This window comes from Ranitomeya variabilis, chromosome 6 (genome assembly GCF_051348905.1).
Source record: "Ranitomeya variabilis isolate aRanVar5 chromosome 6, aRanVar5.hap1, whole genome shotgun sequence".
Lineage (NCBI taxonomy): Eukaryota > Metazoa > Chordata > Amphibia > Anura > Dendrobatidae > Ranitomeya > Ranitomeya variabilis.
In genome coordinates this window covers 23944011-24073305 of record NC_135237.1, presented here as the reverse complement: position 1 = coordinate 24073305, position 129295 = coordinate 23944011, and the positions used below count along the sequence as shown (strand labels likewise).

The 129295-nt window shown below is 41.4% G+C and overlaps 1 protein-coding gene across 1 annotated transcript; it reads right to left on the bottom strand.

Annotated features, from left to right (window-relative positions):
- Positions 1-11437: 11437 nt before the first annotated feature.
- On the bottom strand, positions 11438-93907 carry MEOX2 (mesenchyme homeobox 2). The gene is made up of 3 exons (XM_077268070.1): positions 93142-93907; positions 29051-29223; positions 11438-16238 (listed from the first exon to the last, which is right to left on the bottom strand). The coding sequence occupies exons 1-3, from the start codon at positions 93635-93637 to the stop codon at positions 16014-16016; spliced, it is 894 nt and encodes a 297-aa protein (XP_077124185.1). The 5' UTR covers positions 93638-93907; the 3' UTR covers positions 11438-16013.
- Between the last annotated feature and the right edge of the window lie 35388 nt (positions 93908-129295).

The window sequence follows — 129295 nt, the reverse complement described above, 5'->3', positions numbered from 1 at the left end:
GCGGGCGTTTGGTCCTGACCTGCTACAAAAAGATTTGTAATGCGACTGAGACTTATTTTTATTAAAACCTACTGTAACCCCCTCCTCCGCTCCCCCAGACCTGCGGCGGAGCTGGGAACAGTAAGCAGCTCAGGATCTGCCTCATTTACACACACAATACATAATTCAGTTGTGTCTCTGACAGATTTCCTTTATTACTTGTATTTACTGTAGATATATTCAGCTCATTTCACCTGCTCGCTCTTTCCTAGACCACACGTGAAATGCCTTAAAGGGACCCTATACCTAATGTTGCCTGCAGCATAGAATTCTGTGCTGTTTTCTGTTATCAGCCAGAAAACTTAATGGCCAATTTACGAGAGCCCATCAGCCATGACAAGGCGGCCTTTTTTTGATGGGATATCTTTGATATCTATCTATGTAGGATGTATATGGATAGCATATGTACTCCTTACCTTTAGGTCCCCCACCACTCAGGAAAGTAATGGCCGCTTGGTGACTCAAATCTATTGTAGTCACTCACACTCCATTCTCCATACTCACCATAGAGTTCAGTGGAGATTTCCTTCTGAATGCAAAAACGCCTTTTCAATATGTGTAGAGAAAGTAAAAAATGAAAACTCTGTTTCCGGGCGCGGCCGGGTCCAGAGGAAACAGGGCGACAAGGAGATTAGAAAGAGGGGAATTTTTTTGACCACGCGTTTCGCAGTTTTTCTAACTCCTTCATCAGATACACCTTTACAATATGGGGCTTCTATAACCGTTACGAGGGTCCATTTCCCAGAAGTGAGATAGGATTTCCCACCAAAATTTTACCAACAAGCCTCCGACAATCCTAATCTGGCCTTGGTTGCAAAGAAGCAATAGTCTGACAGCAATAGTCATTACCAGATGGAGCATCCGGGCATCATGCAAAAGAAACCCTGGGGTCCTCTGGAATACTCCTAGAGCATTGGGGAGTATGACTTTTGCACAATAGTATTTAGAGCTGCAGCAGTTGGGGAGACACATGCTGAGAGCAAGAGTCACTGCGTCTGGATGTGAAGAGTGTGCGGAGCCAGAACAGCGCCGTTCATTCTGTAGTGGTCATTCTCGGTACTGCAGCTCAGATCACATTCACTTCAATAGGAGCTGCAGTACCGCGAACATCCACTACTCGGTGTAAGGAGCTTTAATATCAGACCATTGGATGCTGTTTACTTATGAGGCCTCCTAACAGCTGAACGTCGGGGTGCTGATGGTTGGATCAACACCAATCTGACCTACCCTAAGGAAAAGCAGGGGTGTAAGTATAGTAGGTTCAGGGGTCACAATCTCACCCGGATCCTGGAGCCTAAGGGGTCGCAAAAGGTCCCTTTCTTCCATATGAAAAGACCAGTAGTATTAATAGTTTGGGGCCCTGTTGGAAATTTTGCATTGGGGCCCATGAGCTTCAAGTTATGCCAGTAAGGATAAGACATCAATATCACAGTACTGGGCAACCATTTTAATGTATAGCTTGAGCCAGTAGCCGTAACCACGTGGCGCTTCACTTGGACCTTTCTATGAGGCAGAGAGGACTTTGGACTGAGTAACTATGGCCAAATATGAAGGCCATCTCCTCACCCCAATAACTACACCGCCGGTGTAAGGAGTGATCGGACAGTTTCATCCTAACATGGTAAAAAGATGGGCGACCGGACCTGGTGGCCCCCCGATCCCAGGCGCCGTACCTGTACTATGCTTCCAGAAGGGACAACTTTTGCCGTGTTTCCTCGCTCAGCTTATTACGGTAACTTTCCCAGGATCTTGCTATTTTGTTATTTTTTCCAGCACTCCCTGCAGTCAAGCACTCGCGTGTAATGAAACACATCACCGACGCCCATACGGACCCGCTTCCCGAGAATCGGCCGCTCTATTTACAGTGCAAGCAATAACCGCAGAATTCCCCTACATTAAACTACCGGGGATGTGTACAAACTTTCATCCCAGGCAATTACTCCTGAACGTGAACTGTAAATTTCCTATCTGTAAAAAAAAAAAAAGGTTTCCGCTATTTCTAAGGTGTGAACAGGATGGAAAGACACAGACGAGAGACTTTACCAGACCGGCGTCCTGTCAGCGCGCTGCCCAGGGATGGATGTTGGGGGAGGGGGGGAACGTAAAATTGGACTCCACGTTTTATCTGTCTGGTCCTTATGAAATGTTATTAGAAGCGGCGTTCAGAATACATTTCCTCAGGAATTCGCCCGCTTGTACGGCGTGAGAGGTGTGCAGCTGCGGGGAGACTTTCAGAATTTTACGTTCTAAGTTGCTATTTTAAATATCACAGCATTAAAATTAAAAAAACGATTTTTCAGAACGAGAGGAATGTTATTACTGGACCTGTGCATGAATGAGAAACACCAAGGGAAATAATCTGTCTGCAGATATTAGGAATGACCCAATCTTAATGGTATTTGCTCGTGCACTCTCTCGAATGGGGCTCCGCCATCGGAATTGTTTCGTTAAAATGTCTTTTGCCGCAATAATAATGCGCTACATATTTAACATTGGCAAGTAGGAAGCAGGTACAAGTGTGGGGAGACTCAAAGGCAAAACTTTATGGACAGATTCGGTATCATAGCTATCGGGGGGAAGGCAGAGCAGGCGGTCAACCCAGCCACACTCAAGCGGTGAAGCTCAACTAGTTCTACAGCCACTCATGCACAGAGCCAATACAGTTAAACTCTGGTAGAGCATGTGCGGCGCCCCCGCACCGCCGCAGGGCCGAGGGGTACCCGGAGCCGGGCCTCTAGTTCTCAGTCTCGGGGTTGTCACGGTGGCTAGACCCGGTCCGTGGCCCTGTCCGTCAGTGGGGGACGTCCGGTGTAATAGGTGGTAGTAATGGTAGCGATGGAGCGGTGCAGTTGTGGGGTGTAAGTCGCGGTAAATAACGAGGACACCAGGGTGCAGTCTCTTTACCTCTTTACTGGAGATCTCTGAGTCCTCAGTCCAGAACACGGTTCACCAGGCTACGCAAGTCCGGCCGGTCCAATGGCACCTCCAGAGTTCTCCTCTCAGGTGGAAATCTGTGCCTTCCTTCTAGCGCTATGTGTTGTAGTCCTTCCCTGCTGTGCTCACGGAAAGTAACCCCACAACGGTTGTGTCTGTTTCTTAAGTTCCCTCACAACTCGATTTGATGTTCCTCTGTAATCCACCCCTTCCCTGTATTCAGGTTGGAATGGCACCCGTTTGTCAGGTAGGCCTGGAGTTCTTCCGGGACCCTAGAGTCGCCCCTCTCCCGCAATTGCCCCCCAAGACTTCATAGGTGATATGTGGTAGACAGCCCGCCTGAGACCGACTGTCCTGCCGCTGTTTGGAGTATGGCTTGAAGCTGTATTCTAATCCACTCCCTCGGCGTTCCGGCCACCGGTATTGCGCCTCAGCAGGGTGCTGCCTCTTTCAACAAAACCCCTGCTGGTATTCTCCTTCTGCTTGATCTCGTTTCTCACTCAGCACAATCTATCTCGCTTCTAGTCCTTTCTTGAGTCCCGCCGCTTCCAGGAGCCTGCGCGGACCCGTTACGTTCTTTCAATGCCAAGCCTCTGCCAGGATCCCACCCCTGGCAGAGACCCTACAGTCTCTCCCTTCACAACACCCCCTGCCACAGGGTGTTGCTCCGTTCAATCCCGTCAGCGTTTTCTCTAACTTTCTGCCTGACCCCCAGTTTACCCACTATGGTGGGGAGTGGCCTAATGAATAGCACCCTTAGCTCCCCCCGGAGGCCCTGCTGTGAAACATATTGGTGTCTGTGATACCTGATTGGAGGAACTCCTTCAGTGCCATCGAACGTACCATGGCTCCCCTTAGTGGCGGAGCCACAGTACTGCAACGACCAGAACTCTGGGGCACTGCACATGGAGACGGTCACCGGTGTGTCAGGTGTAGATCATCATTGCGATTAACACTATAATCACCTTCTTGATTTTTACATCTCTGGTATGGAGTGATATCCTTCTCCTTCTAGGACCCAATAGTTACCTCCACCTTCTGCTGCTAATTAACACGCCCTTGCTAAAGGTTTAAATACCTTCAGCCTCTTCAGCAAGGTGCTGGTGTTGGCTCAATTTCCCTCTGTCTGGTTGGAAGTACTAGCAGTTGGCTAGCATCTTCTTGGAGGATTGCTGGGGTGATATCTCAGTGGTCTTCTCAAGCTAAGTGTATCTCTCGTTTGTCCACCCTCTCTGTCTTTAGTTGTAGTGGGGGCTGACTAGTGCTCACCAAGCCCCCTCCCTATCCTGGGTCCATCGCTAGCGTCAGGCAGGGACAGCGATAGGTGGGGAACATATTTAGGGACATTAAGGGCAGACAGGGTGTTGTTAGATCTGCCTAGGGGTCTCCACTTCCCCCTTCCCTAGTGTTTGGGCTTCCCCTCCCTCTCCCCATTGTTGTGCACCTTGCTTCTTTCCTCACCCAGCGTGACAGAGCCACAGTCTCACTGCCTTACTGCTCACAGTTCATTAGGAGCCTGGTCGATTTAGGGTTGAAAATAACATCAGGAGCACACACAGTACGTCAGAGTCCCAGCACAGGTGGTGCAATGACAACACTGTGTCCTTCTACCCATGCTGAAACACTAAATGTGCATGCAAAATTGCCTGGATCCAGAGTTAAGATATATACAGTATGGTGAAAAAATATGTATATTGTAAAAAAGTAGGAGGTAAGGTCCTGGTTTGCAGACATGTTTTACCGAGGTGATTGGCCTCAGTAATATAAAGTCTGTACCATTAACACTAGGTTACTGAGAGAGTTTTAATTTAACTGGATTTTAGGTTGAGGATTTAAGAGTAACCAAAAGATTATGAGTGGAAAAGATGGTTCCTATAATCCAACCCAGGGCATACAAGCCTGATAACAGCAGCTGGGTTCACTCAGCAGAGTGGAGTTTGGGCAGGAGCTGAACACAAGTAGGTTTGTTTGATGAACAAGTTAAAACTGCTGGAGCTGCTATGGCCTGAAATACTAAGATTGGTCAGGCTGCTACTTTTATCCTGTTTCATTGAGCCTGCAGAAAGGACTGTTTATGTTATTCATTTGTACTGGAGAAAAGCTGCTTTTGTTTTTGAGCTGTGAAGTTTGTGATGGACAAGAAACTTTATACTGTTTTAATGTGAAAATTCCGAGCATATCCAAGCGGCCACCTGAGAGCAGAAACGCTATTATATATAGACAGTACATGGAGGACTCAGAGAACGTTACTACTTTTGTCGAAGCACCTTAAACATTATTTATTGCTAAGGGGACACTATTTGGTTTTGGTGGCATTCAAGGCATTGGAACTGAGAAAGGGGCACACAGGGGGCTTTATTACTTTCTGAAGGGCAAAAGGTGGGCACAATTACTTTTTAGGGCACTCATAGAGGGCATTAATATTTCATAGGGGTAATTTTACCATCTAGAAGACACAAAGGAGGCACAATACTTTGTAAGGGGCACCGTGGTGGGCGTTATTATGTGGGGCAGTAAGAGGTACTGTTGTTATTATACTACATAGCAAGTGCAGTAATAAGGACACATACGGCAGCAGCCGCTCAGCATTAGGATATCAGCAGGATGAGGAGTTTGTGCAGGTTGGGAATAGATGGGGACGGTGCTAGAAATGTGAGAAGTCAGATGAGTCCTTGTTGTATTCTCCCGATTCGCGACCGGAGAAGTTGTTATGGTTGTCTGGGCCATATAAAAGATATGAAAAATGATAGATAGATAAATAGATAGATGATAGATAGATAGATAGATAGATAGATAGATAGATAGATAGATAATAGATAGATAGATAGATAGATGAATACAGCAGATGGTTAATACATAGAAAATAGACAGATAATAGATAGATAATAGATAGATATTAGAAAGCTAGATAGATAATAGATAGATAATAGATAATAGATAAATAGATAGATAACAGATAGATAATAGATGATAGATAGATAGATAGATAGATAGATAGATAGATAGAGAGATAGATAGATGGATAATAGATGGATAATAGATAGATGATAGATGGATAATAGAGAGATGATAGATGGATAATAGATAGATGATAGATAGATAGATAATAGATAGATAGATAGATAGATAGATAGATAGATAGATAGATAATAGATAGATAGATAGATAGATAGATAATAGATAGAAGATATAGATAATAGAGACTTTGGACTGAAAATGGAGACTGTAACCCTCCTATTGAGTTGCAGAACGCTCTTTTATGCTCGTGTCTGCTTTTTATGCTGTGCTGTAATGAGGAAAGCTGCGTTCTGTGGCCACATGTAACTATGCCTACTAGATAATTTTGGCGACGTCTATGGAATTTTAGAATAATGAATTTTTAAAACTGCTTTCATTAAGGATCTAAAGTAGCAGCTCTTCCAAAGACCACAGGTTTTTATATTCCACGTGCCAAGAGAAGCTTATAATTTTCTAGGTGGATATTCTAGATAAAAAATATCGTCATGTTACATTTTGTTGATTTTTTTTTTCCAATGAATAAATTAAAAACATAATTGAAGAAAAAGCAAATGGAAGGTGCTCCTTCAGCAGATCACAAGTGATTCTGAGCAGAGGTAAGTGGCTTCTACTCCCCTGGATCCGTGGTGCAGCGACAGTCACAACCCAGGTAACTGCAGATTAATCCTCCGCGGTTGCAGCTTTGCCCTCTGAACTTCCATGAGAAATCCAGAATGGAATTGAGATAAGGGGAACAAATATTGGGCTTCCAGGAGCTGCCGAGGATCCAAGGAAATGATTCTGTTTAAAACTTTAAAATGTATTGAGCTACATGTTACAGAGCCGTCCAGCTCCATCATCAGGCTCATACACACTCAATGATACATGATGTCATTTACACCGTCTCTATTGACCTCAGAATCTGTTAGGCAATCCCTGCACGTGTCGCGCCTGTTTGACATGCAGCCGCAGGGGCTCGAACATATTATTCGAGGACATCGAAGACATTCAGTCATGGTGTATTATACCTTAACCCAGCACTTTCCCTCATCACTATTGTCTACACTTTCATTTAGAACTTCGGGTGTCAAAGTGGATAATCGAAAAATCTAATAGGACTCCATGTTGATAAGTTTCTGGAATCTGTTGGGTGGATTTTCAGTAATCTGTTCTAAAAGGGTAAGTTGCAGACAATTGGGATTTTTTTGCGATCAGTGAGGAAATGTTTGGATAAACTATATGTAATGATGCCATTCTGAACATTATACCTATGACTATTCATTCTGTTGTGGACGGCTTGTGTCGTGCGGTCAACATAGTGTAGATTGCAGCCACACTGCAACATATAAATGACTTGATTGGTGTTACAATTTAAAAATTGGCCAATAGGGAATATTTCGCCAGTAACCATAGACAAAAATGTTGTACACCCCTGTTTTATCATGTTACAACTCAATCATTTCCTTCCCCTATATCGACAGGAACCTCTAATGGATGTCTGAACTGAGGGACCTTGTGTGGGGTAAGTCAAAAGTGGATCTGATGTTGCTGGGCGCAATATGATTCTTCAGATTCTTGCTGGGTATTTTTTATCTCTAAATCTCCTTTTAAGCATCTGTGCTTCCTTAAAAAAAAGTCTTTAATTTTTTTCTAATTCTTCTGCATAGGCCATATGGGATGTTTGTGATCCACTTCGAATAGCGTCCACTTGAAAATTCCAGGTAGCTGTTTACAACGACTTCTTAAAGAAAGTCGAAGTGTGAACAGTGCCCTGCTCATCCTTATAGATTGTCAAATCCAAAAACTGAATTTCAGTTGTGGAAAAGGAAAATGAAAATTCTAATACACAGGAATTGTTATTCAATTGATGAACAAAAGATTGTGTTCCTTCTGGGGTCCCAGTCCATATAAAAAAAAAGTCGTCTACAAACCGTCAACAATACAAGATGTGACCCACCGGCAGTGAGGAGTGAGCAGACTCAAAGAGACCCAAGAATAGGTTGGCATAACCAACAAAACCCATTGCACAGCCCCTCAACTGCCCGTAGTACTCACTCTCAAACAAAAAATGTTGTGCTCCAACACAAATCTGATACCATCCAACAAAAAAATGGCTTAGTTGTTGGACAATGTTTCAGAAAATGTTCGATAACCCTAAGGCCCAATTCATGTTTCATGTTGGAGTAAGGTGAACTAACATCTAACGTGAAAAATGAACTTTAATCCTTTCAATTCAGAGATAGGATGGGAGGAATCTCGTATATGAGAGGGTAGTTTGATAACATGAGGTTGTAAAAATAAATCAATATAATTATATAAGTCAGCTGTAAGGTTGTCGATTATCTACTTTGACACCCAAAGGTCTAAATGAATGTTTAGACTATAACGTCCAGTGAGGATATTTTTGGATACTACAGCATCATAATTTGTCAAGTTTTTTATCATGTTTGGGTTTTTATTTTTTATTTTTTATTTATAGTGGATCTTCTATAGAGAATATTTCAATGTCTGTTCAATACAGGTGAATTAATCAATTAGGACTGTGAGAATTCTCAATCAATAAGATTGTGAGGTCAATACGGACAGTATAAATGATGGCATGTATCATTCAGTCTGTATGAGGCTGATGAAGGAGCTCGGTAATGCAAAGCTCAATACATTTAAAGTTTTAAACATTAGAATCATTTCCTTGAATCCTCGTCAACGCTCCTGGAAGCCCAATTTTTGTTTTCCTTATCTGAAAAAAATATTTGAACAATAATTTTTTGAGGCTATTGTTTTCATCCATGGTTCATTTTTTTAAACTTTCTTTTTTCCTATTTTTTTACAAACAAATTTATCACAAAACTACAAGTTAAAGTCAATGGGAAATAGACCATAAGACGTAATACATTTTTTTAATGTAATACTGGTCGTAACCATCTCCTGTTTGGAAGATTTACACAACAGTGAATGAGGATGAACTGGGCCAAAAAAATAAATTAAATCTTTTAATCACCTTCACTTGGCATGATGGAAACAAAATTAAAAAATAGGGAAAAAAAATTGGATTAAATTGTTATTTTTGACAGATCAGTAAATAGATAATTTTTGGAAATCCCGCTCTGTTATTATTAGAGAAGAGTTTAACGACTTTTTCAATGAGTTGGCTGGAATGATCTGTAGACCATATCAGTCCTGGGAATTTTGGACCCTCCTGAGAACTTTGTTGTAGTGTTTACTCTTCAACCATAGAGAACATATTCAGGTCCATTTTTAATTACCTTAATGGAGAATATCCTCAAAAAACGTAACAGATCGTGGTGAACAAATGAAAGAATTGGACAAAAAACTCTGGTGGGAATAGGTTAGAGGTCCTTCCTCCAAACCTGAGAATGAGATCCAATGTTTCCCCTTGTGGAGACTGACGAGCCTGACATTCCGAGGTAAGTAGACTTATAGGCCATGCAATGACCCTCTGGAAATTAAATATGCAAATTGCCTCTTTAGCGAGGGAGGGGACTTGAACTCTAGCGCCCCCTATTGGAAGAAACAATCCTAAAACTCATTATCAGCCCTTTAATGAACCTTGACACGTGACTTGGGATAAAAGCCACACCAGAATCTCAATTTGCAGACATGTGTTTCAGGGTGTTGCCCCTCCTCAGTGCAAAGCAAGAGATCTGATTTGGTTGTAAGAGAGGTGTCTGAATGGGGCATAACGTTTCTACCTGTGGACAATGACATGCCTTACATGTTGATGTATGGAGACTTTTAGGCCAAAGATTCTGGCTTTTGCAAATCATATTATCATGCCCACAGGGACATGATAACATGCAAAGAGGGACGACTAATCTGGGGAAACTAACGCCCCATCCACTGGTCAAAGGCCTAATTACCAAAAGAAAAATGTAAGTTGCAAAAAATACTTTTTTAAAACATGTATTTAAGTGAATAACATTATACAGGGCTGGTTGGGCTGGGAATTTAGTAATACATATGTGAATGCTGCTGGATTGGCGGTCATGGGGGATCTGACAGAATCCCTTTAAGTTCCTTATATCAATGTTTTTTATGTAGTTTTGAGTTGCATTGTTATTTTTCTTCCTATCATTCTAAACCATCAGCAAGGTCTAATATTTTCTGTAGGAATTATCCTATAAGAAAAAGACCCTATTAACAAGCAGCTGGCTCCCAGGTCCTCCAAACGGGGGTGACATTGTATTTTCACATGTTTTCGACTGATTCATCAATTGCAACTACATTTTTTAGGAAATGTACTTTTGTTTCCCTGTGTACTGAATGTATGCCTGAAATCTTTGTAAAGTTTTGTGAAATTCTAGCAAATCTTGTGACTTTTTGTGCTAAAATGTCACAAAAAAGATAAAACATTTTTGTTTTTGCTCAAAATTGATAAACCATATGCCTCGTTTTGAAGAATATAGTGATAAAACAGCAGAGAAACTTAGAATAACCCTGCAGATGGTGAATCGGGCCCTGTTTGTATTGTTTCTTTAGTGTTTTATGGCTCTCTATCTCTGAAGCTGAGCTGTCAGATGTGACGTCCTCTCACTACCTAGATGCGCCATAAAGTGGCTGCTGCATTCCCTGCCTCGGCTTTTGTTCAGATTCTAAGACTCTCCTGATTGACTTTGCTAGACCATGTGATGTGCAAAACACTATGGAGAAGCCCACCCAGCTGTCATAAAGGTCGAATTGAACTGCAAATAGTTTGAGTTTGCCAGATCCAGTGAATTTCTAAAAAAAAATTACACAAATTAAATTTCCATTGAATCAATTCATTTCTAAAATATAGTCAAACAAATTTGAGATAATGGACAGATAAAAATGTATTATCACTTTTATTTTTCAATCTGTTTTCAATATGATTAGATTGAGAATGATTGCTGAACCACTGGTCCTATTTGATAATCCTTAAAGTGAAACTGTCATTTTAATTTTTATTTAATAAATGAATAGTTTACAAAACAACTTTGTAATATAGACTATCAGGGAAATCTGCTTTTTTCTCCTCCTGGATTGAGCTTTCTTACTCAATTCATGGGTAAAATCTGCAAAATTTGTATTCAGTGAAGTCAGATTTCCCCATTGCTGAGATAGAAGATGACTGTTGGTGCTTTAAAAGTTCTATGGAGAGTAAAGGGGAGGAGCTAGAGGCAGATACAGACATTCTGCAGCTAGTTCTGCTGAAACAATAGTTACAGATCTCCATAGAACTTTATGAGCAATATCTGTCAATTATCTTAGTAATGGGAAAGTCTGTATTCACCGAAGACATATTTTACTCAACAACTGAGAATTTTGAGAATTAGTGATCAGTTCGGGAGGCGATGAAGTAGATTTCTTTATTAAGTTATATTACAAAGTTTCTTATTTTCACATGTGCTATTGATTCCTGAAAAAATAGAACAATAGTTACTAAGTTCATCTTTGTAGAAAAAAAGACAAAGAATGTTCCACTCTAATTAAAAATTATGTTTTTATTGAACATTTTTACAAAGTACAAACAATATTTAGCTATGTCTTGTCTTGTCTTGTCCATGTTCTTGGTAAATGAGAGTCAGTTTCTAAAGCATACGTATATATACACACAGCCAGAGTGCAACCTTGGCCAATTCTAGGCCATGAAAGGCTGCCGTATTCTTTTCCTTATGTAAACCAAATATTTCACTGCCTTGCAATCAGGATTCCCAACCAAAGTCTGTGACTTCTAAACCAGAGGGTGATGGTGGAGATTTATGGAATTAATGCAGGAAAGTGTGTGATGGTAATGATGATCTAACCATCACATTTACCATTTCATAACCTTCTTGAAAACCAGAATATTTTTTTTATTATCAATCCTATTGCCGTCTGCAAGTCTTCTAAAAGAGAGAGTAGGACATTTATTATCTACATTCACAGAAAAGAGTGTTCCCAAAGTATTCAAGAAATCTCCATTGAGGGATCTTTAAGAGATTTAAAGCCCTGTAGACGTTTGAAAAGATGAAATCCAATAAAATGCTTTAAAGTGGTTTCCAAGAATTAGATATTATTGATAGCTCATCAATATCAGATCAATGGTGGTCCTAGAGATGTTATCACCACTGATAAACTTGAACCAGATGCGGAGGCTATTAGAAGTACAATTTGTATGGATCCCGAACAACACAGCTCCATACAATTTGTAGTTGTGTTTTCTAGGTACTGCACCTTAACTCCCATTCACTTTAATATGAGTTGAACTGCAGTACTCGAGAATGGCCACTACACAGTCCATTAACTTTTACTTGCTGAAATTTTATTTTTTAGAAATACATTGTAAAAAAATAGAAAAAAGTTTAATAAACCATGGCTAAAAAATCTTATAAACATTTAATGTTCATTAAATTATTATTTTTTATTTATTCTTGATTGGCCCTGTAATCTGTGCACTTCTGGTGTTTATACGATTGGGTAATAACTGCTTGGTGTTGGTACCGCAATGGGTGTCGGAACAGCCCCAATCTGATGGTAATGACCTATTCTATGGATAGCTCATCAATATATTAGTCCTGGACTAACTTTTTAAAACTATATGATAGTCTTAATTATATAGAACCTCAAAAATCACTGAAGAACCATTGTGATCAAAAATACTCATCAAAGATAGTCTCCAGATGGGGGATTTTGGGAAGTTCTAGACATCAATGTTGAATTTCTAGAACCATTTTCAACATATTGTAATTATCATTCAGTGCAAAGTAAAAGTTGAATCCCACTAACCCTAAGTTCCCACTGATTCAGACAACCATGGTAGGTACTAAAAGAGGATTGTGGTAACATGGGATCAGTGTGTTCATGGCTGTGATTGTAATGATGACCATGTCTGCCAGTATATTAATATTAATATAGTTGCTTTATTTGTTAGGGAAGGGAGTATAGTGCATAAAAATTGAGATGTTGCTCAAAAGTTGACAACCCCTTTAAGTTTTACATTTCTTCTCATAGGTATTATAGCCATTTTCCTAACTCTGATTGGTTATTATTGGTCAATTATCATTCTCTTTGGTTGAGTCCAGAAGGAAAATTAAAGAAAACCCTTAGAAGATATTACCCAAATCCATGTAAAACGAGCAGATTGACTGAAGAGCATTGTAAGACATGTATGTACAGAGCTGAGGATTCTTCTTTTTTTGTGTGTTTTTTGTTTTTATTAGTGTTTTTTACTGTTTAAAAGAAAGTTGGAAAAATTTCCAAGGGTGAGGTTCAGTTAAAAAATATTACCAAAATGATGACTGTTTTTGAGGCAGCGTAAATGTTTTTCTTTTTCTATGAAAACGGCAAATAACAAAACTTGCATAACTAAAGCATATAACAATGTAAACTTTAGAGACCGTCTTGAGTAAAATGTAAAACATCTCTTTTTTGCCTGGTATGTTTCCTTATCAACGTAAAAAAAAAAATTCTTCTTGCTGCTTCTCATAAGTTATTTAGTCGTTGACTAAAAAATATTAAATATCAATAAAAGTGCCGTTAATACTACTGTCTTGACATATATATATATATATATATATATATATATATATATATATATATCACAGTAAACTTATTCTAATTAAAGAGACAGCACACTTGCCTCTGCTTCCTTCTTGTGACCATCAGCAGTCAAGTCTGTCTTTAGATGTTTATCGATAGATCTGCAACGACTTGATCAGCAGGGGTTCAATCACTGGGATGTGTAGTCCCTATGATCGGGTAGACTGCTTTAAATATTTACTTTCACAGGGTATATAGCCATGACTCTGCATCCCCATATTTTTTATGAATGTAGAGGCTGCTGAATGTACACAACCCTTGAAAGCAACTTTGTACATTTTCTTTACGCTTTTTCCCAAAAATGAAGAATCTTCCTTAAGAAATGTATTATAATTTCAAGACTTTTTGTTAATCAAATGTTGTACACATTCACACCATGACAAAATTTGTGGAACACTATGGGAAATTTGCATTAAATTCGGTGTAATATAAAGCTAGATTTCCAGCCCATAGTCATCATCATGAAAATATTTTACAGTATTGGAATGTTCCAAACCAAATGTATCATCCTTGATAGCCGGGACACGGTGATTTGGCAAAGACGTGTTCATCTATCTACAGATGCGATAGTTTTCATTTCTCTATTTTTTTTTCTTTTTGTAAAGTTGTTGTTTTTTTTTAATTCTAAAATTTTAGATTTAAAAGGAACCTGTCCCAATGTTAAAAAAAAAAACTTTTATAAATAAGAAAAGTTATTATAATAGCCTAGTGGAATCTTGCCAGGGAATACAGTTCTTCTCTCGAAATGTTTCCCAAAGTGCCAAATGTGAGGTCTTAAAAAAGAGCACTTCCTATTTGGTAGAATCAAATGGTGCATAATCTGATCCCTCTCAGCCAGTCAACAGGTCACCAAAGGATCATGTGATGCAATCTGTTTCTTGTTTCTTATTTTGGCCATTTATCAAGAATTTCAGAAAGGGATAAATGGGACCAAACAACTGGTCAATACGTTTGATTCTCTGTGGTTTCCATTCACAGGATTTAAATCTGTAGATTGGTATAAATGACTCTTCCACTACCACGACCCAATAATAACAAAAGAATAAAGCACAAAAGATACATTTTTCATTTGTTGGCAACCAGCACACTCATCGGTAATGGAAAAAAGGTCCCCATGATTGAGAAAAAAATATCTAAACTGTCCAAAATCTTTAGTATATGGCCATCTTAAACAGGTTGTTGATCCCTTAAAAATTGTTGTAAAAGCCATCCATCTTGCTTGAAATAAACTGAGTTTTTCCACTCGTCTCCCAGCACTGTCGGATCCCCTACTGGTTGTACTTCTTCTGGTTGGATGGGAATAAGAGCACTGTAGCCAATCACTGGTCAAGGTGCAGACCAATACGCCAATGGTGAAGCCAGTGGTCACTTGTGTGTCCGTCTGAGAAAGAATGTCTGAAGATTGGTGGGGAACCGAGGCAATGTTGACAGGTACTCAATTAGGCAAGTGTTTTCTAGATTTTTTTAATTTCTTCAAAAATGTTTTAAACCCTTAACAGCCTCTTGAAAGTGGCCATGCATTAAAGATTTTGAATAGTGTTGCTCTTTCAGGGAACCATTTTTTGGGGGGCATATGCCAGTATGTGTCCCTGCCGGGACAAGGGCTAAATATAGGACATAAATAAAGTCATACAGTGTCACATGATTTTTTTAAGAGCTGCTGATTGGCTGAGAGTGATCATGTGATATATGGCTTCCTTCCCTGCTCTAAAATTGACTATTTAGTGATGAAATTACACCTTGAGCATCGCCTCTAAGGGCTTCACACTAATAGGGGACAATTTATAAAGGGAAAATGTCGAGGCATTGCCCAAAGCAAAATTTTAAAATTAAGCATTGCCCGAAGAAAAAATTTAATTTCTGTTATTTTTTTTCAACCTTATCGGTATGGACCCCACGCTCAACTTGACTTTTACACCCTTTCTGTTACTGATTTCCCCATGGAGTAAGTTGTAGTTGAGGGTGATAAGGCAGGTGTTGGGTATCGGAGGGGCCGCACCAAAAAAAATGACTCTAATATGCACAGAAAATTTTGATTAGTGTAAGAAAGTGAATTTTTGAGTAAAGCTTAGGATGCTGAGCACCAATGATTTCCTATACTGTGTCAACTGCCTACATTGCCTATCTTGTCCCTGATCCATCCATCATTGTAAAACTGAACCACATGTACTTAACATTTCACAAAAATTAGAAAAACATGGCTACTTTCTTCCAAAAATGGCAACTCCCCGGCCCTCCTTTGTCTGGCATTGCAGCTCAGCTCTTCTAATTTGTACTGAGCTGCAATACCACTCTCAACCTGCAGGCAGATGAGGCGCTGTTTTTCTAATTCTGGATAATCCGTAAAGACTAAAAATCTTTTTTTTTTTTTTTTTTAATGTATTTCCCAAGAATCTCTGAGCTTGACGCATCGACAGAGCCAGTTTATTCCACGTTCTTTTCTTTCCTGAGAACGAAACTGTAGCAGAGTCTCTTTCATGTGAAGATCACAAGTGAGCGTGTTCCGAGCTCTGATCGCTGTCACGGCTGTCGTCATTGGCTAGTGAGTCAACCGTGTGTTGAAGGTTCGCAGCTCCGATCCCAGACAGCTCGGAAGGTAGTAAAGTTCCTTTTTTGACATTGACCAGTTCTTTTTCTCGCGCGGCGGCTCCCTGCTGACCTCCCTTCACTCGCTTCCACTTCATTCTACGATTTTGAAACCAAACTTTCACCTTTATAAAAAGAAAAGGAGGAAAACAATCAGTTTATTAAATAGGTGGAAATAAAACGACAACACTTTGACTCTCATTAAACTTTTTGTTAATGAAAAACTGCAGGATTCGCTTGGCTGAAGAACTTGGAAAATTTCAAATTTCTAGATAATTTTCGATCTTTGTAATATTATTTTTGAAGTGGTAACATTAAAGTAGACACAGCTAGGATTTTAGGTTTTTAGTTAAATAGATGGAAATATAGATAAATAATAGATAATAGATGCAATAGATAGATAGATAGATAGATAGATAGATAGATAATTGATACAGTAGATGATAGATAGATAATAGATTATAATAGATGATAGATAGATAATGGATAGATAATAGATCATAGATAATAGATGATAGATAGATAGATAGATAGATAGATAGATAATAGACAGATAATAGAAATATAGATAGATAATAATAGATACAGTAGATGATAGATAGATAGAAATATAGATAGATAATAGATACAGTAGATGATAGATAGATAATAGATTATATATAATAGATGATAGATAGATAATAGATGATAGATAATAGTTAGTAATAGATAATAGATTATAGATAATAGATAGATAATAGATGATAGATGATAGATAGATAATAGATGATAGATAGATAGAAATAGAAGTATAGATAGATAATAATAGATACAGTAGATGATAGATAGATAGATAATAGATTATATACAATAGATAGATAATAGATAGATAATAGATAGATAGATAATAGATAATAGATAATAAATAAATAATAGATACAGTAGATAATAAATAGATAATAGATGATAGATAGATGGAAAATAGATAGATACATAATAGATGATAGATAGATAATAGATAGATAGATAGATAGATAGATAGATAGATAGATAGATAGATAGATAATGGATAGATAATAGATGATAGATAGATAGATAGATAGATAGATAATAGATAGATAATAGATAGACAGATAATAGATGATAGATAGATGATAGATAATAGATGACAGATAGATAATAGATAATAGATAGTTAATAGATGGATAGATCATTTCATTTTCATCTTGGGTAACTCTCTTGGGTGCACAATCTTCTACTTGCCACTGTAGATAGATAGTAGCTATGTATTATATATACCCCTGCACACTGATGGATATATAGAACAGATATCACGTCTTTTAGGGTCTGACTCATGTCACATTGCTCAGCTTTCTTACTTTGCACTATGTTAATAACATTGTGCACTGGGCACCAGTCTTCCGAGTCACGCTCATTACTGGAAACGTTAGGCGATACAGCGTTATTGATGTGGAGTATTTATTACAGAGAGCCGTCACTGGAGCTGTCAGAATTCCTCCCGGACGTCAGGACCAAGCAGCTTCTGTTTCTCTACAACTCATCAGGCTTCTCCCGGGGCCTCTAACACAACAAGTACTTGGAAGTTATTCCCTGGGCACCGGGCACATTTCATGTCTCACCGTGCCCTTCGTAGTGGGCAATGCCCAGAAGTTCTTTTTCAAATGTAGAGTTTCCATTATTACAGAAGTGCACTAAACCCCATCAGACTGTAATAATAAATATGACCCATTTCTTATATTTCTAAAAACAAAACTCAATTAAGCAAGGCCTGTCATTTGCTCTAAAAGTGTAATGTTCTAACTGGTATTAATTCTGCTGTTCTCCTGAATCCGGAGATGTTTTTCTTTTGTTCCTGCTCCTCTCCATTCTTGAAATAAGGTTCCATCTTCCCGGTGTAATAATGCAGTATTTTAGGCAACTGGGCATGAACCTCTAGAAGACGCTCACAGAGAAGATAAGTATAAGTACTCAAATTCCCCAAAGAATAGGGACATGCCATATTGCCAGAGAATTAGAGGCCATGTGTTAATGAAGGCGAGGAGGAACAGAGCTGTAACCCACTGCTGTCTTTTGTGCAAGGCGGCCAACATCAATCAACTATCAAGGGAAAGTGTAGACACTTGGGCACCAAGACCTAGAGATGAATTATGAGAGTACCATGCATCTCAGAGTTAAATCCAATATGCCACCAGAATCCTGGGAGCCCTCCACACACACACCTGGGTCACATCTTTCTCTAGCTGTCCCAGATACTGAGCTATTGAGACTGGCTCTCCAGAATCACTTTGCCGACCCAAGTTTCTCCATGTCGGTCCAGCCCCAACAAACCCATTGAGACGTCAGTTGTCCCGTTTGGACCTCCCACTAGGAAGTTATGATCCATCCTAGATATTGAGAATAATTTCAGCTAGGAGGTCGGAGGAGGAGATTTCAGTCAGGCCCAGAGGGGCAGTGGCAAATATGGAAAAGGGGAAAGCTAGGGGTTCAAAGCTAGTTACACACCTTTAGCCAGTGTCATTGTTCTGCCGTGGAAGCCATGTCACGTCACGCGTGAAGACGGACCAGAAACTATGAAAGTACCTGTAGACTCGAGCGCTTCCCTGGTGCCCACATGTTTTAAGAAACGGTAACTTGACACATACAGCTTACTGCAATCCCATACCTGCACCCTACCTTTACCTGTACTTCTGGCTACAATGTATATTACTCTGTATATAACTGTATTTTCTAGTGTGCCTTTCGGCAATTAAAATGTCAATTAGTTTTGGGCTGCTCTTTTATCTCGAAACCCGATTTCCCACATCCGTGAGTCCAGCTAGTACTTATATGCTTCCTGGGGTTGGTTTCTGTCCCGATATATGCTTGATAACGGACCAGGATTATATCTAATGAGGAACTGGTGGCAGTATACTGTTCTGGTGTTATTGGGGGATCCTAACAGTGACAGACCAGAGATTTATATATATATTCCTAGCCTGGGACTGGTGATATACAGCTCTGGCAAAAACAAAGACGTGTTGTCAGAAGTTTATAGAATAAAAGAACAATTTACATTTTACCTAAAAATATACTTATAAAGAGAAAAATCATACAAACTGAAGTGGTTTCTTAATTTTTGCCAGAGCTGTATATACCACCCTCACTGCAGGGTGCCTCGATAACCAGTATGTAACAGGGCATCCTCTCCGGCAACTACTTGTCCTAGGTGCAGCTCCCTGACTGACCTGTGGGTACGGGGGGCGCCAGAGAGCTGTAACTGTGTAAGCTCTGTCACAGATTGGTGACGGCAGTGGGATTCCGTATCCCCCTCTCTCATTTTTTCTCACAATCAGCTGTAATTATTGAGGAACCTGATAATAAGTGTTCAATTTCCCTACAGCTCCTCTAAAGGAGAAATGGAGCATTACATGTCCATAGGAATCAAAAAGCAATCTTATAGAGGGTAAATACAATGAAATACAAAAAGACTCTTTTAGTTGCCTTCCACTCTGCCTTACACAATATAGTTACCGTAGGTCTAGATGGCCCCATTAACCATCGATCCATCAACCAGCGATCACACGATCTCCCGGTCCTTTAGCCGAAGAATTAGACGCCACCTGCACACTGATCTGATCTGGATTGCTAATTTTTGCTTTTGCCTTTTCGTTTTTTACTCCTTCTTTTGCAAGAGCCATAACGTTTTTTATTTTACCGTCAACAAAGTGAAAAGAGGACTTTTTTATTTTGGGACAAGTAATAGTTTTGATTGATTCTGCGGTTGATTTTTTGTGGTTGTTCTTATGTTCTTCACTGTGAATTAAAATGTAACTATCAACATGATTCCACAGATAAGTACAATTACAGCAAACCCAAATTTGTGAAGTTTTAGTTTTATTTATGTGATTTAAAAAAAGAATAGAAATTTGTAAAATAAAAAATTTAGTTTGTGTTAACATTTTCTTAGATCCATAATATTTCCATTTTTCCATCGATAGATCGGTAGGAGGACTTGTCATTTGCATTTTTATTGCTGACATTATGGGATACATATTACGGTCAGATAGCATTTTTTTGAAGGAGGCACGGGACTAAAAAATGGTAATTCTGGCATTTTAACTTTTACATTTTTTTGCCTTAATGCGTTTAATGGGTAAAGCCATTTATTTTTAGAGTAAGCATCAAGGAGGAAACAATCAAATTCAGTAGTAAAAAGGAAGACTGGTATAGAAAAAATATGGGAAAAAACTTTTGATACAACTATTAAAAACTAAATTAATTTATCAAAAAGTAAAAATAATAAATAAATAATGATATATATTATATTATTATATTATTATATATATATTATTAATTATATATATATATATATATATATATATATATATATATATATATATATATATATATATATATATACCTTTAAAATAGATAAGTTCTAATGTTTTTATACTAATATTTATTAGGACATTCAATCATTTTCTTTGTGGCTGGAATGTAACTGTAGCTTCTAATGTTGCAGTATAAAGGACTACGAGTAAATCATAAATAGTACATCGATCTATCAGTTACATCTGTTCCCCAGAATCTTCTCTTTTCACTTAGTCAGCTCCTTGAGTCACCCTCGTGTCTACGAAGTGCTGATTACACTGCAGTTACTGGAGCAGGATGCAGAATGTGAATCTACGGGCGGGCACGCAGGAGAGGTTTATATATAGACCGCTATAATTATCCTTCATCACCAATGCCCAGATACCCGCAACTAACTCACAATATTAATAGATAGGAAGGGATACGGAGATTCTCAGTTCATAAAACTTTCTAAGGCTCATTAAGATCTAGATAAATTAAGGTTATTCCTAAAATCACAATATAATTGGTAATTAATTGTTGGATATTAACAGTACCTGAAATTATATATCACTATTCTATCATCTACACTTTATGTTGGTCATAGTATAGTATTAAAAATATATATTCTTGTACATAGGGGCAGTATTATAGTAGTTATATTCTTGTACATAGGAGCAGTATTATAGTAGTTATATTCTTGTACACAGGAGCAGTATTATAGTAGTTATATTACTGTACATAGGAGCAGTATTATAGTAGTTATATTCTTGTACATAGGGGCAGTATTATAGTAGTTATATTCTTGTACATAGGGGCAGTATTATAGTAGTTATATTCTTGTACATAGGGGCAGTATTATAGTAGTTATATTCTTGTACATAGGAGCAGTATTATAGTAGTTATATTCTTGTACACAGGAGCAGTATTATAGTAGTTATATTCTTGTACATAGGGGCAGTATTATAGTAGTTATATTCTTGTACATAGGAGCAGTATTATAGTAGTTATATTCTTGTACATAGGGGCAGTATTATAGTAGTTATATTCTTGTACATAGGGGCAGTATTATAGTAGTTATATTCTTGTACATAGGAGCAGTATTATAGTAGTTATATTCTTGTACACAGGAGCAGTATTATAGTAGTTATATTCTTGTACATAGGGGCAGTATTATAGTAGTTATATTCTTGTACATAGGAGCAGTATTATAGTAGTTATATTCTTGTACATAGGGGCAGTATTATAGTAGTTATATTCTTGTACATAGGAGCAGTATTATAGTAGTTATATTCTTGTACATAGGGGCAGTATTATAGTAGTTATATTCTTGTACATAGGGGCAGTATTATAGTAGTTACATTCTTGTACATGGGGCAGTATTATAGTAGTTATATTCTTGTACATAGGGGCAGTATTATAGTAGTTATATTCCTGTACATAGGACCAGTATTATAGTAGTTATATTCTTGTACATAGGGGCAGTATTATAGTAGTTATATTCTTGTACATAGGAGCAGTATTATAGTAGTTATATTCTTGTACACAGGAGCAGTAATATAGTAGTTATATTCTTGTACATAGGGGCAGTATTATAGTAGTTATATTCTTGTACATAGGAGCAGTATTATAGTAGTTATATTCTTGTACATAGGGGCAGTATTATAGTAGTTATATTCTTGTACATAGGAGCAGTATTATAGTAGTTATATTCTTGTACATAGGGGCAGTATTATAGTAGTTATATTCTTGTACATAGGAGCAGTATTATAGTAGTTATATTCTTGTACATAGGGGCAGTATTATAGTAGTTATATTCTTGTACACAGGAGCAGTATTATAGTAGTTATATTCTTGTACATAGGAGCAGTATTATAGTAGTTATATTCTTGTACATAGGAGCAGTATTATAGTAGTTATATTCTTGTACATAGGGGCAGTATTATAGTAGTTATATTCTTATACATTGGAGCAGTATTATAGTAGTTATATTCTTGTACATAGGAGCAGTATTATAGTAGTTATATTCTTGTACATAGGAGGAGTATTATAGTAGTTATATTCTTGTACATAGGAGCAGTATTATATTAGTTATATTCTTGTACATAGGAGCAGTATTATAGTAGTTATATTCTTGTACATAGGAGCAGTATTATAGTAGTTATATTCTTGTACTTAGGAGCAGTATTATAGTAGTTATATTCTTGTACAGAGGAGCAGTATTATAGTAGTTATATTATGTAGTTATATTATTGTACATAGGGGCAATATTGTAGGAGTTATATTCTTGTACTTAGGGGCAGTATTATAGTAGTTATATTCCTGTACATAGGAGCAGTATTATAGTAGTTATATTCTTGTACATAGGAGGAGTATTATAGTAGTTATATTCTTGTACATAGGAGCAGTATTATATTAGTTATATTCTTGTACATAGGAGCAGTATTATAGTAGTTATATTCTTGTACATAGGAGCAGTATTATAGTAGTTATATTCTTGTACTTAGGAGCAGTATTATAGTAGTTATATTCTTGTACAGAGGAGCAGTATTATAGTAGTTATATTATGTAGTTATATTATTGTACATAGGGGCAATATTGTAGGAGTTATATTCTTGTACTTAGGGGCAGTATTATAGTAGTTATATTCTTGTACATAGGAGCAGTATTATAGTAGTTATATTCTTGTACATAGGAGCAGTATTATAGTAGTTATATTCTTGTACTTAGGGGCAGTATTATAGTAGTTATATTCCTGTACATAGGAGCAGTATTATAGTAGTTATATTCTTGTACATAGGGGCAGTATTATAGTAGTTATATTCTTGTACAGAGGAGCAGTATTATAGTAGTTATATTATGTAGTTATATTATTGTACATAGGGGCATGTTATGGTTCTCAATGGCAAGAGAACATAGCCCAGCAAACATACGAACTAGCTCTTGGAAGGATGGAAACTAAACTGACCATGAACTAAACCTGCCGCACAACTAACAGTAGCCGGGTAGCGTAGCCTGCGTTTTATCCCTAGACGCCCAGCGCCGGCCGGAGGACTAACTAATCCTGGCAGAGGAAAATATAGTCCTGGCTCACCTCTAGAGAAATTTCCCCGAAAGGCAGACAGAGGCCCCCACAAATATTGGCGGTGATTTAAGATGAAATGACAAACGTAGTATGAAAATAGGTTTAGCAAAATTGAGGTCCGCTTACTAGATAGCAGGAAGACAGAAAGGGCACTTTCATGGTCAGCTGAAAACCCTATCAAAATACCATCCTGAAATTACTTTAAGACTCTAGTATTAACTCATAACATCAGAGTGGCAATTTCAGATCACAAGAGCTTTCCAGACACAGAAACGAAACTACAGCTGTGAACTGGAACAAAATGCAAAAACAAACAAGGACTAAGTCCAACTTAGCTGGGAGTTGTCTAGCAGCAGGAACATGCACAGAAAGGCTTCTGATTACAATGTTGACCGGCATGGAAGTGACAGAGGAGCAAGGCTAAATAGCGACTCCCACATCCTGATGGAAACAGGTGAACAGAGAGGATGATGCACACCAGTTCAATTCCACCAGTGGCCACCGGGGGAGCCCAAAATCCAATTTCACAACAGGGGCAATATTATAGGAGTTATATTCTTGCAAATAGGGGGCAGTAGTATAGTTATTTTCTTGTATATAGGAGTAGTATTATAGTCCAATGAACAAAAGCAATCCAGTTTCATGATACCAACAATTTATTTATTCCAAGGGGAAAGAGTACAACTTCAAGTGGATTTGTTAAAATATAATGATACAAATATAAAACATCAATGCATTTCAGGTAAGCACACCCTTAGTCACTACTTTAGGTATCTTTCAGGTGAGGGGATCCAGCACCATATGCACGCATTAATTTCCCATCCAGGGTCAATGGAACTGAACTTCCAAAGAACAGGGATCCCGGATACCATGCAAAAAGATCAGGCCAATTGTGGAGAATTGTTTAGAAAGAAAAAGGTGGCACTCACCGCCTCTTAGATGACTTTTTTGTTAAGAAAAAAGAATACATAGTTGCAGGAGTGAATGGAAGTCAGTATGTCCGCAGTGAGTTCCATTCACTTCTGGAACTATGTTTTAACTCTTTTTTTTTTTTTAAATATAAATGTATTTTTGGGGATGGTGAGTGCCACCTTTTTCTTTCTAAAAAATTCCTAACACAGTAGTTGTACTTATTTCTTTTAAAATCCCAACTCTCTGTAATACAGGAAAGTCTGCATTAATAAAGTCTTCAAAATGAGAGTGTTTTTATAAATTCCAACCGGAAAGGTTTTTAACATCTGTGTGTGTCTGTGTATCTGTACGCAGGGAGATATATGGTAAGGCGCACATATATATCATATAAAGCTACATACTATAGGTATAAATTATGTGGAGGATTGAAAACATTTGCTTTCTACACTTTTGATGAGTTGCGGAAACTCCCTATTTCCTTGGCACCTGACATGCGCTCATAGAAATATATTGATTTAGAAATGTTTTCCTGGTCATCTGCTCCACATTTGTGGCTAATACTTTGCACATTGAATGTCGGGCATTTGTGGTCAAGTACGTTTGCAATAGAATCAACTTGAATCGTATTTTTGTATCTTATTTAGGAATTGCCCTATAAGCTATTTACTGATATATTATTATTATTATTATTATTATTATTACTAGAATTTCCTTCTTTATACAGAACAGAAGCCCAATGTCAGGGCAATAAAATAAGACATTTTACCGTACACATCAAACATAATACCCAACATGACAAAAACACCATAGTAACAATATCGCAGCACTCATCCCCTGGCCACTGTTTTCAATATGGCCCTTGAACAAGTCCCTTAAAGGGATTGTCTACATTGGACACACCCTTTTTGCTAGACACACCCCCTGAAAATACCCTCCCTATAGTGGGTCCTGTTGCTGTAACACCAAGCAGCTGTCATCTTTGAAAAAAATTGTCAGCATTTGTTTTATTTCACTGCAGCGCCTCCACAGAGAAAATGATGCATTACACTGGTCTAATTAAAAATTTATGACAGAGGGCAAGAGAGAGCAAGGGAGAGAGATAAGGAGGGAGAGAGAACGAGAAACAGAGTGAGAGAGGGAGAGCGACAAAGAGCAAGAGAGAAAGGGAGAGCAAGAGAGAGAAAAAGAGAAAGAGAAGGAGAGATAGAGATAGAGAGCAGGAGAGTGAGAGAGGAAGAGTGAGAGAGCAAGAGAGAGCAAAAGAAAAGGATAGAGAGAAGCAGAGGGATAGTGAATGTGGAAGAGAGAGAGCTAGAGCGAGGGAGGGAGGGGGAGAGAGAGTGTGAGAGAGGGAAAATGAGAAAAAGCAAGAGAGAGATAGGGAGAGCAAGAGAAAGCGCAAGACAGAGAGAGTGAGAGAGAGAGGGAGAGCCGGAGAGAGAGCAAGAGAAAGCGGGATAGAGGGAGCGAGAAAGAGAGCGAGAGGGGGAGAGAAAGAGCAAGAGACCATGAAAGAGAGGGAGAGTGAGAGAGTCAGAGTGAGACAGGGAGAACCAGAGTTAGAGAGGGAGAGCAAGAGAGAAAGCAAGATAGAGAGAGAAAGAGATAAAGAAAAAGCAATTAAACTGTCGAGAGAGATTAAAGAGAATAAACTGTAGAGAGGGAACTTTCAAGAGTGAGAATGAACTAGTGAGGGTGAGAGAAAAAATTGTTGTAGTAGAAAGAGAACAACCTGTTGATAGAATGAACTATCGAGAGTGAGCAAAGGAACTGGAGAGAGTGTGAAAGAGAATGAACTATGGAGAGTGAAATGTCAAGAGAGCATGAACTATCGAAAGAGCAACTGAAATGTGGAAAGATAGAATGAACTGTCAAAAGAGAGAGCATGAACTATCAAGATAGAGTGGACTGTTGAGAGAGTGAGAGAATGAACTTCATAGAGAGTTATCTGTAGAAATGTCAATGGCTGCTCCCGCACGCTCGGTGCCTCGGGGTGATCCTAGACTCTGCCCTCTCTTTCAAGCCTCTTATCCAAGCCCTTGCCTCCTCTTGCCGATTCCAACTCAAAAACATTTCCCGGATCCATGCATTCCTTGACCATGAAACCACAAAAACACTAGTGCATGCCCTTAACATCTCCCGCCTCGACTACTGCAACCTCCGACTCTCTGGCCTCCCCTCTAACACTCTGGCACCCCTCCAATCCATCCTACACTCTGCTGCCCGACTAATCTACTTGTTTCCCCACTATTCCCCAGCCTCTCCCCTATGCCAAGCCCTTCACTGGCTTCCTATCACCCAGAGACTCCAGTTCAAAACACTAACAATGACATGCAAAGCCATCCACAACCTGTCTCCTCCATACATCTGTGACATGGACTCCCGTTGCCTACCTACACGCAACCTTTGATCGTCTCATGATCTCCTTCTCTACTCCCCTCTTATCTCCTCTTCCCACAACCGCATCCAAGACTTCTCCCGTGCTTCCCCCATACTCTGGAACTCTCTACCCCAACACATCAGGCTCTCGCCTACCACGGAAACCTTCAAAAGGAACCTGAAGACTCACCTCTTCCGACAAGCCTACAACCTGCAGTGATCCCCAGTCTACTGAACCGCAACATGACCAGCTCTACCCTCTCCTAGTGTATCCTCACCCATCTCCCGTAGACTGTGAGCCCTCGCGGGCAGGGTCCTCCCTCCTTATCTACCTGTGTGCCTTGTTTTACTCATGTTTATTGTACTTGACTATATTTGCCCCGTTCACATTTAAAGCGCCATGGAATAAATGGCGCTATAAAAATGTATAATAATAATAATAGAAAAAGTAAACTGTTGTGAGTGAGAGAATGAACTGTTGAGTGACTGACAATGAATTGAGGTGAGACAGAGAGTTGGAGGTTTTATACATAATGCTCTTTTATGAGAAAATGATATTTCTAAATTGGCGACCATTGAACACCTGTCTGAAGGGATCTATTGGATCACTACAGACGTTCAGCTTCATTTGCTTACAGTAATTGTGAGTGTGCTGCAGAGAAAAACATAGTTCTCAATAACTTAAGGCTGCATTAGTCTCACCCCACTCCTCTGGAACCCCCTCTATTCCTTCCTGAAAACACTACTTGTTAGTGAGGCTGGCATTGAGCAAATATGGAACTGTGATATTTTCGACTGTTGGCAAGTGTGGAGCTGCAATACCAAGCACAGTGTCATGCCATTGTATTCGATCCCTTGAGCCTCTGTTCTGTGGTTGGCTTCCGTTTCTGCCGAGCCACAGGAGACAACCCCTTTTCTCTGGGTGTTTGGGTTCGCTTTTATGGCTGCAGTCTGTCTAGTTTAACACAGGTGTTTTCATTTCTCATCCTATCACCTTTTGGGTGCAGCTTTATATTCTGTCCCTCTGCTGGTGTTTCCTGCTGGTGATAGATTCATTTGGATGTTCTGACATTCTGTTGATGTTTGGAGCTGGTCTATGAACTGTCAGCTAAGGATTTTCACTTTGCTGTTTCTTTGCGATTATTAGGAATTAATAGGAAGTACCATATATTTGCTAACAGCACTTGCTTTTTTCTTTGGTATTTTGTTACTTACTTTACTCATTTTGGGATCTTTCCTTTGTTCAGCACACTTCTCCTCTTGTAGGTAATTCACACTCTGCTCTGCCCTCCGGTTCTATAGGAGGAACATGAAGCAACTTGTGGGCCTTTTATGCAGTTTAAGCCAGAGTTGCCATCTCCTAGTCTGTGGTTAGGGCTATCTCTGCACCCGCAGGCTCCAATAGGAAATGCAGAGCCAGGATATCTAGTCTGTACAGGATTCGGAAGGGTCTGTTGCAGTGTATAACCTATTTTCCCTAGTGAGTTGCTACACATGCATAACTATTTTAGGAACTGTTAGGGCCATTCAGGGTGAGTTGCAGTCGAGTGGGGTGCCATTACGCTATCTTAAATAATAAGGTATGGACAGACAAGGGACACATTAAGGCTTTTACCAGTCTAAACAGGGATTTGTCTGGTTCAGATTTTTGTCCCCCTGATTTGTTTGCTGCTTTTGTGCTTGTGCAGTCATAACATACAGACACTACAGGATTATTGTATATGGTTTTCAAATATTCTTTTCCATTATAACTAAGGCTGTGGACTATGGGCAATGTGAGACCAGCTCTGTATTATGCTGGATTCAGTAGCAGCTTCTTGGTACCGGAAATTATGTGAGCAGACGAACAGAGACAACCACAGCCCTGCTGCCCCTATTCCATACATATCACCCATTTTGTACAGTGCAAATGTGAAAAGAGAAGGTGGAAACTGTAAAACCATTTCTATATTCTCTCCATGTTTCCCTGCAGTCACTAACTGCCAGGAAGCCAATATTCAGCAGAATACAGGCTGTTCTGTACTAGCCGGTATTCTGCCTTAATTTCAGGTGCGGAGAGGCGCAGGAACAAAAGAAAAACGTTGACGGATTCAGGAGAACAGCGGCATTTACACCAGGTAAAAAAAATACATATTTATGACAAATGATGGATCACCTTATAGTAACGCCACAGTGCTGTCATTTCTTATACCATCCAACCCAAGCCATATAGAGCCCTCTTACGTGGAGTACCTGTCTTTCCGTAAGATCCAGGTTTACAGCTATTTCATATCGTCTCAACCGGGTCAGGTAGTTATGATGAGCGAATTCCGCCTCCAACTCTCGGATTTGCTCTTTCGTAAAGGCCGTTCTCTCTTTACGAGGTTTACTATTTACATCGGACTTATAACTTCCTTCCTGGGAATCTGTAAATATATTAAAAAAATAAATAAAAACTCAACTTCTTACATTTTTTTTATTTAAATTAAGTGAAAACCAGGCATTGTATTATGTGAATGTTTTTATGTTGTTTTTAGGTTAGTGTGTCATAGCATTATGCTTCTTTTTATTGCGAACATATGTGTAATATCCAAGCAAAACTATAAAACTTAGAGAAATACACATTATATCACTGTGAAAATAAAATGTAATGCCCATCTCCCACCGAGTAATTCAGCTCCATCTGCTGCTGAACATCCATGCCAACTTTCCATATTGTTTTCAGGGAGATTTGTAATGCACACATGCAGCCATAACGAGGCAAGAGAAATTTTTGAGCACAACCCATTCCCTCTTTTTACAGCCCACATTCCTTTCCTACAGACATCACACCCCTGTAAATCTCATGCACCTGAAGGAAGGGCACAAAAATGGGAAATACCTGGAGCTGGAGCACCAGACCTAAAGGACAGGCACTATGGGGGGCACCTGACCTAATGCAGGAGCACTGTGGTTGACATGAAACCAGGGCATTGTGGGGGACAGTTGACCTAAAGCAAGGGCACTGTAGAGAGCAGTTGACCTGAAGCAAGGGCACTGTAGGGAGCAGTTGACCGGAAGCAAGGGCACTGTAGAGAGCAGTTGACCTGAAGCAAGGGCACTGTAGGGAGCAGTTGACCTGAAGCCAGGGCATTATGGGGAGCAGTTGACCTGAAGCAAGGGCACTGTAGCGAGCAGTTGACCTGAAGCAAGGGCACTGTAGGGAGCAGTTGATCTAAAGCAAGGGCACTGTAGAGAGCAGTTGACCTGAAGCAAGGAAACTATAGGGAGCAGTTGATCTAAAGCAAAGGCACTGTAGGGAGCAGTTGACCTGAAGCAAGGGCACTGTAGGGAGCAGTTGATCTAAAGCAAGGGCACTGTAGGGAGCAGTTGACCTGAAGCCAGGGCATTATGGGGAGCAGTTGACCTGAAGCAAGGGCACTGTAGAGAGCAGTTGATCTAAAGCAAGGGCACTGTAGAGAGCAGTTGACCTGAAGCAAGGAAACTATAGGGAGCAGTTGATCTAAAGCAAAGGCACTGTAGGGAGCAGTTGACCTGAAGCAAGGGCACTGTAGGGAGCAGTTGATCTAAAGCAAGGGCACTGTAGGGAGCAGTTGACCTGAAGCAAGGGCACTGTAGGGAGCAGTTGACCTGAAGCCAAGGCACTGTAAGGACACATGACCTAAAGCAGGGACCTGTTGGGGTACTTGACGTAAAGCAGGGTCAGTTGACTTAAAGCAGGAGCAGTGTGAGGGCACTTGACCTGAAGCAGGGGCACTGTGGGGGAAACTCATCTAAAGCAGGGGGACTAGAGGGACACAGAACTAAGGCACTAAAAAGGAGGGAAATTACCTAAATTAGGGCCACTTAGGGGTGGATTCTTGAATCAGAGGGTGTCGGGTGCAGAAACAATAAAGTATACAGGACACTCAGAACACTAGAGAAAGGAGAACTGGAGAAGAAGCACTAGATAAGAGGAATATTCCCTTGGGGTTTTGGGGGTAAAATTAAGGTATATATCATTATGCTGAAAATTCAGCCAAGGAAGAAAACAAGGAGAAGTACATGATTAATATTTTGGGTTGCAGAAAGGCCAACTCTGTCCCCCCAGATGAGTCTGATGATCAAACATCTTGGTGCCATACTCAAGAGATGTTTGCCCAGGAGTGCTGATTTTTCCACCTGGGAGACTTTCCCACTTTTTCTGGAATGTATGAGGATTAGACTCCTCTTTTTTCTGTGAGTCTTACAAACAATTGGTAAAATTAAGTCACATAGCTTCACTTATTCACAGTTTTTCCTCCAGAGCTACACTAACTTTTATCATTGAGAGAAGTTGAGCCACTGTGTCTGGATAACAGCATATAAGGCTTATCTTTCCCTCTTTTCATCTGTAAATCTTGAGTATTTTCTGGCTTCTTGTAAACAAATGTTATAGTGATTGAGCCTTCACACTACAGCAGTCGTATCCAACGGGACATTTTGTACATTAGCATGCTGCGTGATTGCAGATAGTTTTGTATGTACTCCATGTGCCACCTTTAAAACCCAATAATCCCGCTATGCACCATTGCATGTGGTGTCGGTCCTTATTTCATCATATTGGAAAATTGGGTCCATATAAAATAAAAACACAAGAACAGAGCTTTAAAGGGTTAATTCCATCTTCATAAATTGATATTGTCGGATAGTTCTTAGAAATGCAAGCAATTTTGCGATTTACTATTTATTACTGTTTTCAGCCATTTTTGAGATATTAACAGTTTTCTTATGTTTACAGGTCATTACCTTGTTGACCAACCACCGATTCTAGACAGTAACCAAAAGAAAAGTGTTTATATCTCAAGAACTGCTAATTTTAATAAGCGATAAATTGAAAAAGTGCTTGTATTTACAAGCTCTATCTAACAGCTATCTACAAAGATGGTAAAAAAAACTCTTTAAACCCTTTGCCCCAAAGCCTGTTTTCACCCCATATGTGGAGGAACTCTACTGTTTGGGCGCACAGCAGGGCTCGGAAGGAAAGAAGTGCCATTTGACTTTTTGAATGAAAAATTTGCTGGAATAATTAGCGGACACTCTGATGTGGCTAAACAGTGCAAACATCCCACAAGTGAAACCACTTGGGAAACTAGACCCCTTAGTGAACTTATCTAGATGAGTATGGAGCATCTTGAACCCACAGGTGCTTCACAGAAGTTTATGACGTAGAGCCATGAAAATAAAAAAAAACACATTTTTCCCAGATAAATCTTTTTTAGCTGCAAATTTGGCATTTTCATAAAGGTACAAGGTAAAATTGCTTCATACAATTTGTTGTGCCATTTCTTCTGAGTGCGCAGAGGCCAAATATGTGGAGGAAAACAACTGTTTGGGCGCACGGCAGGGCTTGGAAGGGAAGGATCGCCATTTGACTTTTTGAATATAAAATTTGCTGGAATAATTAAAGGACACCATGTCGTGTTTTGAGAGCCCCTGATGTGCCTAAACAAAGGAAACCTCTCACAAGTGGAACTGTTTTGGAAACTAGACCCCTTAGTGAACTTATCTAGATGTGTATTGAGCACCTTGAACCCACAGGTGCTTCACATATAAGTTCACTAACGCAGAGCCTTGAAAATAAAAGAACACATTTTTCCAAGATAAATCTTTTTTAGCTCCTAATTTTGCATTTTCATAAGGGTAACAGGAGAAATTGCTCCTACAAATGTTGTGCAAATTCTTCTGAGTGTGCAGATACCCAATATGTGGAGGAAAACAACTTTTTGGGTGCATGGCACGGCTTGAAAGGGAAGGAGCGCCATTTGAATTTTTGAATGTAAAATTTGCTGGAATAATTAGCAGACACCATGTCGTGTTTGGAGAGAACTTGATGTGCCTAAACAGTGGAAACCCCCACAAGTGACACCATTTTGGAAACTAGACCCCCTAAGGAACTTATCTAGATGTGTATTGAGTACCTTGGACCCACAGGTGATTCACAGAAGTTTATAAAGTATATCCAAGAAATAAAAAAATCACATTTTTCCCACAAAAAATCTTTTTTAGCTCCAAAATTTGTATTTTCACAAGGATAACAGGAGAAAATTTGTTTTGCAATTTCTCCTGAGTTCACTGATACCCCATATGTGGTCGAAAACTAATTTTCAGGCACAGCACAAAGCTCAGAAGGGAAGTAGCGCCATATTACAGTGCAGATTTTGCTGCACTTGTTTGAGGGTGCCATGTTACACTGGCAGAGCCCCTGAGGTGCCAGAACAGCAGAAGCCCCCATAACTGACCCCATTTTACCAATTAAACCTCTCAATGAATTCATCTAGGGGTACAGTGATTATTTTGATGCCCCAGGTGTGTCACAGAATTTTATACCATTGGGCAGTGAAGAAAACATAATGTACATTTTTGCCGCCAAGATTGTGTGTTAGCCCCAAGTTTTGCATTTTTGTACTGGAAAAATGGTAAAAATGGCACCAAATTTTGTCCCACAATTTCTGTTGAATGTAGAAAAATCCCCATATGTACAGTACCACTTTGCCATACGGAGAGACTCGGGAGGGACGGAGCCCTATTTGCCTCCTGGAGCGCAGATTTTCCTAGAATAGTTTGCAAACTATATATAAAGTGCCCCTAAGTGATAGAAAAGCAGAATCCCCCATCAAGCGACCACACTTTGGAAATTATACCCCTTTGGGAATTTATCTACAGATGTAGGGACGATTTTGACTCCATGGGTGTTTTTCGGAAATAGGCAGCAGTGGATGTTGCTGACTGAAAATTGCAAACTGCCGTTGTAGTGACCAGTACGTTGTAGTGACCAGTACGTTGCAGTCACCAGTACATTATGCCTAGCTCATGCTTCTGGAGACATGCACCTGTAAATTAGGCGGGCTCTCATCACTACAGAAATGCCAAACATATGGGCACTAAATGTGTTCAGGCACACTGGGATAAATGTGCACCGAGCCTCAATGCGATCTTTGGGAGGCAGAATGAAAACATCAGCAGCATGTGAAGAATTGGTTTTATTTTTTACACCCTTCCTTGTGCAGTATAAGTGATTAGGTCACTTTAGTCTTCAGGTCGGTGCGATTATAGCGATACCAGATTTATATCTGGTTTTTATGTTTGACAGCTGTCACACATTAAAAGATACTTTTTACTGCAAAAACTAGTTTTTCGCATCCCCATATTTTGAGAGTTATAGTTTTTCCATGTTTCGGCCGATAGAGTCATGTTATGGCTTGTTTTTTGCGGGACAAACTGATGTTTTTATTGGCCCATGACATTTTTGATCGCTTTCTATTCTTATTTTTGGGAGGCAGAATTAACAAAAATCAGCAATTCAGGAATTGTTTGTGTGTTTTTTATGCCGTTCCGCGTATGGTAAAATTGATAAGGCAGCTTTATTCTTTGGGTCAGTACAATTATAGCGATACCCCATTTATATTTATTTTAATTTTTTGGCGCTTTTACACAATAAAAACTATTTGATATTAAAAAATATATTTTTGCATCGCTTTCTTCTAAGAGCTATAACTTTTTTAATTTTTCTGCTGATGAAGCTGTATTGCAGCTTGTTTTTGGCGGGACAAGATGACGTTTTTAGAAGTGCCATTTTTGTTTACATTTGTCTTTTTGATCGCGTTTTATTGCACTTTTTGTTCGGCAGTATGATGATAAAGCATTGTTTTTTGCCTTGTTTTTTATTTATTTTTTATGGTGTTCACTGAAGGTGTTAACTAGTGGCACAGTTTAATAGAGCAGGTCGTTATGGATGCAGCGATAGCAAATATGTGTACTTTTTTTTTTTTTACATAAATGTGTTTATTGAAAAAATATTTGTTTCCTTTTTGGTTGTTTATTTAGGAATTTTTTACAAATATTTTTACACTTTTTAATATTTTTTTTTACTTTTCCACATTGTCCCAGGATGGGACATCACTGTATAGTGTCAGATCGCTGATCTAAGCAGCTTCTGACAGGCAGGGAAGGAGGCGTCTCAGGTCCTGCTCTCCGCATGTGCTAACAAACCACCTTCCCTGCAGGACCCTAAAGGACCCCGCAGCCATCTTGGGACTGGGGGTCAGCATGGAGACCATCAGAACAACACGATTACACAATTGTCCTGATGATTGGAGACAGAAAAGTTGCATCTCCCTGACAAACTGGTGACAGCAGTGGGATCTGTGTGACCCCCATGGCTGTTCTCCTTGACAATTTTTTATTAAAACAAATATTTAATCTGGCAACAATTGGATTGGACAGATGTTGGATTGTGATAAATTCTGGATTATCAGATATTAATTATGATTTCTGGATTATTAGATATTTGGTATGATTTCGAAGATAGTATCAAAACAATTCATAAATATGTAGCTCTTAACGAAAACTTTTGGCTCAAGGGTGTAGAAAGGAAGAGGAGGGCTGGTGTATTGGAGACACACCAAGAAACGCTCTGCCTAGGACAGATGATAGAAATAGAGGGTTAGGTCAGTGAAGTGAATCGTTGATACAGATAATGACCGAGTCACCCACTATCTCTGACTTTAGCCACTATTTTGACCCAACCGGCATCAAAGGACTTTCAACAAAAAAGCACCATTCCATAAAGTTTTAAAGGGGTTGTGTACAATTAGAAACTGTGTCAGAGGGTGTTAGGGGTCAAGTTCCCGCCTCTGCACAGGGGGAATCTCGGGCCATCTCCGCTGCGGTCTCCCATTCTTCTCCTGCCGCAGTGGGAGCCTGCTCAGCGGAGACGTCGGTCCCAGCGTCTCGCTCAGTCTGACTCTGTACAAAGAGTTACTGCTGCCTTTCCTGCTACTGCCATTGAAGTCAGTGCTGGGCAGCGGCGAGCAGACACTTCTGGGACTAAGTCCTGCTTTTCTCGTTCTTTGCTTGCCCAGAGTAAGATCTCTCAGTGGAGATCGAGGGTCACATGATCAGATACTGCAGCTAAGGCCATTGGTCCTTCAGGAAGGTCCTGTAGGTGCTCACGCTCTGTGGCAGCCTCTCATTGGTCCTTCTAGGAAGGTCCTGTACGTGCTGCAACTATTTAAGGCTCGCATAGCCGCACGACCATGCACTAGTATTGTTCTTTGTTATGTGCTTTGCGCCAGTGTGGTCACGTGAGAGTGTGTTCAGGGACCCGGCTGAAATAAGCCCCTAGAATGCTGGCACCTCCGGCGAGGAGTTTGTGTTTGTATGTATTCAGGGACCTGACTGAAATAAGCCCCTAGAATGCTGGCACCTCCAGCGAGGAGTTTTGTGTGCATGCGTGACCACTGACTGCTCTCTGTTTGGGCAGTTAGCCTGTGCCTCTGTGAAGTCTAAAGGCCCCGTCTCACATAGCGAGATCGCTAGCGAGATCGCTGCTGAGTCACAAGTTTTGTGACGCAACAGCGACCTCCATAGCGATCTCGCTATGTGTGACACGTACCAGCGATCAGGCCCCTGCTGCGAGATCGCTGGTCGTGTCGGAATGGCCTGGACCTTTTTTTGGTCGTTGAGGCCCCGCTGACATTGCTGAATCGGTGTGTGTGACACCGATCCAGCGATGTCTTCACTGGTAACCAGGGTAAACATCGGGTTACTAAGCGCAGGGCCGCGCTTAGTAACCCGATGTTTACCCTGGTTACCAGCGTAAATGTAAAAAAAAACAAACAGTACATACTCGCCTTCTGATGTCCGTCAGGTCCCTTGCCGTCTGCTTCCTGCTCTCACTGACTGCCGGCCGTACAGTGAGAAGTGAGAGCACAGCAGTGACGTCACCGCTGCGCTCTCAGTGTACGGCGGCTCAGTCAGAGCAGGAAGCAGACGGCAAGGGACCTGGACACCGAAAGGCGAGTATGTACTGTTTGTTTTTTTTGGTAACCAGGGTAAACATCGGGTTACTAAGCGCGGCCCTGCGCTTAGTAACCCGATGTTTACCCTGGTTACCGGGTGCTGCAGGGGGACTTCGGCATCGTTGATGACAGTTTCAATGATGCCGAAGTCGTTCCCCTGATCATTGGTCGCTGGAGAGAGCTGTGTGTGTGACAGCTCCCCAGCGACCAGACAGCGACTTACCAACGATCACGGCCAGGTCGTATCGCTGGTCGTGATCGTTGGTAAATCGCTTAGTGAGACGGGGCCTTAACAGATCACAGTGCTTTGCTTTCACGGCTACTCGGTGAATTAACTGAGTTAGTCCATACCGCCATATAGTGCCGCTGTTTGCTAGCAGCAGGTACTCCTGCACAGTGCACCCCGGGCTGCGAATGCACCAATATCAATAAAAACATCTCTATTTACTTGGTGCATTCCGCTAGCCCTAACAGAATACTAGCGCCAGGGTCTGGCTAGTAAATGGCGGACATTCAGCAATCCTTGCGGTATATCCAGCAGCTGGAGGGTAGGTTGGCGGCTCTCGAGAGCTCAACCTCAGCTGTGGATGTCACCGCAGTTGCTGTACAGGCTGCTAGCATGGCTGCAGCAACCTTGTCCACTGCCACCCCTGTTCTGACATAATCTCGCCTCCCGCTGCCAGAAAAATTTTCTGGAAATAGCAAATCTTGTAGGGGATTCATGAGTCAGTGCTCTATTCACCTCGAGCTCCTGGCTGCACGTTTTCCCACTGAGCGGGCTGAGGTGGGATTTATTCTGTCTCTTTTGTCGGACAGGGCGTTGGAATGGGCTACTCCGCTGTGGGAGCGTGGTGATCATGTGGTGCAGAGTGCTCCGCTGTTCCTGAGCACTCTGAAACAGGTCTTTTTAGGACCTCAAGTCACCCATGACACGGCGCTCCAACTGCTGGCATTAACTCAGGGTGAGTCCTTGGTCAGCCATTTTGCCGTCCGCTTTCGTACTTTAGCTTCTGAGCTGGAGTGGTCAGATAAAGCCCTTATCCCCATATTTTGGAGGGGCCTGGCTGATCACGTTAAGGACGCCATGGCCACTAGGGAGATTACTGCCACACTGGAGGAGTTAATAACTGTCTCTACTCGAATTGACCTCTGTTTTAACTAGCGGAGGTTAGAGCGAGCCCAGTGTAGGCAGAGGTTTCGGCTGGCTCCCACCTTCGCCAAACCTCTGGAATCTCCGGTCCTGGTTCCTGAGTCACATGAGGCCATGGAAGTGTCACGAGCAGGATCTAAGTCCCGGACCGCTTGTGCACTCAAGGTCTGTCATGTTTGCCAGCAGTCAGGACATCTTGCCACCAGATGTCCCCAGTGGTCGAGGAAACGTCAGCGTCTAGTGGTAGTAGGTGGAGGTACACTAGACATGGCGACGTTTGCCTCCAAATTGTCCTTTAAGGGGACAATTATTATAGGCTCATCCTCCCACTCGGTAGAGCTCTGCGTGGATTCTGGGGCGGAGGGCAATTTTATGTCTTCTGCCTTCGACAAACTTCATGCAATACCCCTGGTTATGCTAGCTCAACGAGTAACAGTACGAGTGGTGAATGGGTCGACACTGCCCTCACAGATAACACACCAGACCATCCCTCTTACTCTGTCCATGTCACCATCCCATCAGGAGATTATATCTCTGCTCGTCATTCCTGAGGGAATTGATGAGGTCCTGTTGGGGATACCTTGGCTACGGTACCACTCTCCTCATATCGAGTGGTCCTCAGGCAGAATTCTGGGATGGGGTGAATCTTGTGGGGGTAGGTGTCAGAAGGAGTGCATTCAGGTTGCGACTACAGAGGTACCCGCAGATCTATCCTCTCTCCCCAAGCAATATTGGTCTTATGCAGACGTGTTCTCCAAAAAGGCGGTGGAGACCCTTCCGCCCCATCGCCTCTATGACTGTCCTATTGATCTCTTGCCTGGTGCTGAGCCTCCCCGGGGTTGAGTTCATCCGTTATCTCTCCCGGAGACGGAGGCAATGTCTCAGTACATTCTAGAGAATCTGGCAAGAGGGTTCATCAGGAAGTCAGTGTCACCTGCTGGGGCTGGGTTCTTCGTGCTGAATAAGAATGGGGAACTGCATCCATGTATAGACTACAGGGGTCTTAACGCCATCACCGTTAAGAATAAGTATCCTTTGCCCTTGATATCTGAGCTCTTCGATAGGCTTCGGGGAGCAAGGGTGTTTACTAAACTAGATCTGTGGGGTGCTTACAACCTGATTCGCATCCGTGAGGGGGACGAATGGAAGATGGCTTTTAACACCAGGGATGGGCACTATGAATATCTGGTGATGCCCCTTGGGCTCTGTAATGCCCCAGCCATTTTCCAAGACTTTGTGAACGACATCTTCCGGGATATGCTCACCACCTCGGTCGTAGTCTATCTGGATGATATTCTCATCTACTCTCCAGATATTGACTCCCACCGGCGAGATGTTTCCAAAGTCTTCGACCTCCTATGGGTAAACTCCCTCTATGCCAAGTTGGAGAAGTATATGTTCGAGCAGGAGTCCTTACCTTTCCTAGGCTATATCATCTCCGCCCAGGGATTGGCTATGGATCCTGCCAAACTACAGGCTGTGATGGACTGGCAGGAACCCCATTCTCTTAAAGCGGTGCAGCGCTTTATGGGGTTCATTAATTATTATCGCCAGTTCATTCCGCACTTCTCAACTTTGGTAGCTCCCTTGGTAGCCCTCACCAAGAAGGGGGCAAATCCCAAATTGTGGTCTGAGGAGGTCTCCAAGGACTTTAACTCCATAAAGTCACACTTCGCTAGCACTCCCATCCTACATCGCCCCGATGTAGATAAGCCATTTATCATGGAGGTGGATGCCTCATCTGTTGGTGCTGGAGCAGTCCTCTTCCAAAAGGATGCTCAAGGTCAGAAGCATCCTTGCTTCTTCTTTTCTAAGACCTTCTCACCAGCAGAGAGGAATTATTCCATCGGGGACAGGGAGTTGCTAGCTATGAAGTTGGCGTTCTCGGAGTGGAGATATCTCTTGGAAGGAGCTCGTTTTCCCTTCCAAGTCTTCACAGATCATAAAAATTTGGTGTACCTGCAGACAGCCCAGTTGTTAAATTCTCACCAGGCCAGATGGTCCTTGTTCTTCTCCTGATTTCATTTCACCCTCCATTTTCTTTCTGGGGAGAAGAACATTCATGCTGATGCTCTCTCTCGCTCCGTTGTGTCATCTGTGGAGGAGGAAGAGGAGCCTCGGCTTATTGTCCCCACCGAGAGCCTGAGAACTGTGGCCCCGGTTACGCTAGAGTCTGTGCGTCCGGGCAAGACTTTTGTACCATCCAGTTTGCGACTGGAGGTTCTCTCTTGGGCACACTCATCCAGGGTGGGTGGACATTTTGGTTCCAAAAGGACATCTGAGTTACTGGCAAGGACATACTGGTGGCCACATATGGCTCATGATGTCGCAGACTATGTTCGGGCGTGTGTCTCTTGCGCCAAGAACAAGTCCCCTTGGCAATGGCCAGCTGGGTTGCTTTACCCTCTTCCGGTGGCGGACAGGCCCTGGGAGATGGTCGGGATGGACTTTGTGGTGGGCTTACCCAAGTCTCCTAGTTGCACCATTATCTGGGTGATCACCGACCATTTTACCAAAATGGTTCATTTGGTGCCTCTTCCGCGGCTACCTTCTGCATGGGCTCTGGCAGCCTTGTTCATCAAGCATATCTTTTGCTTACACGATATGCCGGACAAGATTGTCAGTGACCGGGGTCCCCAGTTTGTGTCTCGATTCTGGAGGGAGCTTTGTCGTCTACTCAGTATTGAGTTAAATCTCTATTCGGCTTATCATCCCGAGACGAATGGGTTGGTTGAGAGAGCCAATCAGACTCTGGTCACTTATTTACAACATTTTCTTTCTGCCAGGCAGGATGACTGGGCATTCTTGTTACCGTGGGCAGAGATTGCCCTTAACAACGCTGTAGCCGACTCCACCGGTCAGACTCCTTTCCTCCTTTATTACGGCCAGCATCTGCGGGTTCCTGTGCCTATGCCCATGTCCTCTGCTGACTCCAGGGTGGCAGACTGGTCAGTGGAGGCACGAGACATTTTGGTCCGCACTCAGTATGCCATCCGGGCCTCCAAGGAGAGAATGAGGTCCTCCGCCGATGCACATCGGCGTCCTGCCCCTACCTTTGCTCTTGGCGACTTAATGTGGGCTCTCTGCTCGTAACATCAGGCTGCGTGTTGAGTCCACTAAGTTTGCTCCTCGCTACTTGGGTCCCTTCAAGGTCCTCGAACAAGTTAATCCTGTAGTCTACCGTCTAGCCCTTCCTCCACGCCTAGGTATCACCGACACCTTTCATGTGTCCCTCCTTAAGCCCGTATACATGTCCCGGTTTTCTGAGTCATCTGCCGGGACATCGGGTTCGTCTACGGACGATTACGAGGTGAACGCTATTTTAGGGTGCAAGGTGGTTCGTGGTAAAAAATTTTATTTGGTGGACTGGAAGGGTTACGGTCCTGAGGATAGGTCCTGGGAGCCTGCTGAGCACATTCGGGCTCCACAGCTCATTGCTGCCTTCGAACGTAGCGAGGCCCAAGGAGGGGTGCCCTAGGAGGGGGGGTAATGTTAGGGGTCGAGTTCCCGCCTCTGCACAGGGGGAATCTCGGGCCATCTCCGCTGCAGTCTCCCATTCTCCTGCTGCAGTGGAGCCTGCTCAGCGGAGACGTCGGTCCCAGCGTCTCGCTCAGTCTGACTCTGTACAAAGAGTTTCTGCTGCCTTTCCTGCTTCTGCCATTGAAGTCAGTGCTTGGCAGCGGCGAGCAGACGCTTCTGGGACTAATTCCTGCTTTTCTCGTTCTGAGCATGCCCAGAGTAAGATCTCTCAGTGGAGATTGAGGGTCACATGATCAGATACTGCAGCTAAGGCCATTGGTCCTTCAGGAAGGTCCTGTAGGTGCTCACGCTCTGTGGCAGCCTCTCATTGGTCCTTCTTGGAAGGTCCTGTACGTGCTGCAACTATTTAAGGCTCGCATGGCCGCACGCTAGTATTGTTCTTTGTTATGTGCTTTGCGCCAGTGTGGTCACGTGAGAGTGTGATCAGGAACCCGGCTGAAATAAGCCCCTAGAATGCTGGCACCTCCGGCGAGGAGTTTGTGTTTGTATGTATTCAGGGACCTGGCTGAAATAAGCCCCTAGAATGCTGGCACCTCCGGCAAGGAGTTTTGTGTGCATGCGTGACCACTGACTGCTCTCATCTGGGTAGTTAGCCTGTGCCTCTGTGAAGCCTAACAGGGCACAGTGCTTTGCTTTCACGGCTACTCGGTGAATTAACTGAGTTAGTCCATACCGCCATATAGTGCCGCCGTTTGCTAGCAGCAGGTACTCCTGCACGGTGGACCCCGGGCTGCAAACGCACCAATATCAATAAAAACATCTCTATTTACTCGGTGCGCTCCGCTAGCTCTAACAGAGGGAATATGACTGAGCTGCAATACAACAACCAAAATTCAATACAAATACAAAAATTAATTTTTCCCTTAAAAAAATACACTCATTTTTTATAACGATGTAATACTAATTTTTGCACAGAAGCTTAGCATTTACTTGTTCTGCATTGTTGTGTCGATCCTTTTTGCAAATATGACAACAAAAAGTGCAGATATTTCGGCTGTCAACATTGCCTTACCTACACGATAAATGGTTACTTTGTGACTCATGAAACAGTTTTTAAAAAGTAAGAGTGGGACCATCATTGATTTCTGGGAAGAAAAATCAAAAGACACAAACTTTATGACTTTTCCATTTACTGTTGCCTTTTTGTTTTCAAAATGGCCACAACAACAAAACTGAAAAAATGCAAACATCGTTATCAAACTTTGGATAGTGCATTAACTTCTGAATTACTTAATAGGGACAATTTTACATTTTGGGTGGAAATCCACTCTAATATCACCAACAAAGTCAAAGATCTTTTTGGAAACTGAAATCTATTGACAGTCAATAGGAGGAAATCTAAGAGGAATCTTAGATGGTTGGATTCCATATCTGATAACTCATTGGAAATCCTGTGGATCGGATCTTCTTTTAGGCCCATGCATAGAATTAAAAAAAAAAAATTCTAAACATAAAAAACAGTAAAATAAAAACAATAAAATATTATTTAAAAAAAAAATAACCCTTAATTATTAAGTTATTTTTTTTTTATTGATTCTTATTTCCAAGTTCTATTTTGGCTCCGACTCCGGAGTTGATATTTTTTCTTACATTTTACCTTTTTACCTCTATGAAAATATTATTTTCCTTTAAAAGTAAAAGGCTATAAATCTCTTGTTTTTCAAACTTGTTTCTGGAAATATCCTGATTTAATGCACCTCTTGGGACTTTGGGTTGGGAGATACCATCCCACCCTGACCTTTCGGTCTCCTTTCACATCCTATGAAGCAAGGCCCTTATGGTTTCTCTCTGGTGGAAAAAGGGTTTGGAGACCCAAAAAAATGTTGGCAGCTTTAATATTAGTTTCCATCTGTTCTACAGATGTTCTAACTTGCTCTACAGTCTTGTTCTTCTTTATAAGGACTCGGTCTACAATGCCCTATGATAGATGTTAAGCCTAAAACATTTAGCCCCGGGGAGATTCGTGGAGATGACCCTCTGTCCTCTCCTCATCTATACATCTGGTATACAATATGCTAATATTGTGTGTATATTAAATTCTATGATCTGGAGAATTACAAGGCCACAACTTGAAATATGGATCTGGTAACATTCCAGAATCACACAGTAATTTATTGGAGAAATAAAAATATGAGAAGAAATTAAAAAATAAATAAAAAACATAGATTTTTGATAGATTGCTACAAGATAGATTGATAAATCCATAGAAATAGATAGATAGATAATAGATAGATAGAAAATAGATCGATAGATAATAGATAGATAGATAGATAGATAGATAGATAGATAGATAGATAGATAATAGATAGATGGATTAATAGATAGATAATAAATAGATAGATAATATATGATAGATAATAGATTGATAGATAATAGATACATGATAGATAGATGATAGATAGATAGATAGATAGATAGATAGATAGATAGATAGATAGATAGATAAATGGATAGATAATTTATAGATAATAGATAGATAATAGATAGATATAGATAGATAGATAGATAGATGATAGATAGATAGATAGATAGATAGATAGATAGATATAGATAGATAGATAGATAGATAGATGATAGATAGATAGATAGATAGATAAATGGATAGATAATTTATAGATAATAGATAATAGAGATAGATAGATAGATAGATAGATAGATAGATAGATAGATAGATAGATAGATAGATAATAGATAGATAATAGACTGGGATGGGCTACAGGACAGTAGGCAAGCAGCTTGGTGAGAAGGCAGCAACTGTTGGCACAATTATTTGAGAATGGATGAACACAAGATGACTGCCAATCTTCCTCAGTCTGGGGATCCATGCAGGATCTCGCCTGGTGGGGTGAGGATTGTTCTGAGAAATGTCAGGCATCTGCCCAGAACTACACGGGAGGACCTGGTCAATGACCTGAAGAGAGCTGGGACCACAGTCTCAAGCATTACCATTAGTAACACACTACACCGTCATGGATTAAAATCCTTCAGGGCACACAGGGTCCTCCTACTCACCCAGCACATGTCCAGGTCCATTTGAAGTTCACCAATGACCATCTGGACGATGCAGAGGAGACATGGGAGAAGGTCATGTGGTCAGATGAGGCCAAAATTGAACTTTTTGGTATCACATCCACTCTCTGTGTTTGGAGGAAGAAGAAAAATGAATACAACCCCAAGAACACCATCTCAGCTGTGAAGCATGGTGGGGGAAACATCATACTTTGGGGGAGCCTTTTTGCAAAAGGGAAAGTACAACTGCACCATATTGAATGGAGGATGAATGTGGTTATGTATCTTTCCCTCAGATCACTGAACACATGTCATGGCTGGGTCTTCCACCATGACAATGAACAGAAACATACAGCCACAGCAACAAAGGAGTGGCTCGGTAAGAAGCATTTTAAGGTGCTGGAGTAACCTAGCCACTCAATATTTCCCAGCGACAGCGCTGAAACCTGAAAGATCTGGAGTAGATCTGTATGGAGGAGAGGGCCAAAATCCCTGCTGCAGTGTGTGCAAACCTGGTCAAGAACTACAGGAAACGTCCGACCTCTGTAATTGCAAACAAAGGTTTCTGGTCCAAATATTAAGCTCTGTTTTTCTATTGTATCAAATATTATTTCATGCAATAAAATGCAAATTAATTATGTAACAATCCTACAATGTGATTTTCTGGATTTTATTTTTAGATTCTGTCTTTCACAGGTGAAGTGTACCTACGATAAAAATTACAGACCCTCCATTCTTTGTCTTTCAATTTTTTGGTTAGTATTTCGCACTCAAATGAAATATATTTTTTATATTTTTAATGAAAATCTACAATAATTTTTTTCCTTTTTAAAAATATTAGTAGGATAAAATATATATTGAGCAGTGTACATCCATTTACAATGGCTCAAAGTGGCATAATCTGGTGCATAGTCTGAGGGATAGTCTGGGGCATAGTCTGGGGCATAATTTCGGGGATAGTCTGGGGGATAGTCTGGGGGATAGTCTGGGGCATAGTCTGGGGCATAGTCTGGGGCATAGTATGGAGGATAGTCTGGGGGATAGTCTGCGGCATAGTCTGGGGGATAGTCTGCGGCATAGTCTGGGGGATAGACTGCGGCATAGTCTGGGGGATAGTCTAGGGCATAGGCTGGGGCAGGCATAGTCTGGGGGATAGTCTGGGAGATAGTCTGGGGCATAGTCTGGGGGATAGTCTGGGGCATAGTCTGGGGCATAGTATGGAGGATAGTCTGGGGGATAGTCTGCGGCATAGTCTGGGGGATAGTCTGCGGCATAGTCTGGGGGATAGACTGCGGCATAGGCTGGGGCATAGTCTGCCGCATAGGCTGGGGCATAGTCTGGGGGATAGTCTGGAGCATAGTGTGGAGGATTATCTGGGGGATAGTCTGCAGCATAGTCTGGGGCATAGTCTGTGGGATAGTCTGGGGCATAGTCTGGGGGATAGTCTGGGGCATAGTCTGGGGCATAGTATGCAGGATAGTCTGGGGGATAGTCTGGGGCACAGTCTGGGGGATAGTCTGGGGTATAGTCTGTGGCATAGTCTGGGGGATAGTCTGGGGCATAGTCTGGGGGATAGTCTGGGGGATAGTCTGGGGCATAGTATGGAGGATAGTCTGGGGGATAGTCTGCGGCATAGTCTGGGGGATAGTCTGTGGTATAGTCTGCAGCATAGTCTAGGGCATAGTCTGGGGGATAGTCTGGGTTATAGTTTGGGGGATATTCTGGGGATAGTCTGGAAACCACTTACAGGCTTAGAAGTTATATGTGAAGAGAGTTTTATTCTCAAATATTTCACATTCACCATTTGTCACACTTCCTAGAAGTTCAGGGAGAATAATTGTCCTCTGTACCTTTGTATGGAGGGTTTTGTACATGGCTAGCATTTTCTAGTTTGCATTGATTTCTTCCTACAACAGACCAGAAAGGTCCAAGTGCAACAATGTAAAACTGGACTGTCTAAAAGAAACCTGAAACCTGAAAAACAGGTGGAGCACCCAGTTCTGGGCCTTCGACAGCTTGGGAAAATGGTTTCACAATCTCGTATTTTAAGAAGATGGAGACTGCATGCAGTTACAGAAAAACATATGTGTTCCACTGGTGCCATGAATTGCCATCTTATCCCCCTCCCCTTTGGAGAGCCAAATAAAGGGTTAATTAACCCCTTCATGACCGTGGGATTTTTCGTTTTTCACTCCCCTCCTTCCCAGAGCCATAACTTTTTTATTTTTCCGTCAATTTGGCCATGTGAGGGCTTATTTTTTGTGGGACGAGTTGTACTTTTGAATGATACCATTGGTTTTACCATGGCGTGTACTAGAAAACGGGAAAAAAATTCCAAGTGCGGTGAAATTGCAAAAAAAGTGCAATCCCACACTTGTTTTTTGTTTGTTTTTTTTGCTAGGTTCACTAAATGATAAAACTGACCTGCCATTATGATTCTCCAGGTCAGTACGAGTTCATAGACACCAAACATGTCTAGGTTATTTTTCACCTAAGTGGTGAAAAAAAATTCCAAACTTTGAAAAAAAAAATAAATAATAAAATTGCGCCATTTTCCGATACCCGTAGCGTCTCCATTTTTCGTGATCTGGGGTCGGGTGAGGGCTTATTTTTTGCGTGCCAAGCTGGCATTTTTAATAATAGTATTTCAGTGCAGATACGTTCTTTTGATCGCCCGTTATTGCATTTTAATGCAATGTCGCGGCGACCAAAAAACCGTAATTCTGGCGTTTCGATTTTTTTTCTCGTTACGCCGTTTTGCGATCAGGTTAATGCTTTTTTTCTTTGATAGATCGGGCGATTCTGAACACGGCGATACCAAATATGTGTAGATTTGATATTTTTTTTATTCATTTATTTTGATTGGGGCGAAAGGGGGGTGATTTAAACTTTTATATTTTTTTTATTTTTTTCACATTTTTTTTTACTTTTTTTTTTTACTTTTGCCATGCTTCAATAGCCTTCATGGGACGCTAGAAGTAGGCACAGCCCGATTGGCTCTGCTACATAACAGCGATCATCAGATCGCTGCTATATAGCAGAATTGCAGGTGTGCTGTGAGCGCCGACCACAGGGGGGCGCTCACAGCCACCGGCGATCAATAAGCATAGAGGTCTCAAGGACCTCTATGGCTACAATATACAAGCATCGCCGACCTCCGATCATGTGACGGGGGTCGGCGATGCGCTCATTTCCGGCCGCCCGGCCGGATGCGGTAGTTAAATGCCGCTGTCTGCGTTTGACAGCGGCATTTAACTAGTTAATAGCGGCGGGTGATCGCGATTTCACCCACCGCTATTGCGCGCACATGTCAGCTGTAAAAAACAGCTGACATGTCGCGACTTTGATGTGCGCTCACCGTCGGAGCGCACATCAAAGCAGGGGACCCGACATCAGACGGTATAGTACGTCCGATGTCGGGAAGGGGTTAAATCCTTACTTTGTATGGGATTACTGGAGATCCTGCTATTAATATCTTAGTTAAAAACCCATATATATGAGCACTAAATAAAAGGCTCATATCTCTTGATCCATACAGCAGATTTAAAAATACCACAAACACTGAATTCATAGGGGAGCAGAGGGAATAAAAAAACAGCAAAAACTGGGCACTTTTGACTTGGTGACAGGTCCCCTTTAAGAGCAAAATAACTCTTTACTTTCTAATTCCTCAGAAATACTATTTTTTTCTTCTTGCTATGATTTTCTGAAATATTTTTTAGGCCAAGCACAGTCCTCTCCCTCATTCTGACAGTATTTATAGATATAACAAAAGAAAGGAAATACTGACCCAACAACTCTATTCACGATGTCATCAAAATAAATTTTTCACATCTTCTATTGCATTATTATGATTTTTTTTTGTAACTTGCGAAAACAATAACAAAAATGATGAAAAAAATATTAATTATATTTATAACAATAATATAATATAAATTACTAAAGGAGATTCAAAATAGTAATTCAATAATTATTCAATTATAGGTTTATTTAAATAAAAATGTTAATAAATGTAATAATAAGATCAGTGATCTCAGTGTCATTGTTATTGGGAGGTTAAAGATAGCCTGTCTGCATTACAAAATCTGGCCCTTTTTAATTAGTGTACCCGATATGCTAAATTTTATGGTATTTACCAGGGGGATGTTGCTCACTGAATCCTCGGGGGCGTGACTTTAGGCTACTCTGCATAATCCCCCATGAGCCATGCCCCCCTGGAAAAGACTATTGAAATTTGCACTATATAAAAATGCCTAGATCTCTAGAGCAATATGGTAAATCTACAAAACACAAGTTTCTAAGATGATCCAGGAAAGTTAATTGGCAAGAATTTTCCCCAGAAATTATAAAGTAACACATGCAGCCCCTGTGCACAAACCCACAGGGCTTTGGGTGCAACTACACTTTTTGGAAAAATACATATAATATTTTAAGAACGTTTTAGATGCATACTGTACATTATTATTTTGCAGTTTTCTGAGAACATTTCTAAAGCTGTCTTCTTTATTGAAAAATAAATAAATCCACTAGACACGCCCCTTTCACAAGCCACACCCCTTTGGCACATATTGTCTCCGCTCACTTTACACTCAATCTTGGTGACCCTCAAAATCTCTGACATTGCTTCCATGAAATATCAGACCAGAAGAAAGCTTGTGGAGTCACTGATTTCAAAAAAAGTTTCTTTGGGACCCAAGAGATTTGCTTGGTGTCCCAAAGGTTTTCCATTTTTCTCAGACCCTTCTGGCATTCAGCAAAACGTGACAAATATGATGAGGACTAAGATAGATATCAATACCAAACATTTCCCCAAAACAGAACTTAACCATGATGTAACCATGGTGAGTGAAATTGAGAGCAAATCATCTGTGTCCCCGTGCCTCGGAGGGCCAACGGTCCATGTAACACACAAAAATATGATCATAAAATCAAGTTGGCTCCTAAGTAAACGCTCATTTTAAATTGTATTTTACAGTTCTGTTTGTCAATTTTTATTTGCAAGTGAACTTGTGACACATTGAACAAGAGCAAAGACTCCAAAGGTTGCAGAACATCTCCATCGATAGGATATCAGTGATCAAAGTCCCCTGATAGCGAGCAATAACTAGCCACAGAAGGCCGATGAGCCGGACCGGCTATTGCTATACAGCAGACACTATGAGCTTCCACGACTCTTGTAATTTCATTCATGAAGTCGAAACTTTGGCATGGAGAGTATGTATAACCGAGAGAATCCCCATCACACACATTCCAGGATGACAAAATGAATTAACAGCCAGATGTATGAAAGTCAAGATATCACTTCAGAAAGAGGACTTAGTAGGACCTGCTGCTGCCAGATCAGGGCATTGTATATCATCAGGGGGCTGTATACATACAGGAAATCGTTATATGTAAAGATTTGTATAATATATATCTCAATGCTGTACACAAGAATTGTATTACTAAAATAATATAAGAAATATAGCACTGTTCTCTATGTACAAGGACACAACTACTATAATACTGCCGCTATGTACAAGAATATAACTACTATAATACTGCTCCTATGTACAAGAATATAACTACTATAATACTGCTCCTATGTACAAGAATATAACTACTATAATACTGCCCCTATGTACAAGAATATAACTACTATAATACTACTCCTATATACAAGAATATAACTACTATAATACTGACCCTATGTACAAGAATATAACTACTATAATACTGTCCTAGGTACAAGAATATAATTACTATAATACTGCCCTATGTACAAGAATATAACTACTATAATACTGCCCCTATGTACAAGAATATAACTACTATAATACTGCCCCAATGTACAAGAATATAACTACTATAATACTGACCCTATGTACAAGAATATAACTACTATAATACTGCTCCTATGTACAAGAATATAATTACTATAATACTGCCCTATGTACAAGAATATAACTACTATAATACTGCTCCTATGTACAAGAATATATCTACTATAATACTGCCCCTATATACAAGAACATAACTACTATAATACTGCCCCCTATGTACAAGAATATAACTACTATAATACTGCCCCTATGTACAAGAATATAACTACTATAATACTGCTCCTATGTACAAGAATATAACTACTATATTACTGCTCCTATGTACAAGAATATAACTACTATAATACTGCCCACTATGTACAAGAATATAAAAACTATTATACTCCCCCATATACAAGAATATAACTGCTATAATACTGCCCCTATGTACAAGAATATAACTACTATAATACTGCTCCTATGTACAAGAATATAACTACTATAATACTGCTCCTATGTACAAAAATATAACTACTATAATACTGCCCCTATGTACAAGAATATTACTACTATAATACTGCTCCTATGTACAAGAATATAACTACCATAATACTGCTCCTATGTACAAGAATATAAAAACTATTATACTCCCCCTATATACAAGAATATAACTACTATAATACTGCCCCTATATACAAGAATATAACTACTATAATACTGCCCCTATGTACAAGAATATAGCTACTATAATACTGCCCTTATGTACAAGAATATAAAAACTATTATACTGCCCCCTATATACAAGAATATAACTACTATAATACTGCCCCTATGTACAAGAATATAACTACTATAATACTGCTCCTATGTACAAGAATATAACTACTATAATACTGCTCCCTATGTACAAGAATATAACTACTATAATACTGCTCCTATGTACAGGAATATAACTACTATAATACTGCTCCCTATGTACAAGAATATAACTACTATAATACTGCCCCTATGTACAAGAATATAACTACTATAATACTGCTCCTATGTACAAGAATATAACTACTATAATACTGACTCCTATGTACAAGAATTTAACTACTATAATACTGCCCCTATGTACAAGAATATAACTACTATAATACTGCTCCTATGTACAAGAATATAACTACTATAATACTGCTCCTATGTACAAGAATATAACTACTATAATACTGCCCCCTATGTACAGGAATATAACTACTATAATACTGCTCCCTATGTACAAGAATATAACTACTATAATACTGCCCTATGTACAAGAATATAACTACTATAATACTGCCCCTATGTACAAGAATATAACTACTATAATACTGCTCCTATGTACAAGAATATAACTACTATAATACTGCCCCCTATATACAGGAATATAACTACTATAATACTGCTCCCTATGTACAAGAATATAACTACTATAATACTGCCCCCTATGTACAAGAATATAACTACTATAATACTCCCATAAAACCCCACATTTATTAATTTATTTTTATTTACAACAGAGGAAATTATGATGAAAGGAATGGTTGTCTCAGTGAATTGCTACAATCCTTAGTTTTATGATTGCATGCATCATCATTTAGGCACATTTTATAGTATAAAATTAACCATTCTAAATGCTGAGTAAATAAGAAGGATTTCTGACATGCACCAAATGCTGTAAAATTAAGAGCGCGTGCCTCTGTGTATAATATGAAGCATCTGCATCCTAAACTCATCTAGGTTTCTGCTGTTTCACTTTCAGACGGTATTAAAAAAATCCGCCCCATTAAGTTTGGAAGTCTTAAAACTCTTCCATTGAATTTGTATAAAATTACATAATTAAGTGTCATCAAAGAAGTGCATAAAACTCCAGAGTCTCTAAAATCGTGTCCGTAAATGGTGCAGCCATAATGTGTCCATGTCATTGGGTGCGGGGTGAGGTGAATCCTGGCAGTGGTCCTATGTATCTGCGTTATGATCGTCATGATAAATTCATAACCGGGGGTCATAATATTTTTATGATTTTTTTTTTCAGCCTCATACATCTGTTCTTGCAAGGAAAAACGCTATAAATTGTGGCTCGCATAGTCAGACCATTGTCCTCGGTGTCTCTAGAGCAGCCTCTACCATCTACTTTATGACCTAATCATAAATACTTCCACCATATGGACGATTTTAGGTTTATGTAATCTCGCCATTTGCCAATATTGAATGTCATAGTAAAACCTGCGCCAGATACTAATGCATCAAAGTTCGGGAAAGTGGTCGGCCAAGGGAGAGAATGCAAAATCTTTTCCAAACCCCAAACCTGCCATGTGCCATTTATAATCCTGGGTCCGAGGAGCCTTTTGGCCCATAGTTGGATCATAACCTCTAAGTAGTGCGGTACTATTAGCGCCATGATGTACTGTATATAGTGTCAGCCAGACAGCCACCATCATGGAAGCCCCATTTAATAGCGGCTCTCACAGTGCCATCCTTCCGTAACGCCAACTCTTAAGATAAGGCCCAACATGTCCTTGACTCCATAGTGCCAACACATAGCCATGGTCTTCCAGTCTTATCAGTATCGTCCCTTCTAGTCTTAACAGTGCCAAACTAGTAATTGTGCCACTGAGCCAATTTAAGAGCACTGGTGTGGCACAGTGGCTCAGTGGTTAGCACTGTAATATTGCATTGTTGGGGTCCTGGGTTCAAATACCATGAAGGACAAGATCTGCCAAGAGTTTTTCTATTCTTCCTGCGTTTTCGAAGCTTTCTTCCTGTTTTTCCCACACTCCAAAGACATACTGATAGGGAACTTACACGGTGAGCCCCAATGGGGTGGATAAATGTAACTTATCCTTCCAGTAGGAATCATTTGCCAAAATAGCACCCTCTGCAGTCAGGACAGGAAATCAAAAGAACCTTCTCCACGGACAATGAGTTTAATCGGTGAAATGTTAAAAGTATATGGTCAATAAATGGCAAAAATAACTATGTTCTATAGACATATCACAAAAACAATATATAAATGTATTTTATATACTAAACTATGGGCTTCGGACAGAAACGTACGTCAGGGTGGGTAATGGTTTTTAATTGTCTGGACAACTTTTTTTTAATTTTGTGAAATAAAGTTTCCGATTTTTAGCCTTACGGACTCGTAGATCCTTTTTTCTTTTTTTTTGTCAACTATCTCTCTCTTGCTCTCTCTTAAAGCAAGATCTCATCAAGATACTTTTAATTAAAATGTTAACGTCATTAATTCTTAAACAGGCATTAGAGGGTTCAAAATAGATAATATACGTTAATTATACAACTTAGATATAATAACCGCTATCAAATTTTTATTTTCAATTTAACCAAAACTATTTTCAAAGTTTCAAAATTTGATTTCATATATGTTATTAAAAAAAAAATCGGCATTTCTTATATAGTATCCTGACTCGAAAAGATAAAGCTGAAATTAAAAATTCTAAACAAATGATGCTTACAAATAAAAAAAATAAATAAAAACAATTGCTATAAAAATAAAAGGTGAGTATGACTTAGTAATAATAATAAAAAAGGAGACATCCGATCCTGCAAAGCGAATTTATGGGAACAGGACACAAAGGTTCTTTTTAAAGCAACTTGAACTTTCTGAAGTTTCTACCAGACGAGTCTAAGCTGATCTTTTTTACGGCAGTTGCGTATGAATTGCTCCTCATAAAATCCATTCACCTGTGCTGGGAAAGTCATCATGCGGGATCGGGGTACAGTGCTACAGTTGATTCATAATGGATATTTCCGAGGACTCGATATACTCCTAAGGATTTAGTCTTGGCCGCTCATGAGCTCGCTTCCTCAAAGCATTGACTTAAGACGTGTCTGAATTTTCGGTTATATTATGGAAATCTCCGGCCCATTTTCTAACAGGTGCGAGAGAATAGAGGCTCCTTCTGTTACCGTCGGCTGCCATCTTCTTCCTAAGTCATCTTAGCGGTTAAAAACACAAGAGGGGGTTTGTGTTTTCGCCCGTCATCTGCCGCTTGAAAGAAACCAATAGTAATTTGTTTATTTCACAGGAAATGGAAATCAGTCGGCGACGACAGATTTATTGGCTAAATGGACATCGCCAGTCGCCCGCTGGTCGTTTTTCATTGAGACTGAATTATAACCACACCAATAGTGTTCCTTTAAGGATTTGATAGTCTATTACAGACAAGGAGGATATATATAACCTGAAATCTCAGCAATGAAAATGCTTCCATAATGTCACTTTAATACCTCCAGTCGGAAAGGTTTGAGATCGTGTCAAGTGCTTCGGAGGTAACGCGATGCTTAAGACTCATTTAAACGTCAATCACACCGGGAAGAAAAAGTCAATAAATTGGTCTAAACCTGGGAAGGCTTTATAGAATGATATGACAGATATATTGCGGCAACATCTGAAATCACTTTTAAAAAAATAACTTTTTAGAACAAACTTTTTTTGGGAGAAATAATGTCAAAAAAATTACAATTAAGATTGCAGCTAAAGTCCATGAGAAAAACTCCTTGAATTACTTTGGACAGAATAAAATAAAACATCTAGTCTTTAGAAAGTCTTGAAATTAGGTAAATACAACCTCAGATGAACCAATTACTATTACTCTGTGTCATTATAATTTATTTGCCAAAATACAGAAGTAAAAAGGGAAACATGATGGTAAGTATTCCACATGTTTCCATTTTCGCATTGTTTTTTCTTACTTTTTTAGCTTTCCACATTTGGAACTGGCAGATACATTTTATTTTGGAAGCTGCTACTTAAAAATTATAGTTGACTTATCTTTTCAGTGCATTTAAAAAATGCAGTGTCAATACATTTTTTGCCAAATATCTACCCCTCTATATATTCTAGATATGTTTAGGAAACATTTTTTAGGTAAGTTATATGAAGACACGGCTTGTACATAGTCTGTTTTTTTCTTTGGTCACATACGGATGTGAAACCTGGACGATAAAGAAACAAGACAGAAGAAGAATCGATGCTTTCGAAATGTGGTGCTGGGGAAGGATGTTATCAATACCAAATACCATGGACGATAAAGAAAAAAGACAGAAGAAGAATCGACACCTTCGAAATGTGGTGCCGGAGAAGGATGTTATCAATACTATGGACGATAAAGAAACAAGACACAAGAAGAATCGACGCCTTCAAAATGTGGTGCCGGAGAAGGATGTTATCAATACCATGGGCAATAAAGAAACAAGACAGAAGAAGAATCGATGCTTTCAAAATGTGGTGCCGGAGAAGGATGTTATCAATACCATGGACGATAAAGAAACAAGACAGAAGAAGAATCGATGCTTTCGAAATGTGGTGCCGGAGAAGGATGTTATCCATACCATGAACAATAAAGAAACAAGACACGAGAAGAATAGACGCCTTCGAAATGTGGTGCTGGAGGAGGTTATCCATACCATGAACGATAAAGAAACAAGACAGAAGAAGAATCGATGCCTTCGAAATGTGGTGCTGGAGGATGATGTTATCCATACCATGAACGATAAAGAAACAAGACAGAAGAAGAATCGACGCCTTCGAAATGTGGTGCTGGAGGAGGTTATCAATACCATGGATGAGAAAAAGACAAGCCGGAAGAAGAATCAACGCTTTCAAAATGTCGTACTGGAGAAGAATGTTATCAATACCATGGATGGCAAGCAGAACAAACAAAACTTTTGTATAAATGTGATAACTGGCCAGTGTGCGTGGACCATAAAAGTCAAGAGATTGTTGACTGGTGAAATCGAGCAAATGTAGAATCTAGATGAAGTCATGTCATATGCATATGAGTTGGATCTTATGCATAAGTTCAACATAACTTGGTCGAAGAATTTGACAGTTATTGCTGAAAAACAGGAGTGACAATGTAGACAGAAACAGATACCCCAAGGGGTGGACACAGACAGAAGAGGACAATATATGGGCCCTTTACAGCCCAAGAGCTCATCATAAAACACAATTCCACCTACTTTGGTGGTGATAGTGGCCTCCTTTACCTCTTCGGTCCCTATGCGAATGCACAGATTGCATCAATAGTAAGTCCACCCCTAGATACATCTCTGGAGTCTATTAGCATGGGCCAGTCTATTAGCTAAGGAGTGTCAGCTTTTTACCACACAGTCTTCAAGCGTTGCTCTGAAGTTGGCCAGAGCGATGGACCCGGTCAGCTTTAGTTTCCCTGAGCTTCTCCAGTGACCCGCCATCATAAAGTACAGAGTTTGGGACCAGAGGTTCAAACATGCCGCTGACCTGAAGTATCAATCAAGAGTGCACCGACCAGTAGTCGGCACTGTAAGCAGGAAGTTGGGAGGCAGGGAAGCCATGCGCTCCTGAAGATACAATCTTGAAACCACCCCATTAAGTAACACGTTTAGTGCCCAGCGCAACAAACTAACCTGCCTAGGCTTGTTCTCTGCTCTTACCTCTCCACATTTTGCTGCAGCTCTGCTTTTACTGTTTGGATGAGCACAAGCTCGTCGCAAGCGCCATCCAATTACGACACAGATAGACTAATTGTAACCTGCAAACATCCTTAGTGAAAATAATCCTTTTGCATAATTGCTAGAGAGCAGTTGACTCGTTAAGGTGAGGAACAAAGAAGTCTCTCTTTATAATTTCAAGACTAAATTGCCTCCATGGTAATTTATGCATCCTCTATATATAATTTGGCTACACAGTAGCCAAACCTTACAACAATAGAATTCCTTCATTTCACAACTCAGCGCGCCATACAGTATGAAGCGTATATCTCTCTCGCTCAGAAAGTTTGATTTTCTTGTACATTTATACTGCAGTTCCACAAATGAAAGAATAACATCCTAGTCTAGTGCGGCCGGCGACGCTTGGGATTTGTGAGGTGTTACTACAGAAGTTGTGGTGGAATTACCTGATACAAGTAATAAAACTGAATCTATCAGTTGTTACATCTGGGTCAGACGTCTCTTTTTTTTCTCTGCCGTTTTTTGGGGGTTTTAAGAACTCGTTGCCAAGAAGTTTATTTACAGTCCTCCGACTAATGGTCTGCTTTATGCATAAGACACTTTATTAACACATTTCCGAGCCATGCACAGATGCAATCATGATTTTTAATGCTTCTCTTACCAAACATCCACCCATGCCATGGTTTTGGCAAGACGCACACTCGTTTTCAAGATGTTTCAGATTGGGAAATAATGTAGACATGTTTATACTTTGAAGTGTAATTCTGCCTAATTTATTTATTTGTTCAATATTTTAATTATCTTTGTGGGAGATTCTGTTTCTGTGAAAACGTAGTAAAAAAAAAAAAAGTACTTAAAGTTCCGGCTTAGGCACCGTTCCCAGACTGACCTAGCACCCAAAATGTAATTTATGGCCACAAGTTGCCCCTTATAAAAATCTCAGTTTTTCTTAAATCATATAAGAAAAACATCAGGAATATAATTAAAGTATAAAAGTGATATCTAAGCCACCATTTTTTTTTTTCCACCATGTGAGCTCTGCTGATTTTCGCAGAGAATCTAACAGAAGACGTCTTGGTACAGGACCTTCTTCCTTAAGTACACCATCATTTTCCTGCTCTTCTTCTGGTCCTAATTGTCTTTTCTCTTTTTCTGCCCTCGATTAGAAGCCAGAGGAGGCAAAAACAATTTTTAGGTATTCATATTCACTTCGAAGGGCATAAATAATGGAGAACCCAAGCAAAAGTGACGTCGATGTTGGTCCGTAAATTGAAAGAGAAGACTGGGAAATCAGACACAATTTCTGGCTACTTTGAAGGAGAAAACTGGATTAATAGAGTCCCTAATTGTCATCAATTAATAACCTATTGTTCAAATTATTTTTATGTGTTAAAAAGTCATCATCATTTTAATTTTCCATTATAAATAGTAAATAGTAAAAGTAAAAATAAAAATTTTTGTAATATCTCTTATCAGAGACATCTGCTTGTTTCTCCTCCTGGACTGAGCGTTCATTCTCAATGTTCTCAATTAACGGGTAACATCTGTCTTCAGAGAATATAGAGTTTCCCATTCCTGAGATAGGGGATGACAGTTGGTGCTCATGAAGTTCTATGGAGAACCGTTACATCGTTTCAGGTGAATAGACATTCTTCTTTTAGCTCCTCCCACAATAGAATTTTAAAAGCACCAAATGTCATTGTACAGGAAGATGAGGAAGTGAGCTGTGACATCACCTATTGTGATTAGTGGATCCTGTGTCATCAGCTGGGAATATAAGTGTTATCTTTCATTTTGATCATGCCCCTGATGATAATGATTCTGCTGAATACTCTTCATTGGGGTTAATATGAGTCTAAATTAGCCCCAGTGTCACGTGTGAAAATTGCAAGATTATTATTTTTGCATTTTAAAACAGAGCATGATATGAGAAAACTGACTATTTTCTGATGATACATTCCTTTTAAGTTCTGTGTTCTTATCCAGCTTTTTCTTGACAAACCTTCTAAGCAACCTTCAGGTTTCCTGACTGGTTTGACCATTGGACTGTCTAACATCTCTCTCGTTAATACTTCAGATAATCCCTTGGACTCTGGCCAGGCGTCCCCTTACTATGAATTTCAATCTGATTTTGTCCTTTTCCTCTCCTAATCGAGCTTATTAGATTTCATACCTCGTTACTCTACTAGTCAGAAACTACTCCGCAGGCACAACTCAGGAGCCCCTGCAGAAGATGACAGATTCCTGCGTAGGGGTTGAAGTAAACCAGGAAGATCTAGGCCCCTGCTACATGGCTACCGCCAAATATGACAGACAACCCAACCTTTGAGTTGAAAGATTTGTCACAGATACCCTATAAGTGGATCTTTCACCGGATTTCACAACACAAACTGCAAACATTAAAGGGGTTGTCCGGTGCAGTCACTCTGTGTGTCACTCTGTGTGACTGCAGACTTACGAATTCCCCCAGCACGCACACTGTGCACTGTGTGGATTCTCCAGGAGTATGCATAACTCATACATACCCTCCCTGCCGCAGAATGATCACCAACTTGCTCTGATTGACAGCTCCTCAGTGTTCTTCCTCCACTCGGAGATCTCACACTGCTCAGAACAAGCTGCAGCTGTCAGGCTGGAAAGGCGGAGAATCGATACACTTTGACTCATGCCATGAACTTTTCCACTCTTTAAATATGCACTTTAATATGATTATACAGCCATCCTGACAGAGATTTTCATGGTCTATTCTAATTTAGGAAAACCCCTTTAAGACATCTTGCTTCAGTGTTGGTCCTTCTAATAACAATAATAAACTAATAATGAAGCGGCTCGTAAACATATAGTTAGGTTTCAATCATGCAACACGCACGTTCCTGACCTTTCCACCACAGACTTCGAGTCTTGTTTTCCTTCGCTTGAAGATGTTGAAGCCAAAACCCTAAAAACCACCAACTCCTTGTAAACAATAGTTCTTCTCGAGCTGACGGCAACCCATCAGGATTCGCCTGAACATAATCACATGACAATGAACTAAGGAACCAGGAAACAAATTTCTATTATTCGAGCTTTGTAGTCGGGTCATTAATACATTCCTCCGAGCTCTCGCTTCTGCCAAGTACGAGGAATGGAAGCCAAAGAAGAATTACCGAGAATTGTAAACACTCGTTCTAGCCTAACAATAATAATTGAAAATGAACAAGAGAAATCAAGAGCCAGGACCAGTGAAATGAAATATTAATGTGCTTGGTGTATAAGCAATGTTAAGAAGCTTCTACTGTTTGAAAGCTTCCTTATATATGGCTTTATAGGAAGCTCACTATGGGTCCAGGTACACCAGGACCACGAAGGTTCATGGAAACTAAAGGTTTTCTCCACTTTTGGCCTTTTTATTAATATCTCTACTTTTAAGATGTTCGAAACACCAGTTTACCCTTGAGGTTCCTTTTCTGTGGTGAAAGACCCCATCAGAGCTAGTAGTCTCCATAGGGTGGTGGTAGACTCCTATCAATGCTAGGCTCCATAGCATGGTGGTAGACCCCCATCAGTGCTATACTGCATAAGATAATGGTAGATCCCCATCAGTGGTGGGCCACATAGGGTGATGGTAGACTCCTATCAGTGCTAAGCCCAATAGGGTGATGGTAGACCACCACTGGTACTAGAGCCCATAGGGTGGTGGTAGCCTCCTACCAATGCTAGACCCCGTAGGGTAGTGGTAGACCACTATCAAAGTTAGGCTCCATAGCATGGTGGTAGACTTCCATCAGTGCTAGGCCCCATAAAATGGTGGAAGAACCTCATCAGTGTTAGGCCCCATATGGTGGTGGTATACCTCCATGAGTGTTATGTCCCATAGGATAATGGTAGACTCCAACTGATAGGCCACATAGGATGGTTTTAGACCCTCCTCAGTGATATATTCCATAATATAATGGTAGATCCCTATCAATGCTATGTCACATATGGTGGTGGTAGGCCCTTTTTAATTCTAGGCCCCATGGAGTAGTGGTAGACCCCTATTGATGGTAGGCCCCATTGGTTGTGCTAAACCTTTATCAATGCAATGCAACATAAGATAACGGCAGACCCCATTAGTGCTAGTCCATATAGGGTGGTGGTAGACCCCCATCAGTACTAGGCCCCATAGGGTGATGGTAGACCCCTATCAGTGCCATGTCCAATAGGGTGGTGGTAGACCCTGTCAGTGATAGGCCACATAGGGCTGTAGTAGATGTCAATTAATACTAGGCTTTATAGTGTGGAGATCCCCATCAGTGCTGGGCCCCATAGGGTAGTGATAGATCACCATCAGTTCTATGCCCCATAGGGTAGTAGTAGATCCCCATCAGTGCTAAGCCCTATAAGATGGTGGTAGACCCCCATCAGGGATAGGCCCAATAAGGTGGTGATCAACCCCCATTAGTGCTACACACCATAGTTTTGTGGTAGATGCATGTAAGTGCTAAGAAAAGGTTGGCGGAAGACTCCAATCAGTGCTAAGTTCCAGAGGGTGCTGGTAGACTCTCATCAGTTCTAAGCACCGTATTGTGATCGTAGATCCTCATCAGTGCTGGGCCACATAAGATGGTGGTAGACCCCCATCATTGCAAGGTGTAATAGGGTGTGGTAGACCACCATCAATGCTATGGACGATAGGGTGGTGGTAGATGCCAATCAGTGCCAGGCTCCATATCCACTCCTATGTTTTCTTCATGGTGGTGATGCCCTTAGTCTGGTTTATGCCATGAAGGCCATTTAATTAAAGTGACCCTCAACCCTGGGAATGTGACATTACATTTCTCATGTACAATTACTCTACCTGTTAACCTCCATTTGCCTCCTCTGCTAAGATCAGTGTTCCTTTCATCCTGCTTCCAAGATGACCGCTTCAGTGGCATGGGGAATGCAGTGGAACGTTGTAGCAATTTGCAGAAATCTAAATCGTTTAGATGTCTAATGAACGTCTGCAGGAACAATGACAATGGGGGTTCCTGGAATTTTGGGACTGCATCTCAGCAAATGGAGTTGGGGATTTGGTCAGGACTAATGGTGTCCTCAATGCTGAGAAATCCCTGCACATACTTATCCATCATATAATGCCATCACGGGTAAGTATGATTGGCACCAAATTTATTCTGAAACTGGACTACAACCCCAATGTTCAGCCAATGTCAGCAAGAACGAGGAGTCCTGGAAGTGATAGTCCGGCCCCACAGAGCCTTTATGTCACATCATCCCGTCTGTCTGGGATCACATGAAGAGACAGAAGGATCCGCACAAGCCTCATACACAGAAGATCTGGGGTCAGGTCTCCAAGATGTCTGGAAAAACCTCTTATTGAGTTCCTTCAAAAACTGAGTGCAAATCACAAGTGTTCCTAGAAGAACTGATGAAGACAAAGGGCGGTCACTGAATACTGAGGGGCTTTAGATGTATCTTTTGTTCATTCACTTAGCATTTTGTCAATTGATATAAATAAACTAATAACACTTCTATAGACATATTTATACCAAACCTGGCACATAAGTAAATCAGGTGCTTCGTGAGGTTGTAGATCGGGTTCCAGCTCTCCAGGACCAACCGTTCTCATCAGATTTGCAAAAAAAAAAAACATATTGCACATGCAAATATTGATTGAAATCTCTTCAGGAAACCACTATTTAGGCATCAAATATTTGTGCATGACATCTCAGATATGCGGCTTCATAACAGTAACAAACAGCGATAATAACCACAGACACACAAAAAAGTAAACGGCTACATGAAATAGGCATGTGCGAAACTGGGTAGTTCTACTAGGGCAACGTTCACATGTTCAGTATTTGGTCAGTATTTCCCATCAGTGTTTGTAAGCCAAAACCAGGGGTGGAATAATCAGAGGAGGAGTATAAGGGTGCGTGCCCATGATCAGGAATTGCTGTGGGTTTGACGCTGTGTACTTCTGCAGTGTCAAACCTATAGCGGACAGATGTTACAGCATAGTGCATGGGATTTCTACAAATCAAATGTCCACTATGTGTGCATGTGCACCTGCGGATCACCCGTTGACATCACCTGCCAGGGCCACTATTCCTAAAGGGGCCCTATTAAAGGCACGCTGCATAATGACAAATATTATGGAATTTGCAGTTGTTGTACAATTTTTCATATCTGCACGTAAAGTGTGAAATTATTGATGATCGAGTACTAAAATGCTCGAGTACTTGGGACTCAAATCGAGCAGGTCGGACACTCAGACGGGCTCGACTCAAGTGCTGAGTATAATGGAAGTCAATGTGAAACTCAAGCATTTTTCCAGGAGACCCTCCCAGGAGCTCTGTGGAGGCAGGAAAATCTCTGAAATGGATGGAAACAGCACTCAAATGGAATAGGAGCAGCATGAGGAAGACGCTAGGACACATCTCTGACTCCCAGGTCGCTGAGGTGAACAATGGTGTCAGAGTATTACTCAACTTTCATGGACTGACAATAAAACATGCAAAACCGAAGAGAAAATGGATTTTACAGGGAAAAAAAGTTAGGAATCATTCTTTCCTGTATAATGACTTGTATATAGGACAACATTAAAAAGAGAAAAAAAACACACTTCCTCCACCCCTTAATGGCCAGGACATCTCTCACAGTATTTCCACGTCAAAGAAAAAAACGAGGGTAGTTTCCAACACAACCAACCTTATGTTTTTCCAGCGTAATAAGATACCCTTAATCATAATACTAAGGTTAAGGGTGTTTTAGTTACCCCAAAACGCATTAGGTGTAGACGTTTTTAACTTTTATGGACTTTTGACTTGATCCAATAAACTTACAAATTTTACCCAATTGGTTGTGCCGGAAACTACCCTTGTTTTTTATCTCTGTCAGTTGCAATCACCAGCAGATATGGCACCCACTGGTTTCTAATTACAGCAACGCATCCATCTATACTACCAGTGTGAACATCTCCAACTTTCCCCTCTCCCATACCTCCTTCTGTATTTCCTCGTCACCTATGACTACAGTAGATGACATAGTAGAGCGGGAAATAAAACTACACCCACCAGTAAATTTAATTTTAATATTTTACCACCTTATCAGGGCATGTGGTATGTGACATGGTCAGACACATCTTCTTTAATTTATGAAGGAGGGCCTGAAACTGATAAAGCCTATGTGGATAATGCAAGAGCTGCCAAAAAGTAGAAGGAGGAGGGACTCCGGTACATCCTGTGTTATGCATAAAGGAAGGTCTCACACTTATTCTGTTAAAATTGTTAGGTAGAGGGACTCCTAGACTCATAAAGCTTATGTACTAAGTGCAAGAACTGCCCAAAATTAGAAGGAGGGACTGCAATACACTCTGGAAGACACGTAGACGATGGCCTCAGAAATGTTTCCTTCCCATTTTTAAGGAATAGGACTCCTAGACTGGTAAAGCCTATGCACTAAGTGCCAGAGCTGAAAAACAATAACTCCTGAGGAGTTTACACATATGTATTATTAGTATTATTTATTATGGTGCAATTTATTCCATGGTGTTTTACATGTGAATATATGTTAGAGCATTGTAGGTTTAGGCCTCATAGACATCCTGTAAAAATTATGAAAGAGGGCATCATACTCACCCTGGAAATATTAAGAGCGAGGGTCAACTGATGACCGTCTAAATATTTTGAGTGAGGGCTACCTGATGACTCTATAAAGAGTTTGAGTGAATCCACAAGATTACCCTTTCAAGATTTTGGGTGAGGGCCACCTGATAATCCTTTATTTTGAGTGAGAGCCACCTGATAACCGCATAAAGATTTTGAGTTAGGGCCACCCTATGACCCTATAAAGAGTTTGAAAGATGGTCGCCTGATGATCCTACAAAGATTTTGAGCCAGGGCAGCCTGATGACACTACATTTGAGAGGTGCATGGGAATACACGCTAATAGCAGGCCAGGCTATCACCTCCAAGGTGTAGAGGGAAGTTCATGCCACATGTCCAGCTTGGATACCCAATACTTGTACGGCACAACGGAATTCTCTGCATGGCACCTTCCCAGGTTGGGTCAGTGATGTCATGGTCCATCACCTCGTCTTCCACTTCCACACTCTGGTCCTCCTGACTTGTTGACTTAACATCCCTTGTTGGAAACTGTGTCTCATTATCTACCTCTTGAGACACTAAGTGCCGTTTTCCATTGTCGTTTTCTCCTGGCCATGGTTGCTCAAATATTTGAGCACCATTACACACAAGCTCCTAATGTCCCTCTTGAAACATGAGGGCGAGAGGCCTGAGTCAATAAATGGAAATGTAAAGAACTCCTTGGAGTGTCCAAGTGTGGGATCACTTGTCTCCTGCAACTCGCTATGGTGGGAGGAAAGAGGATTAAGTTGAGAATTTTGTTGTCCAGACTCTTAGCTAGTAAGACTGGACTATGTGGAAGACAGGGTGGTGCTGGGAAACATACTAGAAGAATTACCTGCCATCCAACTGACCACCTGTTCACCCCATGGAAAGTGGGACAAGAAGCTAGGTATCATGGAGGACCATGTTTATTGTGCTCTCCAAGCAGGTCCAGTTTCACCTGGCCGTGGCCTCAACCTCTGAGTGCAACATCATCAGCACATCCATTTCCCCGTCCCTTACCACACACCTTATGCATTTTAAATTAGGTATATAGTATGTGTCTGCAAACTTTCTGTTATTAAAATACTTAAGATATGTAGCCCTGAACAGGACTTTTCTTTTAATGGTGCCACAGTGGCATAGAAGTACTTCAATAGTGATATTAAACCCTGCCTACATGCCTCTAATCCAAAACTATCCCTCCGCTGAAAGCAGGGAACAGCGGTATTACTACAGAAAGGAAAATGTTTAGCCTTGAAAAGGACTGTTGTTTTTAGGTTGCAGCAGCTGTATACCTATAGAAATACTATAAGGCAATAAACCCTGCCTATATGCCTCCTCTAAAATATGATCTCTTTCCTATATCAACTCTCACTGAACTGCTTCCTGAGGACAGTGTGCCTAAAATCACGTCACCGAGTCTTATATAAGACCCGATGACAAGATGTGGCCAGCCAATCACAGTAATGCCAGTATCCAACATGGCTACGGCATTACCATGTATGTCAGGCAATCTCTGTATGTTTATTGGCTGTCTAACAGATGTCAAACTTGCAGGGCGGGAACTTGAGCATGGCGCTCAATTGAGTATCGAGCAGTGGTGAGCATGCTCGTGCATCACTAGAGAAAATATATTTTTTTAAATATTAAAAATGTAAATGCTAAAATAATTTTGAAACATTAGACATTGTATTTTATATCTTTACAATATATAATACATACATTTATTTATTTTTTATTAAGAGAATGTTAAAACAACACCCTAAAACTCATTAAGTTATTTAAAAATGTAACATTTTTGTTCATTATATTTCTATGAATTTTAGTGCACATTTTTTTTTATTTCTTTTAATTCAATAAATATGGAAAGTATGGTTTTAGCAATATCAGAGATTGTCATTAAAATGCCAATAATGTAAAAGGAGAAAATAAACATTTTTGAAGAATAAAATTTTAATATTTTTCTGTACAAAAAGTATTTGTTTTTATTTGGAGGATACTAATATAGTATTAATAATTCTGTACTTCTATAGAGCCAAAACATTCCATAGCACTTTATAAATCAGAATGTTAAGATACCACACTAAAGTCAATATGGCGACATCCAGCACGCCACAGATCAGCTGTTAGAAGCGCTGGCCGGGTGCACAGAGGCGAAACAGCACCACGCACTGTATAGTGGCCATTTCTGGGTACTGCAACTCAACTCTTCCAGCTGCTGATGGAGTTGATAACAGCTGGGGGTCCTGAGTGTCTGACTCCACCAATCTGATAATGAGGATGACCAAACCCTTGGATATGTCAGTCGTGCACAACGCTTTTAACCCCTTACTCACCACAATACATCTTTTTGCTGACCTGATATAGAAGTGAATCGCATCCCCGAAGGGGTGAAACTGCTGCAGCTGTCACCTGTACTCTATAGCCGACACCAGGAATGGACTGGGGATGAAATTCAGCCCTAGCATTTGAAATCACACAGGCCCATGTTGTCCCCGTCCCTATGAACCAGGTGGAATATATTACTAATATTACTCTGGATGGAGGAAAGGAAACTTTTCTACAAGATCAATATTTCTAATGATATCCGTGGCCTGGTGTGGTAAGTGACGGAGTCAGCGACTTTGTGCTCCATCCCAACTCTTAACAGTATGGGTGTCTTGAGAACACCGACTCTGTTAAGAACGTAGCACACAAGGCAGCCCACAACCAGACAGGCCCTTCTGGCATTTGTCAGAATTGCCAGATGGCCAGTCCGGCACTGGCCGACACCCTGCTGCATCAGCCATCATCAGTGTCGGCACCGACCATGGCCGCTTAACCCCTTAGATGCTGCTGTAAATGCTGATTATGGCATCTAAATGGTTAACAGAGTGTTGGGGGGTTCCCTCTTTAACCCCATCATCACCCCGAGATCATGATTTTGCGTTCCTGATGGCAATTCACGGCCAAATAATGACCTTAGAGTCTTCCGGCTATAGAAACCTGTTCAGAAGTTACCAACATATTAGTGGTAAAAATAAAAAATAAATTTATTCATGTAGTGCAACTTTGGATTAACTCCTGAAAGTCACCTGAAGGGTTAATAACTTGGCTGAAAGCGGTTTTTAATTCTGTTCAGGGGCGCTGCTTTTAAAATGGCATCAATTTTGGGGGTTTTCCAATATAACGGTCCCCCAAAGTCGCTACAAAACTGAATAGACCCCTAAAAAAATAAGTTTTTACAAATTTCCATGAAAAAAATGAAAAGCGACTGCTACAATTCTAAAACTTCTAACATCCTAACAACATAAAAGAACATTTTATAGATACTGCCGATGTAAAGCAGAGATATGGGAAACGTTATTTAATATTTTTTTGTGTCGTATGACTATCTGGATTAAATAAATAATGAAAGCATGAAAATTTCAAATTTGGGGACATTTTTGTCAAATTTTTGCTATTTTTTATAAATAAAGGCAAAACATATCGACCTAAAGTTACCAATAACACAAAATATAATTTGTCCGGAAAAAAAAAACAACAACCTCAAAATCACTGGGATATGATGAAAAATTCCATAGCTATTGCCGTGTAAAGTGACACATGACAGATTTGAAAAATTTGGCCAACTCATTAAAGGGTTAAGATCCCATTGACACACGGTATATAAGTTGTACGGGGCCATTGTAAAACACCCATGGAAGTGTGTGACGTGATAGCGGACCTTCAATTTCACACAAATGCGGAGAAACAGATTTCTTTTTTTCCTGTTGGATTAATGCCGTTTTATAGAAGCATTACTATTTTGGGAAAATAATACTTCTATACCGTGACACCAGCCGGTAAGACATGGCGACCCATTGGCGTCATATTAAAGAGTCATAGGGAATTCATGTGCCGGCTTATAGGCATGACACCCAACAATCAACCAAAATGCGATTTTTTTATAATTAAAGGGGTTGTCTGGTTCTTTAATATTGATGGCCTATCCTTAGAATACATGGTCAATGCCAGATCGATGAGCAGGCGACACTCGGCACCCTCACCGTGCAGTTGTACCCTGTACCGGTGGCGCCAATGTGATCAGTTGCAGAAAGGAAGAGCATAGCTCCGTCACCTGCATAGTGGACACAGTGGGGTACTGCAGACCCCCTCATAGTGATTAGAATAGGGGCAGTGCCTGGACGCGGCCACTAAATAGTTGATGGAGCACCGGGAACAGCTGATTGATGGGGTGACTGGAGTCGCAACCCCACCCATCTGGTATTGATAAAAAAAATCCTAAATTTGGGCCATCAAAATTAAAATATTAGACAACCCCTTTAAAAATGTTATTTTCTAAATGTTATTTCTATGCATCTTATATCATTATTATTATTAATGTAATATTATAATTTATGTTTGAAATTTTGTTTCTGGTTCTTCTTCGCTTCTTCCATTCGGTTTCCAGACTATTCATCTTCAGAATTTGGCATTAATAGGTCAATATACATCACAATTATATACACGTCTGAAGGTCATAAAACACAAAATATGGAAACTGGAAAACGATCAAAAATTTCAGTCGCTCCTCGCGCACTGTCGAGCTTTCATTTTATCCATTTTTAATAAAAATTATTACCTCGTAAGAGACATTTTTTCCAACAAGATCATTTTACATTACACAGAATTAAGTGAAATCGTTGGAAAAAAAATAAAAAATCTATACTCATTAGTAAATTTTATCCTATTATAAGTTGGGATTTTGAATTTTTTTCCTATAATGTAATAACCTCAAAAAAAGGATTAATATTTTGGAATTGAAACTCAGACACATTTTATAGGTCATAGTCATGTCCAGTTATAGGTAAAGGCAGCCAAAATAAGGTAATATATTCAGGGCTTTTTTGTTTTTAATGTTTGTTTTTATATTTTTAGGATGGGGGTAAAAGTTTACACATTTCACCCTCTTCTCTATGTAGATAAAGATTAATATGTGTTAAATAGATAGATAGATGGTAGCTAGATAGATAATAGATAGATGATATATAATAGTATATAGAGAAACCAGCAATATAAATTAAATGTGAAAATACAAAACTCAAAATTAATCATATAAAGAAGGAGGAATCAAGAGTTTTTTTGTATAAAAATATATATATCCTTTATTACATATAATATTAACAATTCAAGGGGGAAGCGAGATTCGGTCTCGCGAAACGCGCGTCGGGGAGAGCGATCACCCGCAGAGCTGACGTCCTTATAACATGGGTAATTAACCAGTTTACTGCTTTATCTTTTTATATGTGGTTCTTTTATATATGTTAGGTGTGCCGCTTAATCATCAGCGCTGCCACATGGCTTGCGTGATAAAAGACTGTTGTATGTAGATTTGTGACACACCTATACTCACACAGGACTGCATTGTCTTATATGTGTGAGTGGACACCTATTTGGTAGTTAGTATTTATTCTGAACCCCTTATAAATTGTCAAGTCTCTGCTGGTGGTTGCGCTTGCGCTATCACCTATATTGGATCAATCTCTTTTTTCATACTGACACATTGTCTTTAATATTATGATAATGATAAATAATTGTTAATTATATGTAATAAAGGATATATATATTTTTATACAAAAAAACTCTTGATTCCTCCTTCTTTATATGATATATAATAGATAGATAGATAGATAGATAGATAGATAGATAAATAATAGATAGTTAGATAGATAGATAGATAGATAGATAGATAGATAGATAGATAGATAGATAGAGAGATAAATAGATAGATAGGCCTCAGAGGTTTGTGTGATAACTTTAGGGATAAAACAGCATCATGAAAACCAAGGAGCTCAGCAGACAGGTCAGAGATAAAGTTGTGGAAGAAAAGTAAAGAAGTATTAGGTTATAAAATATAGCTGAAGCTCTGAACATCTCACGGAGCACTGTTCAATCGATCATCCGAAAATGGAAGGAGTATAGCACAACTGTAAACCTACCAAGACATGACCATCCTCCTAAATTACATCCCAAGTAAGGAGACCACTAATTAGAGAAGCAGCCAAGAGGCCAATGGTCACTGTGTTGGAGCTGCAGATATCCACAGCTCAGGTTGGAGAATCTGTTCACAGGACAACTATCGGTTGTATACTCCACAAATCTCACCTTTGCAAGAAGAAAGACATTTTCATAACCGTAAAAAGTCTTGTTTGCAGTTTGCAAAAAAGCCATGTAGAAGACATAGCAAGCATGTGGAAGAAGGTGCTCTGGTTGGAATAGACTAAAGGAGAACATTTTAGGCTAAATACAAACCGCTGTATATGATAGAAAACCAACATTTGAGCCTAAAAAAACCATCCCAACCATCAAACGTGGTGGTGGCAGCATCACGCTGTGGGGATGCTTTTCTCCAGCAGGGGCAGGGAAGCAGGTTCAGAGTTGATGGGAAGATGGATGGAGCTAAATGCAGGACAATCCTGGAGGGAAACTGTTATGACCCCAGTGGACAGGGTCTCAGAGGAACGTGTAAGTCTGCGAGATTCAAAAATCCAGCTCATAGGGCTGTGGTAACTGGGTTGACCAAATAGCTACTCCTAACGCCAACACTAGAAGTAGCCGGGGATCATGCCTACGGTGATCGCTAGATGACTCGCGCCAGCCGGAGAATCTAACTACCCCTAGGAGAAGAAAACAAAGACCTCTCTTGCCTCCAGAGAAAGGGACCCCAAAGCAAGATACAAGCCCCCCACAAATAATAACGGTGAGGTAAGAGGAAATGACAAACACAGAAATGAACCAGGTTCAGCAAAGAGAGGCCAGCTTACTAATAGCAGAATATAGCAAGATAACTTATCTGGTCAACAAAAACCCTATAAAAATCCACGCTGGAGATTCAAGAACCCCCGAACCGTCTAACGGTCCGGGTGGAGAACACCAGCCCCCTAGAGCTTCCAGCAAAGGTCAGGATACAGATAGGAACAAGCTGGACAAAAATACCAAACAAAACAAAAGCAAAAAGCAAGGAAGCAGACTTAGCTTGAAATACAGGAACCAGGATCATAGGACAAGAGCACAACAGATTAGCTCTGATTTCAACGATGCCAGGCATTGAACTGAAGGTCCAGGGAGCTTATATAGCAACGCCCCTGAACTAACGGCCCAGGTGAGGATATAGGAAAAGACAGAAGCTCCAGAGTCAAATCACTAATGACCACTAGAGGGAGCAAAAAGCAAAATCACAACAGTACCCCCCCCTTAGTGAGGGGTCACCGAACCCTCACCACGACCACCAGGGCGATCAGGACGAGCGGCGTGAAAGGCACGAACTAAATCGGCCACATGAACATCAGAGGCGACCACCCAGGAATTATCTTCCTGACCATAGCCCTTCCACTTGACCAGGTACTGAAGCCTCCGCCTGGAGAGACGAGAATCCAAGATCTTCTCCACCACGTACTCCAACTCGCCCTCAACCAACACCGGAGCAGGAGGCTCAGCAGAAGGAACCACAGGCACAACGTACCGCCGCAACAAGGACCTATGAAACATGTTGTGGATAGCAAACGACACAGGAAGATCCAGGCGAAAGGATACAGGATTAAGGATTTCCAATATCTTGTAAGGACCAATAAAACGAGGTTTAAATTTGGGAGAGGAAACCTTCATAGGAACAAAGCGGGAAGAAAGCCACACCAAATCCCCAACACGTAGTCGGGGACCCACACCGCGGCGGCGGTTGGCAAAGCGCTGAGCCCTCTCCTGTGACAACTTCAAGTTGTCCACCACAAGATTCCAGATCCGCTGCAACCTATCCACCACAGAATCCACCCCAGGGCAGTCAGAAGGTTCCACATGACCCGAAGAAAAACGAGGGTGGAAACCAGAGTTGCAGAAAAACGGCGAAACCAAGGTGGCGGAACTAGCCCGATTATTAAGGGCAAACTCAGCCAATGGCAAGAAGGTCACCCAATCGTCCTGATCAGCAGAGACAAAACACCTCAAATAAGCCTCCAAAGTCTGATTAGTTCGCTCCGTCTGTCCATTAGTCTGAGGATGGAAAGCAGACGAAAACGACAAGTCAATGCCCATCCTACTACAAAAGGATCGCCAGAATCTGGAAACGAACTGGGATCCTCTGTCTGACACAATATTCTCAGGGATGCCGTGCAAACGAACCACGTTCTGGAAAAACACAGGAACCAGATCGGAAGAGGAAGGCAGCTTAGGCAAAGGAACCAAATGGACCATCTTGGAGAAGCGATCACATATCACCCAGATAACAGACATGCCTTGAGACACCGGAAGATCAGAAATGAAATCCATGGAGATATGTGTCCAAGGTCTCTTAGGGACAGGCAAGGGCAAGAGCAACCCGCTGGCACGAGAACAGCAAGGCTTAGCTCGAGCACAAGTCCCACAGGACTGTACAAATGACCGCACATCCCTAGACAAGGAAGGCCACCAAAAGGATCTGGCCACCAGATCTCTGGTGCCAAAAATTCCTGGGTGACCTGCCAACACCGAGGAATGAACCTCGGAAATGACTCTGCTGGTCCACTTATCAGGCACAAACAGTCTGTCAGGTGGACAAGAATCAGGCCTATCAGCCTGAAATCTCTGCAACACACGTCGCAGATCTGGAGAAATAGCTGACAAGATAATACCATCCTTAAGAATACCAACAGGTTCAGCGACTCCAGGAGCATCAGGCACAAAGCTCCTGGAAAGAGCATCGGCCTTCACATTTTTTGAACCTGGTAAATACGAGACAACAAAGTCAAAACGGGAGAAAAACAATGACCAGCGGGCCTGTCTAGGATTCAGGCGTTTAGCAGACTCGAGATACATCAGATTTTTGTGATCAGTCAAGACCACCACACGATGCTTAGCACCCTCGAGCCAATGACGCCACTCCTCAAATGCCCATTTCATGGCCAACAACTCCCAATTGCCCACATCATAATTTCGCTCCGCAGGCGAAAACTTCCTAGAGAAAAAGGCGCAAGGTCTCATAACAGAGCAACCAGGGCCTCTCTGCGACAAAACGGCTCCTGCTCCAATCTCTGAAGCATCCACCTCAACTTGAAAGGGAAGCGAGACATCAGGCTGGCACAAAACAGGCGCCGAAGTAAACCGACGTTTCAACTCCTGGAAAGCCTCCACGGCAGCTGGAGCCCAATTAACCACATCGGAGCCCTTCTTGGTCATATCCGTCAAAGGTTTCACAATGCTAGAAAAGTTAGCGATAAAACGAAGGTAGAAGTTAGCGAAACCCAAGAACTTCTGAAGACTCTTAACTGACGAGGGCTGAGTCCAATCAAGAATAGCTCGGACCTTGACTGGGTCCATCTCCACAGCAGAAGGGGAAAAAATGAACCCCAAAAAGGGAACCTTCTGTACACCAAAAAGACACTTTGAGCCCTTGACAAACAAAGAATTTTCACGCAAAATTTTAAAGACCATCCTGACCTGCTCCACATGCGAGTCCCAATTATCAGAAAAAACCAGAATATCATCCAGATAAACGATCAAAAATTTATCCAGATAGTTCCGGAAAATGTCATGCATAAAGGACTGAAAAACTGAAGGGGCATTAGAGAGCCTAAAAGGCATCACCAAGTACTCAAAATGACCTTCGGGCGTATTGAATGCGGTTTTCCATTCATCCACTTGCTTAATGCGCACAAGGTTGTACGCACCACGAAGGTCTATCTTGGTAAACCACTTGGCACCTTTAATCCGGGCAAACAAGTCAGTCAACAGCGGTAAAGGATACTGAAATTTGACAGTGATCTTATTTAAAAGCCGATAGTCAATACAAGGCCTCAAAGATCCGTCCTTTTTAGCCACAAAAAAGAATCCCGCACCAAGAGGGGAAGAAGACGGACGGATGTGTCCTTTCTCCAGAGACTCCTTGATATATGAACGCATAGCGGTATGTTCAGGTATCGACAGATTAAACAGTCTTCCCTTAGGAAATTTACTGCCTGGAATCAAATCTATTGCACAGTCACATTCCCTATGAGGAGGCAATGCACTGGACCTGGACTCGCTAAAGACATCCTGATAATCAGACAAATACTCCGGAACTTCCGAAGGCGTAGAAGAAGCAATAGACACAGGCAGGGAATCCTCATGAATACCACGACAGCCCCAACTAGACACTGACATAGCCTTCCAGTCAAGGACTGGATTATGGGTCTGTAACCATGGCAGCCCCAAAACAACCAAATCATGCATTTTATGTAGTACGAGAAAACGTATCACCTCGCGGTGTTCAGGAGTCATGCACATGGTAACCTGTGTCCAATACTGCGGTTTATTTTCTGCTAATGGCGTAGCATCAATACCCCTAAGAGGGATAGGATTTTCTAATGGTTCAAGAATAAAACCACAGCGCTTAGCAAATGAGAGATCCATAAGACTCAGGGCAGCACCTGAATCTACAAACGCCATGACAGGATAAGATGACAGTGAGCAAATCAAAGTTACAGACAGAATAAACTTAGGATGCAAATTACCAACGGTGACAGGACTAACAACCTTAGATATACGTTTAGAGCATGCTGAGATAACATGTGTAGAATCACCACAGTAGTAGCACAAGCCATTCCGGCGTCTATGAATTTTCCTCTCATTTCTAGTCAGGATTCTATCACATTGCATCAAATCAGGTGTCCGTTCAGACAACACCATGAGGGAATTTGCGGTTTTTCTATCACATTGCATCACATCAGGTGTCTGTTCAGACAACAACATGAGGGAATTTGCGGTTTTGCGCTCCCGCAACCGCCGGTCAATTTGAATAGCCAGGGACATGGTATCATTCAGACCTGTGGGAATGGGAAAACCCACCATAACATTCTTAATGGCCTCAGAAAGGCCATTTCTAAAATTAGCGGCCAGTGCACACTCGTTCCAATGTGTCAGCACGGACCATTTCCGAAATTTTTGGCAATACACCTCAGCCTCGTCCTGGCCCTGAGACATAGCCAGCAAGGCTTTCTCTGCCTGAATCTCAAGATTGGGTTCCTCATAAAGTAAACCGAGCGCCAGAAAAAACGCATCAATATCAGCCAATGCCGGATCTCCTGGCGCCAACGAAAAAGCCCAATCTTGAGGGTCACCCCGTAAGAATGAAATAACAATTTTTACTTGTTGAGCAGAGTCTCCAGACGAACAAGGTTTCAGGGACAAAAACAATTTACAATTATTCCTGAAATTCCTAAACTTAAATCGGTCTCCTGAAAACAGTTCAGGAATCGGAATCTTGGGTTCAGACCTAGGATTTCTGGTAACATAATCTTGTATACCCTGCACACGAGCGGCAAGCTGGTCCACACTTGTAATCAAGGTCTGGACATTCATGTCTGCAGCAAGCTTAAGCCACTCTGAGGTAAAGGGGAAAAGAAAAAAAAAATGTAAGAGGGAAAAAAAAAACTCAAAATTTTCTTTCTTATAATCCCACTTCTGCAATGCATTAAACATTTAATACTGGCCTGGCATACTGTTATGACCCCAGTGGACAGGGTCTCAGAGGAACGTGTAAGTCTGCGAGATTCAAAAATCCAGCTCATAGGGCTGTGGTAACTGGGTTGACCAAATAGCTACTCCTAACGCCAACACTAGAAGTAGCCGGGGATCATGCCTACGGTGATCGCTAGATGACTCGCGCCAGCCGGAGAATCTAACTACCCCTAGGAGAAGAAAACAAAGACCTCTCTTGCCTCCAGAGAAAGGGACCCCAAAGCAAGATACAAGCCCCCCACAAATAATAACGGTGAGGTAAGAGGAAATGACAAACACAGAAATGAACCAGGTTCAGCAAAGAGAGGCCAGCTTACTAATAGCAGAATATAGCAAGATAACTTATCTGGTCAACAAAAACCCTATAAAAATCCACGCTGGAGATTCAAGAACCCCCGAACCGTCTAACGGTCCGGGGGGAGAACACCAGCCCCCTAGAGCTTCCAGCAAAGGTCAGGATACAGATAGGAACAAGCTGGACAAAAATACCAAACAAAACAAAAGCAAAAAGCAAGGAAGCAGACTTAGCTTGAAATACAGGAACCAGGATCATAGGACAAGAGCACAACAGATTAGCTCTGATTTCAACGATGCCAGGCATTGAACTGAAGGTCCAGGGAGCTTATATAGCAACGCCCCTGAACTAACGGCCCAGGTGAGGATATAGGAAAAGACAGAAGCTCCAGAGTCAAATCACTAATGACCACTAGAGGGAGCAAAAAGCAAAATCACAACAGGAAACCTGTTAGAGACTGCGAAAAACCTGAGACTCAGACTGGGATGTAGGTTCACCTTCCAGGACAATGACCCCAAACATCCTGTCAGAGCTACAATGGAGGGTTTAGATCAGAGCATATTCATGTGTGTGGATGGCCCCCTCACAGTCCAGACCCAAATCCCAGAGAATCTGTGACATGATGTGAAAATTACTGATCACAGACATCTAAACTAAGCACTAATTTTGGATAAAAAGTAACCTCTAATATAGCCGTTAAATTCAACAAATAGTCATGAAAAAGGTGCAAAAGACAGACAACAAACAAAACCAAACCGAGGTATATCCTAGGTGCATGGAGAGATGCTGTAGGCAACTCTTCTCTCCTGCTTTATTTTATCCTAGAAAAATAACACCCCCCTTTTTTTTCAGACCTAATTAGTAGAGTATGTGGTGTATGTATATTCTGTGTAGATCAAACAGTAATGGTGAGTACTTAGATCAAATTCCCCATATAGGCAAAATTGGAAAGGTCTCACCCGCATAGTGACACTATGACAGCGTCTGTTTTACGGGATGAGTATGCTTGACCCTAATACATCCCCTGAAGAGCAGCAGCGAAACGTGTCGGCAGGGGGCTTATCAAGTGGTCCACCAGCACATTTCAGATGAAGGTTATGTCTGTGGTGAAATGAATGCGGGTGAGACCTTTCCAATTTTGCCTATAAGATGCGCATTGTTCCATGTGTCAACCCCCTTGATTTATATATGATTTAAAAGTAAGGGAAAGATGGTAGCAATTGTAAGAGGTATATAGACTCTGAAAGAGTGACATTACTGAGTAGTACCGTCCCTAGGTTTGGCACATGTGACAGTTGTAGACCCATTTTTCTTCCGGACCCCGGTCTTGGCTGGTTGACAGGGTCTTATTTGTGGAATATTGTTGGACCAATGAGATGTTTAAGGTCCTAAACCATAAAAAGTCGCACTCATAGATAAGCAATTTGGCTCTGTGATATACATCCATTTTTATGCACTAATGAGTGCTTTTTGACTATTTTTGATATCGAGGTAGTATAAATATGGGGGATTTGATCTAAGGCTGGTTTCACACTTGCGTTTTTTGCCGCTGTGTTTTAGCGCTAAAAAACGCATGCGTTTGTTTTTCTATACTTAACATTAAAAACGCATGCGTTTTTTTGCATGCGTTTTGACGCTTTTTTTGCAACGCATGCGTTTTTTATGCGTGCGTTTAGTTGCAGAAATGCAACCTGTAGTAATTTCTAGCGGCATGCGTTTATTCGCGGCAAAAAAATGTATTGCTGTCTATGTAAACGCATGCATTTTTAAGCACATGCGTTTGCATGCGTTTCTATAGAAAACACAAGAAAACACAAAAAAACAGGAAAACCCTAACCCTAACCCTTGGGTTACTAGGGATCCTAACCCTAACCCTAACCCTAGGGATCCTAACCCTAACCCTAGGGATCCTAACCCTAACCCTAACCCTTAGGGTTAGGGTTAGGATCCTAACCCTTAGGGTTAGGGTTAGGGTTAGGATCCCTAGGGTTAGGGTTAGGGTTAGGGTTAGGATCCCTAGGGTTAGGGTTAGGGTTAGGATCCCTAGGGTTAGGGTTAGGGTTTGGATCCCTAGGGTTAGGGTTAGGGTTAGGGTTAGGGTTTGGATCCCTAGGGTTAGGGTTAGGGTTTGGATCCCTAGGGTTAGGGTTAGGGTTAGGGTTAGGGGTAGGGTTAGGGGTAGTTTTAGGGGTAGGGTTAGGGTTAGGGTTTGGATCCCTTTATCACCTTGATGGTGGGGGGTGTCTTATCATTGACCTGGTGACCAGGACATTCTTCTAATAAAAAGCTACCCCTAACCCTAACCCTAGGGATCCTAACCCTAACCCTAGCTAATTCTATTAATAGTGTGTTTTCTAGTTGATTTTGATGATTGGCAGCTGTCACACACTTCTCAGCATGCGTTTCAAAAACGCAAACGCAGGAAAAAACGCATGTAAACGCGGCAAAATGCCGCGGTTTTTTTTCTGCATGCAAAAACGCATGCGTCTAAAAAACGCAGCGTTTGCACGCGTTTACATGCGTTTTTTCACCACGGCGTTTTTTTTTTAAATGCTGCAGATCAAAACGCAAGTGTGAAACCAGCCTAAGTACCCACTATTACTGTTCGATCTACGCAGAATATACATACACCCCATACCCTACTAATTAGTGTCTGAAAAAAAGGGGGGGGTGTTATTTTTCTAGGATAAAATAAAGCAGGAGAGAAGAGTTGCATACAGCATCTCTCCATGCACCTAGGATATACCTCGGTTTGGTTTCTGTTTGTTGTCTGTCTTTTGAACCTTGAACCTTTTTCATGACTATTTGTTGATTTTAACGGCTATATTAAAGGTTACTTTTTATCCAAAATTAGATTTATATGATCACAGACGTCTCCATCCAGTCTCACTGAGCGAGAGCGAGAGGGGAAGGAAGAAGGGGTAAAATGTCATCTCTAGATGTGCGAAGCTGGAGAGACAGACCCCAGTAGACTGCAGCAATGATTACAGCGAAAGGTGGTCCTACAGAGTACTGACTCAGGGCCTGTTCAGATTTATATTTTTTAAATATTTTGAAAACCTTGTATCATTTCCTTTCCACATCACAAATACTTGTTACATAGTGTTGGTATCACAGAAAATCCCAATAAAATACATTTAAAGGGAACCTGTCACCTGAATTTGGCGGGACAGGTTTGCGGTCATATGGGCGGGGTTTCCAGGTGTTTGACTCACCCTTTCCTTACCCGCTGGCTGCATGCTGGTCGCAATATTGGATTGAAGTTCATGCTGTGTCCTCGGTAGTACACGCCTGCGCAAGGCAATCTTGCCTTGCGCACGCGCAGTATGCTTTGCCCAACTGCAGGCAAAGCTGAAAAGCATTAGTGCGCATGCGCCGGCGCACCATGTCCCGGAAGTATTTCGCTGTGTTTCGGGACATAGTGCGCCGGCGCATGCGCACTAATTGCCTTGCGCAGGCGTGTACTACGGAGGACACAACATGAACTTCACTCCAATATTGCGGCCAGCATGCAGCCAGCGGGTAAGTAAAGGGTGAATCAAACACCCGAAAACTCTGCCCATATGACCGCAAACCTGTCCCGCCAAATTCAGGTGTCAGGTTCCCTTTAAGTTTGGGGGTATAGCGTGAAATAACAATGGGTAAAAGTTATGAAGACTTTTTCACGGTACTGCATTAAATTTACATTTTACAACTGTAATTTTAAATGAAAAAAGACACATTTTTTTTCAAGGTTTTGGCACAAACACATCAATAAATTTGTCCTATTGAGGTTAAGTCACGGTAAACCCGGTAATGAAGACGTAGCGGTATTATACTGTACATACCATCTCTGCATAGTGCCGGGGATGCTATGTCATCACTATACATTAATAGCAGGACGCTATAAATACATCCATGCATCTAGTATTTCAGTATCCTCCTCTTACATATACTACAGACACATTACTATCTACCATAGAGTGCAGTACAGTGTATAATACATCATCATCAGGTTAAATAAAAATACCGACATATCACACACACAGTGTGGCCAATGTCACTCTACACACAAACTGTGAGCGTCTATTATCATCAGGATATATCATGTCATATAAAAAACTATCTTCCTGCCGATACGTCGCTATATTCTACATGTATGACGTGCTTGTATATAGCGTCATGCGGTGTGTAAATAATACCGCTACGTCTGTATACTGGGAATCTTTACACAATATCTTTCTCTATTTTTTTTTTACACACTTTAACAAATTATTTTCTTTTTTTCACTTTTTTTTAATGCAAAGAAGATAACATCCGACATGTAGAAAGTGAGAAAAGTACACAAAAGTTTAAAGCATTCGGTTTACATTAATAATTTAAAAAAGGCACAATTATGTTTTATTGGATGTAACACTGTAGAATATATCAAAAGCAAGAAGAACTATAATAATAAACATAGTAACACTGAGATGACTTCTACTGCTACTTTGTTACTTGAATGATTATATTTATTTAGAATGAAGAAAGTTTTATTTTTGTTCCAGATCTATAATGTCACAAGCAAGAATTGAATAAAATACGAGGTAACAAAAATAGAAGAAAAAATATAACGCACAACTTATTACAATCCGAATGAAGAAAGTAACGTACAGTAAATATAAAACGCAGGTCGGTCATTATAAGGGAGTTCTGATCGTACAACTTTACCCTTATATTATAGGTAAGTGACTGGTCGTCTTACATTTGCGTTGCCTGGGCGGTCTGGAAAAGATATAGTTAAAAAATGCCACACTGTGCAGACACTTCTATCTGTCATTGAGATCGTTGACCTCATTAGTGTGTTGTTTTTACGCTTTCCTTTCCACGTTGCTGGGCTTAGAGGGAACACAGAAGGAGAAAGGATTGTACGGGCAGAGCATCAGGGCAATGATCAAATTCACTCTCCATATCTATATATATATTCTGCATATACAATCCTCAATGGTGAAATTGCAACACCAAGAAGAAAATGTCGGTGAGTCCTCAATATCACGAGATGGAGACATTACTGATTTGCAAATGATGGAAAAATGGAAGCAAAACTTTCACAACCTTTGGATTTCTTCAGTGTAGAGAATACGCCATGTGCAGATATCCCGGCACTTCCAGACTCGGCTGCTATCACTGGGGTCATTAAAGAGGATGTCCACTATTAGGACAACTTCTTATTTAACTAAATGTTCAACCTTGATAAAATACTAGAGCCTATACTCTCCTCCCGTGCCGGCACCGTTCCCGCGGTGTCGGCACTCACTCTACCTGGTGCTGTGATGCGGTGTTGTGACACGTGATGCCTGGCACCCAATCAGCGCTTGGGTCAGTGTCTTCGCCTTCGGCTAAACTCAACATGAAGAGGAAGCCAAGGATCAGCTGTAGCCCAGACTTCCTCTTCATGTTCAGTTTGTCCGAAGGCGGAGACACTGACCCAAGCGCTGATTGGGTGCCATGCATCACGTGTCATTGCACCGCATTACAGCCCCAGGGAGAGTGATTGCTGACACTGCTGGAACGATACCAGCACAGGAGGTGAGTATAGGCTTAAGAAGGGGTTTTCCTAGTAGTGGACAACCCTTTAATGGTCATCTGAGGAAGGTTCTGCCTCTGAATGCAATTGGACAAATCATCAAGATCCACTGCTGGCAGCTCCTGCGTAATCACCAACCAATGACATCCCAAATGTGCTCAGTGGGAGACAAGTATGGAGGTGCTGTAGCCATGGGATCTCACAGTAGAACAAGCAACATGTGGCCTGGTTTAGTCGTGTTGAGAAATGGATCCTGAGATACTTTCATTTTCCCTCGTCAAGGGATTTTCATAGTGTTTTACATGTGGTCTTCAGAACAATCTCTGGCTAACAGTACATCCAAGATAAAACCAGGACTCATCGCTGAAGAGGACAGACCTCCATTCCATCCTCTATTGTTATTTGTCTGCACCATGATGAGACGGGCAATGTGAGGTCGATAGAGCACCTGTATTCAGATGTCTGGTTCGTAGCCCAATGTCACGCAAATACCTTCTGATTGTGTCTGTAGATGTTTGTCGCCTTAGGTTTGGCTTGTGGCATCAGATTTCAATTGTACTACAGAGTGAATCAATTGTGGAACCAGTGGTGTGGTCATCTTTCCAAAGTGTGCTAGGGGCCATTTTCAACACGACAACCCTGAGTTGTATGTTGTTGGTGTTACTGTGAGCCACCTGCATGGCCTAAATGTGCTCCCAATGCTGCGGCATATCCAGCCTTGTCTCCCATCGAGCAAGCTGGAGAAGTCATTAGTCGGTGATTACACAGGAGCTGCCAGCAGAGGATCTTGATGATTTGCCCAAGTGCATTCAGCTGCAGAACTTTCCACAAATGACCATTAATGACCTCACTGACAGCAGCTGAGGCTGGAAGTGCCGTGATTTCTGCACGAGGATCACACTGATAAAACTTATCAAACTGTCAATGATATTAATGCTCCTGTCCTTTATGTCAGATAATGGGTAACAAATATCTTTGAGCATTACCAAAAGGTTAGAAACCCCCTGCATTCCTCTCAGAAGCCATTTCAGACGCCACTGACCTACAGTATATAGGGGAAAATTTGCCTGTATTCTTCTGGATAGGAAAATGTAGGCATTGTTCATGCAGAGTGTTTGAGTCGTTTTTTTGGAGTGTATCCTCTCCAAAATACTCCTCAAAATCACTTGAAAAACTCTTCCTATTAATGTCTACTGGAAATTGAATTTGATGTTCATATGTGGAGTTTTTGAGCTTTTTTTTCTCCTTTTATGAAAGATGGCATGTGACAAAAAAAGTGCATGTTACATCTTACGCTATGTGTATGCAGAGGTTTTGAGGAGTTTTTGGAGCAGAAATTGAGCGGAAACTCCTCAAATAATCATCCAAATCTCAAAGAACCTAAAAAACATAGTTTCTGCCATGTTTCTGCTCCCAAAATCCAGCAAAAAGACTTTGTGTGTACATAGCCTTAGCGACAGATCCTTCTCCAAACTAGGCACTGTCCAACCAGAAGGCTATAAAGAGCAATTCAGGAAAACAACTCATCAAAATTGCTTCCATAATTCTTCAAAAACTGTTTCTGGAAAGAAAATCTTCTACAAAAATTCGACAAATAAGAAGAGTTTCCTGAAATAGTTTCCATTTGCAGTTTTTGAATATGTTAAAAACTCAGTCAACATAATCTTAGGCTACGTGCAACCGAGCAATTTTATTGAGTTTTCAGAGAAGGATCTGGCTTATGTGCACACAGAGTATTTCGAGAAGTTTTTGGAGCAGAAATTTTGCGGAATTTGGAGTTTTTGAGAATTTTATCTCAGTTTTCCGCTTCAAAAAGATTCGGCAAACTAAGCGGAAACTCTCTAAACCCATCTTAAAAAATGAAAACATTTTCAGTTTCTACTTTCCTTTGGAGGAAACTGAGCGCAAGCTACAAGTTTTTGAGGAGTTGTTACATTTATTTATTTTTAAGAGTTTTTTTCTAGCGCGAAATAACGACTAAAAATATTACAACACAAATTTAAATTTGAAGCAATTTTTGATTTATGCACAATTTCAAAACTGAATCCTAAGCAAGAAGTCCCTTAAAAATCTAAGTCATACCTTATTTTTTTTAAAGAAGTTCTGAAGCAGCTTGAGTTTATAATACAAAGCTTTCTGTCAAAGTTATTGGAGAAAGAGAAGTGAAGAGCCGAGAAAAAAGAAAGTGAGAAAGGAAAGTGGTGCTAAATACTTAGAAATGCAAGGAGTAACGATTCCAGACAGCACTCAGGTGTAAGTTATATTAAATGGGCCCGTTCTGTATAGAAACTTTCAAAAACTTTCAGGTTTAATTTCAATCCCTGGCTAAGGAAATTGTCCAAAGACGTATAGAGGATATGACCAGCTATAATCATTCACACCCACAATTCAAGAATCTTTATTAACTATAATGTTTCAATTTTAATTAAATTTGCTTTAAAATAGTTACTTTAGATGAGTTTTTTTTTTTTCAAAATTGAAATCTTAATTGTAGCATTTGGAATTTTCTTTTCTTTCTCTATAGCGACTCTTATTTGGAGTCAAAACAAATTTTCAGTCTTAAAATAAAAAAAGGTTCTCATCCTAAACAATAGAAAAAACAACAACAAAGGGGTAACGTACATAGGGACACTCATAGATGGACTTTCTTAACACATAATTTAAAAAAAAGGATGCAATTAAAACCATTTAAAATATTTACACCTCCTAGCGGGACAGCAAAATAAATGGGCCCGCCAAATCAAGTTCAACCAATCACAACCAAAGTGATACCCAGGCATAACCAATTCCTTCTATAAAAACAGTACAACAAATAGAAGCTTTAAACAAGTAATAAACCACAAAAAAATAACCCAAATGAATAAAAAAGTGCAAGCGCCTAAGAAATGCTTTATTCCATTGCACCCTTCACAGTAGACAGAGGACATGATGAATGTTGCAGTTTCAAAACAATCTGGGTCGAAATATTTTAGAATAATTGTTAAAATTGTTAAAATAATAAACTATTAGTAATTATTTAAAATAATTAAATATGACATCATCGTCAATTCTAAGTCAACTCAATTCTAAAATGGTTGTCTGGGGCTAAATTGGTGTTTGAGATAATTTTTGCAAAATATGAGTTATGATAATTCACATACATTTTATTTTGGAAATCTAAGCCTGTTAACCTTTACATTGAAGTCAACTAGACCACGCATAAAGAGGATCTGTAAGTTGTGAAACTTCAGCCTTAGAAGTTAAAAGCATCCAACAGAGAATCGGGTCCAAAGGCTTAAAATATTCAACCTTGACGGAAAAGCAAATTTCACTATTTTTGAATCGATTATTAATTACCAAGGATCGACCTTCAAGACATACCATGAGGAACTTAGACGCTTGGAAAGTCAAACATAAAAAACCCTGGAGAAAGTCATCATATGCCTGAAGAAGTGTCAACAGACTTTCTAAGATGTGTGGTTCTTTTAGGAGATTAAAGCCAAGCAGTAAAGTAGTAGGACATGGACTTTATGGTTAGAAGTTTGGCCAACCCAAGAAAAACAATCTCAACTTAAAGCAAATTTTGCAAGAGTTAAAAGGGAAATTACAAAACAATGTAGACGATCCAAAAAGTCCAGACTATGACATGGACAAGCCTGAAGACCTAGCCAGAAGATAGGATCTTCTAGAAGAACTTTTATTATATGATCCACAAGAGTCAAAACTAACCTCACGTTATGACATTTTATTTCCAATAACTTTTTGTTTTTTACAATTTATTTTTTTTAAATCCCAGTTTAAGAACTTAAAAATGTTTTTGTATTCTCCACCTCCAGATAGTCTTCTCCTGTATATCCCTATATCCAACAAACAAATGTAGATATAAATGTATAAGGTGTGTTTAGGGAATGTCTTAAGCAAAAAAAAACCCATGTTGTTATTGAAGACACCTGGACCGGGGTCGCCAAACTGACGTTTCATTTTTTCTGGACAACTTATCAAAAAATCATGAACAGACAATATTTTTATAGGCGCTTTGGAAAACCATAAGAAATCATTATGATAAGACTTGATCCACGTCTACAGCCCATAATTCTGATATGAAGACATTACCTGGTGATGATAATTACAGTCGAAATAATCTGCATAAGTTTCTTCAGCTTCAAAAAAAATCACGGACGTCTTACAATTTTTAAGGACTGTCATAGAATTTGGCAACTGAATTGGAAAAGGGATCATTCTTTCATTTAAACCAAAATTGGTCATCAAAGAAAATGTAATGAATCTAGGCCAAGATTGAATGATCTTATCAGACCCAACACGTGCTTATCTCGGGCTCCTGGGGGTCTTGGGTTGAAATTTAGATATTCTGCCACATTGGGCTTAGACTCATTAAAAAAAAGAAATGTATCTAAAAAAATAAGTTAAGGAGAACAATGATAGAGTTATTATAAGGGAACTAAGGTGAGAGAAGCTGTGGACGTCTCCTTCACCGACCTTATGTTATAGAGCGGCTGACCGCTTCAGAAGCTAGATTTCCCTCAAATAAGACCAACGGCATCTGTGATTAACCAATTCAGCTCGTAGTAGTATCTGCTGGGCCTGAAATATGGCTCCTTTATAATAAAAGCAATCTGCTTATAGGAGCCGGAACATTGATTTATTTCTAGAAATATAAAATGTAATGATCATAGCCATAGTCACACAATCAGTATTGGAATAATCACCGATATTCAAGGGTTTATATAGAAGGTAAGAAAAAATGTGATTGATAGATAGATAATAGATAATACATAGATAAATTCTAGATAGATAATAGACAGATAGATAATAGATAGATAATGGATAGAGAGATGATTGATAGATAATAGATTGATAAATAATAAATAGATAGATAATAGATAAATCTATAAAATCACACTGAGATGTGGAGCGGTGACAGGTGTCTACGGGTCTAATTGTCCACAATTTATAATACAATCAATTATTGACCAGAAAATCCACACCAAAGCGATAGAGGTATCAAAAGATCGATCAGAACACATTTATTAAGGTATCAAATATACATAAACATGATAAATATACACATAAAAAAAAAATGGTGAGTAGAAAAAGACAGCTGAAAAAGAGCCAGTATACAAAGATGATAAAAGTAATACTGGCAAAGAACACAAGAAAATCCAAGCATCCTTACTACAGCATCAAGTCGGCACATGCTCCATGGTCATAATGGGTAAGTGTCAAAAATGCGTATTATATATATAAATATGACAAGCCCACAGGTACAATCAATCGGGGGTTAATAACTCCCTAGAGAGAAATCCTAATGTGTGTAAGAGGGCCAAGGGCATGATTGGACCCCAACAACAACCCAGGTACCCAAAGGGTAAATGCATATACCATTAGTGATATTAATTACCTTGGAACATGTTGGTGGTAAGATGCTGGCGTGCTGTGAGCAGGAAAAAGGCCTCGACACGCGATAATAGATAGATGATAGATAATAGATAAATAGATAGGTGATAGATAATAGATAGATAGATAGATAGATAATAGATAATCAGATGATTGATAGATAGATAATAGATTGATAAATAATAAATAGATAGATAATAGATAGATGATAGATAACAGATAAATAGATAAATAATAGATAATAGATAGATAATAGATAGATAGATAGATAGATAGATGATAGATAATAGATAGATAGATAATAGATAGATAGATAGATAGATAGATAGATAGATAGATAGATAGATAGATAATAGATCGATACATAATAGATAGATAATAGATAGATAATAGATGATAGATAGATAATAGATATATAATAGATAACAGATAATATATAGATAATAGATGATAGATAGATAAATAATAAATAGATAGATAATAGATAACTGATAGATAATGAGATGGATGAGGCTTATAATTAGAGAATCTTTCTGTTGGTCTTTTCGTTACTTATGTTTGGACGCCTTTTCTGGCGCCTTTTCTTTTAGTCCTTGCAGTGATTAGTGGGGGCTCCAGTAACATTACATGCTGGGGGTTGTAGTGCTCGGCAGTTTCTGGAGATTATCACACATTATATCCCTGAATTGATCAGCTGATCACAGACAGTATCACTCAGGATGAACTTAGATACAGCTGCTCAGTATCCCACAGGAAATGTAGATACAGTTGCTGAGTAGAGAGTATTGCACATGATAAGATTAGATACAACAGCTCAGCCGACATAATAAACTTAGATGCATCAGATCAGAAAGCAGTAGCGCTCATGATAGACTTAGCTACACTGATTCTACAGAAGCTTAGATACATTGGATTAGTAGACAGTATCACATACATCGAGCTTTGATACGTCACCTCTACAGACAGTATCACACACTAATGGCTTAGGTACACAGTTCAGTAGATGGCAGGACCCCGTCATTTCACCGCCTGCCATTCACAGACACGATACAACAAGTACAACACTACAACGAGGAGCAGAGTTATAATAAGTCATACTATCCCCATATCACCTTTATAATAAGCCCAGTATTGTACAGACGGACAAGAGCGCGGTATACGGCGGCCGGGAGCGCGCAGGGTAAGCTGCTCTTTAACAAGCAGAAAATACTTTGCTTTACCATAAGCGCGGACAATAAATCTTCCATTCTTCACTCTTCATTGGAGCACGAATATCTTAAAACTGCACTGCGCAAATGGAAGCAACAATTGTGCCAGTAAGGTGCCGGTAAAGGCCCTCAGGAATCTGTAGTGTCATGAATGTACATTATTAGGCTTAGAAAAATAACCAAAGTTTTGACATTGGAATTATGTTTTCCCAAGTCATTACTCCTCTCAGCTTACTGCCTGCGCAGGGAAAATATACAAAAGGATATTTTAACAAGACGTCTCCTGGGAGTCAGGGAAGCTACAGCACTGTAAAGACGCAAGGTCAACGGCAAGAATCTGTGAGGAAATGTGAAGAAGATGGATATTATACATTGGCCACAAATGAATCTGGACATAAATGTAAGAAACTCTCACTCTGGTTTTACAAAGGTCCATGCGGGTAAGAACAAAATAAAATTCTACGCACTCCTAGAAATCTATCAGTTTCCAAAGTATTAAATATTTTCATCTATTATTAAAGTGATGGATGGATGAATAGATAGATAGATAGATAGATAGATAATAGATGTTAGATAGATTATAGATAATAGACATATAATAGATAGATAGATAGATAGATAGAGATAATAGATAGATGATAGATAGAGATAATAGATAGATGATAGATAGATAGATAGATAATATATAATAGCTAGATAGATAGATAATAGAAAGATATATAGATAGATAATAGATAGCTAGATAGATAGAGATAATAGATAGATAGATAGATAGAGAGATAGATAGATAATAGATAGATATATAGATAGATAATAGATAGAATAGATAGATAATAGATAGATAGATAGATAGATAGATGATAGATATAGATAGATAGATAATAGATAGATAATAGATAGATAGATAATAGATAGATAATAGATACATAGATGATAGATAGATAATAGATAGATAGAGATAATAGATAGATAATAGATAGATAGATAGATAGATAGATAGATAGATAGATAGATAGATAGATAGATAAGGTCCCATCAGAAAGAGGTCACATTGTCGTGGCTGGTGGGCTCAATGAATATATATTCTATATAGCAGTAAGATAGATAGATAAATGGATACTAGATAGATTATAAATAGATAATAGACACATAGATAATATATAGATAATAGATAATAGATAGATAGATAGATAGATAGATAGATAGATAGATAAGGTCCCATCAGAAAGAGGTCACCTTGTTGTGACTGGTGGACTCTTATAAATTGGCCAATATATATTCTATATAGCAGTAAGATAGATAGATAAATGGATAATAGATAGAAAATAGATAATAGGCTTGAGAAAGGCTCAGATGGAGCCGAAACTTCGCCCAGACAAGTGGGTTGATCAAATCTTCCACATTTTCACAGAAGAAATGGAGTGCTGCCTCTTTTTTTGAGCTTTCATAAACTTGGTGCAATCGTTGGACTGGTTGCCTGGGGCCTTGCACCCGAAGATAAGTAAAAGTGTTGTGCTGTTCCCTTTTTTTACTGCTAGATAGATAGATAGATAGATAGATAGATAGATAGATAGATAAGGTCCCATCAGAAAGAGGTCACCTTGTCATGACTGTCAATATATATTCTATATAGCAGTAAGATAGATAGATAAATGGATAATAGATAGAAAATAGATAATAGATAGATAGAAAATAGATAATAGATAGATAGATAATAGATAATAGATAGATAGATAATAGATAGATAGATAACAGATAGATAACAGATAATAGATAGATAGATAGATAGATAGATAGATAGATAGATAGATAGATAGATAATGCAAAATTACTCTCTAGAGTTGAGCCAAAATGTCAAATACATGTATGGGTGAATATAGGAGGCTTCATCATTTTCTGACTTGCGGTGCTGCCTTTATGCTTTGTTCAATATCGTGATATATAGTCAGTTTCTTAAAGCTTGTACTTGTCACTATTACACTGCTCATTTGTCTTTTTTTCCTGATTGAAAATTAATGCGTAGATAAAACAAATACTTGTTAAGAAAATATAGATAGATAATAGATAGATAAATAATAGATAATAGATAAATAATAAATAGATTGTTAATAAATCTATAAACATGAAGATATAGAACGAATAAGGGGATAGGAGGAGAAGGGCAGGAGTAAGATAATTTATTTGTACATAGATATGTAAAGATAAATATATTATACAATATATGTTTGCTCTTTTTAAAGTTTTGTAATAAACCTTGCATGAAATGGTTTTTTTTGTTTATTATATTAATAAATAACAAAAGGTGAGAAATTGATCTGAAGAATAGAACAATAATGACTCAATCAGTGAAGTCATCGGAGAAAACGAAAGGTTGATTCCCAATTCAATATTTAATGATGTTTTCATGTTATAAATTGTCCATTTGGTAACATTATATTTAATATTTCCATGTTGTTAGGAGTATTATTAAATAAATGATGGACAGTATCTTGGTGCTTTGATTTAGTGTCTTTTTTTGTGTGCAAAATACAGTATATTGCTACATATGGTCTAAAATTCCTCAATTCCCAGGAATGCTGTAACTGGGGAGAAAGGCGACGGTTCTGCAAGTTTCAAACAAACACCTGAGCGAGTTATAGACCCTGAATCAAGCTAGAAAACTAGAGTATAAGGTTTGTGGGCTAAAGATATTGATAATTTGGTTATTAAACGCAGACCTTTAAGATTCCTTGTTAGTTTTCCTAATGCTATAAAGTCATAACATACGTAGAAATCCAGGACAATAGCAATAAAAAGAGTGAAAATTCCCCCAAAAAACTTCTGAATGTTATTTTCAACAATTAAATAAATCGGTATGTATTTTGCTATTTTTTTGGCTAAATTATACTTTTTATAGTAATTAAAATAATAAAATGAATTTATCATTATTTTTATTTTTTTTTATTTTTATAGCACCATAAAACATATTTTAAATATATGTAAAATTTAGCAAAAAATAAATAAATTACATAATTGTAAAATAAACTAAAAAATAATACACTTAGTATGAAAATGGAAGAAATTAAGGTATATACAAAATTAAAATTAATATTTCAAAGTAATGGCTCTAGTGCACATATTGTGCTATGATAAGGTGAAATTATGGCTCAGAAAAAAAGTGAAGGTGCATAAATCAGTCAGCTTATTGTATGGGAACCCTCTCTAAATATAACTACTAACGTCACCATTTTTGTTTTTCTTTTTAGTATTTTACATGACGTTTTTATTCATTTATTTAATTAATTTAACTTTCAATGTCCTAACTTGTGATTTGCTATCTCATCAGAAAAAAGTAAGAATATGACAAAAAAAACATACAAAGCAAAGTTATTGAAATATGATGTATAGAATGAAAATTGGAAATATTTGTACTTAAATAACAAATATTCTGAACCATTAAAATATTATTATTATTATTATTATTATTATTATTATTATTTTATTTATTTATTTATTTTAAGACTGTTACACTGCTGGAAGCTAATATTTAAAATTTTACATGCTAATTGCAGACAAATTTTATGATTAATGTGAAATAATAAAAAAATACTAAATATACCTAATTTTTTATAAATCAAATGACATTTAAATGACAAAAAATGTTAACTAATAATTTAAAATAAACTAAAAATTGTAAAAAAAAATGATAGTTGATTGTAATGATAAAAGGATGCATTTCGAGTTGCTCAGAGTTCCTAAAAAAAATGACAATTTGGACGTCATTTATCCTTTGCAAGTGAAGATATCAACAAGAGTGTAAATTGCTCAGTAGCAGCTGAGATAACAGGATTACACTAATATCTTAATGACTGTGCCAAACCAGAAGGGCTGAAATCCTTTCCGATCCTCCGTAAGTTATACAAAAAGTTAAGAAGAAAAAGAATATGAAGAAATAAAAAGTTTGCAACTTTAAAAAAAAAAAAAAAAAACAGGCGAAGGTGAAAGTTGAAGTTTGAGGTCCATTACGGTCGCTATCGTATAGAAAGGCAAAAGTCGATACTAATATATTGTCAGGATAATAATTTATGCTAATTAAATATTTCTGAAGGAATTATTGTTTTCTTAAAATAAAAAATGCTAAAAAATAAAAATAAAATAATAATGAATAAAAATAAAAATGTAGAAAAAAAACATTTTAAATAAATACATAGTAATGATACATTGGGAGTGTGTTATGCAGTCTATAGAAAAAATACACTTGCTACTGATTTTCTTAAAAAATTACCGCCATATTAATATTGTAAATGGATTAATATTTGAACTCTATCTCCAAGGTTACAGCATCTATGAATTGTATCAGACAGGATACTAAAGTAACGACTTTTATTGAGCATTGCAACTTTGATTTTATACCGTAAGACCCCTTGTTCCGTGACTTCTACTGCTTCAGATACAACAATAAATTAGATAATATTCTATTACGGTAGATACATTATCCATTATTGATGGACATCAAAACTTATAGAAAGTAATTATGAAACTTTGGAAAAAAAAAAAAAAGTTTTCCAAATCTCCACAACTTTTCTGTTTTTCCTAAAAAGTTGATATCATTTGTTTGTTAGTTTTTTTTATTTTGTTGCTGGTTCCTAGTAACCCCAGAACCCAGCTTAGGACATGCCTAACATGAATGGAATCAGAAGGAACGTAAGAATACATTTTTGGAATCTATTTGTATCTATTCCCCACAGAAAGACCCTTAAATATGTAGCAAAATTCAAAGACTTCTCGGCGGAACCTTATTTCTAACCGCTCAGCGCGCCGGACCAATATTCATGGCGCCCAAATGTTTGTTCGGTGTGTCAGGTGTCGGTACATATCGAGGCCACGTGGCCAAGCTAAGCCGTTGGCGTACGCGCGCCATGATAGCTATGCCGATATGCTTAGCGCCTGCTACACCTTTGGATAAAAAGTTTGCAAAAGTTGAGGGAACATTTGGCCCATTGCAAGTGATGCCGATGAAAGCTCTCACCATCGACGCGCTCTTACCTGAGCTGTCACTTTTCCTTTTGCCTGACCTCTTTTCTGTGTCAGAAGGGGAGAGGGTCTGCCTACCATAGTCCCCACTCGCACAAGCTGAGCCAGACGAGCTGTTAGTGCCCAGGTTACTTGCGTTAGAACACAATATAGGGGGGCTGCTTCCAAGTTGTGGAGGTCCTGATTCCTGCTGAAGGCAAAGACTATGTCGGGTGGAGGCCAGGTGTGAGGACATCTGAGGAATGTGCCAATTAGACTGCAAGCTCTGGTGGTGGTGCTGTTGCTGCTGATGGTGATGGTGATGGTGCCCTCTGTGATGCTGACTTCCAAACATGCCCTCCTCGTTGGGATAGCCAGCAATTATGCAAGAGGATGAAGACGAAGAGATATCAGGATAGGACATATGATCTGATCTTCCATGGAGGGCCAGCGAAGATTGGGCAAAAGGGTGCAAGCTCTGCGAGGTGGCATGGGGGCTGCGCAGGCAGCCAAACAGTGTGTGTTCCATGGCATGCAAGTTTCAAGTTGCCGGCAGCAGAGTTACCAAGGATTAAACTCCACAACGCTGTCACTTTTCACTGTAAAATGATAGTTTTCCCGAATGGTGGCAGCAGTGGCGGTGGCGGCGCGCTAATCACAGGGCAGAGCGGATAATCCAGGTCTTCAGCCTGGTGGCCTGTCTCATCTCCTGCTGCAGCCACTGTACACTGACCAAGAGGAGCTTTCTGCGAGCTGCTCAGATGTCAGGAGTAGGAGAGGTTACAGCAGTAGAGGTGGTCCCACAGAGCTGCTTTAAGGGGGAAACAACTAAGAGAGGATATAAATAGTGTGTAATGTGAGCCGGGGGCCGGCGCAGCAACACAGCACTGACCACAACTCGCTCCAGAACTTCACACTCATTTCTGAGAGATGCAACAGCATCATCCCCACAATGGACCCTAGGGCGGAGGACCCGAGCCGGACTGTGCAGGAATGGCCACAAGTGTAGAGATCTAGTGATCCGTCTATGGATCTATCCATCTCATATCTATCTATCTAGTCCTGGCAGGTGGGCACACAAGGGGGACAATTGTATCTCATTCTTATAAATAAAGGTGATCTGGTGTGAGTGCTATTTATAATAATTCATGTATTCAATGTTTGCAAATATCTTGGCACATAGAGAGAGCTGGGAAGTTCTATGGCCTCTACGTATCTATCTATCTATCTATCTATCTATCTATCTATCTATCATCTATCTATTATCTATTATCTATCTGTTATCTATCTATCATCTATCTATCTATCTATCATCTATTATCTATTATCTATCTGTTATCTATCTATCATCTATCTATTGTCTATCTATCATCTATCTATCTGTTATATATCTATCTATTATCTATCTATTATCTATTATCTATTATCTATCTATTATCTATCTATCATCTATTATCTGTTATCTATCTATTATCTATCTATCATCTATCTATTATCTATCTATTATCTATCTATCTGTTATCTATCTATCTATCATCTATCTATTATCTATCTATCTATCTATCTATCATCTATCTATCTATTATCCATCCATCTATTATCTATGTATCTATTATCTATCTGTCTATCTATCTATCTATTATCTATTATCTATTATCCATCTATTATCTATATGTATAATATCTATCTATCATGTATCTATTATCTATTTATCTATGTATTATTTGTTTATTATCAATTATCTATCTATTATATGTCTATTATCTATTATCTATCTATTATCTATCTATATATCTATTTATCTCACAAATAGCAATTTCTATAACACGACAAAATCAGGTTTTTGCTTTGTAATCTGAGAACAGCATAATATGGGAAAAGAGACCCTGATTCCAGTGACCTGTCACTTAGTGGGCTGCTTGGTGAAAATTTAATATAAAATTAACTGTGGTTTATCATATCTTTGGAGAGCTGAGTTCAAATACCCTAGCCACACCCAGGCCTGATTACTGCCACACCTGTTCTCAATTAAGAAATCAGTTAAATAGGAGCTGCCTGACAAAGTGAAGTAGACCAAAAGATCCTCAAAAGCTAGACATCATGCCGCGATCCAAAAGAAATTCTGTAACAAATGAGAAACAAAGTAACTGAGATATCTCAGTCTGGAAAAGGTTATAAAGCCGTTTCTAAAGCTTTGGGACTCCAGTGAACCACAGTGAGAGCCACTATCCAAAAAGGTGAAAACATGGGACAGTGGTAAAGTTTCCCAGGAGTGGCCGGCCAACCAAAATTACCCCAAGAGTGCAGCAATCACTAATCCAAGAGGTTGAAAAAAAGACCCCACAACAACATCCAAAGAACTGCAGGCCTCATTTGCCTCAGTTAAGGTCAGTGTTCATGACTTCGCCATAAGAAAGAGACTGCGCAAAAATGGTCTGCATGGCAGAGTTTCAAGATAAAAACCACTGCTTAGCTATAAGAACATAAAGGCGTGTCTCAGTTTTGCCAGAAAACATCTTGATGATCCCCAAGACTTTTGTGAGAATACTCTGTGGACTGACGAGACAAAAGTTGATCTTTTTGGAAGGTGCATGTCCCATTTCATCTGGTGTATAAGTAACACAGCATTTCAGAAAATTAACATCATACCAACAGTAAAATATGGTGGTGGTAGTGTGATGGTCTTGGGCTGTTTTGCTGCTTCAGGACCTGGAAGACTTGCTGTGGTAAATTGAACCATGAATTCTGCGGTCTGTCAAAGCATCCTGAAGGAGAATGTCCAGCCATCTGTTCTTGACCTCAAACTGAAGCCAACTAGGGATATGCAACAGGACAATGATCCAAAACACACCAGCAAGTCCACCTCTGAATGGCTTCAGAAAAACAAAATTAAGACTTTGGAGTGGCCTAGTCAAAGTTATGCCCTTAATCTGATTGAGATGCTGTAGCATGACCTTAAAAAGGCGGTTCATGCTTGGAAACCTCCAGTGTGGCTGAATTACAGCGATTCTGCAGAGTTGAGTGGCCAAAATTCCTCCAGTGCGTTGTATAAGACTCATTGTCAGTTATCACAAATGCTTGATTGCAGTTGTTGCTGATAAGAGCGGCCCAACCAGTTATTAGGTTTAGGGTGTAATCACTTTTTCACACAGGACCCTGTAGGTTTGGATTTCTTTTTCCCTTAATAATAAAGACCTTCATTTAAAAATTGCATTTTGTGATTATTTGTGTTATCTTTGTCTAATATTTACATTTCTTTGGTGATCGGAAACATTAAAGTGTGGCAAACATATGAAAGAGTATTAAATCAGGACTATAAAAAATATATTATATTATATTAAAAATTATATTATAAATCATTTATTATTTAAATAATCATTATAGGTACCAGGATGACGATATGCTAATTTATGGAAATGTGTCTGTATCAATTATAGCATCTCCTTTGAATGAAAAACAACAAAAATCTTTTTATGCTGCACCATAAAAATATATATATATACATATATATACACATATATACATATACACACTGTATATATACAGTACAGACCAAAAGTTTGGACACATCTTCTCATTTAAAGATTTTTCTGTATTTTCATGACTATGAAAATTGAACTTTCACACTGAAGGCATCAAAACTATGAATTAACACATGTGGAATTATATACTTAACTAAAAAGTGTGAAACAACTGAAAATATGTCTTATATTCTAGGTTCTTCCAAGTAGCCACCTTTTGCTTTGGTGACTGCTTTGCACACTCTTCGCATTCTCTTGATGAGCTTCAAGAGGTAGTCATCGGGAATGGTCTTCCAACAATCGTGAAGGAGTTCCCAGAGATGCTTAGCACTTGTTGGCCCTTTTGCCTTCACTCTGCGGTCCAGCTCACCCCAAACCATCTCGATTGGGTTCAGGTCTGGTGACTGTGGAGGCCAGGTCATCTGGCGTAGCACCCATCACTCTCCTTCTTGGTCAAATAGCCCTTACACAGCCTGAAGATGTGTTTGGGGTCATTGTCCTGTTGAAAAATAAATGATGGTCCAACTAAACGCAAACCGGATGGAATAGCATGCCACTGCAAGATGCTGTGGTAGCCATGCTGGTTCAGTATGCCTTCAATTTTGAATAAATCCCCAACAGTGTCACCAGCAAAGCCCCCCCACACCATCACACCTCCTCCTCCATGCTTCACGGTGGGAACCAGGCATGTAGAGTCCATCCGTTCACCTTTTCTGCGTCGCACAAAGACACGGTGGTTGGAACCAAAGATCTTAAATTTGGACTCATCAGACCAAAGCACAGATTTCCACTGGTCTAATGTCCATTCCTTGTGTTCCTTAGCCCAAACAAGTCTCTTCTGCTTGTTGCCTGTCCTTAGCAGTGGTTTCCTAGCAGCTATTTTACAATGAAGGCCTGCTGCACAAAGTCTCCTCTTAACACTTGTTGTAGAGATGTGTCTGCTGCTAGAACTCTGTGTGGCATTGACCTGGTCTCCAATCTGAGCTGCTGTTAACCTGCGATTTCTGAGGCTGGTGACTCGGATAAACTTATCCTCAGAAGCAGAGGTGACTCTTGGTCTTCCTTTCCTGGGGCGCTCCTCATGTGAGCCAGTTTCTTTGTAGCGCTTGATGGTTTTTGCCACTGCACTTGGGGACACTTTCAAAGTTTTCCCAATTTTTCGGACTGACTGACCTTCTTTTCTTAAAGTAATGATGGCCACTCGTTTTTCTTTACTTAGTTGCTTTTTTCTTGCCATAATACAAATTCTAACAGTCTATTCAGTAGGACTATCAGCTGTGTATCCACCAGACTTCTACTCAACACAACTGATGGTCCCAACCCCATTTATAAGGCAAGAAATCCCACTTATTAAACCTGACAGGGCACACCTGTGAAGTGAAAACCATTCCCGGTGACTACCTCTTGAAGCTCATCAAGAGAATGCCAAGAGTGTGCAAAGCAGTCATCAAAGCAAAAGGTGGCTACTGTGAAGAAACTAGAATATAAGACATAATTTCAGTTGTTTCACACTTTTTTGTTAAGTATATAATTCAACATGTGTTAATTCATAGTTTTGATGCCTTCAGTGTGAAAGTTCAATTTTCATAGTCATGAAAATACAGAAAAATCTTTAAATGAGAAGGTGTGTCCAAACTTTTGGTCTGTACTGTATATATATATATATATATATATATATATATATATATATATATATATATATATATATATATATAGAATTGTGCCCTGCAGTGTCAATTTAAAAATACTGCCAAGAATATGTCAAAATATGCATATCCTTCATTACTGTCGACACTGCTGACATATTGGTGCCACACAGTGCATTGCATAATACTACCATATAGTGCTTAAATAATGCTGTCATATAATGTTAACTGCTGACACACTATGCTTAACTAATATGTAGAAGTCGAGATCTGCAAGCATAATAAATTATCAAATAACATTACCTTACAGTTCCCAAATAATATGGTCATGCAGTGCAGACAGTAAAAGCTTCATACTGTTATTAATACTTTTCCCATATAATACCTAAATAATACAGAAGCTCATTGCCAACATGACTGCCTCATAGGGCTCAAAAATAATACATCTATACAGTGTCACCATATAACGACACTATACAGCGTCCGGGTATTAGTGCCACACCGCGCCCATGATATTGTGGCCAACAATGAAGCAGGACAAGCCAGGAAATGTACCATGCAAGGTACAGTGTATATACACAGATAACATAGTGCAACCTTGCAATCTACTTTGTGCTGCAGTTCTTCACCATTTTCAGGATCTCTGCTTGCTGTCAGTGAATAGGAACATTGTCAGATCTACAAACCATCACTAGATGGACTGAGGTCACTGTAGAAGGATCTTTCCCTTACTGTAAAAGAAACTGTATTTCTCAGCTGCACCTAGTGTTGGAAGTCAGAACTACATCATTACAATTTACGCTTGCATTCATGGAATATACAACCCCTGGCAAAAATGATGAAATCACCGGCCTTGGAGGATGTTCATTCAGTTGTTTAATTTTGTAGAAAAAAAGCCGATCACAGACATGGCACAAAACTAAAGTCATTTCAAATGGCAACTTTCTGGCTCCAACTTTCTCCAGTGAACACCAAGGTAGCTGCTTAGTCACACCCCTTCCAGGGTTTGTCTGGTTTATGGCACAGTGGGGCCACAATCCCCTCGCTCACGCCACCCAGTCTAGGTGCGAGGGTGACACAGTTCTCCATAGAACTTTATGAGCACCAAAAGCACTGAAGAAAGATTTTACCCGAGTATTGAGAATTTTGAGGATGAAAGATCAGTCCAGGAGAAGAAAGGAGTAGATTTCTCTGATAAGGTACTTTACAAAGTTTGTTATTTCCATGTGTAATTTAAGGAAAAAAGCAAACAAAAAAACGACAAATGGTCTTTAAAGGTTATACCTCCATAATTCACACTCCTACAATAGGTCTGGGAGGAAGTGAGCTTTTTTATATGTCCTCGTTAGATGAATCCTCTAGAAAATCCCCCATACCTTAATTAGTCATGTGATACTAATACAACCCCTGGCAAAAATGATGGAATCACCGGCCTTGGAGGATGTTCATTCAGTTGTTTAATTGTGTAGAAAAAAAGCCGATCACAGACATGGCACAAAACTAAAGTCATTTCAAATGGCAACTTTCTGGCTTTAAGAAACACTAAAAGAAATCAAGAACAAAAAATGTGGTCGTCAGTAATGGTTACTTTTTTTTAACCAAGCATAGGGGAAAAATTATGGAATCACCCAATTCTGAGGAAAAAATTGTGGAATCATGAAAAACAAACAAACAAACCCTCCAACACATCACTAGTATTTTGTTGCACCACCTCTGGCTTTTATAGCAGCTTGCAGTCTCTGAGGCCTGGACTTAATGAGGGTCACACAGGACTCTACATCAATCTGTCTCCTTTCTCTGACTGCTGTTGCCAGATCAGCTTTGCAGGTTGGAGCCTTGTCATGGACCATTTTCTTTAACTTCCACCAAATATTGTCTATTGGATTGAGATCCAGACTATTTGCAGGCCATGACATTGACCTTATGTGTCTTTTTTCCAGGAATGTTTTCACAGTTTTTGCTCTATGGCAGGATGCATTATCATCTTGAAAAATGATTTCATCATCCCCAAACATCCTTTCAATTGATGGGATAAGAAATGTGTCCAAAATATCAACATAAACTTATGCATTTATTGAAGCTGTAATGACAGCCATCTCCCCAGTGCCTTCACCTGACATGCAGTCCCATATCATCAATGACTGCAGAAATTTGCATGTTCTCTTCAGGCAGTCATCTTTATAAATCTCATTGGAACAGCACCAAACAGAAGTTCCAGCATCATCACCTTGCCCAATGCAGATTCGCGATTCATCACTGAATATGACTTTCATCCTGTCATCCACAGTCCATGATTGCTTTTCCTTAGCCCATTGTAACCTTGTTTTTTTCTGCTTAGATGTTAATGATGGCTTTCGTTTAGCTTTTCTGTATGTAAATCCCATTTCCTTTAGGCGGTTTCTTACAGTTCGGTCACAAACGTTGACTCCAGTTTCCACCCATTCGTTCCTCATTTGTTTTGTTTGGCATTTCCTGTTTTGGAGAAATATTGCTTTAAGTTTCCGGTCTTGACGCTTTGATGTCTTCCTTGGTCTACCAGTATGTTTGCCTTTAACAACCTTCCCATGTTGTTTGTATTTGGTCCAGATTTTAGACGCAGCTGACTGTGAACAACCAACATCTTTTGCAACATTGGGTGATGATTTACCCTCTTTTAAGAGTTTGATAATCCTCTCCTTTGTTTCAATTGACCTCTCTCGTGTTGGAGCCATGATTCTTGTCAGTCCACTTGGGGCAACGGTTCTCCAAGGTGTGATCACTCCTTTTTAGATGCAGACTAACGAGCAGATCTAATTTGATGCAGGTCTTATTTTTGGGTATGAAAATATACAGGGTAATACCATAGTTTTTTCCTCAAAATTGAGTGATTCCATAATTTTTCCCCTCTGCTTGGTTAAAAAAATTAACCATTACTGACGACCACATTTTTTGTTCTTGATTTCTTTTAGTGTTTTTTAAAGCCAGAAAGTTGCCATTTGAAATAACTTTAGTTTTGTGCCATGTCTGTGATCTGCTTTTTTTCTACACAATTAAACAACTGAATGAACATCCTCCAAGGCCGGTGATTCCATCATTTTTGCCAGGGGATGTATTAGACTTGTAGCGCCCCCACTGCCGCAGGGCCGAGGGGTACCCGGTACCAGGCCTCTGAGTCTCTGCTCTGGGGTTGTCACGGTGGCTAGACCCGGTCCGTGACCCTGCTGAGGGGCGTACAATAAAGGTGGAGGTATGATGACGATGTTATGATGTGGTGCAGGCCGCAGTAAATAACGAGGACACCAGGTTGCAGTCTCTTTACCTCTTTACTGAAGGCTTCAGGATCCTCAGTCCGGAATACGGTTAACCAGGCTGCGCAAGTCCGGCCGGTCCGATGGCACCTCCAGAGTTCCCTTTGCAGGTGGAAATCTGTGCCTACCTTCTAGCGCTTGTGTGTTGTGGTCCTCCCCTGCTGTGCTTACGGGATAGTCCCCACAACTGTTGTGTCTGTTTCTGAAGTTCCCTCACAACTCGTTTATGATGTTCTTCTTCGTCCCCCAGATGATATGGCTAGGACGCACCCGTATGACGGGTAGGCTCGGAGCTCTTCCTGGACCCTAGTGTCGCCCCTCTCCTGTTGTTGCCCCCTATGTCTTCTTAGGTGAATTGAGTGAGACAGCCCGCCTATAACTGACTGTCCTGCCGTAGGTTTGAAGTTAGGCCTGGAGCTCTATACTTCCTCGGCGTTCCGGCCACCGGCTGCGCGCCTCAGTAGGATGTTGCCTCGTCTTACAGCACGACTCCTACTGGTGTTTCTCCTTGTTGCGTTGATCTCGTTTCTCACTCAGCACAATAAACCTCGCTTCTTGTCCTTTCTTAGGGCACCGCCGCTATCTCGTACAGGCGCGGTCCCGTAACGTTCTCTCTGTTCGCTAGGCCTCTGTCAGGATCCCACCCCTGACAGTGACCTGTTGTGAATTCTGTTTTTGGGCTCCCTCTGGTGGTTACTGGTGGTACTGGCTGACTTTTGTCTTGCACCTGTTCCCATCAGGAAACTGGGAGTTTCCTATTTAGTCTGGCTTCTCAGTCATTCTAGTGCCGGCAATCAATGTTACCAGAGCACCTCTGTTGCTTGCTATCTGCTCCAAGTCTGCAATTCAGCTAAGTTGGATCTTTGGCATTTTTTGTGTTTGTTTGTCCAGCATGCATTTATATTTCTCTTGCTGCTGGAAGCTCTAGTGATCTGAAATTACTACTCCGGTGTCATGAGTTGATAACGGAGTTAAAGTAATTTCAGGATGGCTGTTTAGGGTTTTGAGGTGACCGCGAAGTCCTCTTTTGTATTTTCTGCTATCTAGTCAGAGGGCCTCTCTTTGCTGAATCTATATTCATACTGCGTACGTGTTTTCCTCTTACCTAACCGTTATTATATGTGGGGGGCTACTATCACTTTTGGGGTTTCCCTGGAGGCAAGCCAGGTCTGTGTATTCCTCTACTAGGGGGTAACTAGATCTCCGGCTGGTGCGAGGTGTCTAGGGATAATCGTAGGCACACCCCCTGGCTACTATTAGTTGCGTGTTAGGTTCAGCGTTGCGGTCATCTGAGATTCCATCATTCCTAGAGCTAGTCCGTTTTTGCCTGAGTCCCTGCCATTGGGAACCATCACAGTGACCCCCCTGAGTCTTCCCCCGCAACACCCTCTGCCACAGGATGTTGCCTGGCTCCAACCCAGTCAGCTTTCTTCCTAACTTCCTCTCTAACCCCCAGTTTTAGCAGATTGTGAGGAGTGGCCTAATACATAGCACCCTTAGCTCCCCCTGGAGGCCAGACTGTGAAGTGTATTGGTGTCTGTGATACCTGGTCAGGTGAACTCCTTCAGTGCCATTAGACGTACCATAGCCCCCCTTAGCGGCGGAGCATCAGTACTGCAACGACCAGGACTCTGGTGCGCTGCACTCCCCCCCGGTTAAATCCAGTACTCCTGGACTGGGAAGAAAACAACAATATATGTCAGCAAAAAGACATACAATTTTGAAATGCAATAACAATAAGTAAATTTGAACAGAGCTTCCCTTTATGGGAGGTGAGGACACTTGAACTTTACAAACATGGTTAAATACTTTAAATAACATACTATAAATAACTTTTCTTACCCAACCGGGTATTCTACTAAGTGCAAGATTTTGAACAATAATTTAACGTTGCCTTTAAGGACGTACACACTGAATCCACTAAAGACCTTCTTATAAAACACTATAAGGCTAATCAACTTTTCCTTCATTTTCCATCCTTACATCTGCAGGACCGCCTGTCTATCTGCCCCAGGCCTACTGCCTCTCGTTCTGTTGCAGGACCGCCCCTTTCCGCCCGGGCCTACTGCCTTTCTGCTACTATACACAGTATAGAACGTATCATCCATCTCTCAGTTCAGGATCACCGAGCCATCTCTGTATGGCTCCTAGGAGGACTCACCGACTAACCCCGTACGGGTTCACTTCCTGGCCTCATTCTCTAACACATTATTAAACATTCCTTACAATTAACTAGCTAACTACATATAACTGCTACATGTCAGCATTATTACTTCTTCTGTTAGAGTATCAGCATTCTCTAAGTGCTATTGATGAACGTCCCCTTTAAGAAGGGACCAAGTCTCTAAGAGGTAGTGCAACTTCTCAAGCTGCGAGTTCGTATACAGCAAGGGCTCCGGTGCTGTTTCCAGGAACAGTTTCTTCGCAAAGAGTCCCTTCTTTGCTAAAACCAGTAGAGGGCACCTTTAAGAAGGTGCAAACTATTTACAGAGAGTTTGTAATCATGCAGTGTTCATGATCCAGCAGTTCTTTCAACAATGATAAAACAGGAAACAAAAGCAAAAGCAGAGGAAGGGATACCGGGTAAACAAAGGGATCCCTTTAAGAGTTACCCTGATCGGGTTATAGCAGCAAAACAGCAAAAGACAAACAGTCAACTATTTACATGTGATGAAGCATTCTTGCTTACTCAGCTCCTGGCTGCTCCCCACCGAGGTTTTACCTGGCAGGTGGCCCTCTGCGACCCAGGCAGGCCGGACTCCAAGTCTACTCCCGATGCCAGGTGTACCCCGTGGGTTCGGGTCTTCTGCACGACCAGGTCGTGCGCTGCGATAAGTGTCTGCGTGGGTCGATGGATGGTGCTGGCGGCGGCAGAGGCTGCCGCAGCGGCTTCAGCGGCAAGCTCCTCCCCCTCGGTTTGGGGTACCGCCAGAACGGCCGTACAGCGCTGCATATCCCGGGCCCACCAGCTGCTTCCCTTTAGACGCTGGCGGTACGTCACCACATCCCCCGGCTTCAGTAGGGACTTGGCGCCGTCTCCACACAGGCAGGGCTCCACTTCGTCCCAGGTGATGCGGACCCTCAGGGCTGTTCCAATCTCCTGCACGAAGCCCTTCCCTTTCTGGGGCTGGTAGACGATTACGATGCCCCATTTCGGCAGGGAGCCCTCCAGCAACTCACCACGCGCCTCCCGCTCCACTTCCCGCTGGAACTCCGCAACCAGGTGGTTCCTGTATTCTCCCCAAGGGAAGGGCCCCAGGTCTGGCCCCCCCGGTACTTTGGGGCCAGGCTGTGGGAACGCTGGGGCACCAGTGGTCGCAGCGGCGGCCGGGTCTGGTGCAGAGGTGAGGCGGCCTCCCTGGGGGTCGCGGCACTCAGTACCCCCACTTGGGGTAACTCCTCTGGCGCCACTCCACTCTCCTGAGGGAGGCACACAGGTTGGGGACCACGCAGGCAAAGGATGCCCCATCGACAGCTCCCACGGGTCCAAATCCTCCAGCAGGGGCATATCGGAATAATCCTCCGGTGACGGGGATCGATGCGGGGCCATCCTCTTTCACAAGCCTTCTCTGGTCTCTAATCCCACGTCATCTGAGTCATAGTTTCGTTTCTTCGGTCTCCACCCGCCATAGAGGATCAGGAGGCGGATCTCCCATGCTGACGGGCACGTCCCCAGGACACAGAAATATTCAGACTGGGCGGCCATTGCCTTTCGCACTCTCCAGCTCAGGTACGCCAACTCCACGCCCTTCTCCTTCTTCTGCGCTTCTCGGAGTGCTATAATGGCGGCGGTTTTGGCAGGAATTTTTGGCGGCAGCGGCAATGCACAGTCTTTGCACTAAGTCACAGTCCAAGCACAATAAATCACAGTTCCAAGGCACACATGACCTGATTCTTCAGGCTTAAGTAGATCCTGTTCGTGACGCCAAGTTGTAGCGCCCCCACTGCCGCAGGGCCGAGGGGTACCCAGTACCGGGCCTCTGAGTCTCTGCTCTGGGGTTGTCACGGTGGCTAGACCCGGTCCGTGACCCTGCTGAGGGGCGTACAATAAAGGTGGAGGTATGATGACGATGTTATGATGTGGTGCAGGCCGCAGTAAATAACGAGGACACCAGGTTGCAGTCTCTTTACCTCTTTACTGAAGGCTTCAGGATCCTCAGTCCGGAATACGGTTAACCAGGCTGCGCAAGTCCGGCCGGTCCGATGGCACCTCCAGAGTTTCCTTTGCAGGTGGAAATCTGTGCCTACCTTCTAGCGCTTGTGTGTTGTGGTCCTCCCCTGCTGTGCTTACGGGATAGTCCCCAAAACTGTTGTGTCTGTTTCTGAAGTTCCCTCACAACTCGTTTATGATGTTCTTCTTCGTCCCCCAGATGATATGGCTAGGACGCACCCGTATGACGGGTAGGCTCGGAGCTCTTCCTGGACCCTGGTGTCGCCCCTCTCCTGTTGTTGCCCCCTATGTCTTCTTAGGTGAATTGAGTGAGACAGCCCGCCTATAACTGACTGTCCTGCCGTAGGTTTGAAGTTAGGCCTGGAGCTCTATACTTCCTCGGCGTTCCGGCCACCGGCTGCGCACCTCAGTAGGATGTTGCCTCGTCTTACAGCACGACTCCTACTGGTGTTTCTCCTTGTTGCGTTGATCTCGTTTCTCACTCAGCACAATAAACCTCGCTTCTTGTCCTTTCTTAGGGCACCGCCGCTATCTCGTGCAGGCGCGGTCCCGTAACGTTCTCTCTGTTCGCTAGGCCTCTGTCAGGAACCCACCCCTGACAGTGACCCCCTTGAGTCTTCCCCCGCAACACCCTCTGCCACAGGATGTTGCCTGGCTCCAACCCAGTCAGCTTTCTTCCTAACTTCCTCTCTAACCCCCAGTTTTAGCAGATTGTGAGGAGTGGCCTAATACATAGCACCCTTAGCTCCCCCTGGAGGCCAGACTGTGAAGTGTATTGGTGTCTGTGATACCTGGTCAGGTGAACTCCTTCAGTGCCATCAGACGTACCATAGCCCCCCTTAGCGGCGGAGCATCAGTACTGCAACGACCAGGACTCTGGGGTGCTGCAGTATCACATGACTAATTAAGGTTTGGGGGATTTTCTAGAGGATTCATCTAACAAGGACATATAAAAAAGCTCACTTCCTCCCAGACCTATTGCAGGAGTGTGAATTATGGAGGTATAACCTTTAAAGACCATTTGTCATTTTTTGTTTGTTTTTTTCCTTAAATTACAAGTGGAAATAACAAACTTTGTAAAGTACCTTATCAGAGAAATCTACTCCTTCTTTCCCCTGGACTGATCTTTCATCCTCAAAATTCTCAATACTCTGGTAAAATCTTTCTTCAGTGAATACAGATATTCCCATTATTGAGATAGGAGATGACAGTTGGTGCTCATAAAGTTCTATGAAGAACTGTGTCACCCTATGCACCTAGACTCATTGGTGTGAGCGAGGGGATTGTGGCCCCACTGTGCCACAAACCAGACTACCCTGGAAGGGCTGTGACTAAGCAGCTACCTTGGTGTTCACTGGAGCCTCTGATGGTGAGGTCAGGCTTGTACGGCAGGCAGCTGCCAGGTACCACTCCAGGGTGGTGTTTGGCTGTGGCTTCTGATCCCTATGGGGGATGGAACACTTGGACAGGAGCAGGCAACGGGTTTGACTGGCAGGCGGGCACAGCTGAGACACAGGCAGGTGGGTATAGCTGAGACACAGGCAGGCAGGCACGGCTGAGACACAGGCAGGCACGGCTGAGACACAGGCAGGCAGGTACGGCTGAGACAAAGGCAGGCACGGTTAGCACTCTGGCAGGACAGGCGGACATGGCTGGTACTCTGGCAGGACAGGTAATGACTTGGCAGGGACAGAAATACACTCAGGTATATGGAAACAGGTAGGGACCTGTTCAGACTGGAGGGTATATGGGAACAGGTAGGGACCTGACCTGCAGGTTGCAGAACGTAGGTAGACCAGAACCACAGGAGGCGGAGCAAAGAGCAAAGCCAAAGGAGGTGGAGCAAAGACCAGAACTGCAGGAGGTGGAGCAAAGACCAGAACCAAAGGAGGCGGAGCAAAGACCAGAGCCGCAGGAAGCAGAGCAAAGACCAGAGCCGCAGGAGGCGGGGCAAAGACCAGAGCCAAAGGACGCGGAGCAAAGACCAGAGCCGCAGGAGGCAGAGCAAAGACCAGAACTGTAGGAGGCAGAGTAAAGAGCAGAGCCAAAGGAGGTGGAGCAAAGAGCAGAAACCTAGGAGGCAGAGCTAAGAGCAGAATGAGTGAACACAAGGAAACACACAGCAGAGTAGGGAAGGCTAGAGACGGATACAAACGGACACAGGAATAGCACTAGGTTCAGACAGGGTCAGGAATGGGACAAGGCACAGAAACAAGGACACAGGCCAGGGTACAAAGCCCCACTGGATGGCAGAAACAAGAGACACTGGACACGGGTAGAGGCCAGGGTACAAAGCCCCTCTGGGTGGCTGAAACAAGAGATACTAGACACGGGTACAGGCCAGGGTACAAAGCCCCTCTGGGTGGCTGACACAAGAGACAAAGCAAGACAAAACCTGGCACCTCAGCAGCAAGAAACTAACTGAGGAAGTAAGTTGCTCAGGCATCCCCCTAGGGATGGGAATGCTTTAAGTACCTGATGCCTCTTGGCAATTGGCAGGGGACACCTTAGGAAGGTGCACACAGTCTCTATAAGAAACAGGGAATGCCGGCGCCGCCCTCCTATACACACAGCCAGGAGAAGACAGAACTCACAGCATGGCCCGGAGCAGTGAGTAAGTTGTGTGTAATGCAGGTGGGGGATGGGAGGCCATGCAGTGATGCCGGCAGAGTTGTTACAAACTGTAAGTGTCATTTCAAGAGAACTTTCAGCACAATGTCTGTGACAGCCCCCAGCTCCTCCCTCTTCCATAGAATTTTAAAAACACCAACTGTCATCTTCTATCTCAATAATGGGAAGACCTGTCTTCACTGAATGCAGATTTTTGTAGGATTTGACCCTGAATTGAGAGTGAATGGAGGAAAAGGAAGCAGGTTTCTTTGATAAGATATGTTACAAAGTTTCTTATTTTCATATGTATTATTGATTTATGAAATAGTAATTAAAATGATGTTACCTACTAATAATAATAGTGATGCTGATGATGATGATGATGATGATGATGAAATCATACTTATGGAAGCTACAGTGATATCAACCTTTATGAAGCTGTATCTTGCGAATAAAAAGCTGCCTTGTTCCTTAAAGTGAATCTGTTACCCCCTGGGATATATATGACCCATTAATATGGGCACACAGATGATAGAATGGTTACACTAGTACTACCTGTATGCCTAATATTTTCAGTATTGAGGCTGAGAAATCATATTTTATTTATTTATGGTAATGAGTTCTTCCAGGCTCTGGGGCGTGCGGTGCCTGGAAGGAAACTCTGCCTCCAGTGTTCATTTGCATACCAGCCCCCTCCCATCATCAGTGCCCTGTGACGTGTATTGGCGGCCCCGGAATTCCGCGCTTGCGCTCCACACTAGCGCGATTATACGTCCCTTTTCCACCCTTCTATGGGCATTGGCTTCATCGTTCTTCTGCTCCGACTCCTTCTAAAAAAAGATGTCATTATAGCTTATTTATAGCAATTAAAATGTAAAGTGAATGAACAAAAGAGAAACATAATTCCCTTTAATATTTGGTGGCCGCCCATCTCCATCAAAACAGAATCAATCCTTCTAGGTAATTTGTAAAGTCCCACAGTTGTACTGTCTGAGCCTTTCAGATGTAGCCCAGCTGTCAGATACCTCGTTGTGTTTTGCTCTGTGTTAATGTTGTTCACTTTTGCAGGTAATACACATGAGAATGTCATCATCAGCTCATAGAAATGCTTCATATCTGCCTTACTAGCGTCTTCAAGACTCTCATCAAGTGCAGACTAAAAGTCAAGCTATCCAGGTGCCACCTAGTGACAACCATAGTGCAATGTCTAGGACATGAGGGGAGTATGGGCACATTTTTTGTAATTCGCTTGCCGACATTTTGCCGAATCGCAAAAAATAAACACAATAATTTCTCACTGCTCACCTCCCCCCCAAAAAAATAATACCTCTACCAACAGAGCGTTGGTATGGGCAGTTATAGATACGTTGAAAGAGTACTTGGTTTTTCCTTGTATAGCCTTCACAGATAACAACCCATTGTCACACCTGAGCACAGCTCAACTCGGAGCCCTAGAGCCGAGATGGGCTTCATGGCTGGGATACGGAGCAGGGAAATCTAACAGCAATGCTGATGTGTCATCCCTGCATCCTTCTCGTGAAGAGCCTGAAAGTGATGAATGAGAAGCACGGGAGTTGCCAGATTTCTCTATGTCCAGGTAGCAAGGAGCCCTGGTGTTGAGACAAGATCCTCAGCCTTTACTTGGCCACCAAGATCAACAAACTGACAAAGTCCAATGGGTCCACATCCAGAAAGAGTATTGAATATTCCAAGAAACCGGACTTCCTAGTGACTAGGACAGACATATGAACATTGAATTGGAAAGACTGTGGAAAAAAGAGGAGCTAGCTATCACTTGAAGGAAAACTTGCTTGTTAGAAGAACCATTGACCAGACTGTCCAGGAGCGAGTAGACTAGACTATCATACCTAGACAAGATGTCAATGTTGTCTTAAAGGCTCATCAAATCTGGACATTTTGGTTGCCACAATTCCAAAGCCAACATCCGTAAGAGATTCTTTTGGATTGGGATCAGAGCTGATATAGGGAAATGGTGCCATGAACGTACCTCTTGTATCTTGAGATGAGAAGAAAGGTCCGACCAGAAAACACCTTTGCGTCAAATAGTCACCCACAAGACGTTACAGCTGGTTACATTGGATCATGTGAAACTGCAGTCTTCCATTTCCTTACTATATAAAATTTGCTGTTGCATCTGGTATACGCATTTTTATCTGATGTTTGGTCGAAAAGGAAGTCTACTGGCTGATGTCTTGTAAATGCAAGTTCTTAAAACAGATAATCCTCTTCCACTCACTGACTGGGTCACAGACCATCAGCGACATCCAGAAGAAGATAATGTCAATGTGCAAGAGCAAATGAAAATTGCATGTCAGAGACAAGGGCAGAACCACAATTTGAATGCCAAAGCAAAACCCCTGGTAGCTGGAGTCTGGCTGAAGAACAATCATCTCATTAGCAAAGAAGATAAGAAGTGTGAGGGTAGGTGCACACGTTCAGGTTTTTTTGCGTTTTTTTGCTATAAATACGTGATAGAAACGCGAAAAAAACGCTTACATATGCCTCCCATTATTTTCTGTGTATTCCGTATATCTTGTGCAAATGTTGCATTTTTTTCCGCGAAAAAATCGCATCGCAGAAAAAAAAGCTACATATTCATTAAATTTGCGGAATCGCGGGGATTCCGCACACCTAGGAATGCATTGATCTGCTTACTTCCCACATGGGGCTATGCCCACCATGCGGGAAGTAAGCACATCATGTTCGGTTGGTGCCCAGGGTGGAGGAGAGGAGACTCTCCTCCACGGACTGGGCACCGTATAATTGGTAAAAAAAAAAGAATTAAAATAAAAAATAGTGATATACTCACCTTCGATGGCCCCCGCAGTCTTCCCGCCTCTCATCGGTGCATGCTCTCTCTTCCGTTCCTAGATATGCTCTGTGTGAAGGACCTGCGATGACGTCGCGGTCATGTGACCGTGACGTCGCGGTCATGTGACCGCGATGTCATCGCAGGTCCTACACACAAACCAACAGCTGAGGAGATCGGGGGCCATCAGAGGGTGAGTATAACTTTTTTTTTATTTTTTTTATCTTTTTACTATTGATGCTGCATAGGCTGCATCTATAGTAAAAAAGTTGGTCACACTTGTCACGCACTATGTTTGACAAGTGTGACCAACCTGTCAATCAGTTTTCCAAGCGATGCTACAGATCGCTTGGAAAACTTTAGCATTCTGCAAGCTAATTACGCTTGCAAAATGCTAAAAAAAACACGGAAAAAACAGGAAAAAAACGCGAAAAGAAGCATGTGGATTTCTTGCAGAAAATTTCCGGCTTTCTTCAGGAAATTTCTGCAAGAAATCCTGACGTGTGCACATACCCTGAGACTTGACCATACATCATTCAATTTATCCTTAAAATCTAAAGGTTGTCTAGATAAAATGAAGAAACAACAAAGGTGGTGCACCGCAGTCAGCAAAAGCTTTGTCTGACAGATGACATCTGGGATCTTCCAGAAACTACATCGGAGACATCACCAACCACTGGCAATATGACATCGTAGCTGATCCAATAAATAATACTACTGAGCGTACTGTTCCAGATGAGGTAGCCCCGACAAAAGTTCAGAGCTAGGTACAAGTAATGTATTTCCAATTGCTTGACAATTTGGTCCTTGTTTGCAGTATTCCATTCCTCAATCTGTTGCTCCTCAGTACGAACTTTTTGACTCTTTGTTACCCCCAGCTGAATTTATGGAGTGCCTTAGGAGTAAGACCTCATCAGGCATCATCAGTGACTTACTGAGAAGTTCTGAGAGAGAAACCAAAGTTCATCCATCAGCAAGGTACCTTGAATGACTGAATTAACCCTTCTTTTTATGCCCTTGAATTAAGGCTGCTAAAGAAAAAGTTTGCCTTTTTGATGTCCATGCAGCAACCAGTTCCCGTTTTGTGTTTCTCTATTTATATGCATTGTTTAAGAATTTGTAACCCTGTATCTGGTGGATAATGACATGAAATATTCTTGTTTGCTAAATTCAAGTGATGTTCCTCCAAAAAAAGACTATTGGACTGTAGGATGCTAGCAGGTGCGTAGGATGCAGTGACACACAGGAGGCAGAACAAGGGTTAACAACAGGGATTTTTATGTAACACAACAATAGATCAAGCAGGGGGGTATTATAATAACGGTAACAACAGTTCAACTTATCAGTCTCTGGGCCTTGGTAGAAGGTGGCTGGAAGATCCCTCGGTGGCACCGCAGGCGATGCGAGAAGTCTCCAATCCAGTCCCGCAGAAAGGCGATGCACTGTCTCCTTGCAGTGGTGAATCCTCCGGGTTCTTCGGGACGTGGTCTCCTAGCACGGGCACGAGATGTTGTAGAGGTGTAGGTCCACGGCACTGCGGATGTAGAAAACAGTTCAGCAGACAAGGCCGCAGGAATAGTATGCAGTCCAGCAGTTATGGCCACAGAAGCAGGCCAGCACTCAGTAGGCCCCGCAGGGATAAGACTCACCTGTACCTCTGTGATAGTGAGCGGAATGATGCTCTGAAGTCTGCACTGATCACTGTGCGGTGTGGAGATCTCTCTGGGCTCTGTGTCGTCAGTCGGGATGACACTGCTATCCGAGTGGGAAAGCACGGATAGCTGGCATGGGTGAGTCGAGAGGGAGTCAACCGTCTGTGCTCTCACGCTGGTTCCCTGCCAAAAGCCCCATCTTCCCGCGCACACCGCTATTTAAGTCGGACCTGCCCTCATCAGTCAGGTGTCCTGAACTGCTCTGGTCAGCAATCTCTTCCCCTCGGAATAATGGTGACAGCCCCGACAGTTCCAGCTCAGACACGCAAGACCATTAGCCTGGTTCTCCTCCCTGCAGGACATTTTTCCATTTTACAGCAGTGATACAAAGACTTTTGGACTCCTGATACTGTAGCACACGCTTACATTTTGTTATGTGTCTTTCTGTTCTATATTGTTCTAGATAAAGTAAGATGTCCCAGATGCCTGTGACTGACATGTTTTTAAAATGGGTGAATAAATAATGCCCCAAAGTTGATATCTATGGATGTTTCAGAAGTAAAAAAAAAACAAAAAAACAAACAAAAAACCAAAAGACGGAGTATATAGATCCCAATACACATTTTACTTTAAGATATACAATTTTTATTTATCAAAATAGTAATACTCAAATGAGTCAATAATACAAATACATCTGTTACAGGATAAGTGAAGGAGGAACCAGATGACAATGGCGGAGCTGGCAGAGAACCTATCACATCACGGGGAATGCTGGTATAAGTACATAGTAAAAGGGCACTTACATAGCAGTTATTCAAAACATGAGAAAAAAGTGCAATAGTGCAAAAACCTATATCTCCAGTTAAAGTGCCACAGTGCGCCGTAGGCTGAACAGCTCATACTAACAATAGCAGCTTACCCATCAAGTCCGGATGTCTCACCCCGCTCCACACACCGCCCCTTGACGCACGTTTCGCAATTTGCTTTTTCAAAAGGGGTTGGATAATAGCTCGCTCTCCCACCAATTAAAATAGGGCACATACCGGAAGTGTCATCAGGCGTGTCGGCGCATACGGACCCAGGATCCAGCTCCCTCGTTCCCGGCGGTCGTCAGAGCCGCGCACACAGCCATGCATACAGGGGGGGGTGGAATATGAGTCATGCATATGGCTCATATATTCCCCCGTAGGACCAGGTATATACCGTGCCCTGGCATACACAGGGGTGGCAGAGCAGGACTTGGATGGCGTGCGGGGAGTTTGCCAGTCAGCCGGACCGGGACCCGCTCGGCTCTGCTATATCTGCGCAGCACTCACCTTCAGGTCGTGCGGGTCCCGGTCCGGCTGACTGTCATACGATTTCTCCGGCGTCAGCATCGGGGCAGAGGAGCCGTTGAACTCGTCCATGAAGATGCGAGCGTCGGCTCCCTCCTTAGGGGGAGACGGCCGCCCGTGACTGCTCCAAGCTGCGGCGCGAGAGGACACTTCCTGGCTGGATAGTGCACCTGCTCTCCACGCCCCCCTCCTACCCGCCCGGTGTGAGTTGTGAGTATTGTTTTCAAGGAGGGCGGGTGGGACTCGGAGGCGGGGGGCGGGAGGTGGGGGGGCGGGGCGGTCGGTCGCTTGTGACCTGGGACTTAAAAAAAAAAAAAAAAAACCCTTGCTCAGGTGCCCCCCCCCCCGTAATGTCGCCGCCCTAGGCACGTGCCCTCGAGTGCCTAGTGGCAAATACGGCCCTGTTTGGGGAGTATCCTATACTGTCTCACAAGTGTAGACAGAAATACTGGGAGAGACAAAATAATTTGGTGCTCTCGGCCACAAGTAGATGTTACCAATTTTTGTGAGCTTTGTGTTGAATGTTTCAGAAGTAGCAGAGCTGTCAGCTGCCTCAATATGTTTTGCACGGTGTTAACGTTTCCCTTTGCAGGTAATGCACATGAGAATGTGGCCACATTGAAGTGGTTCAAATCTGCACAGACTGATGTTTTTAGGTGGTTGGCTGTTCTTGGGACATTCTATTTAACCCAAAGGGAATCTGTCTCCTTGAGGAAGCAGAGTGCGAAACGCGTGTCAGGTTGCGGGTGTCCTTAGGTTGGTTTGGGTAACTATTTATCATGGCACTTATTTGATATGCTATGGATCATGCATATCATAAATCTTATATACTCATGTTTAGATATATTATACATATATACTTTAACTTAAATGAACTAAACTGTTTTTTGAGTATGTATGACATTATAATGATCATTTGTGTGATTTATAAATTATTTTATTGATTGCATGATGTCAATTATCAGTACAACTTCACCCCTAAATGCTTTATGTTTTATGTTCTCAATATTTCCTTGAAACTTGTGTATAGAATTTCTCCTTCTGACATGGTGAAATATGTGTTTTTAATTATTTAATAAATAAGATATTTTATTAATCTGTTAAAGTGTAGGATCTATGATTAACATATTTGTACACGCTTATTATTACTGTTCAGTGGATCGGTAATCTTAGTCCACGCTCACATCTGCGCATAAATCCAGCGAGTGCAATGTGAGAAAACATCACATTGCACTCTAACCAGTGTTAGTAAGAGTAAGTGTTCTTCTGCGAGTTTTTTCTCAGATTGGAATGGAGTGATAAAAAAGTCGCAGCATGCTGCTAATGTTTGCGAGAATCAGATCACATTCGCCATTGCAAGTCAATGGATGGGAGAAAAAAAAGACTTATGGATATTAGTCCATGAGCCGGGCCAGATATCGGTACCACCCGGAGTGACTAATTTTCTTTGGTATTTTTAGGTAGATGCATGTCTGTAGTTTATTTTTTGATATGATAGCCCTTACATATACGTAGCTTATTAACCCCTTCAGCCCTAGGCCTATTTGTACCCAAGTGCCTAAGCCAATCTGACCTGTGCCACTTCATGGGCTAATAACTTTGGAACGCTTTCACCTATCCAAGCCATTCTGAGATTGTTTTCTCGTGACATATTGTACTTCACGTCAGTGCTAAATGGGAGTCAATATATTTTACCTTTCTATATAAAAAAATGCTAAATATTCGGAAATTTTGGAAAAATCGGCAATTTTTTAACTTTGAAATTCTCTGCTTTTTACAAAAATACTGATACCCCCCATAATAGTTATTAATTTACACTCCCCACATGTTTACTTCATATTGGCATCATTTTGAAAATGAAACCTTATTGTTTTACGACGTAATAGGGCTTATAGTTTTATGCGCAATTTTTCACATTTACAGCAAAACCCACTTTTCAAAGGACCAAGTCACTTCTGAAGTCACTTTAAGGGGCTTACATAACAGAAACCACCCATAAATTACCCCATTTTGCAAACTACACCCCTCAAGCTGTTCAAAACTCATTTTTAAAAACTGTTAACCCTTTAGGTGTTCCACAGGAATTTTAGCAGAATGAAGGCGAAATTTCAAAATTTCATTTTTTTTCCAGATATTACATTGTAATCCAATTTTACCTGCAACCTAGCAAGGGTTAACGGCAAACCCAAACTTGGTTACCCTAATTCTGCAGTTTATAGAAACACCCCACATGTACTCGTAAACTAAAGTATGGGCACACAGCACAGCTCAACACGGAAGGAGCGCTATGTGGTTTTTGGGTGGCGGATTCACTGGAAGAAATCTAGGGGGCCATGTCACATTTGAAGGCTGCCTGAGGTACCCCCACAGTGGAAACCCCAAAAAGTGACCCTATTTTGGAAACTACACCCCCAAGGAATCTTTTAGGGGGTATAGTGACCACTTTGACCCAACCAGTGTTTCACAGTAGTTGGAAACACTTGGTTGAGAAAATGGAAAAAGTTTATCTTGAGACCCTCAGAAATGAACAACTCTCAGCATTCTGGATGTCATACTTGGACATGGTCGAGACCATGCTGGCCCTGGTTCGAGCTTCAAGAGAAGGCAACTGGATGCTTCACCTAGGAGCAATCCGACAGATGATACCATGGTGTTTTGCCTATGACAAGGTCAACTATGCCCGATACCTAACCTATTACTATGCCACAATGTCTCGGCTGCCCATAGAACACCCAGAGGTCCATGAATACTTCATGCAAGGTGGCTTTTCGGTCCAGATCGGTAGCAAGAATCCTTTTGGACGAATTCCTGTGGACCAGACCATTGAAGAGACAATCAACAAAGACACCCAGACACCAGGGGGCACAAAAGGCTTCAGCCTCAAAGTTGGAGCTGTTTCCAGGTTCTACCTGACATCAGAGTACCGCAGTATGTACTTGAGGCAGCTGAGGGCCCTGGTAGGCCAACAATATACTGACTTCAGCCATTCAGACCTACAGGTGTCTAGGATTAGAAGAGATGAAGCCGATGTCCAATCTTTCGTTCAACTGCTGGAGACAGGTTGGGTGAACCCCTTCAACAAAGAGCATAATGGTGAACTTATCAGTTTGTCAACAGCGACTGTAGCACCACCAGATGTAGCCAAAGACCTTCAAGGGGCATACAGTATAGGAGAGGATGCATATCAAACATTCAAGGATGAGCGTTTGGGTACCGATAAGCCAACTACATTGTTTCATGACAAGATGACGAAGAACAAACTTAAAACGTTCTCTAACATCCAAATGAAGACACGCAGACAAGGTCTTGGCAAGGAGGTAATTTTGAAGGCTGACAGAAACCTATTTGGCCAGATGATACTTGTAGCTGAGAACAGAAAGCTACAAATGAGTGATGTCTTGACTCATCCCCTGGGTCCATTGCCATGGGCACTTGCCAATGGTGATGGGTCTATCCGCAAGACCAACAAGGCTGCCCTCGCAAGGGAGTTGGAGAGGAATGCTCGTCCTGCAGAAGTGATCCCCGAGCCCTCTGCAACCATCATTGATGGGATGAGCCTGGTTCAGAAACTGAAGGGAAACAATGCAACATTTGGCCAGCTAGCAGGCACAGCAATGAGTCGCGCTATCCATGAGGGTGCTAAGAGCAAGCGCATTGATATTGTCTTTGACGTCTACAAGGAGACATCCATCAAAGATACAGAAAGAGTCAACAGATATGAAGGCACAGGGATCCATTTCAAGAACATTCAACATGGGCACAACATCCAGCAGTGGAAAAAGCTTCTAAGTAGTTCCTCCAACAAGGCAAGTCTCATAAAGTTTCTGGTAGAAGAATGGAAGGCGAAACACCACAGGGAGAAGCTTGAGGAGAAGGAGCTGTATGTCACATGTGAGCAGCTCTGCTTTAAGATCACCAAAGAACAGTGGGAAGAGGCTGCTGACCTTAAGTCAAATCAAGAAGAAGCAGACACACGCCTCCTTCTCCATGCTCTTCATGCAGCAGAATCTGGTTACAAGTCGGTCATCATCACTTCGGAGGATACTGATGTCATGGTCCTGTGTCTGGGCATGTGCCACAAAATCCCATCCCACCTGTTCCAGAAATGCGGTACACAGAACCGGACAAGATTCCTGGATATCACCACTCTGAGCCGAACATTGGGAGGCAGCGTATGTGATTCATTGATTGGTATGCATGCATTTACAGGCTGTGACACCGTCAGTGCATTCGCTGGCCGTGGGAAGATGACGACACTCAAGCAGTTGAAGATGAACAAGACATACCAGGATGCCTTTCAGGAAGTTGGTCGTTCATGGGAAGTGTCTACCGAACTTTTTGAGAAGTTACAGGAAATCACCTGCCACATGTACCTGCCAACTACCCAAACAACTGAGGTAAACAGGCTCCGTTATCAGCTGTTCTGTGCCAGACGTGGAGTGGTAGAGTCAAGTCAACTCCCTCCTTGCCAGGACTGCCTTTTCATGCATGCACTGCGTGCAAACTACCAGGCTGCGATCTGGAGGAGAAGTCTGCAGAGCCAGCCATGGGTTGCAAACCCAACAGACTGCGGTTGGATGATAGATAACGACGGAAAGCTTGTTGTCAAGTGGATGCAAGGGGCACCAGCACCAGAAGCTATTATACAGCTACTGTCCTGCAAGTGTGTGCGGTCATGTGAACTTCCTCAGTGTACTTGCCTCAGCAATGGCCTGAAGTGCACAGACATGTGCAGATTACAGACATGCCAGAACAAGGGTACTGAAGACGAGCCAGTAGAACAACAGTCAGATTCAGAGTCCGATGTTGAAGATATTATGGAGTAACATATATATATATATATATATATATATATATATATATATATATATATATATATATATATATATGCACATGACATGTTCAGTGTGTATTTACATAACTTGGATTAAATTTTGTTACAAATACTACATCTAGTCACTCCGGGTGGTACCGATATCGTCATATTTGGTTCTTGGCTCATGCTAAAATTCCTGTGGAACACCTAAAGGGTTAACAGTTTTTAAAAATGAGTTTTGAACAGCTTGAGGGGTGTAGTTTGCAAAATGGGGTAATTTATGGGTGGTTTCTGTTATGTAAGCCCCTTAAAGTGACTTCAGAAGTGACTTGGTCCTTTGAAAAGTGGGTTTTGCTGTAAATGTGAAAAATTGCGCATAAAACTATAAGCCCTATTACGTCGTAAAACAATAAGGTTTCATTTTCAAAATGATGCCAATATGAAGTAAACATGTGGGGAGTGTAAATTAATAACTATTATGGGGGGTATCAGTATTTTTGTAAAAAGCAGAGAATTTCAAAGTTAAAAAATTGCCGATTTTTCCAAAATTTCCGAATATTTAGCATTTTTTTATATAGAAAGGTAAAATATATTGACTCCCATTTAGCACTGACGTGAAGTACAATATGTCACGAGAAAACAATCTCAGAATGGCTTGGATAGGTGAAAGCGTTCCAAAGTTATTAGCCCATGAAGTGGCACAGGTCAGATTGGCTTAGGCACTTGGGTACAAATAGGCCTAGGGCTGAAGGGGTTAATAAGCTACGTATATGTAAGGGCTATCATATCAAAAAATAAACTACAGACATGCATCTACCTAAAAATACCAAAGAGAATTAGTCACTCCGCTTGGTACCGATATCGTCAAATTTGGTTCTTGGCTCATGGACTATATACAGTATAAGATAGATAGATAACAGATTGAAATATGTCAGGAAGATATATAATTAGTGCTTTGCTTGTGTAGTTTTCTGTACTTGTATTTAGGTAATAAAGTAATAAATACATTTAACCCCTTCATGACCCAGCCTATTTTGGCCTTAATGACCTTGCCATTTATTGCAATTCTGACCAGTGTCCCTTTATGAGGTAATGACTCAGGAACGCTTCAACGGATCCTAGCGATTCTGAGATTGTTTTTTTGTGACATATTGGGCTTCATGTTAGTGGTAAATTTAGGTCGATAATTTCTGAGTTTATTTGTGAAGAAAAACGGAAATTTGGCGAAAATTTTGAAAATTTCGCAATTTTCACATTTTGAATTTTTATTCTGTTAAACCAGAGAGTTATTTGACACAAAATAGTTAATAAATAACATTTCCCACATGTCTACTTTACATCAGCACAATTTTGGAAACAAATTTTTTTTTTGCTAGGAAGTTATAAGGGTTAAAATTTGACCAGTGATTTCTCATTTTTACAACAAAATTTACAAAACCATTTTATTTAGGGACCACCTCACATTTGAAGTCATTTTGAGGGTTCTATATGGCTGAAAATACCCAAAAGTGACACCATTCTAAAAGCTGCACCCCTCAAGGTGCTCAAAACCACATTCAAGAAGTTTATTAACCCTTCAGGTGTTTCACAGCAGCAGAAGCAACATGGAAGTAAAAAATGAACATTTAACTTTTTAGTCACAAAAATGATTTTTAGCAACAATTTTTTTATTTTCCCAAGGGTAAAAGGAGAAACTGGACCACGAACGTTGTTGTCCAATTTGTCCTGAGTACGCTGATACCTCATATGTGGAGGTAAACCACTGTTTGGGTGCACGGCAGGGCTCGGAAGGGAAGGAGCGCCATTTGACTTTTTGAATGAAAAATTGGCTCCAATCTTTAGCGGACACCATGTCGCGTTTGGAGAGCCCCCATGTGCCTAAACATTGGAGCTCCCCCACAAGTGACCCCATTTTGGAAACTAGACCCCCCAAGGAACTTATCTAGATGCATAGTGAGCACTTTAAACCCCAAGGTGCTTCACAAATTGATCTGTAAAAATGAAAAAGTACTTTTTTTCCCAAAAAAATTATTTTAGCCTCAATTTTTTCATTTTCACATGGGCAACAGGATAAAATGGATCCTAAAATTTGTTGGACAATTTCTCCTGAGTACACTGATACCTCACATGTGGGGGTAAACCACTGTTTGGGCACATGGTAAGGCTCGGAAGGGAAGGATTGCCATTTGACTTTTTGAATGAAAAATTATCTCCATCGCTAGCGGACACCATGTCACATTTGGAGAGCCCCTGTGTGCCTAAACATTGGAGCTCCCCCACAAGTGACCCCATTTTGGAAACTAGACCCCCCAAGGAACTTATCTAGAAGCATAGTGAGCACTGTAAACCCTCAGGTGCTTCACAAATTGATCCGTATAAATGAAAATGAAAAAGTACTTTTTTTTCACACAAAATTTCCTTTAGCCTCAATTTTTTCATTTTCACATGGGCAACAGGATAAAATTGATCCTAAAATTTGTTGGGCAATTTCTCCTGAGTACGCCGATACCTCATATGTGGGGGTAAACCACTGTTTGGGTGCACGGCAAGGCTCGGAAGGGGAGGTGCGCCATTTGACTTTTTGAATGGAAAATTAGCTCCAATCGTTAGCGGACACCATATTGCGTTTGGAGAGCCCCTGTGTGCCTAAACATTGGAGCTCCCCTACAAGTGACCCCATTTTGGAAACTAGAACCCCCAAGGAACTAATCTAGATGTGTGGTGAGCACTTTGAACCCCCAAGTGCTTCACAGAAGTTTATAACGCAGAGCCATGAAAATAAAAAATAATTTATCTTTTCTCAAAAATGATTTTTAGCCCACAATTTTTTATTTTCCCAAGTGTAACAGGAGAAATTGGACGCCAAAAGTTGTTATACAGTTTCTTCTGAGTACGCTGATACCCCATATGTGGGGGTAAACCACTGTTTTGGCACACGTCGGGGTTCGGAAGGGAAGTAGTGACGTTTTGAAATGCAGACTTTGATGGAATGCTCTGCGGGTGTCAGGTTGCATTTGCAGAGCCCCTGATGTGCCTAAACAGTAGGAACTCCCCACAAGTGACCCCATTTTGGAAACTAGACCCCCAAGGGAACTTATCTAGATGTGTGGTGAGCACTTTGAACCCCCAAGTGCTTCACAGAAGTTTATAACGCAGAGCCGTGAAAATAATAAATGTGTTTCCTTTCCTCAAAAATATTTTTTTAGCCCAGAATTTTTTAATTTTCCCAAGGGTAACAGGAGAAATTTGACCCCAAAAGTTGTTGACCAGTTTCTCCTGAGTATGGTGATACCCCATTTGTGGGGGTAAACCACTGTTTGGGCAGATGCCGGGGCTCGGAAGGGAAGTAGTGACGTTTTGGAATGCAGACTTTGATGGATTGGTCTGCAGGCATCATGTTACGTTTGCAGAGCCCCTGATGTACCTAAACACTAGAAACCCCCCACAAGTGACCCCATTTTGGAAACTAGACCCCCCAAGGAACTTATCTAGATGTGTGGTGAGCACGTTCAACCCCCAAGTGCTTCACAGAAGTTTACAACGCAGAGCCGTGAAAATAAAAAATAATTTTTCTTTCTTCAAAAAAGATGTTTTAGCAAGCAATTTTTTTTATTTTCACAAGGGTAACAGGAGAAATTGGACCCCAATATTTGTTGCCCAGTTTGTTGTGAGTACGCTGATACCCCATATGTGGGGGTAAACCACTGTTTGGGCGCATGTCAGGGCTCGGAAGGGAAGTAGTGACATTTGAAATGCAGACTTTGATGGAATGGTCTGCGGGCGTCACGTTGCATTTGCAGAGCCCCTGATGTGCCTAAACAGTAGAAACACCCCACAAGTGACCCCATTTTGGAAACTAGACCCCCAAAGGAACTTATCTAGATGTGTGGTGAGCACTTTGAACCCCCAAGTGCTTCACAGAAGTTTATAACGCAGAGCCGTGAAAATAAAAAATAATTGTTCTTTCCTCAAAAATTATATTTTAGCAAGTAATTTTTTATTTTTGCAAGGGTAACAGGGGAAATTGGACCCCAACAACAACAGTTTGTCCTGAGTATGCTGGTACCCCATATGTGGGGGTAAACCACTGTTTGGGCGCACGTTGGGGCTTGGAAGGGAGGGAGCACCATTTGACTTTTTGAACACAAGATTGGCTGGAATCAATGGTGGTGCCATGTTGCGTTTGGAGACCCCTGATGTGCCCAAACAGTGGAAACCCCTCAATTCTAACTTCAACACTAACCCCAACACACCCCTAACCCTAATCCCAACTGTAGACCTAACCCTAATCACAACCCTAACCCCAACACACCCCTAACCACAACCCTAACCCCAACACACCCGTAACCCTAATCCCAACCCTAACCCTAATCCTAACCCTAATCCCAACCCTAACCCTAATCCCAACCCTAACCACAACTGTAACCCCAACACACTCCTAACCCTATCCGTAACCCTAACCACAAGCCTAATCTTAACCCTATTTCCAACCCTAGCCCTAATTCCAACCCTAACTCTAATTCCAACCCTAACCCTAAGGCTATGTGCCCACGTTGCGGATTCGTGTGAGATTTTTCCGCACGATTTTTGAAAAATCTGCAGGTAAAAGGCACTGCGTTTTACCTGCAGATTTACAGCGGATTTCCAGTGTTTTTTTGTGCGGATTTCACCTGCGGATTCCTATTGAGGAACAGGTGTAAAACGCTGCGGAATCCGCACAAAGAATTGACATGCTGCAGAAAATACAACGCAGCATTTCCGCACGGAATTTTCCGCACCATGGGCACAGCGGATTTGGTTTTCCATAGGTGTACATGGTACTGTAAACCTGATGGAAAACTGCTACGAATTCGCAGCGGCCAATCCGCTGCAGATCCGCGGCCAATCCACTGCGGATCCGTGGCCAATCCGCTGCGGATCCGCAGCCAAATCCACACTGTGTGCACATGCCCTAACCCTAACCCTACCCCTAACCCTAACCCTAACCCTACCCCTAACCCTAACCGTACCCCTAGTTCTAACCCTAGTTCTAACCCTAACCCTAGTGGAAAAAGAAAAAAAAATATTTTCTTTTTTTTATTATTGTCCCTACCTATGGGGGTGATAAAGGGGGGGGTTATTTACTTTTTTTTATTTTGATCACTGTGATAGGTTTTATCACAGTGACCAAATTATATCTGGAACGAATCTGCTGGCCGGCAGATTCGGCGGGCGCACTGCGCATGCGCCCGCCATTTTGGAAGATGGCGGCGCCCATGGAGAAGACGGATTGGCACCGGGAGCCTCGGTAAGTATAAGGGGGTGGAGATCGGGGCACGGGGGGGCGTCGGAGCACGGGGGGTGGCATAGGAGCACGGGGGGAGCGGACAGGAGGACGGGGGAGCGGAGTACAAGACGGAGGGGAGCGGACCACAGATCGGTGGCTTGGGGGGGTGATCGGTGGGGTGGGGGGGTCACATCAGTGTTTCCAGCCATGGCCGATGATATTGCAGCATCGGCCATGGCTGGATTGTAATATTTCACCAGTTTTTTAGGTGAAATATTACAAATCGCTCTGATTGGCAGTTTCACTTTCAACAGCCAATCAGAGCGATCGTAGCCATGGGGGGGTGAAGCCACCCCCCCTGGGCTGAAGTACCACTCCCCCTGTCCCTGCAGATCGGGTGAAATTGGAGTTAACCCTTTCACCCGATCTGCAGGGATGCGATCATTCCATGACGCCACATAGGCATCATGGGTCGGATTGGTACGGGTTTTCATGACGCCTACGTGGCGTCAAAGGTCGGGAAGGGGTTAAAAAATGATGTATTTTTTAATAACCAGCTAAGGTTAAGCAGACAGCTGCGAGCTGGTCTTTGTCTGGGAAGGGGCCAATAACCATGGAGTTTCCCAGTCTATTAATATCAGCTAACAGCTGTCTGTTTAGCCTTTACTGGTTATTAAAAAGGGGGACTCTAATAAAAAATTTTATGGGGTTCCCCCTATTTTTAAATAACCAACAAAGGATAAGCACACAGATGTGGGCTGATATTAATAGGCTGGAAAGGCTATGGATATTCACACCTTCCCAGTCTAATAAGACCAGCCCTCAGCCACCCCAGAAATGGAGCATCCATTAGATGTGCCAATTCTGTGCTTAGACTCGGTTCTTCCCGATTGTCCTGGTGCGGTAGCAATCGGGGTATTGGTTTTGATGTTGAAGTAAACTGTGTAATGTCCGCTGACATCAAGCCCAAAGGTTAGTAATGGAGAGGCATCTGTTAGACACCCCCAGTACTAACCCAATAATCAAAATAAAGAAATGCACAAAAGTACTTTAATTGTAAAAAGCACTCCCTGACAAATTCACGTTTTTACCTATTTATTACCATTAAAAAAAATCCCAAATGGAGGTCCCACGACAATCCCCGTCTTCATCATCCAGTCTATGGAGCCCCATTCAGTGATAAGATACAGGGAGAAGTGTGAAGAGATAGTATGGAGAGGGGGTAAAATGTGTGAGGAGACAGCATGTGGAGAGGGGGTAAACTTCTTAGGAGACAGTATGGGGAAGGAAAATGTGTAAAGAGCAATTATGGGGAGGTGGCCAAATGTGCAAGGAGACAGTATGGGGAGGAGTGATGTGTGAACTGGCAACATAGGGAAGGGGATGTTTGAGAAGTCATTAAGGGGGAAAAGTGTGAGGGGACATTATTGGGGGAGATATATGTGAGGGAGCAGTGGGGAAATGCTGTAAGGGGACAGTATAGAGGAAATGTGTCAAGAAACAGCATTGGAAGGAAATGTGTGAGGGGATAGTATGATGGGAGAAAAGTGAGAGGGCACGTTATGGAGACTGGGTTATATGATGGGGAAGTGCAGAGGGGGGCAGCATGGGGGGACAGTGTGGAGGGAAAAATGTGTGAGGGGACAGTATTGGTGTAACAACTCTGCTGGCATCACTGCATGGCCTCCCATCCCCCACCTGCATTACACTCAAACTCACTTACTTCTCTTGGCCTTGTTGTGACTTCTCTCTGCTGCCAGCTCCATGCTGTGTGCCTCATGTCTGCTGTTTGCTCTGTGCATGCTCTGTCTGTGTGCATAGGGGGGCGGCGCCGGCAACTCCTGTTTCTTATAGAGACTGTGTGCACCTTGCTAAGGTGTCCCTGGCCAATCACCATGAGGCTTCCTGTATTTAAGACATCCCCACCCATTGGTGGGGGCCTGTGCAACTTACTCCCTCAGTCAGTTCTTAGCTGCTGAGGTGCCAGGCCCTGTCTCGCTTGTTCTCGTGTCCGCCACCCAGGGGGGCGTTGTGCCCTGGTCTGTTTTCTGTGTAGCCACCCAGCGGGGCTTCGTACCCTGGCCTATGTCCACCACCCAGAGGGGCGTCGTACCCTGGCTTGTGTCCATGTCTCTATGTCTCTGTGCCTAGTCTCGTTCCTGACTCTGTCTTAGTCTAGTCCCGTTCCTGTGTCCGTTTATATCCCTGTCTTGGTTTGTTTTTCTGCTGTGAGTACTCTGTGTCTTGCTTTGACCTGCTCTGCCCTCTGTGTCTTGCTTTGCTCTGCTTTCGGCTACGCTCTCTGAAACCTTGCTTTGCTCCTTGCTCTGCATTCTGTGATCTTGCTCTGCACTCTGTTTTTGCTCTGCTCTCAGCTCTGCACACTGTGGCTTTGCTCTCAGCTCTGCTCTCTGTAGCTTTGCTCTGTACTCTGACTTTGCTGTGCACTCTGTGGCCCTGCTCTGTGGCTCCGCTCAGCTCTCGCTCTGCGGCTTCGCTTCTTGTGGTTCTACTTTGCTCCGCTCCTTGTGGTTCTACCTAGCTCCGCCTCCAGCTCTTGGCTCCACCTCCTGCATTTCTGCACTTGGCTCTGCCTCCTGCGTTTCTACACTTGGCTCCGCCTCCAGCTCTTAGCTCCGCCTCCTGCGTTTCTGCACTTGGCTCCGCCTCTTGCTATTGGCTCTGCCTCTTGCATTTCTACACTTGGCTCCGCCTCCTTTTCTTGGCTCCACCTCCTGCATTTCTGTTCTTGGCTCTAGCTCCTGTGCTTTCGCTCTACATCCGCTCTTGCGGTCTTTCTCTACCTATTATTTAGTCCTCCTGTCTAAACAGGTTCTTACCTGTTCTACATACCTGCCTGCAGACCGGTCCCTACCGGTTCTTCCAGTGTACCAGTCTTGTCCGCCTGTCCTTCCAGAAAGTCAGCCGTACCTGCCTGCCTGCCAGTGTCTCTGTTGCACCCATCTGCCTGCCTGTGTCCCAGCCGTGCCCGCCTGTCTGCCAGAGTGCCAGCCGTGCCCGCTAGCCTGTCTATGTTCCGTTCCCCGGTGGGATCAGCAGCCACAGCCAGACACCACCCTGGAGTGGTACCTGGTAGCTTCCTATTGCACAAGTCTGACCTCACCATCGGAGGCTCCAGCGAACACCTAGAAAGCTACTTAGTTACGCCCCTTCCAGGGAAGTTTGGTCTGTGGTCCAGTGGGGCCACTCCCCCGCACGCCTGCGCCAACCAGTCTGGGCGCGAGCGTGACAATTGGGGGAGAAAAGTGTGAGGGGACAGTGTTAGAGAGTAAACTGAGAAGACAATATAGTGGGAAAAATGGTGAGGGGCACAGTATAGAGACTGGGTAGAGGAGGGTAGAAGCGATAGGGGGAAAAATAAGAGTGAAAGTGTTAAGAAACAGGAAAAAGTTGAAAGTATGTATAGGAAGTGTGAGGATGGAGGGCAGTCTCCAGACTGGGCAGTATAGCGAGGGCACAGTGTGAGGGGACAGTATTGGAGAGGGAACTGAGAAGACAGTATAGTAGGAAAAAAGTGTAAGAGGCACAGTATAAAGACTGGGTAGAGGGGGACAGAAGCTATAGTAGAAAGCATGGGGTGACAGTGTGAAGATATAGCAAGAAGGGGAAAGTTTATATAGGGAGCGTGAGGAGGGAGGGCATTCTTCCGACTGGGTATTATAGTGGGGACAAATTGTGAAAAGGGGCCCAGTATGGAAAGGAGAAGACATTGTGGAGGCTATGTACCATAAGAGGGACAGTGTTGGGATCATTTTGTGCAGAGAGCACAGAGAGGTGAAATTATTCATGGACACCATGTCAGGATGTGCAGCAGAAGAAGTTGTGGATGGGAAAATACATCATGGCATCAGAACAAGACTGAGAAGAAAATAAATAAAAAAGACTAAAATCAGAGAAGATGTCACCTACATGGTGCCTGGATGTAAATGTTTATTTGTGATACTGCCTGCATTTCATTATACTGTGGATTCTGTATGGTCCACAGTTTGTTGTTGGCCGGTAAAAACACCTCCCAGCATCTCCTTACCACTATTAAGGACATACTGGGGGTTGTACAATTATGTGACTCAATTCCCTATGGGGCTGACCGGACATTGCAATTGATCGATGTAATAAGCTTGGTGCTGTATTCATGTACTGATGGTGGTGCTGATGATGCCTTTCTGTACTTATGATAGTTCTGGTGATGTATTCATGTGCTGGTGATGTATTCATGTGCTGATGGTGGTTCTGGTGCTATAGTCCTGTACTGTTGGTGGTATTGGAGGAAGCACCAAACTGAGTTTTTACAGGTGCAGGAAAACCTAGATTCACCTCTGCAGTAGGTGTTACCTGCAGTCCTATGCAACACTAATAATATCACCAGAAAATGACCATAAAGGGGTAGAGAGATACCAGTTGTACCTAGGTGCTCTGTAGACTACGTACATAGATACTATACAGATAAATTTAGTTGCTCACTGATTGAATTATTTCTTATTGCAGTCATTCATTTTCCATTTTCTCCTTTTTTTGGCAGAGACCGTTATGACGACTTACACGGCTCGTCTCCGCAGCATGTACATAACACACATACATTTTTGGTCGATTTCTTTTACAGAACCACTAAATAAACAACATATTGCAGAACTCATCCAAAGTGCCTCAGACTGTAATAGTGCTCAATGGTGCCTCCCATGGTAAAAGTGTGCACCAACAATAGCAGAGCACCTTTTGTGCTTTCACACAGTAATAGGGCCTCAATGCCTCATTGCAGTAATAGTGACCCCCTCTCTGCATCAATATATTAATAGTGTTCCTTTTGTGCCTTCATATAATATTAGTGCCCCCTCTTTAGTAATAGTAATATTCCCCTCTTTATGCCTCATATAGATCAAGTGATTGCTCATCCGCATGGGAAATGTAGGCAATCAGTCATGCTAAGGCAATCTGCAGTAGTCACTTGGCGGGACTACAGACTTTTCTTCTGAAACCAGATAAACCCTTTAACCCTTTAAAAGGAACATGCCATGTAAAGAAAACGGTGTTAACCT

Coding starts and splice junctions, on each gene's coding strand:
- MEOX2 (XM_077268070.1), bottom strand. CDS start 93,637: ATGGAACACACACTGTTTGGCTGCCTGCGCAGCCCCCATGCCACCTCG. Junction 29,224..93,141: donor AAGGAAAAGTGACAGCTCAG/GTAAGAGCGCGT, acceptor ATATATTTACAG/ATTCCCAGGAAGGAAGTTAT. Junction 16,239..29,050: donor TGGATCTTACGGAAAGACAG/GTACTCCACGTA, acceptor CTTTTTATAAAG/GTGAAAGTTTGGTTTCAAAA.